This window comes from Myiozetetes cayanensis, unplaced genomic scaffold, assembly GCF_022539395.1.
Source record: "Myiozetetes cayanensis isolate MyiCay16 unplaced genomic scaffold, myiCay2020 scf20-37, whole genome shotgun sequence".
In the NCBI taxonomy this organism is placed as follows: domain Eukaryota; kingdom Metazoa; phylum Chordata; class Aves; order Passeriformes; family Tyrannidae; genus Myiozetetes; species Myiozetetes cayanensis.
The window spans coordinates 11845907-11990085 of NW_026087412.1; positions in this window are offsets into that span (position 1 = coordinate 11845907).

Consider the following 144179-nt stretch of genomic DNA (forward strand, 5'->3'; position numbering starts at 1 on the left):
GTTAAATTACTTTTTGAATAGTAGATGATTTATAGTTGATTAGGTAATTAAATCAAATACAAGTGGCTGAAAGTAAATCTATTTTTATCATCCCTGTAAATTAAAAGTTCCGCATCATAAAAAATCATGACCATCTTGAAAATGACTAGTCAAGTGCTTTTTATAGGCAAGCAGGATTTATTGTCAATTAACGTATTGAACTGGATAGTCAGCATAACCCTGTGCTCAAGACTTTTTAAATTATTGGCTTCCTCTATCAAGCTGCTCCATATCACAGTAATGAAATGTATCCAGCTATTCACATATTGAACAATTCCTTAGGTTGGGTTTATATCTCACTATAACAACATTTCATTTTATTATTATCTCCGATCCCCTGTAATGAATACAAATACATTCCTTTTTTTCCATCATGGGTTTATCAATTTTCATTGATTTGCCTGTAATGAATGCAGACAGGATGTGGAGAGAAAAATTTAAAGAGATCATATCCATTAAAATATCTGTAAATTCAGAAGTTTTCCACTTGCAGTCCCATCAATTAAAAGAAATCATTCGGAATAACAATAAAAAGAAATATTAGTTGAAGTCTTACCATTTAAAAACCTGTAAAAAGGAATTTGGGGGCCTTTATTTTTCACAGAATATTTGGGGTTTCAATTTTCATTCAATAGACTCTAAAGAAAAAAAAAGGATAAATTCTCTTCGTAGCTTTGCTTTTCACATAGATTAATCTTTCATAATGCACCACATTTTTCTTTTTCAATAAAGGTCAATTTGACTAATGAAAATGCAGTTTATGTGTAATGCGTGATTTACTAGACACAAAATATGTTTGAAAGTTACTCATGCCAGCAGCTCCAGCAGCTCCCTTTCCCATTGGGAAGTCCTGGAACCCCAAACCAGTCCTCACTGAGGAAAACTCTCCCACTGCTTGAGTGCTTAACGCAGGGAGGAGACCCCAGCACAACCCCTGGATTTTTGGCAGTTTGGGTACTGATACTCAAAATTATTTTCCTAATTCTGAGACTTAAATAAAACCAACTTGATTGAAGACAAATACAGACATCTTGAAACTCACATTCCAAACTGTGACACAAACTTTCATATTGAGGCACAAACTTTGAAATGAAATTACAAACAGTGTTCTCAGTTGTGACATTTTATTGCACTATAACATTTGCATCTGCTTGTGTTCTGCAATTATATCATTATGTGACAATGTAATTTGATATGAAATGAAGTGATACAATAACATCCTGGCTTTCATTCAGACACTAAAAAAAAAAATTTAAAAAAAAATAAATCTCTGGATTATATAATGTCCAGTCTACCCAGGACAACCATACCAACAGCAGAGTCTGACCTATTGTGTTTATGTTGTGTGGCAGAATAGGACAAGGTTGGCTTCACAAAGGGAAATAATGAACTCTTAGGCAGAAAACAGCTATCCCTACTTTCCACACTAACATTTTATTAGATAGAAGACTTGTTTGAAACAGATGCACAGATAAGTTTGGGTGGGTTTTTTAAACGAGGAAATGCACTTTTAACTGTCTAAAGGAATCCTATAGGTTTTAACGCCTCAGGAGATCGTAACTGAACACTATAATCAGATTTTCAAATGAGATGGATTGTATGACCAAGAGCAAGAGCACACTTTGAGGAAAAAAACCCAACTGCTGGACATCAAGACAGAAGTTACTTATTATTCCATACACTGATTTCTTGTCTGAAGAAGCCAGCAGTGTTCAGTATGCTTTGTGATGGACTCAACCCTTTTTGTGATAGACTCAACCCTTTTCTTTATGGACAAAGTGCATAACTGGTGTTCTGCAGCCCCAAATGAAACCTCAGATAACTTAGTGTTAATGGGAAAAGAGTAGAGGCAGAAAACTACATTTGGAAAAGGAGCCCTAAGAAAAGCAGAGAAGAAAATCTCAGTTCTTTCCAGATGGCTTTTCTCTGTCCCTCATACATCTATCTTGTGCAGAACAAAAATACCCTCCCTACTCCTCCTCAGTTAATCCACCAAGTTCTCTAAAAACACCATGTAACGTCTGCCATAGCTGCAACACTTCAAGCACTCAGTCCAAGGGACACAAAGAGCCAAAGTAATCTGTCTCCTGACTTTTGTTGGGAGTCTCTTCCTCTGGAATAAAACATAGAAAAGATGAAGCAAAACTAAACCAGGAGTTCAGTGTCCTTCTGTCTGTTACCAGAAGAGGTGCATAAACCAGCAGCCAGCACTGTAACAGGAATTTCCAGACTGCAGGTACCCTCGTCCTTCTTCCCTGTTAAAAGGAAGTTCAGACGCTGCCAGAATGATTCCCTCTAGACCCACTGAATCTCTATTTTCCAAGGATATTCTTAAACTCATTTCTCTAGATCACCCCACTGAAATGCAAGCAGAGCCTGGTCTCCAACTTTCCTGTGCTGCTTTGAAAATTCCAGCCTACAGCATTACAAGCCTGCTTTGAATAAGTTACATCAAAGCAAAAATGCCCTTATCTTCTATCATTTTAACAGCTTCAGAAGGCTTTCAGTGCTATTCTTGTCATTAAATAAACTAGATATTAATTTTCTTTTTTTTTTTTTTTTGCTATGTGTAATATCACAAGTCACAAATGTTGCATTTAATACTTTAATAATCAGCATGGCCTAAAGTTTGATAGCATTATACATGAGGCAAATCTGCCTGCTGAACTCAGTGGGGCTATTTGCAAACTGTGCCAGATGGAAGGGACTTTCTTTGCAGTCACAAGTGACAAAACATTTGCAGAACCTTAGAAGACAATACCTATTGCAAAACTCACAGATGACTAATTATGTTCCTTTTAGAAGTTATCAATTCTACTTTGATCCAAAAGATTTCACTGGGAACAGAAGTAAGTAAAATTATTTAAGACTTTAAAGAGACCATAAGCAGGTAAAAAAAAATCAGGAAAAAAAGAGTGCTGTGCTATACATTCATTATTTGTTATGAAACTTTAAAACACATTATTTTGAAGCTGAAACAGGGATTCACCTTTGAAACAAATTCAAAGCAAAAAAATAAAACTTAAGATGTTGTCATCTCCAGGAAGTTTTTTGTATCAGTGATGAAGCAGGATAATTTCCTAATGTGTTTTGTCTCCCCTTCAGAGAATAGTCAGTGCTTTCTAACAAACACCTCCCTAAACTTCCCTTTAAACCTACAGTCTTATTTCTATGCATCACTGATATATTTATCTTAAATAAAAGTAATCCTATACTATAATATTTGCTGCCAAGTCCAAGCTTCTCTAGTAGCCTCAATACTTGGGAGTTTTACTCACATACTCTCATGGAAATCCTTGATTCATCTGTCAGAGCCAATCACTGGTGAGAGATGGGCTTAATATGTTACAAAAACTACTCTCCTGATGAAGAATGTACTTTGCATCTCAGGTTTGGAAATATTAATGATCTTCCTCAGAAAATACAAATGAAGCTGAATACTGCAAAATCCAGCCTAAAAGTTTGCCCATCAGTCAAACTGCAATGTTTTGGGAAAAGTTTCATGCCACTGCAATCCATTTTGTGTCCTTTCACTATGCCCTGGCCTCACCACAGAATATTTCACATCTCTCCCAGCCTCTACCAACACGATTGGAAAATCTATTCATAACAACAGCATACAATCTCCAGTGGGCATTATATCCCTAGGAACATGGCAGAAACGAAGCTGGTCACAGGGATGCAGGGCATTTATGATTTACTGAACTGCCAGACTTGATGGCTTAAGGCCAGAGGCTTTATGGCTTTGTTGGAATAGTGACTTTCCCTTAATAAAAGAAAGATGCAAAACTATGGTAAGAGAGAGGTGAAGTGACTGGTTATTTGTAATCTTGATTCAAAACCAGAGCCCAAGAGAAACAAGGGAGGGAAATATCAGCTTGCTAAATGAATGGACTATGGTTCCAGTAAGACTTTTTTCAACCTGATGAAAGGAGCAATAAAGCTTTATTAGCAAAGCATTTTCCTCTCACTGTACTCCCAGTCTTCCTCCTCCCATTATTTTTTCTGGATAAGTTGAAGGGGTGAGATTCCTGGTTTTTCAGTGCCTCATTAGGGCCCCAGACAGAAGAGGCTGTGCTGAGCCATCCTGAGCAAGCCCCATGCTGACCTCAGTGGCTTTGTGCAGCTCTCCAACAGCCTGGATCATCTGGGGGTTTTGCTGCAGAGGTCATCACTCCTATTACACACTCACAAGCCAGAAAGCCCACTGCTGTCTTGAAACCCTGATGCTAACAGCCTCCTCAAGTGTTACAACACTGTTTGAGACAGACAACCAAACAAAAATATGCCAGAAGGTGCTTAGAGAAGCACATGGATTGAATAAAACCTGTGGCATGACGGGTCAAGTGACCTCACCCTGCAGACACAACATCATCCTCCATGACTGGGGCAGCCTCTCCACCTTCAAACACTTCACAAGACACCTCAGTAAAAGAACGTCTTCAATCTCTTCATTTAAAAATCGATAACCTTCAAGCTTCCACAGCTTCCTTTGAGACCAGGGTAAATAAAATTGAGGGAAGGCTGGAGGGATTTGAAAAGCAGTGGAGTCAATTGAAACTCAAACAACAAAGGGAGGAACTCTGTAATAAAAATCACAAAGGAGAGAAAACTGTGTTTAAGAATTATGGAGCTTCTGAAAAAAGATTAAAGTATTGGGGAAAATCAACAGTGTTGTCATAGTATTTAATTTTGCGAACATCTTCTCTGAAAGATCCAAGATGTCTGGAAATTAGTGGAAAAATCCAAAGCAGACACAATGAAGAAAAAAACAATACCTGGAGTAGCAAAAGTAATACATCTGTATAAACAGTCAGGGCTCAAAGTGCTGCATAGGAAGAACATAATAATCATAGAGGGCATGTGACTGAAGGCAATGTTTGAGCAGTGGCCAAAGAATTAGAACAAAAATCAGCTACCTTACAAACTCCATAAACCCTTGGCAAAGGATAGCAAGGAACTTCATTTGAAGAAAGCAAAATTTTTAGCAAATGACCCTGCATCAATCTTCTATCCTGCCAGATCGTGGTTACTACTCTTGAGAGAAGAAACGTGACACTGCTGGGAAGCAGAAGCAGCACAATGTTTCACATAGAACTGAAAAAATAGAAGCAGGAAAAACTTAGCTAAACCTATCAAAAAATCTCCAGCATATTTGTTTCACTCCTTTACCAAAGAAGATGTATTTCAACAGGATTGTTCTGGAAAAATCTGCTGCCCTCTCAGCCAGTACATGGGGCATTGATGATTTTACTCTCACATGCTGCCAGTAAAAGAATATGTTCAACTAAAATAATGTGTAAAATCTAACTAATAGAAATAATTATAAGGTTGGTGAGTTCTTATTGGTAAATTAATCTGCTTCCTAACCCACACTTTCAGAGTTTTTACATTTCACTTACAGTAGCATCTGAAGATTGCTGCTTGGACCAAGAACTTTTGCTAATACATGTTGCTAATATGGAAGCTAGAACATCAACATTACTGATAACTATAAATCAATATTTATACTATTACAACACAACCAATAAATATATGACAAAGTCGTATGGTTTGCATGGTTGCATTATTTGTACAACCTAAATATAAAATAGAAACAGATGTAAATATTTTGAAGCACAGAAATAAATACAGCCACTTCACATGAAAAATTTCCCTAAGTTTAAAAGAATATTCTTAAATATTTTTACATTGAGACTGCAAGTGTATGGTTCTAATGACATCCTTGGTCCAAAGCACTGGGGTTAAACAGAATGCATCTGGGAATAGAATTCAAGGACTGTTAAAGCATTTACTGTCTAGCACAGACTCATGTTTTTTGAGTTGGCTTGTTTTCTGTTCTTTGACTTATGCATATATGAAGGCTTCTGTGGCTGACTGGTTTGCTTGTGGATCTTTGTTGCAATGTTTTGTTAACCTTCCTTTATGTATTTTTAATGAATACTACAAATAAGAAATGTGTAAACTCATCCTGAGAAGAGGCTATAATGTCTTCCTGTGCTTTTGATTCACTGCCTCATTTGCAAGATTGCTGCTTATTCACAAATTAATTATGCAATGGCATCTTTAGCTAATAAAGTCTAAACAAAAAACATTTAATCCAATTCATAGTTTTCTCTCAATCAAACCAAGTCTGTCAAACATAATTACATTACACATGCAAAGCAGGAATGAGCCAAACATGTGCCACACCTGCTTAGTGCTTCTTCAGGCAGACAATATACAGTAGAAGAACAGTTGGCAGCACAGATGGCACAGCAAAGAAGACTTGTGAAAAATGCAGTTATGGAGTGTGGTTTTGTGCCTTTTATTGATGGGAAGGGTCACACAGTGATCTCAGTTTATGTCAAACACACCTTTCTGGTACCTTTAGCCCTGACAACTCTAATTTTGGAGATACAAAACCCAGTCATCTCATACTTTCTAAATGAAGGGTCCTCTGCAGCTCAGAGGAATCAGCGATGGCTTCCAACCACAGCCATGAGCTCTGGGACACCTGTGTTATCATTTATGATCATGTATTTCAGGGTAACTCAAAACATTACCTTCCCCAAACAGCATCATTGTATATCTATATAACTGTAGAATACCTATATAATTGTATAATCTATATAATGAAACCTATTTGGCATTAATAAGGATAGTGATTGTTCACATTTCAATGAATCCAGTTCCCAAGCTCAGGAAGGAGCTTGTGGTCAATTCACTCATGACCACAAAACCAAAAAGATAACCCAACCAGTTCTGGGTAGCTTTTCAATTTTCAAATTTGTTTAATTGAAAAAACCCAGACATATAATTTAATATCAACCTGCATTTATTGCGATTTCTATTTAAAACTATGTAGCTTTATTGAGAGGTAGAGTTTCTGAAAATTGCTTTAACTAGACTTTTGTGATATCTCCAGATACCACTGACACCATCTCTGCCATGTCATTTACAAAGTTAGCATCTTGCAGGAGGTAAGATACCCACACCCAACCATCACCCCTTATTTCCTAAGGGACCTAATATCTACGCTTTGGCTTCCTGTACACACAGGAAAGGAAAGAAACCTGAAAAACAAAACTCAGAAAGTTCCCATTCAAAACAACTGATGTCTCTTATCTCCATTGCCATTTTCTGCTCCTTCTCATCCCTACAAGCTTGTCCTCTGCAAAAGTCTTTTCATATCTGCTGCACATATTCTCTATTTATATTTCATCCATGTTATAAAAGCTGGGAATGAAACCATCACTGTGACCTCATGCCCTGTCTTTGAGTTCTTCATAACTTTCCTCAGCTTTGCCAGGCTTTAAGGAAACATTATTTCCACCACACAGGAGGAAGGCCTTGGGTTACTTCCACAGAGGATATAATTTCATGATGGAATTATAAGAATGTGAAGGCAAGTGGATTTCATAAACTTTACTAACTTCTAAACGTTTTCTTCCATTTTTTTCATTATAGTGGTTTGTTAAAGATTCTACACAGTGTAAAGTTTACACTAAACTTACACCAACTCACATAAGGCCCAGGATGATGGTGCTCCCTCCCTCTCCCAGTACACAAGAATGTGCCCCTGCAGCCCTGCAGCCCCACAGCCCAGTGGTCTGTGCTGACTGGGGACAAATGGGACAGAGCTTTGAACTTGGCAATACAGAGAGAAACAAGAAGGAACCAAGACCCAGGTGAACCAACTCAACTGGGGGCTCCCCACTTATGTTCAGTATGCATCTGGCTGTGCCCAACTGGCTGCAAGATTTTAGTGACTGTAATAAAATTTATTAGCCAAATTAGCTTATTAAAAACATTTCCTAATAACAGTATTAAGACTCGGTTTTAAGTTCACCGTCGGCATCCCTACACCAAAGCAGACTCCAGCTCATACACATGCATAATTATTCTACAGCAGGAAGAATGGACCTGTCCTGACTGCTGTGTTTCACGTATGTCATACATTAAAGGAGCTCTTTCTCCACTCAACTTTTCCTCCTGCTTTCAAAATTGTTTTATATTTACGTGACCAAAATGACAACAAAGTACTCATACAGTATTTCCCACTGGTGTAGGTGCACTAAATGGAGACTCTGCAGCATCAAGGACAGGGAAAATGGTGTTGAAAACAGAGTATGTTCAAATAACTTCTGCAGGAGTCGTTCCCTAGAATGTTAAATTTTCAAATCTATTAGAGTGCTTCCAAATTCAAAAATATTCCAGTACAGAATATTTTGTCTGTTTTTCTCCAAGGACACTTGACCAGAGGGCTGTTAGCAAGAGCTGGAAAACTGTCAGTGGAACTAAACAGATAGCAGCAAATAAATAAATAAATAAAGCACAAACCGTTTTTCAGGGACTGAGTGCAAAAAATTATTCAGAGGAAAATACACTGGGATTTAACTTAAACAAAGTTTAAAGAAATTCACAAAGTTTAAATTACTGAGTGAACAACAAATGTCCTGGGAGAATCCTTATGACAGCAGAAGTCAGAAATAAATCAGCAGGAAAGAATACGCGTGTTTTTCTGAGAAGAGAAATCTCAGTGCCGTCATAAGTATTAAAAATAAAAATAAAAAAAAATTAACCAGACAGTCTTATTCAGAAAGCATATCTGTTCCAGAGCCTCAGCTCCATTGAAAGACACCAAGATGAACCAGCGAGCAAAGCTATAAAAGCAGAATCCCAAACGAATAAATAAAAAGGCCATCTTCTGTTTCAGAAATCAGCAGTCCCAGAACACATTGCTCTATAAATTTCTTCCCCACAGACTGGAAAGAGAATGTTCTTGACTAACAGATCTTTCTTGCTGAAATATCACCTGGGATGTACAGTACTCACTGGCAGCCTTGCACCATCTGCTTATACTGAGACTCTAGTAAAGGAAGCAGCATAAGAGTTCTGTGTTTGCATAGCACTGATTTAAAAGAAATCGTATCTGTTTTTACTTTGTCACACTGGGACTTTTATAAAAAGCCCAGGTTTGTGCCACGTTATTGTCTCAGCTGTGCACTATTCCAAATTAAGCTCAGTGAATGTTTTCCTAAATCCGAGAAATGCTGGTTTTTCCGGTGTTTATATTTCAGTCTGAACTAGATGAGAGCCAGTGAAGCATCGATCGATAAATTTTAACACTCTTCAGACGTGGCTGTGGATTCATGGATTATACTGACAGCTCTTTGAAGGGTGGCCACAGGGCTGCAATCTGGGCACCAAAAGCTTTTCTTCCTCCTGCCCGCTTTCCAGATACCATAGTCATGAAAGTCTTTGGGTATTTCTACAGGGTACAAGGGAGCACAGCTCAGACAGCACCAAAATAAGACCATTTAGAGCCAGAAGCAGCATGAAAATGGAGCTTTACAGCCTTCCCGAGACAAGAGGATCATCAGCATGGGGTGCAGTGCTGAAATATCCCAGAGAATATCAGCGGGTCTGGCTGCAGCATTAGCACCAACAGCCCTGGGAGCACTACAGGGAACATTGCCTGAGCTGTGTCAGGCAAGTTCAGCCTTCGCAGGCAGCTCTGGAGACAGCAAAAAGTCTGATTAGTTTTTTAAAAATAAACCAAATTCTACATGTCTTCAGCAAGAGCTTTTCATAGGAGTTTATTATGAATCTCATATGCCATTAATACCACCTACAGACAGAAGGGAAGATGTGTTCGAGTTTTAGACCCTCATCTCTCTGCCTGCCTTTGGAATTTACAGAGGATTTGGGGTTCTCCCCCATCAGACATAGACACCATCTACTGTGAAGTGATGGGATGTGATCTTTCGCCTTTTCATTTAAAAATCTGAAGTACTCATGTAATAACCGATTATTAATTCACCTACCTTTAATCCAAAGTTTAAAGAGAAGCGCTTAACACAGAATGAGATGTGCAAGATCCAAATTTGTCATTTCTCATCATTATGGCAACTGTCACCACAGCTGGATTTCACTTGAAATCTAGATCCTGTGTGATTCTCAACTTTCATTAAAAAGTCCTAGTCCTCAGACAATAAGAAAATATACATATATGGTTAAAACACTCAAAAATATACACCAAACAGCGTCTCTCTCTCTCTTTATTTTTCACCAAGCTTTGCCACCTCTGTACTCATCCAACGATTGCTGTTTGGATGTCTGAAATTTGCTAGGAAGTTATCCTTTATTGCACAAATGCATGTTGCAAATATTTATGTATGATTTAATCTAAGTATACAGCCCCAGTGGTGATGTTTACGTGCACAACCATAATCATATGCATAAATATCTGTCAGACAAGTATCTGTTTAATTTCAGAACTGATTTTTAATGACTGATGTTTTTATCTGGGAGAAAGATTATTGGAAAATAACTCCTTAAAAATTGCACTATTTTGTATCCAGGAAAACATTCCAGATTAGAAAAACAAAATTTAAAAAGCTAGACTGAATTGATAAGCTTGCAACAAAGCATGGAGGTGTCTATCCAAAACCCTTTGATTCTCTTGATATTTAACATTATTCCAGTAAAAGGGATTTTTGACAATGTTTCAAGTCAAAATGTAGCCAAAAGCAGCTTCCACCAGAGCAATACAAGGTAACCTAAACGTACAAGAAAGAAAGAAGTGGATTTTCACCTGGCCCTCGAAGGACTAACATCACATCCTCTGCTATGGGTTGAGAAGCTAGAGTATCTTGCTGTCATTTGTGTCCTACTCTTCTTTTACCCTCCCACAGACAAGGCTCTTTTACTCATTACTGAAAACCAGCAAGTTCTGCTGCATAATGAGGCAGCTCTTCAACTATGAAAAGAAAAACTTGCATGTGTCTATGTCCTGCTGATGATCCACTGATGGAAAACATTTAATTGTACAGCTGTGGAATTTTAATAAGTATTGATTTTATTCCTGTCATGAAGAGAGAGGACCATGAATCTTGTCAAACCAGCATGAACACAGGTTAATGCAGGGGTATAAACTGATCCATTTGTCTCTTTGCCAAGACTATTTACTCTTCCACTACCAGAAATGTACCAAATGATGGAAGCATATTCCAAATATTTGTAAAAAATGAAAGCCTAATCTCACTCATTATTTGTTGTGGAAAAAAATTCTAGACACCTATGTGTTGTTCATGTCAGTCTGTGAAAATTTAAACATATGGAGATGCAGACAATGCCAAGGAAAAGGAGAAAAGGATTTTGCCATTCTTAGATCTGTACAAAGTTTTTTATTGTTGTTTTGGTTTGTTTTGGGTGGTTTTTTTTATGGAATAGCTGGGCCAGCTGGGACTCCTGTGATACATTCCTGAAGCACATATGCAGGTCTGCAAACTTACTCAATAGCCTGGTATGCAAAAGGAGCACGGTGGCAGCTGAAAAAGATGTTTGTACTCAGGATTAAGGCCAGTATTTATCTTCTTGGCAAAGGTGTCTACATGAAAAACTAGAGTAATGATACCATACTCTACAGACTACTACAAAAACAAGATCAAGAAGAATTGCATAAATACACCTATATAACATCCATCACGTTAATGAGAATGTAGAGACAAATGCAGCTTAGTGCTAAACTTGGCATCTATTGACTACAGAAGAAACTTAGACACTGCAGAGACAAATATTATCCTAAAGCCATTGGAAGGCCACGGATGTGAAATAATTTGACACACAAAAGTTTATCTGTCTAGCCAAGTGGCATCTTTCAGGTTTTGCAGCCCACTAAAAGCAAACCTGGTCTCCAAAAGACTTTCTTGGGAGGCAGAGCTAGAGGGAAGGATGCTGCAGCATTAGGAAAACCTCCCTTGCCAAAGGTTTAGCTGGACTCTTTGAATACCTGAAACTAGGGAAGAAAACAACAATGGCTGGGTTAAAATGTTGGACTAGTAATCTGAAAACAGGGACATTAGTTTAGCATCAGATGGGGTGGAATTAAAGGTCCTTTTTTTTTTTTTTTTATGACCATTTCACCAAGTCATAGGGATATTTGCTCAGTATTTTGCTCTATGGAATGTAAGGTTTTGCAAAGCTAGTAGGAGGCAGTTAGCATACACTGTGAAATGTAAAAAACTTTGAAAAATAGACAACAAGATCTAAGTTGGGGAAAAAATGTACCCCTGTACTTTTCAGACATATTAATCTGAATTTTTAAAAGTATCAAGTGTTAACTTAATTTCCATTTTCAAGCTTTTGTAGCTTAGTAAATTGCAATGCTTTACTCTTTATTTTCCACTTCCAATTCTAAATTGTTTTCCAAGGAAAGACAAACATAATTATCATGAAAGTAAGGTGGAACTGTGAGATTACAGATTATTTTTTTCTTTATAATTTCATAGTTCTGTTGAGTGATTTTTCACCATAAATCAGATTTGATGATTTTATAGTTACGCATTCAGTTATTACTGTATGGTAATACAGGTAAAAATAAAAATACCCCTTTTATGTAATTGAGCTCAGAGCTAAGAGTAATCACCCATTTTTTTGTTTCTTCTGCAATGGTGGGGCAAAAAAAGCTCTTCAGCCAAGAACTATATACAGAGGATAAGTGGGATTTTTTCTTTCTCCTAAATTTATGAGAGAAAAGATGCAAAAGGTTCAGGTTGCACAAGAAGTCAAAGAAAAGGTTGGCAAGGGTGAGCACAAAGTGCTAAAATGGGGTGTAAAATGCCTGTGTTTTGCTCAGAAAACAAACCAAAGGAAGTGAGGTCCTACAGAGCATGATATCACTGAACTGTGGAGAACAGATGGTTATGGGTGTGCCTTGAGTCCCACAAATGCGAGTCAAAGCAGTGGTTGCACTGCCTGCCTCAAGTCCATACAACAAAGAGATAAAACATCCACAGAGGATGAGGCTGTTAAACCCCCCCTTTTGTAAGGGAACCCATTCAGTGTTTGGCACGAGGCTCTCGGCGCTCCGAGTTTACTGTTCCCGGTGAGTGCCAAAGGCCTCCTGCATCTGTGTCATCTCCCTGTGTCAGCAAACGATCCCTGCGCTGCCTGACAAACATTTGAAAAGGCACAGTGTGAAAATAGATGCATTTCCAATGCCTCCTCCAAGTTTTTATCACAAAACAGCTCCAATGGCACCAGCCAGAGCACAATAAGCGAGCCCAAGTCGGTGCTCTCCCAGACTGGGGTGGGTGGCAGCTCCTCTCCCCAGTCACGGCTCTTTGCAGCTGTTTGTTGTCACGAGTTTGGCACTTCTCCTCCCCCTGCACTCTGGATGGCTGCTCAGCACATCGAGGTAATTGACTCATCTTGGCTCAGTCATAACCTCAATCAGCTGGACCATCTCATTTTCCCCACAGCCAAGAAATCCTGCCGTTCTTAATATTAGGGCAGCAGCCAACCTCTTTTCAGAGGCAAGCTTATTGCAGAATATCCCTCTGTATCCCTGGGAATTAGCTGAAAGCTTAAATGTTTCTTTTGAAAGAAAACACTTTTTTTCCAAGAAGGGAAAGGAAAAAAAAAAAAAGATCACTTTCTACTGTCTTTGTGAAAAATCTCTGAGCAAAAAGCCAAACCCCAAAACAACGCTGGGGAAAAAGTGAAAGGAAGAAAACATTCTGTGTTAAACACAAGCCACACACTTGCTGAATTCACATCAAAATATTTGTTCACTGGATTTGAAACCCACTGCAGCTTACTCCATCTGACTGCAGAGTTGCAAACTGGAAATCTCCATTTTAGACAGTTCCAGGGCTTGAGGTACAGGGATTTGAAGAATCCATGCCCAAAAGAGGTGACAGTCTTTGCCTTGCCTCTCTGGAGAAGTAACACTGTTCCTTCTGTCAACACCACAGCCCCACACCCAAACTTTGGTTCTGAATGCGTGATCCTTACTCAAGCCTTAATAAATATTGAAGTGAGCAAATATTTTTCTAAACTTCACAGTCCCCTCAGTTTTAGCTGTATTTGGGGGTTCTGTGGCACACTACACTATTTTATTCTGGATTTTCATTTCACTCCCTAAACAGAAGTGAAGCTCAACAAAACCAGACAGCCTACTTTTAGGAATTTATATTGATGCCAAATCATAATTTTTACCTCAAAATCAGATTATCACAACCTTAAGGGGCTAACAAATTTGAGGGGCTAACGCTAAGCTGGTCCTTCAGCAAATGTACATTTTCAAGCAATTCCTGCCCTTTCCTTTGCACTTTTTCGATGTGATTTTGACAGCAGTAAAGGTGGGGCAGAGGAGGAGGGAGGTGGGGCCACAGCAAGAGCAGCAGCAATTCTCCGTGAGCCAAAGGCAGGGAAGCAGCAGGAACCAACCAACCAACCATTGTGTGGTTGTTTCAGCTAATTTCTGCCAAAGGCTGATCTTCCAGGAGGAGTGGAAGCTCTTTCCCCCAAGCAGGACAGACGGCTCTGTTCTGTGCTTTTCATTTCTCTGTCAGGACCTGGTCCTCATGACCTTTCCCGAGCAGTTTGGGTACGTGCTTTCCCTTCCCACAGCTCCTTGGCCAAGCCCCTGTTATGCTAAAGCATATCTTAATCTTCAACAACCAACTTATGCACAGAATAAATGCTAAGAGCAGTTGGGTAGCCACATCCAAGCCTCTCTGTGCCTGTGCAGGAGAGTCTCCCAGCCCCACAAAACTGGCCCTAGCCTGGTATGATGGAGCACAGAGCCTGCCAAACTGACATCCTGTCACAGTGCTTAGTGCCAAAACATTTCAGTCAAGCTCTGGTATGTGCTGTAACACTGGCATGTATAATTACAACTTTGAGAAGAAAAACAGCTTTTCAGCTGGTGCATTACAGAAAGGAAAAGAATATTTTCCTCCAGAGTATTTAGCCTGGAGAAGATGATCTGCCCCCTCTGCTGCTGGCTTTTATTTTTTGGGAAAGAAGGAAAAGGAGAAACTCTGGTGATGGCTTTGTAGACCATGGTGTTCCTCACAAGCCATTACCCACACGGGCTCTGGCCTCTCCACAGCTGCTTCCAATGCCCTTCATGTAACCACAGTGTGTTTCCCTATTCCTTCCAGTTTGCCTCTGGGAATTCAGAATAATCTGAATTTGGTTCCTGGATGCAATTGGTGGTGGTGGAACAGTTCCTGCACCTTTTCACCTACCCTTTTCTCCTTTGTTTTCATCTTGCAAAAATCACTACTCCTTATGCTCATCCCTTTGCAAAACTGTTACTTTCTAATTCAAGTCCACCTGCAGTGGGGGCAAAGATACAAATAAATTTAGACTTTTATTCAGGAAATTGTCTTTTTCATTGTGTCTTTTTTCTCTCCCCTATCCCATCTTTTCAATAAATCATTTGCAGCTTTTTTTCCTTCCCGTCTTCCTCACTTATACGGTCTTATAAGATGAAGATAACCCTCATAAGCACACACATCACACGGGTACAGCTTAGTTTCTGAAAATACCTTATGGTGTGCCAAATCTATCATTTGGGCTGGAGGACCTAATTTCTTATTTCTACACATTTTATTTCTTGTTAGTCACCTGTGCAATGTGAGATGCACACACAACTTTATCAGAACAGATTTCTTCGGTTACGGGAGTAAAGTTCTGGAACAGAGGTTGGGAAGTGGCCACTAAGAGATACCGAAATCTTGCAAGAGGATTATCAGCAATACCAAGCAGTATCTTTGTTCTGCAACACACAGAATTTCCCTCTGAGGCATCTCACACTTTATCACAGAGAACGCTCCCTAAATGATGATTACTTTCACTTCAGTTCTGCTACGGAATCTAACGGGGGGCAAAAAAAGGACTGGAAACCTTCCAATGGTTTTTCTGATGGAAAAACACTCCACATGTAAAAATCAAAACATTTGGTGGGAATGTGTTGGTTTCAATGTATTTTTGATGGGTTTCTCCTGTAAATCTGCCCAGTTCCTATCTGATGTACTGCCAGCCGGGCTGTCTGCTGTGCAATCCCAACAGCTGTCTACCTGGTGGCCTTCCAGAGCCGAGGAGCTGGAATGGTGCAATGCTGGTGCTCCTCACCCACAGGGAAACAAAGGGGTTTATGCCACCTTTTAAGCTGTTGGGCACACAACAGGCAGACCTGTCTTGCCCTGTAACTGGGCTGAGAAGTTCACATGTTGCATAGCAAAGGCTGCAGCACAAAGGGACGCTCGTGCTGCAAGAGATGTGATCACTGATTGCCTTTACCAGCAATTACCTGTGCATTACAGCTTGCACATACACATCCTCAAAGCATATGCCAATATGCACACCCCTACACACGTGTGCATATAAGTTTAAAGAACACATTTCATCCTTCCTTGCATAAGAGGAGGTATTTTTGGTGCAGCCTCCTGAAATGGGAGCAAAGAAGCTCCAGAAGTTGGCATTATTTCCACTTAATCAGTATGAAATCATTATAGCTTTGCTATGAAAATGAAACAACCCTAGTCATACAAGATGCATCATGACACAGAAAAATTAGAGAACACTGTAAGCTCTGCACAGCAAGATTTGTAAGCCTGCCAGCAGAATCACAAACTCGCACAGCTCTAATTTGTCTAGGAAAAAGGGGTGTTTAATTGCTGTGCATAATAAACACACAACCGTCAGAGAGCAGCCATGGATAACATGCACGAGTAGATTCCAGCTGTAGTGGTAAGGAAACATAAAAGTGATTTATTTTATATCTTGATCTTAAGTCCAATAAATCACATTAAAATAAAATGACCAAATTTCCCTAAGTGCTGAGCACTCAGCAGCTCTGGCTGGCCTTGCTGTTGAGCTGCTTTGGAAAGGCATTGATTTCATTTTGGTGTCTGCAGGGTCCACTGCCATGCAGCATCACCTGAGCTACTGGGGCCTCCACAAGCAAGAGCTTTTTAGTTTGTTCAATTAGCCCACACAAAGCTGAGTGCTAATGTAGTTCTAGTGCCTGAACAGTTTATTGAGGGGTAACTCTGGCCAATCTTATCTCTGCTCCTTGGGCAAATTCCTTAAGCATCAGCTGATGGCTTGCAAAAGCCTGTGCAGTTTGTGTGACCTAATGAGAGCCTCCAGGGACCAGTCCTTGTGTAAATATCCGGTCAGAAATCCATCTTTGTTCTGCTCCTGACAACAGCCACTACAGAGCACCAGATACCTGATGTGTATATGAATTGCTGCATCATAAAGTTATGCTTCTGTCTCAGATTTTTTTCTTTCCCTGCAGAGACAGAGGGGAGAATGCAAGGGAACTGATCTACTAGAAAGGAGGTTTTTTTGAGGGGCATGGTGAGAGTGACACCCACATGCAACTGGCCTAACAATACCCTTCATACATATTTCTCAATCTTTTACTGGTAGCTGGGGAGGAGAGGACGTGCCAACACAAACCATTCTTGAAGGCAAGTAGTTACCTTTTGCTGGGGAGTGAATCCAAGTCACAGTTTTACCCATTGCAACTGTCTGTCTCAGTGAGTACTTCAGAATACACTGGACTCAAATTTAAATTCTGTTGTACACCATTTGTGTTTAAATTGTTTTTCTGATTGTAATCATTACACCTTACTTTATGGATAATGAAGTTGTCTGAGATTTTATTGAATCTTGAATTCAGAACTTACAAGTCTTTCCAAAGTGCTGATATTTTTTCCTTTAAGAAAACTTTTAATTGAATAATCACTTCCTCATTAATTTTCTTTTTCCAGCCTGAGTGTCTTTAAGGAAAAAACCCAAGAACTATTCCTTTCCATACTGAGATTACAAATCACTATCAATGGCTTGACCACTAGATGACAAACCACTGTTACAGACTTTCCTTCAAGGTTTTAGACACCTTGGGATTTATCACTCTTCACAGAAGTCCTGCTTTGTACATGGCATTCTTACTACCTGCAACTACTCATTCTATACTGCAAAGTATTTCTTACGTTATAGTCAACACAAAAATTCCATCTGCAATTCCCCTAAAAAGTAATGAGGCAATCAATAAAGTTGAATATCTTGTGATTTTTTTTCTTATTTACAGTACAGGATTTATGTGAGAATTAAACTACTGTTTACTTGGTTCAGGAAGAGAACTTCAGAACTTCAGGGTCTCCTGAAAAAAATATTTATAAATTAGCCAACTACTATGTGTTTTACATCAATAGTAGCAGACAACAGAACCTGGCTTGCTTTTGGGGTCAGGTGCACAAGGTCCAGCCTCATCCTCAGTGCCATTTGTCTAAATATGAATAACACATTTAAGATCTTTCAACTCCTTCAGAATTTGCATCAATCTATCCAAAAATAACACCAGAAAATCATGGTAGCTTAATTGCTTTTTCCCTTTTGTATTTGCAGGGTCCACAGTTTGACTAAAAATTGTGCACAACAGTGAGGCCATTTCTCTCTGTGATCACAGTGATGAAAAGAGCTTTACCTGAACATGAAAAAGATATTGCCATCATAAATACACACAATAAATAAATTCGTCCTTTGTTCTAGTGGAAGGTGCACAGTTGGAGAAAAGAGAGGCTTGGGACTCGGTATTATTTAGTGCAAAGGACTGCTGAGCCATCTGTCCATGAACAGATAGCATCCTCTCCCATTTGTGCTGGAATAATCTCCCTGCAACATCTTACTAGATCACGGTTGGTATTGAAAAACTCACTGAAAGAACTGGATAGAAAAGTCATGTTGAAGAAAGTTATTAAGAGAAAATCTTAATAGAGAAGACAGTCACAGGAGAGAATATTACGATGTTCAGAATTTAGAGACAGATACAAATGGTGCCTCTCTGATTTCTTGCATACTCAGAGTGAGAACATATTTATATGAGATAGTACAGCTGGAAGTTTTTCTTTGACTACAGAAAAGCTATTGTATACCATATTGGTTAGCCAATAGGCAAAATATTAAAAAAAAAAAACAAAACAAAACTTAAAATAAAAATATATTAAATATGTTTTAGAATTTGGAAAAGTTATTAAAGTGTAAATAATAAGACCTGGTAAGAAAAGTTGGGTAAAGTATTTGCCAGAATCACTTGTTAAAAAGCCTGTCATTAGCTGTTGCCATATCACAAAGCAGAATAAGAAAAGGCAACAGTTTTGAACTAGCATATTGGGGAAAAAAATGAAACAAAAAACATACCAAAATGTAATTCCATTACTTAAGCAAGAGTTAAGTTGCCACGAGTAAAATATAAAAAATACATATATTTTATGGAACCAGATTTCTTTGAAACCTGGAACTTTCATTTTCTCTGGGAATTGACAAGCAGCTAAAGCATCAGGGTGAGAGGATTCAGGCATTGCAAGTTTGAAGTCTGTGTTTAAGCTTGCAACCTGTGATTTTCAGCCTTCTATCTCCCTGGCACTATTGATATGGCAAATAGATCATTATTATGGGATTTACATAACTGATCTGTGTATAAGCGCCAAGTTAAAATAAAATGTTGCACTTCCTTTGTCAGAAATGGGAAAACACACACTTGCCTTTGCAAATGAGTGGGCAAACAGGAGATTTAAACCCTGCCTCTCAGAGTGCAAATGAATCACAGCAGGTTGTGCGGTCAAACACATAAAGGGCTGGGAGTCTTCTAATGACTTTACAAGTCATCTTAAAGCCATTCAATTTAGATAACCTTTTCAGAATAATGGGTTCTAAAGCTGCAATTCAGCACAAATCTGGCAATTTTACTGTACAGCACATCCACATCTTTGAGAAATGATCAAGGAAAGATTAAACCACTTCACAATGGGATAAACTATTGCTTCAACTTGCAGTTTTAAGTGAAGTACTATCAAGATCATCTTGAAGAACCCCACTTTACTATTTAGATTCTCTAGTACCCAGAATGCTTCTTTAGGTTTATCAGATTTACAATAAGAGGGAGAAGGGAGATTTAGTAAGTCAATAGTGCTTGCTAAACTACATTTCTCAGGCTGAGTTACAAGCACATTATGCTTTATAAATTAAACTGGACTGTCAAGATAAATGCATAGGCAATACGGTGCTATTTGTAAGTAAATGCCTCTTTATGTTTAAACAGGTTCTTATAGACCAAGAGGCTGAATCTCTTTTTCCTAACAACATTATAAATCTAAAAGCCAAAGGAATAAAATGAAAAGGAAGTGGGCCTTAGGTCTTTGTGAAGGATTGATGACTAAGGCAGTACAAAGTCTACCAGAAATGATTCTTTTTCTTGCCTTTAGTTGGCTTTTGTCTAATCATCACAGGGAGCAGTGGGAGGGAAGACAGAGAGAAAGGGAATAAAGAAAAAGCAATTTTAGCTTTTTACTCCTTCTTTTAGGAAAAATTGCCTTACTTACCTGCATATCATGAGATACAGATAGCACTAAGTCAGCAAATTACTTGTTCTGCTGGATATGCTGTACTTACCATGACTCACCCTGCCACTTACAGTGAAATGACACCCTATTGTAGCAGCAGAATGACTACACTTTAGGGTTGCAGAAACATTCAGCAATTATCACTAGCAAGAAGGGTACACCAGTCGGTAAACCACATAATAGCAGTCTCACACCCCAATCCCAAAAGCCTGTCATCCATCTCTGCCTATTAAGTGAAATACTTCTGTATCAGTATGTTGCAGGGAACGAATCAGAACCCATAAACAACCTGCAGGAATGTGGCAGCAGTACAGGGACCTCAAACCCTGCAGCCCCTCGTGCTGCTGGACTGTGGCAGCTCTCTGCAGGCTGCTCTGCCCCCAGATTTTGATGGGAAAATTTTTCAATTTCTTTATTAAGCCACCAAATTAATGCCCAGAACAGTTATTTCTGTCATCTGTCAGAAAGTGCTGCAGCAATTCAAATAGGCAGGCAATAATAAGCAATAAAACACATAAAAGGCACTAAAGCTGCTGTTCAGAGGAAAGAAAAGTCAGAGTCAGACAGACAGACTGGGTTTCAGATTCTCTTTTCAAGGATGGTGGGCTCTGTTGTTAAGGCTAATGACTCATCTGGCATTCCAGAACATACCTAAAGAGCGTATTGACAATCTCCACACAAATCACAAAAAATATATATGGAAGCACACATTAGTCTGGTGCAGCACTTCCCACATCACAAATCATTAACAATGCAAGCTATGGCACCTGTGGAATGAAGGATTACCTGGTGCACAAGCCTGTCTACCCAGCTCTGGAATAAGGTTCTACCACAGACACAAGAGAAAAACCTGCCTAGCTGCAATCACTCAGATGGCAGCTCTTCAGAGATCTTGTGGGGTAAGTTAATTAAGGGAGTTAATCAAAACTGAACGTGGAAGGCCTTGAAGCTGAAAGAAAAGCCTTTGCTTATGACAATGCCCCCTCCCTCCATGGAACAGCTGTGCCCTGTGCAAGCTGTGAACTCCTAATGCCAGAGTGGCCAGAGGAAGGGAAGGTCTGTTAGCCTCCTGTGCATCTGCTGAGGGCAGAGAAGGGATTCATGGGGTTACTGTGGTTTAAAACCCTGTATCCTTCTTTAAATGAATGTTTTACCCCAACATTAGTTGAACTGCAGCCCCCAGAGTGGTGTGTGCAGGTCTGACTGCTCAATTGTCATAGCAAAGGTGTGATGCAAATGTCTGGATTTGTGTTGGAACAGAATAGCCTTATGCAGTAGTTCTGCAATACAGTTTATGCCTGTGAGAAGAAAAAGTTCTCATTTTAAAGATCTCTTTCTTCCTCCATCAGTTAAATATTTGATCCCCAAGGAAGAAAGGAAAGACTAATTCCTTCCTGGAACAAGTGCACAGATCACATAGATGGTTTTCACCATAGATGTTTTTCCACCACCAACTGGAAACATTTTATGCTGTCTACAGTTGATGGTACAATTTGTAAGGATAAAAGGTGAGCTAAGATCACATCGAGATAGCTATGGGCAGCCTGCCTTATACTGCATTGCTTTCAGAAGCATATTAAAAAAATTAAAACCAATAAAAAGAACCTGCTAGCATTTTCTAAAGACACCATATTATCATTTTCTTGTGATCAAGTTCTGCCACAGAAGTCACTGGAAAAATTGCACAATGGACAATACAATAAATAAATACAATACAGAATTAGTGAAGCCATGTGGGTTCAGTCACTGCACAGCAGTGACACCTATTGCTATTGTTCTCCTCCTTGCCCAGGATGGTACCTGCATCTTCTGGGCTGTGTTGGCCTATTTAGATGGTTCTGGTTTTTAACTGAAGATGTAATTTTTTTTGCCGAGAAACTCTTTCCATTTCCAGACACAAAGACAGAAAGATGAGTTTCCTTTCCTCTCTCATCCACAATGATGAAATCTACCTTTCAGCTTTCCTGCCCCAAGTCTCTCATCAGCAATCCTTGCCTGTTTTTGTAACATGATGTACTCCAGTGCAATAGCTCAGGGAAGAGCTGCCAGCTTAGAGGAACCAAACTGCCAGGATCACACTCAGAGAGACCTGCTCCTCTGCAGCCTGTTACAAAGTCCATCCTCAGGAGGACTCCATTTCCTTCAAATTGAGCTCTCCCTCATACCTGAGATGTGGCCTCTTATGGCCTCACAGAAGTAAGTCATGGGCATCAGTTTATCTGGGGTTCTCTGTTTCCTAAAAGTGCACAAGACTGCTCCTCTTTAACACGCTGATAACTTTTACAAAGTTTTGAAGGTGAAAATTAATGATGTTACAGTATTATTATTCGTGCTGTATGCACTGTTTCTAGCAATATGAAAACTGTGATCTTGAACTACAGTCTCTGTAAGACTCCCCGAAATCAAGAGAACAATTGGTCACATTAAGATGTCAGAACAGCTGGAGAGGAAGAAAAGTAGCCTTTTCCCATCCAGTTCAAGTTCTGCCCCTCAATTCTGTAAGTAGAGAGATAGGACTTGACAAAACAAATGTTTTGTAGTCAAAATAAATGTAAGAACATCACAGCTTTCTGTACAGAGCCTGAAATGTTTCTATACTACTCTTGATATTGGAGATATTAACAAAAAGTCTCTCTTTAAAGTCCACAACCAAAAAGTGATGCTCTTCAAGACAACATGACTTCCTTGGACCTAATATTTCACTTCAACCCAGACAATTAAATTCCTGATTGTTACAGCAGAATCATCTAACACTAGTGCTGAGATGGCAGTTTTCCTTTCTGTAGATTATAGCCCATCTCAAAAGAGAAAAAAATAAATCTATGTAATTCCTGATTAAGTTGAAAACGCTAAACAGTTTTTAACTGTCTGGTTAATAGAAGGAGAAACAGAATCTGTAAAGAAATAGTTATAAAACTTCAGTGTGCATCTAATAGGAGACTGATTACATACACTGATCTAAGGCTCTTCAAACACTGGCCTAAGGCATCTTTCCAAGGGGTAGAAGAATGATATTCCAAAACAAAGGGTTGGGATTTTTTTTTCCTTGTATTAGGCTTTTGCTGCCAGAGTGCTCTTTCTTGAGCTGTCTTCTTGCTTAAAAAATAAAATAACAATAGGTTGATGTCTTGAAGCAATATAAATAAATCTATTCATTATCTAGTGACCAGTTTCCAAAACCTCAACTGGTTCACAGCAAGAATGCTGGGATGCACCTGGAAAGGCTTGATCTAAGGCAGATGTGACTGCAGGACCACTGAGATCTCCAGACTGCAGAGGTTCTTTACAAAGCAGGCAGCTAAGCATCCTTTACAGAAGCACTTACAAGCACAGCCTGAACTGTCCTCAGGACAGATCTGAGAAAATGACAGAAAACCATGGGGTTTTCTTCCAGTCCCATGTTTGAATCTTCTTCATTAGACAAGAAACTGCGACCATTTTCTCTCCAAATTTTCTAGAGCAGTTAAAAAAAAAGGTGATTTTTTTTTTTATTCCTTAAATTTTAAGCATCAAATTATAAGTAAAAAATATCTTTTAGTATCTCCTGTTACAATTTGAGATTTGTTCTTCTAGTGCACAGACTTTTTTCCTGGCTGTTCTATTGACAGTTATGTAAATAGTGCAAAAACATATCTAGTTTCAAAGTTATGTTTCTGTAATCAGGTGCAAAAGCCATCCAAGAAGAAACATTTAAATTCTGAGGGTACCAAAGGTGGTTTTTTTATTATTCTACAGAGATTCAAAGGGCACAGTCATCCTTTCACTCTGAACCACTCTGAGCTGCAATGAACCTTTAACTGCTCTTGTGTTCCAAAGAGCCATCCGAGTGTAACATCACTCCATTTGCATGGAAGTGATCCCAAACTTGAAACTATTTTCATGTCATCTGCTTCGTTAAACTGACTCCGATAGGAACTGTTTACAGTTTTAGAACATTTCACAAGTAAAAGCTGGTAAACGAACCATCTCTACCCACTGTGTAAGTGAAAAGATCTCTTTTCAAAGAGAGCAAAGTTCTGAAGAATTAGCTAAATAATTTAATCTCATATAGTTACTGATATTACCCTTTACTAAAATGAATCATTTAGCCTCAAGTAATGCTGATATTGGGGAAATATCATTAACTGAAGAAAAATTACACTCAGTATCTGGACTCCAAACTCTACTGATAAGAGGAAGAAGAAAGCATTCAGACATGGAGTTAGGAGGACAAAATGCTTTAAAATCTGATGGATGCTGCCCTGCAGGCTGTGCCACGTCCCCCTCTACTGACAGTCCCCAGGCAGCAAAAGTAGCTCAGGTCCAAAGTTCTGCTGTCAAACGGGCAGTACTGCCACATTTTGGCTTCTACTACTCCAAACCCCACCCCCAAAGCTGTAGACAAAGAGGTCACCTCAAGCTCCAGGTTTGGAAGTGGGAGGAAATGACACTGCCGTGTTCATCTTGCACAGTATTTTAGCTTTATTTTACTTCATCTGTTTAATCTCCATCTGAATAATAGTTTCACAACTCAGTCACAACCCCAATTAATTTCATTAAAAAGCGAAAGTATCATGTTGTGTATCAATAACACATTGCCACCAAGATACTTATCTTTCAAGTCAACTGTTTAAAACAGACTGTCACACCTGGAAATAAAAATTAAAATTAGAAAAAAAAAATCACTCATTTTCTCAGATACCACATGAACAATGATGTAACGAAATGACCCTGTACTATCTCAACCAAAATACTAAAGGTCTCCTTAAGGCTCTGCTTGGTAAAACTATAAGGATATCACTGATAGAAAAGAAATTTAAAAGGAATTTGTTCAACTGATGTCTCAGGGTTTATTTCTGTTTTCTTATGCACCTCTTGGCAGAAGAGAATCAGCAGGGAACACACATCACCTTAATTAGGTCTGTTCCTAAATCTACAGAGGTGACTGGCATGTTTTTCCAAAGCAGCAGCTTTAAATACATGAAGGTAGTGTACAGCTGAAAAAAAAAAAAAATGAAAGGGAAAAAAAACCCCACCTGTGAGGAATTTTGACAGATGTATCTCAAATAATTATGGAGACTTTAAATGATGGTTTGAACTAGCCTTCACTCAAGCCATTACCTGGCCCACTGCATAGATCTGTTTGACCATATAACTGATCAGAGAACTGGTTCAGAAAACCAAACACAGAAGGAGGTCACAGTATTTATTCTGACTGTTGCACAGGAGAATTTTCATGATGATTTTATGACTTCATTGACAGATCTGTAATTACCTTCCAAAAGATGTCATGAAAGTAATGAATCAAAGGGAACAGACATCATTGAAAGCATCTTCGAAAACACATCTAAGACTTGAGTAACTAGGTCAGACAAGCTAGGTGGGTTGTGCTCTCCATAAACACTTAAGGACTGATATTGCCAAACTTTAGGTGAGGAAATTTCTTCCTAAGCTGATGCAGGATAAGACTTCATTATTAGGGGAAAATAGATCTCTTTTTAAAGTTAAAGACAAATATCTCTACCCAACTCAGTGGCAGCAATTAGAAGTCATTCCTTTGTGAAGTGCCAGTTAACATTCTCTTATATAAGTAATACCTCTCCAAATTAGAAAATAAAGGAGCTACACCCTTTTGCCTCAATATCAGTTCCTACAGGGAACCACAATGTCCATAGAGTTCAAGAAAGATATTTGGACTTAGATTTTAGGTGCTGCAACATTACCCCATTTCCCTTTCCTTTGCCCCCAAATCCTGGTAGAACAAATGACATCAAAAAGCTCCAAGTGTTCTGTAAAACACTTTGGCCACAGGTCCAGCAATTAACAATGGGAAGCAAACACCCCTGCACTTACCTAAAATGAAAATGCTTTATTTGCAGCATTACCAGACAATCATTACATTAAAAGCACTACATTTAAAGCCTTTGTTATATATAGCTCTGTGCTCACAAAAAAGAGGTAAAAAAATAAAGGAAAAAAAAAAAAGTAAAAAAAACCACCCAGTGCTCTACTTCAACACAGAATAAACAAAATTTGCTTTCTATGTGAACTTGTGGAAGTTCTGTGGTTTTTCAGCATCTACTTTTGCTGAATATTTCACTCCAATCCTTCTCCCCGAGATGTTTCCTACTAAGAGGTTCACTGCCACTCACTCTGTATGAAACTGTAAATGCTTTACTAATTGAGACAAACTTTAAAGTGATGGATTACAAATTAATTTACACTTTTCTATGATAATTTTATATTAATTAAATGCATCATATTAATTAAGTGAAAATTAAATTAGCTCTTAGAAGGAAAAGATAAAATTAATTACTTTGTGGTACATTTTATAAAACACATCAAGGAACTCTGGACTGAACTTTACCCATATTACATCCCATTGTACTGTTAGTAAATTGTACTCTTAGTAAAGAGGAAGAAAAATCTGGTAAGAAGTGGAAGGTTTTTATCATAGAAAGCATGAAAGTTCATGTGGCAAAAAGAGTTAGAGCTTAGTTCATGGTTGACACAAACATGTTTATCTGCTTATTGAAATACCAGAAAGAAAGTTCCTAGATTAGGTAGGTTTAGGGTCAGGGATATTAAATCCAAAGCTTCACCACATTTTTACCAGACAATTCACAGACTGTTTTCTGCTTATTAGTACAAAAACCAGAAAATTCCTCAAGTATTTGCACTCCCACAAGACTAAGAAATACCTTTCATGGAAGTGAATACCATAGGAGTATACCATAAAAGTAATCAGGGGGGGAATAAACAATATATGAGGCATGGGAGTACCATATCGAGACAACAGAATAAAAAAAATTAGTAGCACTAACTATTTAAAAGGTGACTCAAACCCACAGGAACTGGAGATTGCTGTTCCCAGGCAGGACTGCACATTACCAACCCTTCTTTTTTTTCTGGGAACAGGGAGTTCCACTGACAGCCACCAGAACATACACTGTGCAGTTTCAGTGTTAATTGTTCAGCACCCACTAACTTTGGTCATTGCTACCTCTTGTTCAATGTGGGTTTCACTACACTTTCAGCTCATTTAGTCTAAATAAATGTTACTCCTCTCAAAATGTCATGAAGCCATTATCTCATTTCAAGTGTGATTGATTCAGAATTTCAGAATTCTTGTTCCTCAAAGTTTCTAAACTTACAAGTTTGAATCTCAAATTTCGAGTTTTACATTGGAGTTGATATCATGACATTCTCCGTGGATACCTTTAAATTTCTTTCAAAAACCAGGAACAAATTCACAGGTCCACTTCTCTCTTTACAGTGGGGTGTATGAGGAACAATTCTGCTCAAGTGAGTGGAGCTGCAGTGGTGAACTTCAAAGGGAAATCAAGGGAGGATGGCAGACAGGATACTGAACTGACTGACTTCACCTTCAGAGCAAACAACATATGCTGCCTGAATAAAGAGCATTTTCTGTTTCAGTGCAAGATTCACCATAAAGTTTAGGACATAAACACTTTGGACAATACTCAGTGTACTTATATGGTCTCATTTTCTGCCTGATCTTTAAATTATTTGAGTTCTACAGATTAGTAAAAAAAAAAAAAATGCAATGAATCCCACAGAACTGAAAAGTTTACTCTTAAGGTGCCCAACTGAGTTCAAAAAGAGCTGAAGTACATTAGGACTTTCCAAAAATCACAATGAATTTTGTGATGGAAAAGGACAGGGCACAGGACCCATCTAGAATCAGACACACTTCATCTATATCTTACCACAATGGTGATGAACAAACAGCATCGTTTTCACATCTTGAGAACTGTTACTAAGCTAAATTAATCAAATGTTAAATCCTGATTTCTCTTTGGCCAATGGCACAGAAAAATTGCTGACCCTCCTGGCACAGTGCACTTAGGGGCAGGTATGAATACAAGAATTATTCATACCCAGTGCTCAGAGGAAGAAAAGGCAAGGCAGGATCCAGCTCCCTGTCACAGCTCAGCCCCCTGCCCAGCTCTGCTGCTACATGGACAGTTTGTTTAAATGTAGATTAGTTATATTACAATTTCTATTCCTCTTCTAGCAAATGCATATGCATTTGCCCTGTGTGACCAGAGGAAGATGAGACTATCCTATTGCAAACTAATCTGGTCCTGCACGCACACTTCTGCAGAGGAAAATAAATCACTGAAGTGTGACTTCTGTGTAATAAAAACGTGTTGTTCCCCTTAAAGAACAGAAGTACAAACACTTCACATTCTGGGTGATCGAATGATACCCTTGAAAAAGAAAACTGTAGCAGAGGATATCCAACATAACTAAGTATACTGAATGTTAAGTGCTGTTCCATCTAAATACAGGTAAAAGAACAGTTGCTTGGCAGCAAAAACTCCAATTTAAAAAGGAAACCGAGATATCTGCCACAATTTTTAACAATATATTCTCTCACCTTTTACGACAAAGGATTTTTCAGAAGCTCAGACATGACTTTCTCTGATATATTTCCTGCCCGTCACAGATACCTTTTCTATTTTGTCAGTGCAAAACACATTACAGATGATGGACCTCTGACATCTATATATCTGTTATAAAGAAAAACAGGCAACCTCTCATAATACATGTATTGCAGATGTTGCCATTATAATTCCTTACACATTAATACAGGCAGGGACACATGTGAAGTTAACAATAAAAAAAGATAGAATCCCTGTGAGTACAGCGAGCACTGCTGACAAATCATATGTTGCTCTGAGAATACCAAAAGGCTCCAAATCAATATTCATAAAAATGCCTCCTTTGCCTCTTTAAAATACACCTTTAAATAATCCAGACACAGAGCCCGTAAATAAATTCAATCTACTACCAGTCATACAAATGGCAAACTTGAATTACTTTGTTCTTCATCTTCCCACGCATCTGCTTAATTTTAGTTTATCTTTGTATCTTACAAAACCCCAACCTATTCCTTCTGAGGTTTCATCCAAACTGGAGTTAAGAACGTTTTTGGTGCCTAACTTGATAATAAACTGAAAAGTGCAACTAGAATGCAATCAGGTCTGGAAATAATGTAAGGTGATCAGAGGATTAAGAAGCTAAACTCTCCCAGCTTATTCAAAGACAGTTAAGGGTTGAGCTGATCACCACTTGCAATTTTCTGTGGAAGACATTTATATTAGCAGCTCTCCCTCTGGCCCAGAGGGGTACATTTCTTGTATTTCCTGCATTGTATTTCCTCCAAGGGTGTGCCTCTTAAACTACATTCAGTGGCTAAAAGGCTGGGGTGCCTAAAATCAGCTGTAAGTGTAGAAAGAGGCAACTTGGAAATTGTCAGCTTGAGGTCAAAGCAGTTTGATTAAGGAGTGCAATTATCATTTCCTCTTATCCTGCAAACAACAGAATTTACCAGAGCACTTTGTCATCAACACATGTAGTACAAACAATAGGAAATGAATCTATCTATCCATCACTGATAAACAGATGTTGTGGAGATATATTTTGTCTTGCTTGTAATTACAATGCTCAGAACATCCTTCCCATTCGCACATGCCATTATTCCATTTGCCTCACTGAAATCTCTGCTTTGCTTGGAAATTAAATCAGGTCTTGAATTTGAAACCAGGACAATATTGAATCCCAAATCTATCAAAAAGTGCTGTCTCCTTAACTGAGCAAAAATTTCCATTTTCCCCTCAAACTATTAATATTAAGATACAATCACAAGAAAGAAAAAAAAAAAAAAAAGCTGAGCTGAGCTTTAGAATATATCTCTTCGCTGAATAAGTGACAAAAAGTTAAAAGCAGTAATTTAGGAAACTTAAATGTGACAGTGTGTGATAGATGTGAGTTGGCAAGGCAAGAAAATGAGAAACATTAAAATCATATATTAGAATAGATCAAGCTCTACATACCAGTTTATGTCAGCAAATTTCTTTTGATATGTCAAGTCCCTATAGGGCTAGGATTCAAGTATACTTTGAAGATGTATTTTAAAAGGAATATGTTTATGTTTAGAAACTTAATAAGGTCATGTGTGTATGGAAACCAAAGAAAAATAAAATTGAACGCAATATTGTTAAGTTCACCGCAAGGTTTCTCACTGTGCAGCATTTCTAATGTTTTTCATGTTCTTCAGAACATTGCAGATTATTTTACTGATATAGTCTTCTGCTTTCCCAGGTACCAGGCATAATGATGTAAAAGGCCATGTGGGATTTTATCCCCAGCCATTGCCTATCAAAAATTATACCAAGTCAGTGAATTGCAGCTTGGTCAAAGGACATCAAGCAAATTGAATTCAGGCGTTCACCATCTCCCCAGGATGCTGTCAAAGGCTTTGTCACTACCAGCAGGGGAACAAAAGCCATGTTCTAGTCAACACTGAGCCAGATATTTGCAGGCAGGCTGAATCCTTCTCCCTAGCTAGAATCCATAATATCACTGAACAGAAGGTCACTCAGTTATAAATAAATAGATTTGTACGTTGAATCCTTGCCACCACTCCATTTTAAATACCACAGTGTGGACTAGCAATTAGATGTAATAGCAATGATTCTGCATCAGAGATGCTCTCATTAAAATCAGAACAAGGACTGTTTGCATATTTTCATACAGCAACATCACTGGGGGGGGGGTGCTTTCTGGGCACCAGTCATGCAGACAGAATGAAAGGAGGGATGTTGCACGAGCAGAAACTTGGTAGTCCCAAGTCTGAAGTAGAAAAGAAGGATAAAGTGCTGGCAGTCACGCCCAGCCCAGTTTCCCCACCAGCACCCGAGCAGAGATACAATCCTGGTGCTCCAGCCAAAAAGCTGCTCCTCTACCAGTGGGGAGAGCCTCCAGAATCTGAGTGTGCCCTGCACAGATACTGTTTACACCACCACAGCTGCCACCACTGCTGTTGTGAAGTGCATCCCAGGTGTGATAAGATGAAGACAAACAGGGAAGTAAAATACAGTGAGGTGAGATGATCCCTCCCCTAACACAGCACAGGGGGTTGGCAGTTGGATCCAGAGAACTGGTGAGCTGCTTGTGTTTTGGATCCTTCTGGAGGGTACTTGGCATCCCAGGGAACTGTAAAACACTGGGCAAAATCCTCATCCAGCCCTAATGTGGTGCCTGTCAGATCCAAGGGGTGCAGGTGCTCCCAAATGGAGCCTCTATTGCCACACAGTGGCACCAGCAGTATTTTTACACAACTCTTCAGTCCTTTGCATCTTTTAGCTGTGAAACACAATCAGGTGTGATTACATGTTTGCATTCACAGAAAGATTATTGGATTACCTCTCTTTCCCTTTAAATGAGCAGCTCAATTCCCCTGTTTGCACTCTGCATCCTGGTGGATAAATAAACCTCCTGCTGGTACACGAGCAGGTTTATAGTTTACATGTACACACAGAAAATCAGTGATGGTGTGAAATGGCTTTCTTCCTCCTCATTGTGAATGGATCTACATAAAGCCATTTAAAAGACTGATGTTTGATAGCAATATAAAACAGCACAAATGCTTAAATGATTCTGAATCAAAGGTGAGCCAAAGGTAAATAGCATCTAGAATGACAGGGTGGACCATATACTCCCTCACCAGCCACCCAGACCCAGCTGCATCTCCAAAACCATCAACACAAGTGCCTGTGGACTCTGCCAGGAAGCCAGATGCCATTTTCTGGAAAACTGTGTTCTATAGCTTGGCATCTGGTAATTGTGATGTCCAGCCAGTAACTGTGAGGGAGGAAAATATATTTTCTTCAGTAAACATTACTTCAGTGAACAACAAGCAAGTGATCACCCCCATTTAAAAATGTCATTCTGAAGAAAGAAACATTAAGGGGCAGGAGGAAAGAAGGAAAAACAAAACACCAACAAACCCACAGAGGCTTTATCAACACACACACACACAAAGAAATATTTGCCTGCACTAAGAATATGATAAACTCAAGCTTTCATTTATGAGCTCTCATAAATGATACATTTTTAGGAAGGTTTTACTCAAGCATCTGTAGAATTTGTTCAGTTCTTTGTTTTCATCCAAATAGTCTACTGGCAATAGGAAGGAAGGTTATGAGACAGTTCTGCTTACCACTTTCATGGACCATCACCTCCCCCTGCCAACCCCTCCTCAGCTTTGATCTAAAAATGTTGCAATCAGCAGACCACTAGGAAGCCTTCCAAACTCCACAGTTGGATAACAACCAACCCTCTCTCATCTGCTGCATGTTGAAATCTCACACAATTCAGGAGACCAGGATTTTTCTGTGATGTGGCTGGAAATCAGACAATTCTCTACAAAATGCAAAAAGGGGGGATTCTCTTCTGCAAGAGTTTCACTGACTGAAAAATCAGCCTGTTTCCAGGTCAGAAAGCAAAGCTACAGTTACTGATAATTCTTTACTGAAAATGAAGTGTCCCTCAGTGTATTCCACCACCACAGTCTCACAACAAGCCTTCATCCATCACAGATAAATGACAGAAATCAGATGATCACAAAATTTTTCTATCAATTCCATCAACTGTGAACTTCAGTTTTTCTAATAACTTTCAACTACAACCATAATATTAACATTTAGGTTAAAAAAATAAATCTTACTCACTCTCTCTGAGAATACCCTCCCTACAAAGCAATAAAAACCTTTAAGAACTATCAGGTATTTTCTCATGGTTAACCAATAATATTTCAGTGAATTTTAAGAGCTAAACTGTAGCTCTGGCATCAGCACTGTGCAACATCAAAACCTGTTTTGTCTCAGGAGCAGACTATCAACTGGACTGTGAATCAGTGCCATAATTTACTTTCCAATGTTGGTCTAGGTAGTAGAAAAGCAACCTAAGCCAGCTCTACTTCTGATGCTTATTGCTCTCAGGTCACCTTCATTTAATAAAGCATCTGCACTGAAGAGGAGCTCAGGGCCAAGGCTCTTCCCAGCTGGGAGGAAGGACACTGGTTTCTGCTCCAGCTCCTAAATCCTCAAAAGCAAATGGGCTGCACTGCCTCTCCTGCCTTCTGGTATCACAAGACTTCTCAATATCAGAATGCAAATCATCTCCCTTTACCATCTTTTCTTTCATACATGACATTTTAAATCTATGTTGAAAGCCTTAGAAAAAGTCTTGTTGATCTTTTCAGGCTTTGAATGAAGCAAGAACATTTCCAATTATAAATATTTCTGTCTAAATCCTTTTAAATAAAAGTGCAGATCAGTAAGACCAACCCTTTATAAATTTATTAGAGTAGAATATGAACCATGTTCTTCTTAATTTGAAAAAATGTGTGCAAATTCTTTTCTGATCTTTCTGCATCTTCTGCATAGATTGCTGCACTTGCATTCAGAAAGAAATTTATGCATCACCACTGTAAAATATAAAATATTTCGAAGACAAAGATATCCTTTAAACTGGGACTGTAGTTAGTGTCATTCCTTATATAGCCAGAGCCAAACTGCACCCTGTTAAACATATTAAAACTTATCAGACTGCAAAACAAGGGTGTTTCTATATCTAAGGTTTCACAAAATTTTCAGAAACTGCTAGCACTGCACTAGAACCTTTTACAGATACACACATACAGAAGCTACAGAACACCAAATGCCACCAAACATTTATACCCTCAGCCACCAGATAGGCACAGGTTCTACAGTGAGAAGTTAACACATGATGCCAAGTTTAATTCAAAGCCCTCTTGTTGCTCAGTTCTTGAGAAATGAAGTTGAATTTAAGCATTCATCTCACTCCAAATGTAAAAGTTCTAGTTCTGTCATTTGTAATGAAGTCGCCTAACAAGGGATAAAAGATTATTGGCAGGAAAAGACAACTGCAGTACATTAAAAGCAGATTAAAGTTGTAAGAAAAAACAGTGGCAGGAAGGATATTCACAGTTAAGGGGAAAAGGCTCCATATGTCTTCTAACACCAAGATACAAGTGGGGGCACCGAGGAAGTCATTAAGGAGATACCCCATTGTGTGTTGAAATTATGAGACATATGGCAAGTTTTCCCTAAACTGTGGATTTTCTTGATTATCTACCATCAGCATACAATTCTAATGTTTTTCAAAAACACTTTTTAAAGAGAGAAAACAATAACTTACAGCTACACTTGAAGTAGTTTGCTTGAGCAAGAAGTATTCTATGGCCTGCCTGTATCCCTCAGACAAACCCATATGGGAACTTGGTAATACCCATGGATCATGTATAGTAGCAAAGTTTAAGCCACACTGCCAAGACATGAAATAGCAGTAACAAATAAATTTTGCTCTATTCCATGAAATTTGGGCATGACTTCCAAGTTTTAAGGAGGCTGTGGAGGTAAAAATCCCCTGAAGGAGAAACAATGATCACCCATCAGGTTTACAGAGTGGTTGGTGATACTTCCTAACTTGAAAGGGAACATTTGTGTTCCCTGGTACCTCTATGGAAAGTTCTGGAGACATACAGTGTCATCATATGTTAATAAAATCACTAAAAAATGCCCTGGAGGGGCACATTTATTAAATAAACATCTAGTCTTTTAGGTTGTTGGAAGGATCTCCCAACTCAAGCCACACCAGCTTATACAAGAAGCTCAATTTTGCACGACAGCACCAAGTGTCTAAGGGGACACCTGTCATGGAGCAAACATGAGAACTGGTAAAACAGATGCTCAGACACAATCCACTGGCACCTCTGGATTCAGTGTTTCATCATGGTGATCCTACAACATATCACAATGAGATTACACTGTGAGGATACTTGGGAAGAGCTCACTCACGTGGACAACCCATGGCCAATGATCTGATTAGCAACAATTAAGAAAATCAGAATTCATAGATGAATTTATGAATGAGTCCAGAACAATTGCCCATAAATACAATACACTTCATATTATTATATCTTTTACAGTATGAATACTTTTTACAGCATTTATTATTTTTACCCATTTTGGCAAAATCTAGTGTTACATATTTCACTAATATTACATTAATAATCTTTTAGCGCCATTTAACTTCTAAGCAAATTAACATAATGAACTACACTTGAAAACTATTCACAATTTCATTAAGATATTTATTTCAATTTGGTGAAATGAATCTATAATGAGTCTACAAAAAAAATCTATTAGCAAAACTGTTGTATTTCCTGGCATGTTTTCATTACTGATAATAATTTGACTGAAGTCAATGGTTCACCCTTAGAAGGACTGTGAGTCACTGTCACTGATCAGGCCTGAGAATGAAAAACAATATTTTAGACTGTAAACCAGGTACAGGATAATCTGTAGCATAGGGGCCTTCAAATATCGGTGAGGCCTCCCACATGGCACGGCAGAGCTCTCTAAGGCAATCACAGCACAAGAATAACTTTTAGGCCCTCAACACAGAGACAGAATTGCTGATTAAACTCTTTTTTTTGCTGTATGACTAATGCCAACTTGGCTCCTAGAGAGGCACTGCTGATACAAGCAGAATTATCCTGTTTTAACTGAATTTGACCTAAACTTCTTCCCTGCCTTTGAAAAACCATCTCTGTGTGCGAGTTTTCTCTCTTTCAGGTGTGTGGGAAGTTGGGGCTCTGTCAGAGTCCAGCACTGCCTGACCAGGCTCTTTTAAGCTATTCCACACATGGAAAGTGTAATGTTTAATAAGAATTGTACTTCATTTGAAGATACTTGATGTTACACAGCACTTGGGTTGAAGCCAGCTCAGAATCCTGCAAAATTCTTGCTCTATGCTGAGGTTTTTACTCTTTGTGGGACTGCACTACTTTATTCACTCTCCCCACACTGGTCTGGCCAGCTCAGGGAGGAACAGTTCCACCCCCTGCTCCCACTCAGCTGTTTATCTAAAAGAAAAGCCACATTTTGGTATCTTCTGTGCAAGAGCTGTGGTCAGTCACACCCTGTATTGCTCTCTGAGCAACATGGGCACATCACCCCCTCCCAGCCCACTGAGCCTCCTTCCCTTGGAGGGTTTATTCAGCGAGTCACATTCAACCCCTAAGGGCTGAGTCAGTCACAGGCACTAAATACACATTACTTCTAAGGTCTTATTCAAATTTACCAAATGTTAATATTATTGAAAAATATCTGCCTCTCTAATAGAATCACAAGATTCAGTTTTCAGCTACTGATATCACACCTGTTCTTGAAAATGTAACTATTTTCAAGGATAAATACAATGAGACATCATAATTCATAAACAAAACAGAATTAAAAAACTTTGCAAATAGATTTTGGATCTTCAATATTGTGAGGAACAAACGAAATCCACACCTTCCCTTCTCTCCCCTTGGGAACACACATCTCTGTTCCTGAGATAAGCCTGAATAAGAATTACTGTTCTGAAACCTCCTGTAAGTTTGTGGCAGTTTTGACTTGGATTCACACATTTGTGAAGTCATCAGACTCTTGGAAACACTGCATATAATTAACTGGATTGGAAGCAGCTTAAACTCCACACCCACAGAATCTTTCTGAGCCTTCACAAGTATAGAACAATACAGGTACCAAGTCACAGGAGAGCACAAATCCTTTGGAGGTGGCCACAGTGCATTATAAAAGGAAATCTTACGGGAATGTAAGACTAAAAGAAAGTTTTTGTTTGTTCTCCAAAGCATTATGGATAAAACTAACTTTTCAAGTAAGGACAAGATTGATGATGATTACCCAGAAGAAGATATCTGTAAACAACACTGACCAACAGGGGAAATTATGAACAATCCCATAAGCCCATGTTTATGGTAATTTCTTCTCTAAGTGTAATGTCCCAATAAAACATTAATTTGTCCTGTAAATGAATTCTCATGATGACCTTTCACTGAGAACTTGAACTCTAACCAAAATGTGTGGTCACATTCTATTGTTTCTTTCTTTATCTTATTTGAAGATTTGCTTTCTCCACCCAGCAGTAAGAATCCCAAAGATTTGTTCTCCTTCTTTTAGTTTCAGCTAAGCTGGTATAAAACCAATATTTTAAATTCTTAATGAATCTTGAAGAACATAGCTTAGGTAATACGATAATAACGATGACAATATTGTCAGAGTAACATGGGAATATAAAAAACCAACTTCTATAAACTACTGTTTACTCTGTTTCTTTAAGTACCTGATAATAGAAAGCTTGGTTTGGAGGTTTTTTAAATATGGAAAGCACTGAAGTGCTCAAAAAACTGTGGAACAGAGTGAAATAATTTGATATTCATCTTGCTGCTTTCAGTACCAGTCTCACAAGGTCATGATATAAACCAGCAACTCCAATCCAATGAGATACAGAAACTTGTCTCCTGAGCCCAATCAAGGATCTGAAAAGCAACTTCAAAGCTATTCTTGAGCTGAAGATCCTCACTTACTTATTTTCAGATTTATTAAGAAGAAGAGGAAAAAAAATTTCAAACTTTTCAGTTTGAATTGGTAATTGGGGAAAAAAGGCAGAGGTCAAATGAACTCCTGCAGTACTCTTTTTCTATGACAAGTTTCAGTCTGGTCATAACAGTTTAAACAAAGCTAAATCAAAACAACAACAACAACCCAAACCAAACCAAAAAAAGGAAGTCTTTTTGCTGCTTGTAAGTGCTAAGTTAATAACTGAACTTGTAAGGATGTATCTGGTGAAACAAAACAGCCTTAAAAAGCGTGGTACCATTTCAACAACAACAACAGGTGAAAAGAGGTATAGTAATGTTTTATCTATCGATGACACAAAGAGTCTTAGATATCTTTTTTCTACCCCTCTTTTAAGTACTAAAAGAACAACAGTGAAACTGCTGAGTAACACAATTGAAGACACAGACCTACAGAACTGAGTTCAACTCAACGACTAAAGCTGTTTCTAAGGTGAAGCTACTGAAGAATAAGAAGCCCAAAAATAGGTTGGAAACTACAGGTAGATCTGCCACAAAATTTCCTGTAAGGTTTGTCTCTAACACCACATCTACTATTTTCAGTTTTCTTTACATGGGTAACATACATTTAAGAAAATAAAAATAAAGTTTGTTCTTTAAACAAAACTTACCAGTTTTAGGCCATGAAATGTCTGGACTACAGGAGATGATTCCAGCTATTTATACTTCTGTTAAACTCAATAAATCAGAAGAGAAGATCTCATCTGAATTTCCCGAAGTCTTCAGCGCTCTGAATATCCCCTGGCTTTTTCTTAAGCTCACCTAATTTGTGTTAAAACTCATATCTAGTAACAAATCTCTAAAAATCTAAAAGCAACCATTTCTCTGAAAAGCTGTGGCAACAGTTCAGAGACAGCAAGAGAGAAATGAGCTCCTGACCAGAGCAGGTGCTCCTGATTATCATCAGACAATGGCAGCGGCCTCCTTTGATAAGCCACACCTGAACTCAGGCTGATCTGTTTGCAGGTAGAATCTCTTAAAAAACTTTTTCCTCACTGATAGAAAACTGGCTATGTGTCTGTCATTCTTGACTATGAGGAATAACAGGTGCCCACACACTGTAAGATCGATAAAGTTGATGCTATATTTTGATCCTTAGGTATCTTTTCCACCAGGAGCTTCCCAAAGCACAGCAAAATGACATCATTTTGTTCTCGAATAAATATGGTAGGACAGAATTGGATGGTAAACTCAAGAGAGAAAGGGAGAGAGAGAGAGCTGGGCTTGCCAAATTTTTTTCGCCAATAATGTTTTGTGGAGAGAAGTATCCACTTCCATGGTCACATCCCACAACTTCATACAGCAATGAAACATTCATCTGTTAAAATCTCTTAAAATCTGAATCAAATTGCTCCAATTGAAAACTACAAACCCCCCTTTTTACCCAACATTCAATCACTACAGGCAAATTGATGTAGAAATGTCATGTTCCCTGGAAATAAACACATTATAACTTTAGCGAACAGAAATTTCAATATTGAAAAAGAGTTTGCTCATTCAGAATCATAGAATTAGAATTACTTATCTTTCTATTAATCTTTTCACTTGTCTAATTAAATTATTAAAATATATTAAAAATTCACCTAGAGTTTTGGAACTACCTGTGCTTTCATCCCTCATTTCCTCTCCCAGTCTCCTGCCCTTCCCTGACAGATATTGCCATTTCTGAGAGGAGAGGTGTCTGCAGTGCTCATAAACCAGCTCTGTGACTTCAGTCTGGTGCAGCAAAGGCAAACTAAATCTGTGACAGACAAGGTGAGAGCAGGAACCATTTCACACACCAGCTTCACTCTGCTGCCAAGTGTCTGTCAGAGCCCAAAGGCACGTTAGCTCTGAGACACCACTACTGTTTCTTAGCAAAAGCATCTGTCTCGGCTAAGACACCTTTCCAGAGGGATGGCAAAATAGATCTCGACATTTATAAACCAAGCATATGTATTAATACCCAAAGTTCAAGAGAAACAAGCCACCAAGGTGGCCACATTGGTAACACAACGTAGAGAAGCACTTTTTCTAACAGGGGAAAAAAAAAAAGTAGTGTATCACAAGTAGCTTCTGTGTGTGGCTATTGACTAGTTGACAAAACAGGCTAAAAATCAATAGCATTTTCTATGGGAAGTTAGATAACTTCCCAATAATATAAAAGAAGGGTCTGCTGAGGAATAGATGTCATCTCTGCTGATGGCTTAACTACAAATATTTCATTTATTTATTTCTGCTTCTTGAAGAGCTCGCTAAGTTCAGTCCTGGTACCAGCACTCCAGAGAATAAAAGAAAATAGTGTTCCTGTATAAAAGGAAATGGGAAGTTTGAAGCCATGGGCAATGCTGAACACTTAGCACTTTGCTTGCTGTAAATACCAGAAAAATTACCTAAACCCCTTGAGAAACACTTACTGGTGCAAAATTGATCTGATAACATAAAGAGAACAGGCTCCCAGAGTGAAACCTTAGCACATCCTCTTTCCCTTAGGATTGAAATCCTGTTATGCTTCGTCTCTTGTTATGGGCAAAATGGAAAGCACCTTATAAGCTACTAACAAAATAGTAGTTGTTATCTGGTTTTGGTATATAGTCAGTTCGACAATGACAAATTTCAACAAATAGCTAAGAAGAAAAACAAACAAACAAAAAACCAAACAAAACAAAACCCAAAACCAAACAAACAAAAACCCCACACAAATAAAAAGACGTTTGGCCAGCAAGATTCAAAATGTTGAAACCAAGATTCAGAAAAGGTAGGTACAGCCTAAAAAACAGCCCCTACTGTAAGGGAGGGTTGGGTGGTCTTTCTGCTGCAAATGGAGCACAGACATTAGTCAGGTGCATTTTTACTTTCCAAATGACCAACTGGAAAATTGCAGTGTGCATCACAAGTCACATACAGCTCCTTTTGCTAAAAATAGATTACAGATTTCCTTCCAATGTGAAATGGGCATTTGGAGGAGGGGGGTAGTTTAAAAGTGACAGTAAACACACAGCATTTCTAGTTGTTATCCTAGTTGTTATCTTAGTTTTGCTATCTAACAAATAATTAGTTAAAATATCCTAATTTTTAGGACAGAAGTGGATCATTTTCCTTTCTTATTAGCATATGCTTTACTTTTTGTCATGGTTTAATTTGAATACAAGTGAAATTTAAAAGTATTTTATTTTTACTGCAGGAAAAGTAATTAAATCAATGTCGTATTTGTGGAGCTGCTTTAAAGTATTAAAGTAACTTGATCCCAAATGAACTTAAATTTTTAATTCATTTTACCTTATGCTGGCTGTGGAAGAAGTCAAATTTTTAAATGCAATATGACATATGGCTGTTCATTATTTATACATTCTGTAGCAGACTATAAATTTTACTTTGGACATATATCGAAGCACTGAAACCATTTCAGTTGCAAACACATAAATCATAGTTACAGTTATTAGTCTAAATGTAATGCCACCCAGGTTCTAGATCAAAACCTTTAAAATCCATTATAATTGATGTCTGCTGCATAACTTATGTCTGATTTTATTAAAGGAGATCATTATTATTTATATCTTTGAAACATTATATTTCTAGCTGTGTAACCAGTTAAATGTGAAAGATTTGAGGAACGGAGGGAAAGAGGAGGGAACAATAATCTGCAAACCAGAAGGAATGAGGCTGTAATAGAGGGCAAAATGTGCTGAAATGAAATCACCTAATCCAAGCTATGGATTAGGCAGCCTGCACTGGTGACTGCTGTTCATTTGGGACAAATGAAGCGGGAATTCTGTGTCAGTCAACTTACACATCAGTGAAAAGGCTGCAAACCAAACATATTCCCCGTTCTACACGTTGCTTTAGGGGGGAGGGGGAAAGGTTTCAGCCAGTTCCCGGAGCTTGAAAAATCACTGAAACAAAACAGAAAGGGCTGAGAGGGCCTTATAGATTTATTAGGAGGCTTTTTGCTGATGAGCTGTTTCCTTTGTGTGGTTGGGATGAGAAGTGCACTCTGGGACACAAATCCTGTAAACATGAGCGAGTCCTTTGCTTTTATTCCTTCGCCAAAGTGGTTGAGCCTCAAAGCCAGGAGCCTGCCCTTTCTGGACCACGGAGACTTTACCATTCCATTCTTGATATTCCTTTTGTGTCCAAGATTGGCTTTTCCTTAGCTCTAAAATGTAGCCAGAAGTAATAAATAAGAGAGCAGCTATGTCAGTGAGATGTCTACTGAGGACTTTACACTGCATTCTCTAAAATCAATGGCAAGACTTCAAAAGACAAAGGATCAGACTTTCAGATGGTTTGAAGTTTTCAGTGAAGGAAACGAATTTCTGAGACACTGTAAATTAGGTACATGTGAGCTACTGACACTTCCCCTGTCAGGGACAGGGAAAGGCTGGCAAAGGAATCCAGGCCCAGCCTGGATGGGCACCAAAACACTTATTGACTGATTTGCCTGGAACAACAAAGGCCTTTATTGCCTAGTCCACCACAGCCTTGTCTGCTTTTAAACTATATTTAGCATAATATATTCCTATGCCATGCTTAAGTTTGCATTATGCTTATATTATTTATAAACTATATATTTAACTACGTTTCAACTTCACTTAACCTTCTTCACAGTAGACGAAGAGAAAAATAATCAAGAAAATTAATATCACTCTCCATATCCAGCTTTAGTTTAGCAACAATGTGCAAGAGAAGGTGATGATAAAAGGAAAGGCTGCATTTGGAGTACAGCAGAGCTGGTGATATGACTGCACATTTCCATATCTTCCTGGAGTTTGTTGTACTTGGCCTTCATACCATAAAACATAATTTCTGAACAGAATTTGCATATTTCAGTAACAGTTGAACTTAACCATCACTTAATTTTTTAATTTATCCTTTAATAATTAATATTTTACTTAAAATTTCATAAGGTGAGCCAGAGAGAGATCTGGACTTATGAGGAGGATGCCCAGTTGGTACAGAGTAGTACCAGTAGCTGTAACAGTCTATGAAACATGTGTTTTCTATTAGAAATAGAAGGAGTGCGGACTTTGCTTGTGGTAGGCCTAGGCAACTTGTGTTTCTTGAAATCAAGAAAAACTTCAGCAGCAGGAGAAAGGGAACAGAAATTACCCTGACTTGCTTAAAAAATGCAAGCAAATATTATATCTTAAATTTGTATTTCAAATGTAAAGTGAAAGAGAAAGATGTTTTTCATACAGATGTAGTGATTACGAAATGCCAAAAAAAATCTGAAAATCCAACACCAGTTCGATAGTAAGAATTTTCACTTTAAAATAAATGTAGTAAATATTGAGAGTTGTTTCCTCATGATTAATCCCATCATACAGAACTGTTTAATGAAAATCACACCTTTCCTCACAATTAAAAGGCTGCACTTCTTGTAGAACCCTTTTCCATGAAACATTTTGTCCATTCCCAAGTTTTACACCAAGCTCTTTGATATTTTCCCTCGTCCCTAAATGCTAAAGTTGGTTTCTATTCAAATAAACTTCACATTTCACAGATAAAAGGAAAGTTCAAGCGTTGACATAAAGCACGGGAAGAACTGGCCACCTAGGCCTCGAATATGGATAATTTATAAATCTGCTTGTGTAGGCTGGCAGTAATAATAAAAACTCATTAATCATGTAAGGCTGTGGTGCATGCTGCCCTACAATAGCCCTGCAGCATTTCTTTGCTGTGGGGACAATATGCTTCATAAACTCAAATTAGTGTGCTGCAAAAGCTAATTGAATGCACGTGTGATACTTTGCCTGGGGATAACATACACCCAAAAGTCAAATGGTCTTACAGCTTTTATTGCTTGGTTAAGAATAGCTGATGGGCTCCTGTACAGCCCAGTAAGTCAGTCTATAAATTATCTGATTTTTTGTTTCTTTTCTACAAGTAACCTAATTTTTTATTTGAATGTGCAAATTGTCAACCAAAGGAAAAAAAAGAATAATCCATTGGTTATTGGCCAAATTTGAGACCAATGTGAATTTGTGAATTGCAGGTACAGGTATTGCCCAATTCTCTTGATTTCCCAAGGCTTCTGTTAGTTATAAAAGACCTAAAGACCAAATGACAAAGTGACTGATTTAGGTTCTTCCTTTCAGATATGCAGGTTTTTAGGTAACACCCTCCCACAGGTATCTTCTGGGCCACACCTCTGTAAGTCCTAAAAGACCCATTTACATCCTTCTGTTGCTTGGTGTGAGAAACCTGATAAGAGATTTAAGGTCCCAAATGAAAACAGATCCTTTTACTTAATGAATATCAAGAAGCTAATCATCTGTATCTTACTGCCCATGAAAATGATCTTGTTGCTGGATGAGTAGTTCACTGAGCTTTAGTTTTGATTTTATATTAATTAAGTTCATTATAAGACTATGAACCTGTGCAATGCTTTATGATTTTTATATTTACTGCAGTATTTACTGTTGTAAGTCAAAACACATGCAATGCAACAAAACATTGAAGTGGCATAATAATATTCTATTTGTGTCCTACCACGATCAAGTAAATGGACTGAATGCCTACTACATTAAAGATTAAAACTCTTTTCCCCCAAAGAATTAGCCAAATCAGGCTGGCAGAATTTCAATTTGGGGAAAAAAAAAATCTGATTTTACTCCACTTATCCTTACTGTGCATGACTGCTGATGATATAACCTAGAATGCTCTACAGAAAAAGAGGCTGTATTTCACATTTTGATAATTTGTCCAGATTACATCCATTCATTGGGGTAGAGGTTTGCTTTTAATCTTGTTCAAAAAGAGTTTCTTGCCCAGGATATGGTTCCCACTGACTCCATAGCTTATTGGAAATTTAGAGTAGAAGACTATCTAGTGCTTTATACTATATTTTAAATATCAGGAAACTTCAGGAAATCACAGAAAGTATTGTTTAGAACTTTACCAATGTCTCAGACCCACACAGTCACCTCTTTAACTTGGCAATTGCATTTGAGTCTTGACAAATTTTCTGACTCTAAAAAAAACAGGACAATTTTGCTTTCTTTGTAGAAATTGCATCAAATGCAGCTGTTCCATTTTCAGAGGTTTTACAGAGTACGTGGGGAAAAAAACCCTGTAACCTACAGCTACAAATATTGAAGAAGACGGTTAATAAGGGTGTGAATCTCAAAGTGGCCAGAACTAAGCTATTATTTTACAAAGCTCCTCTAGCAGAAAAAGGATGCTGCCAAACCAGAGTGCAGCCTTTTCCCTCTACCTTCCTTATTTCACTTGGTTAAATCCAATTGCAGCCCTCCAGGTACAGCACAGCCTATCATAGTCAAGTGGACTCCTTTCTGCATAATCAAAAATAAAACTAATTCCACAGTGCTCCTTATAGCTGGTCATTAGGGGGATATCTGAAGCAGGCAAAAGAAGATGCAATGTGACTTCAAAACTGCCTTGATCCAGTAACTTCAGCAGCAAATTGCTTTTGACCACACATACACACAGGTACTCCTAAGCCCTGAAATCCAAGAACATTTTGCTGCCTAATATGAATAAATTGGTATGTATTTCAAATTAGCTCCTTCAGTTTTGATACCTGCTACTAAATCAGATATTGGTGGGAGACATTTTCTCCGAAGGGTGTTTTTGCACACTATTTTTTCATGCTCCTTAGGTTAGACAGCTCTTTAGTCATTTAGCTTGTCTTCAGCTACCAAACACAAGTGTAGGAAATTGCATTAATTTGGCAGTTATTAGATTTGTTTAATGCTTTTTCATCTATTACTATTAAATAATTGGATCCGAGAGTTATTTTAAAAGGCAAATGTCTTGCTGTTCCTTGGAAGGGTATTAAAAAGAAGAAATGGCTAAGATTTGATTTCATGAAGGCTGAACTTCAGCTTTCTACAGCTGGAATCATCCCTCAGTCATCCTAACAGCTGCTAGCTGTGGGCAAATATGAACAGGAAGCTTGCAGGATATCTGAATTAGAATTTTTGTCATTTTAATTTATCTGGTAAAAGCAGACTTAGTTTGGTTCCCCCCCCCGCCATCGTCCAGTTTGTTAATTTGTTTTAAAACTCTATTAAATCTATTGAAATACAATGTTGTTTTTTGTAACACTGAAACACCTTCCATCTTTTATTTTTTTTCTAGAATGAGTAATAAATGGTAATCTGTATTATCAAAATTACTGTTAAAGGAATTTCGACTTTTTCTAACATTCCATTTAAAATGTTGCCAAATTCCCTCAAGAGTTACCATCATAAAATGATCTCCTTATTAAGGTGAATTTTGCATTTTCACTCATATATCTCGCCTTAAGAAAGTAGCAGTTTTTCCATCCAAGAATTTAAATAGAGAGCATTGTAACAGGTTTACATAATGCAAATATAACAGGTTTATATACTTTAGACAGAGTACTGTAAGAGATGTTCTGTTAACAATGAATAATTCTATAAAACACTTTCAGTTCCACACAAAATCAATTTTCTTAAATAAGTGAGAAAGAACAAAATTTATCACTGCCCTTATCTATGTATAACACGAAATGCAATAGTGAATGTAGGAATATTTTCCCTCTGAAACGGATTTACATCGGATCATTGGTGTATTGTGGAGGTCAGGCAACCTTCCAAGCAAAGCCTCCACAAAGTGATGTTCACTGCAAAGGCTCATTATCCAAATCCTGTGCCCCCTTTCAGTAAGTGGGACTGTCAATTTGTACCAGTCAGTTGAAAGGGGACACCATTGTTACTTTTTCCTGAAATATGGTACTTCACTGTGACTGCAGTGGTTCCCACAGACACACAGCTTTTAGTTTTGTCATAAGAAAGGGTAGGGACAAGAAAGAGCACTCAAATTCCCTTTGCCTCGAGGCCATGGTGCTCCTGAGCTCAGGATAAGTGACACTGACAGCTGTGCCTGGACTTTTCCTGCTTGATTCAGACTCATTTGGGATGAAGGGTCTTCAAGCAGCAAAGGGAGCTCTGGTGCATCACATCCTGTCAGGGTCCCTACCCAGGACTCCCTGATCCATTTGTTTAGCACATGAGTGGAAAGTACCTTTTCTTCATTTCAGTTCATTGGAACACTAATATAAATAATAACTGACTAAAGGACTGCAGCCCAATACTTTCAGAATTTGTCTTGATGTTAGATTATAATTGTCAGGAGGCCTGAACAGCAGCAGAGGAGCAGAGCAAGGTAAGGGTAGAATACAAATAGGCCCATACACACCAGGGCAGCAGGGATGAACTGAGCAGCCTGATTTTCCTGTGAGCAGTGCAAATCTTTCTTCAGTCTTTATCTCCCTTTAATTCTTACATTGCAAAAAACTTTTCCTTTCTAGCATCAAAACAGCTCATGGCAGGACCTGTCCTCTCCTGTCTTTAAATTCTCTGTCCCTGGAGCCACAGTTTTTCTCAAACTGTGCCCTCTACACCTCACAAAGGTCAGAGGATCCGAACAACTTTTCAACTCAAACAGTTTATTTGGAGTATCTGACTCAGATTGCCAGGCCTGAGATATCAAATAATCCTTATGAGTCCCTTCCAACTTGAGACACTCCTTAATTCTATGAAATCAATATACACTAGCACAGACTCATCTGTCCACATAATTTAATTGCAAAGAATGTAACAAAGACAACTGGAAGATAAAGCATTGGTGTTGGTCAAATGTTTAAAGCAAGCTAATGACATTACTTGAGCACAGGAAAGTCCTATGGCAGAAGTGCATATGTATTAATGCAAACATAACTGTTTCCACAGGCTCCAAAATTTTTTATATTAACTTTTTTTTTTTTTTTTAACCGCAGCAAAACAAAGAATATTCCTTTCTCAGTGATGACAGAGCACTAAAATTCTTTAATGTGTCATTTATCTCTAGTATCACTAAATCCCTTCAGTAGATTAGGGGTTAGTGCATGAAATGACCGTGGGAAATCCCACAACACAAATTTCGGAAAATACAACCACATCCCAAAATGAGCCAAATGGAAACCAAAAGCTTTTTATCCTGCAACACTGAAACTGGGATGGCAAAGAAGACAACAGCTACAGCTATTGACACACCATTCCCCCTGTCCTAACTCAGGGGAATGGACTTTGTGGCCTCCTGAGCCCTATTTTCTGTGATCACAGACCGTGTCAGAGCCTGCTCACTCCTGGAATGAGTGCATGGAGGGTGACAGCAACCTCCTGCCTTTTGCTGGCTTTTTCCTACCCCCAGCAGTCAGAGGTCTGCTGGTGACCCAAATTAAACTTCTGACAGCTGAAGGCATTTAAACCTGCAGCTCAAATTGATAAAGGAATGTGGACTGCCTTCCAGAATTAAAGCTTAATACACCATATAGAAAGGTAGTGCGCATTTCACATCCCATTTGATAAACTGCAAACAAACTTGGCACAAAAAGTTTTTAATCAGTGGAGCTTGCTGCAGTGTATTCATTACTGTTACAAAATGGGATTACAGTTATTTGTGATGGAGTTGTATGCTTCATATATTTTTATTGTTATTTATTTTAAAGAATATTTTTACACTGAGGCATAAAAGATTATATGCTATTACTTGTTTAACAGTTAAATATGACACTGGCAATATTCATCAACATTTTCCAACTATCACTCCTAAAATTAGTTTTCTAACAGACATTTCGGTAGCTGGACCAATTTTCAGAAATGATGAACATCTCCAGTTTCCACTGGCAACTCATTCTATTTACTGTATCGTGTTTACTTCTAAGCACAAATTTCGGAAATTACTTTTAGCTATCTGTGTTCAGAAAACTTGGAATATGATGATGCTCAGTATTTAGATTTTGGTTTTATGGGGTTTTTTTCCCCCTCACACTTTTTGTCTGTTAACTCACTGCTGGTGAGTAGATAATGATGATTTCTATTCAAAACACACCTCTTATTTCTTCATCTGTAATGAAAATGCACTCAGATTACAAGGACAAACTGGGAGCAGTTTTTCAGCTGTGATTCCTACATTTTCCGCATTTTTTCTAGGTCTGACAAAGGAGAAGGGCAGTTGGGAAATTTGAATTTTATTTTCTGCACACACCTAATTTTTACATCTGTAAAATCAGAGTGAATCTTCCTCTGCCCTCTGTGTAGGTCAAGAAACTGTGTAAACGTGACACCTTTTCAAATAATGCCATAAAATCCTCCATGGGAGAAATATCTCTGCCTTTCCAGCTGCATCTCCTGCTTTCTCCAAAATTCATAAAACCTGAAATACTGAGAAGTTTTGTAAGGGTTTTTACCAAGAATAATTCTTTTATACATCACAGAAATCCTAAATAAAATTTAAAGATTTAGTTCCATTCTATCTCCTACCCATTTTTCACTAGGAATAAATTTTGAAGGAAGGTACGTGTGACCTGTGTTAATCTGTGTAACCCTTCTCTCCCCTGGTCACAGCAAAGACAGGTGAACCACACAAGTTATCTTTTTAATAAGTCTTTCTTAATACAAGCACCGTCAGACAACAAAGCCTTCGTTACAGAGAGATCTTTCAAAATGCTCTGACAGAGAGAGAGGTTTATGAGTTCCTTTGCTAAGCAAGGAAGATGCAGTAATTGAAAGTGCCCATGGGCTTGGAGATTTATTGTTAAGGGAAGTGTGCTGTAAACAAGAGTAACATTAAGGATTTGACTGTAATAATTCAATCTATCTTAGTTTACAAAACAACATCTAAGTTTGCAAGTGGTAAGGTCTTGTTTACAAATAATTTGCAGCCTTCGTGATGTAGGCAGCTTTCGAAACCTCCCAGATGAAAGAAATTTTATAAAAATGTGAGATATTACTACTGGAGCACTGGTCACAAGAGTGTAGTTTAAACCAAGTGCGTTTTTCATCAGAATGGGTTCAACCTCTCTGTGTTTCAGCGTGTGGGAATGAGAGTGAAACAGCGAAGCAATCTTCCTTTGTGGCTGGACAAACAGATCCAAGTGGCGTTACTGGATTAGGAGCTGGGAAGTGGCAGGATCAGATGAACCTCAAGATTTAGATTTGGTGATAGCAGTCACATAATCCTGCATTAAATCCTCCAGCACACCTGGGCACTTCCAGGCTTTCTAAATTTGTTCCTTTCCTTTCTGTAAATTAAGCACGGAATGGTGCTGCCCACAGCCACCCAGCTGAGCAGGCCACACAGCTCACACAACTAAGCAAGTCTCACCTCTCAGTGTGTGATCATCATTTGGATAAAACAACAGTAGAAATTATACAAACCACTAAAATACACTAAAGGAATTTGGCTAGAAAGGGGAAATATACAGTTATGGAAGAATGGGATAACAGAAGTGTGTGTTTTAAAGACTTTGATTTTCTTTCCCTGGGAATCTTATTATACCCCAGTGGTGAAAAAGAGCATTAGCTTTGCAAAATGAAGAACACATATTACTGTAAGGCTGAACTTCTCTTCTCAGGAACTAAAGGTGCTTCCTTCCAGTCACAGCATTCATCTTAAATTGATCCTAAGGGGAGAAGAAGGTGGAAGAGCTGACTTAGCAAAATGCTAAATATTTAGCACGTCCTAACTCTCCAGATCCTGCATCCTGCCCAGTGTGATGGAAGGGCTATTTGTGCCCCTCCTGCTGTGGGAATTGCACTGGAGAGCAGAGCTGGATCCTGCACAGACACACCTGTGCCAGGAGCCAGCACAACCCTGGCAGTGCAAGCACTTCTGAGAGAGGGACAGACCTTACTTCCATCCCAGAGCACAAGATTAACATCTTCACCAGAGACACTGGATTTCACAGGCTCTAATTTTTAAAGAAAGATCACAGATCTGTCATTTGCACACACACAGCACTCCATGAAAACATCCAGACATGCTGCAAAATTGGTCTTGGATCAGACAAGGAAAGGAAAAGATTAGATAACACACTTGATCTTACAGAGAAGCATATGCTGCTCCAGAGGAATTATTAGAAACTATCTGGACCTTAAGGACAAAATTGTTAAGCCAGTACTTAACTGACAGAGTTATTTTGCTATTAACTTTTAAGATAGTAGGAATTACATTGCTACTATCTTTACAATCTGCTGTTCAACAGAGCATTTGGTACAAAGACAAGTAAAGCATGTGATTTTGGGGATGTATAAAACATGAAAGCAGGTATTTAAAAATATCTTGAATATTTAGAGTCATCAGAATATATACTTTAATTAAAGAAATATAAAAGGAGTACTAAAAGAATTATTTTCAAGGTTCTCATAATATCACTATCTTATCTGGGTCTCTTGTTGTACTTGCTTACAGAACTCATTTATTCATCTACTTAGAGAATTCCAGTTCAAGGAATAAAACTCTCAATTCTGGTGCTGCCATTATGCAGAGGCAGTTAATAAGATGTACTAAATAGCCTTTTACACCTCAAAAGCACATTACAATGGTGATAGATGGATGTGCATGCCAGTGTGATGAGTGGAAAAAAAAAGGAAGTGAACTAAGGACCATTCCATTTTCACGGCAATTCCTTTCTTAAGTGCCAAGAAAGAAGAAAAAAAAAAAAGATTCAATCTACATAGTGGAGATGGTGACAATTAAAAGAAAAGGCTACACCAATCATCTATTGATTCACTGCTACACAACAGGCCTTATCAGTAACCAAAAGCATTGAAAAATGTGGTTGCCTAACAAGAAGGTACAATCACTAGAAACAGTTTAATTTCCTCCTTTGTGAATAATAATGTCAAAGATCTTAAATACTTCTTTGATGGAGAACAAGATAGGCAGATACGGAGCAGGTCTTTTAATGCAAAGACACAAATATATTTTGTGCTTATTAATTAATTCAATTCACATAGTCCCTGTGAAATATTAGAGCAAATCTAACAAAGAACAAGTTAGGACGTAATGAAATGTAGGTTCTTCAGCCTTTGAAGTTGAATGGTAAATTTTCTACTGTGCTGTTACAGAATTGGGCAGTAGATTGGTTTTTAGATCCCACAGTGAGGAACTGTCTGAGCTCCAAGTGGAAAGGTAACAAAGAGGAACCCTTTCAGCAGTTTGTATTTATTAAGTGAATGCATCACTGCAGAAACAGATACAACTAGTCACCAAAACGTTGGCCAAAACTTGGCAGATTATCTTCATGGAACTTATTCTATTCCTCTCATTTTATCACAAGATCTTATATAATTAAAATAACATGACTTTGTGCTTCTAGTTCTCCCAAATCAAGCATTATTACTATATAATTATTAATATTCAAGAACAGCCATAAAATCCTTTTCATCATATTTCTGATTTCCTTTATCTGTCACTCACTAGCTTTTACTTTTTTGGTGGTAATGGAGCAAAACTAAACAAGTTTTGACTTTCAAACCTTCATCTACACAGTAGTTCTTAGAGTAGTTACTTAAGAAGAGCATATAGGGGCCCTCAGGGCAAATCAAAGCATGAGGAAACAAAGTTGGGAGGTGAAAGAGCTTTACTGGGAAGCAGATGCTTCTTTGTGATCTAAACCTTGGACATGGAACAGTTTATAACATGGAAGAGTTGACACCAGTGTGTTTGCAAATCAGTTCTCCTCCCATTCCTACCCCCCTTGTTACCTGCTTTAACAAATGCAAAATTCAGTGGACACCTGCACTTTCCCAGTGAAACAAAAATGCCACTGTGAATGCACATTTAGACAGAAATTGCCAGGCTGTCTGAGCAGTTTCATGTGCTCACTGAAGACAGACTGCAACAGCCAAAACTTTGTTTTCACCACTTAGAATGTGAAATGTGCAAGCCTGAAGTAATCAGAAGAGAGGAGGATCCCCAATTCAAGTGGAAGGAAAGCCAGCTTGAAGAAGGCAGTCGTTGCTGGCTGTAGTATTTGGTGAACGTATGAACTGTGCTCCCCATCTTTCTCCAGCGGATAAACATGTATTTTAATGCAATTTGCAATGGGGTTTGGGACTTATTACCAGCTGTCAAGAGATCAGTTATTGAGGGCTTAATTGACAGTGGATAATTAGCTTCTCTATGAACGGTGATTGTGTTTCACTCTGAAGATAGTGTAGTAAGAAAATGAAGCATATGGCAAAGTCAATTATGATTTTTTCTCAAAACTGTTTTTAATGGTATTTAAGTATTGATCTGTTGGGTTCCAGTTTGCTTTGATGGGTGTGCAATATCCTAAGAAGCTATTGGATTTAGGCTGTTTTCCATTTTAACTACTTGTACCCTATGTAAACATAGAGAAATTAGTATATTGTTATTCCAAAAAAGGCTATTCTTCAGCACAATTTATGGAGCAAATGAGAACGCTTCACAAGGCTGCAGAATTATCAACAGACAGATTATAGTTCTGTCATGGCCTTAAGGCAGGCTGAGTGATCCCTATTACTTTCACTGTTCAGTGGAGTTAATGCTGTCTTGGAACTAAACATATTGAAAAAGGTCTTCTAAAGTGTTTTCTGAAAGTATTCTTTCTGCCTTTGTCAAGCCACACAATGAGAAATTATCACAGCTTTTTAGACAGTAAGTCCCAGTTGAGGAGCACCGGGTTATCCCAGGAGGCAGAGGAACACACAGCCTGCTACTTCTGCTTGCAGACTCACATTTGCATAAAACATTAATTGTTTGCAGACATGTAGTACAGTAGGATGCCTGTTGGATTAATAATCTTAATGTAGCTGTGTCACTCTCACGCAGATACAGCTGAACTCAACAGTAATACCAAATGACATATTTTAACAAAAAAATAGCCTGTGTCCCTGTCTGTGCTTGAAAGTATTAAGATAATGTCTGGTTTTCTCATTTTTCCTGTATTAGAAATATGACATAATATTTTTGAAACAGTAACTGCTTTCTAACGGTGCTGAAGTAGTTTGAAGACAAGTGAGATTATAATTTCTCTTCTCAGTCTGGTGCTCAGCTTTCACTGCAATATTGGCTAAACCAACGCTTTAATGTCTAATTTCAGACCATTATAAAAGTTTGGACTTACACAAGGAAGGAGAACAGAGTCATCAAAAGTTAAGAATCTAAAGTTCCTAAACTAAGGAGTTTAAAATTAGTCTTAAGTCTTAGTGTTCTGGTTTCTCTGATAATAGTAGACAAGTAATGTGATTTACAAAACACAAAGGCCTCTGAAATAAAGGCCATAAAAATGCTGAAATTGTGTGTTTGTTAATATAAGAAATTAATTCCAAAAAGTTACAGTTTTAAAGCAAAAAAGGAATATAATTGGATGGATAAAAAAAAGTCTGATCTCTTATCATAGCTGCCTGCTGGGGTGAATCCACAACACACCATTTCCAGTGGGTCAGAGCAGAAGACTGTCTGCACTCCCACCCTGTCTGTTGACGTAGCCACTGAAGATCCCTCTTTTGGGAAACTATCTGAAATCTCAAAAGAAACTATACAAAGACTTAGGCTTCTTGAACTGATAGATTTATGAGCCAATAAATCACTTTAGGTTTTTAATAAAAAATTGTAAAGTTCAGAGGCTACTGATACAGCATCTTTGTAACAGCTGCTTTCCATGACTGACAATTCAGCCTGGATTTAATTCAGAGATCTGAGAAGTCAGAAATGGGCAGATATACTACCAAAAGATTATTTCACTGTGCAATGAAAGGAAAGCCAAAATATCCAATTCCACTCTAATGGCTTTTATCTGTAGATCTCAAGATGCTCCTGATATTCCACCAGCTGAGTGCTCTATATTCAGCTCAGGAGGAGGTCAAGGGCAGAACACCCCTGGACTTTGAAAGTTTGCTGGGCTGAGGCAGATGTACCAAAACATATTACTGCAGTTTCTGTCTTACATAATAAATCGTGGGCCAAAGGAGCAGTAAACCATCAACCACCAGCCTGATAATTGCCTTTCTAATGAAAATGTGTGCCCCTTTTGTGTCATTTCTACTCTAAAACAGCATGCTAGTACCCACTAGTGAACAGTGCACTCAGCAGAAGCATAACTAATAGGAGAAATAAAAATTACGTCCCTGATGGTGTATTTTTAAATGTATTAAATAATGATTAGGGCCAAAGGGCAAATATTCAGCAATCAGCAAGCAACCAACAGGGAAAAAAAGATAGTGATTCAGTAACTAAAGACCATTAAAAAAAATATTTAGTGTAACCATTCTCTGAAATCTCCCACTTGTCAGAAAAGTACTGAAACAGGTCGTCTTTTGTTTCGACTGAAGGTAGTCTCTTCTCCAGATGTTAAGGCTTTCTGTTATCCATTACTATATAATATATACATTGCTGAAAATATACTGTCAAAAAGACATGGTTGACAGCTAAGATATTAAAAGGCAATTCCAGTTACAGCTGGCCACATTTTTGATTAGCTCTTCAATAAACAGAGGGCGTTATTACTGACAGAAGGTGATTTCAGACAAGGTAGGTGAATGTCACGGCGTGACTTGCAAGCCTCTGTTGTGTGTTATGGTATGTTAAGAAACAGCAAAATCATCTCCAAGAGCATTGTTGCCAGACTTAAAGAGAGACAAGGGTAATAATCCAATCTGCTCAACAGAATTTCTCAATTGCACTCCTCTTTCATATTGAACATATTGAAATACTTGTATATACAACCACAAATTGTAGTTGGGTAAACCTAGATGGAATAGGATGTCATCTGGGGGCTTTATAATATTTCTGATCCTTTACAAAGGTTGGCTGGGGAAAAAAACTGTACACAGAAAAAAATGACAATTATTTCTTCTATAAAAAGAACAGCATAATACAGACAAATGGACGTGGCAGGAGAATTGCCAATTATACTTGGCCTGGTTCAAAAGGTTAATAACAAAATATATCTCTGGCTTATATTTCAAGAAGAAAACTAGCAGCAAAGCAAAATTATTCATTGTGAATCAAGTAAAAATGTTTTCTTTGGCTTTTCTCTGGCTATTGCTAACAATTCACTTCTACAAAATGCTTTCTGCTGTTGAAACAGGTATGCTTAATCTTCTAAATTAAATTTAAATACTTGCCGATAGAATGAACTCGGGTTTTTTTCTTTATCTGCTACTTATATACTTTTAATGATGTAAACAGAACTGAAGGACATGGGAATGATCCTCATTAATCCAATAATACTTTGTGGTTAGACCAGGTCATGGGAATATTTACAATAAAAAAAAACTTCATTTGCTCTATGGTTTGGGAAAAGGCAGTAAAAGAGAACAATTCAGATGAATCTAGACTAAAAAAATCTCCTGGTAAACAAGCTGTTAAAACCAATAATTATTTACTCCATTAGCTGTGGTAAAGTTAAAGTAGTTACCTTAACTGGTAGACAGGATACTGTGAGGCCAGGCACAAAAAAAACCCAAAAACAAACCCTATTGTCAGCTCTCTTGAAAGGATTTGATTTGCTGAAAATGGAAATAAAGCACATTTAAGATACTTCAAGTTAGATAATTAAAAATTTGTAGGTATTTTCAAAGGCCCTGGTTTTTGGTAGGTATTCATACCAGCCTACTAATTTCACATTTAAACTGAGACTTCATAAGCAAAGCAACACAGTTATGCAGTGCCATTTTCTCCTCTCCCCCCATTAGATTTCTCTTGAGGTTTGATACATCTTGATACTTCAATTGCTTTTAAAAGTATATATTCAGGGTCAGACTGCTGCAGCAACATGTACCTTTGTCAGGCATCATGCCCTGGACAAAATCCTCAACTTAAAAAAAACCCTCACCAAATAACAACATAAAACCCAGCCCTTGACCACGTTCAGAAACTTGTCAGGACTCAGGTACTGACCCTAAGCAGAGAGCAAACTTCAAAAGGGAATCTGACACAAAATGTTCCAAAAACGACACTCCATAGCTAACACTAAAAATAAAGCAAATAAAATCATTGAAGTCAAATACTGGAAACCAACTTCTGAATAATACAGATTTCCAGACAAACTTTTTGATCAGTTTTAACACAGTTCCAAAGATCTGCATTTGGGAGTGAACTGAGACGTGCTCCAGGTCACACCACCATCTAAAAGTACTACAGAGGTGACAGCATCATCTGAAGGCAAGGAGAGGCAATTGCTGACTTTGACCTGTCAGCCCAGGTGACATCAAAACTATCAAGAGAAACAGAACAGAGTGAACAGGAAAGCAAAGAAAAAGTATGAAGTAACAAGAAGGAAAACCTGGGAAAAAATTGTCTTGCCATAGAGGGTCTTTTCACTCAGGTCATGAACTCATGTCACATCCTCAATACAGGCGGCAATAAATATCTGTTAACCTCATCCAGAAATGAAGCGTAGTCAGGACAGTCAATATTAACTGCTCAAATAAAACACACCAATGCAAATCCAAAGGCTGTATAATGATTAAAAGATATCACTGATGATAAACTGAATATAGATGTGGGGAGCCATGAGCTCCTGAATTTTAATGTCAGCTGTGAGAGTTCATCGGGTGACCTTGGCAAGTCACTTTCCCTCATTGTTCCACAGATCCACATGGAAATTTGGAGAACCATTTACAGGTTTGGATACACAGCAATGTGCTTACAGGTACTCGAAATCTACCTTTTAATGGACATGATTTTTGCATGTGCTTAATGTGTTTTTCAGATGTAATTTTGGTAAATGTGTCCTGGTACTTCACGTTTGAGATGTTTCCTGTGACCACCCACATATGGGGAGCCATGTGACAGGGTGAGGTTGGCAGGCAGAGGAGGCCAGTGAGAGATTTCAACTTATTTTTTCCATCAGAAATACAAACAGCCTGTGAATGCCTGTTTATTTACACTGATTAATTCAGATTAGATTCATGGAGAACTCAAGAATATGTTGCACGTGCCAAAGGAAGAAAAGAATATCTGGAAAAGATGTTGCTTAGGTTTTGCTGCTAATAAACCCTTGCAAAGGTATTGGATAACAACCAAGTAAGAATTCATATATATCATTTAGAGATTTTCTGCATGCATGCTAGGGGAAGCAAAAAAGGAGGAGAAGATCTGTAAATACTACATAATTATAATATCAAATCATAAAAGCTCAGGATTCAGAAACCTACTGTGAGTTTCTATTTAGAGAACTTAAAGCTGAGAATTAAGATTTAGTCCACAACATCTATTTGGCTCAAAAATTATGCTCAAAATAACTGATAAATGTATTTAGCTGGAGTAGTCACTAAATTAAATTTCTCATTTTGTCATCTAGTTTTACTGAAAATAAACCCAGACATACTAAAACTGCTTCAATAGAGTATGGTAATTAAAATATTTTAGGAACAAGTTTCACTTGTGTCAGTAAGGCATCTTGAAGCGCATTACAGTAGGATTTAGAAAACTTTTGTTTTCTAAATTGGCTGAATGGTTTTATTGTCACATTATCTCAACTTTTTGTGTTTAATATTAGTTGCTGATGAAAGCAGAACATTGGCAAATGCATCCTTCTTCCCCCATACTAACACAGTCCAGACTGATAACTAAATATTGTATTCAAGAACCAAGTCAAACAGTGATTTAGAACACAAAAATATGAAAGATCAGAACATTATTTTTTTAGTGTTTCAGAGATCAGTGATGCTAAAAAAGCACAACAAATTAATTATTCCTGTTATCTTGTTTGATTTCCCAAGAAAAAATAAAGGAATCCTTACTGAAGGATTATCATTGTGATAGTCAACCCCAAAATCAAAAGCACTGATGCATCACCAGTTTCAGCCCCCATGTTTGGGAGCTCTGAATGCAAAATGTTACTATTTCCTCTAGGTGTTTCCCACATTGAATAACCCATATCAGATACAACAAATCTTTAAATTGTTAAAATACCTTTGGTGATTAGTGCACAGCAATAGATATAAATAAGCTACCACAGTTTCAATATTCACTTTTATCTTTCACAGAGCCAGAGTTATTATACAAATATATGATCACACAATGAATCTTACACTTTTTAGCTGCACACTATATTCTGATAATAGTTATTTACATAATTATTCTTTCTGCAGGGGAAGTATGGCACACTATGAAAAACACTCAGGAAAAAATCATTAGACAATTAGTCATACAATACTCTGGAGCTAAATCCACAAAACTGTACAAATAAGTAACTTCCTCCACGTACTTCTGTGAAGGAAGGTTAGCCTAAGTGAGTTATCAATTTCAAACTCAGGTGTGCAGAGACAATGAATTTCATAGGACTTATACGCACTAACCAAGTAAACAGATCCATTTTGCATTGCCTTTAGAAATACGATTACTCCTTTCTTAGGATTTTTTTTTTGCCTCTTTCTACTGTTTTTCCTGCTAAAATGCTTTGCAAGAAGTAGAAAAGAGTCCAAGTCCATTTCCCAAACCTCAACCTTGGAGTACTCTGGCCTTCAGACAGGTAAATATTATACTAATAACATAAAAAACTTCTGGGTTTCTTTTTTTGTTCTCTTGATCCTAAACAGCTTCAATTTTTGAAAGGTTGAAACAATTTACACACATAAAAGAAGGACACATGGGTGGCTCTCACATTTTGTGAAGATGATCAAGTAATAAATCCACATTGTATTAACTATTCACAAGTCTTAAGACAGACCAAAGCGAGTTTACTTGTATAAGAACAATTTGTAGGGCATACACAAAAAGCTGAAACTGTTTGCTGCAAGGTAGTGATGAGGATGATTTTTTTTCCCAACTGCATAAGATTTATTTTTAAAAGGCAATTCAGGGCAGGTGAAAGATGTGCAACTTTTTAGGTACTGTGCAATAACTCCTTTTCTGAGCTCTCCTCCTCCCCAATAACAGTATGTGCATGGGGCCTGTCTTATTTATAGGCTCATCATTATTTCTTACAAAGAAGGATGAGTAGAAACTCATCAAGAAACTCATATTCCCACAATCATCAGAGGGTTTCCCCAGAGAATTCCAGTGAGCTAAACTCGATTGCTCAGCTGCAAAGAAACCACTTACACAATCCAGGACCTGGGGAGTGTTCACTGGTAAATAAACCCCACGGACCTGCACTAAATCTGCTGCATACAAATATCCTGGGGTCTTGGGCTGGGACTTCATCAGACCTGGTGGTGCTGTGCAGCCCTGGTGACCTCTCTTACTCTCTCATAATGGCCTGTCCTCCTTGACCAATTTAAGTCACTCTTCTGGGAAAAGCTGTCTCTCATTTTCCTCATCTCCACCTGGGGCCCCCGCCTTTGCTGTGGTTTCTAGAGGGCAGTAAAATAGAGATCAAAATAATGAGGGGACAGGACACGTGTCTTAATTTGAAGAACAGTCCTGTGGTGACAAACACTAGCTCTTCCTCAGGATTTTAACAAACAGGTGGAAAATACACCACTGAATGGTGTGTGAACATAGTGCTTAGCTTTAAATAAACGTTGATGCTGCTAATAACTAAATATCATTGCCCTAAGCCAGCAGGTTTGGATACAGTTCTGTATATTCCTTACAGTTATTTGCCCCCTAGTCGTGCTTGTTTTCTTTTGAAGAATAATTAAGATTTAATGGCATATTTTCACAGGTTTTTTCTGCTTGCTTTCTTGCTGCCTACTGTGCTGATTGCTTGTGTCTGATCCTGGTCATTATAAGAACTGTACAGTAATTGCCTATCTGGTGACTCGTTAATGAAGGTCCCCAGAGAGATGAGAAGCTGTTCTTTTGAAGTTCATCATGTTTGCTGTTGGCCTTCTAGTTTAATCTATACATTCACAACACCTTATTCAATTATTGGAAACTCCTTTTTTTCTAAGGATATAGACACCTTGTAAACAAGGTCCTTTATCTCTGCTAACAGCAGGGCTTACCTCTGATAAATCAAAGCATTTTACACACCAGACACATTCTTTTCATCTTGGAAAAGCCAGGATTGTTCAAAAAAAAAAAAAAAAAAAAAAAAAAAAACACAAAACAACACCAAAACATTCTGGTACAAACAGGTGTTCTGAATCAGGGAATTACCTCCAAAATGTATCATTTCAAACATCTGAAATTCAGCAACATATTGTAACAAAAAGCTCTGCTCATCAACACACATTTTCCGATTCTCAGGAGCTGTACTTTCTCTTTTAAACTGAGTTTTATAAGAGAGTTACATTTTAGAATTTTCTGTGAAGGAAAAGTTTGAAATTGCTTAAGGAATAATCTTAATATTTGGCAGCAAGCCAAACACAAAGCTTCCAGCTATTTATTATCAAGCACCTAACCTGCTCCTGGAGACAGACAGGGAGACAATACATAACTTATGCTTTACCCCTCTGGTAGCCCATTGCTACCTAGGAAGTGCTGCCTCCTCCCAGATCCTTATCTTTGACTCCCTGTGCTTCCATGCCGCACTAACAGTAACCTAAAATGTCTGCAGAGCATCTCACCAGTTACCTGATGAATGGATTTTTGAGAAACCTATCCTCATTTCACCAGAAACTTAGCAAAATGTTTTACAACACATTCTGGTTTTGACAAATGAACCTGCCAGGGAAAAGACTGTTTCAACTGAACATTTCTGCGACTGTAGCACTGGAAATACTCAGCATCAGTTCAGATAATTAGATTTTTGCAGTGTTTGTTTGTATGGTGGATGGCAGTACACAGAGGTGGAAGGGAGCGTTTTGCCTTCGGTGAAGGGCACACTGAAGGTGATTAACTGCTTCCCTTTTATTATCTGTGTCATTTACTCGATTGTTTTTGCTGCAGTTGTGCTCTCCTTACAAGAGAGCTATCAGCCTGCACGGGGGGTCCACTGTTTGTATTCTCAGGGCTGCTTCATCTTCTCAGTTTGTTTGCACAGAATTTAACAGGAAAAAGAACTAGCTGTGAGCAGAAGGAAGTCTCCAGAATGAGGGTTCAAAGCAAGGAGCTCTTACCTCCAACAAATGCGAACACACGCTCTAGTAGGCTCCAGGAGTCCCAACCGTACATCAGGACTTGAAAGATCCATGCAGAAAGTTTCTCTGGGTATTCTCGAAGGAGAACATCAGAAAAGACAGATCCTTTATCTTTTCAGGTTTGATGGCAGTGGTAAACAAGCAGGAGAGGACTGATGTCAAGTTAAGCCACCAGGTGTTGCACATAAGCAATTATAAGCAGATATATACGGGAGAACTTAACAGCTGCACAACAAATCTCACTTAACCCAAAACGCCTGATGACAACTGCAGCCCCCTTGGCACCTGAGGGAACTGGGGTTGTTTAGTCTGGAGAAGAGGAGGCTGGGGAGACCTTATGGTTCTCTGCAGCTGCCTGAAACGAGGTTGTAGCCAGGTGTGGCTTGGTCTCTTCTCCCAGGCAACCAACAGGACAGGAGGACACAGCCTCAAGCTGTGCCAAGTGAGGTTCAGGCTGGGCATCAGGAAGAATTCTTTCACTGAAAGGCTTGTCAGGCTTTGGAAGGGGCTGCCCAGGGAGGTGGTGGAGTCACCACCCCTGAAGGTGTTCAAGAAATGTCTGGACATGGCATTCAGTGCTATGGTTTAGCTGACAAGGTGGTGATTGGCCACAGACTGGACTCGATCTCGGAGGTAATTTCCAACCTTAATGATTCTATCTTCATACAGCCTGCCATTCTTCAGAACCAGCCTAACAGTTCTCAGCATAAGAAATCTCATTTTAAGATTCAGGCAACAACCACTTTAACTTACTTTAGAATCTTGATTTTCCTTCCAGTCATCAAATAGAAGGTGTACAAAGCCATTTACCTATCTTTTGTGGGTTGAGAGGACCAAACAGAAATGGGATATCCTCTGTAATTCCAAATCCTTCTCTTCAGGACTCCTTCTTGCTTATACAAACCAGGTGTGAAAAAGCAAGACATGCCTCCCACCCCCTCACCCCACAGAAAAACCTCTTGAGTTCTCTGTTCCTCCATGCTCTTGCAGATTACACACAGGACTGAACAGCATTAAATAAAGATAAGCTTTAGCACTTTTTCTAGGATGATGCACAAAGTGAGGAAGACAGTGGGGGTGCCTATAAATTCTGCAGTTTTAACATCTCACAAGTATCATTGGTTGTTCCAGCCACAGCTCCTCCTTTGTGGCCCTGTGTTCCACAAAAGCAAGTTGGCAGTAAAACAGAATTGTTCACATAAAATGTAGGCTTCTGCTGCTAATTCTTTGCATTTATTGCATTGAAGAGGAACTTTTGCTTGAATATTTGAAATCCATACAGTTCAATAAAAAATGTCCACTGCCAATTTTGATCCGACCATGTCTTGAATATTTTACAATGCTGAACAAGCTTCAGCATTACCCATACTTGCTCTATTCACATATTAAATTTTTTTCAGGGTAAAATTAACATCATGTTAGCAGGAGATCAAATTCAGAGAGTCTTGTGTGGAGAGATCTACCAGCCAGCATGGAAAAGCTGAGGGGTTTGTAACTTGGATTTGCAGTCACACGGTGTCAGTCGTTCCTTCATCCTTCCTTCCCTGTTCTGCCTGGAGCGTGACACGTGCAAACCACAGCTCTCCCAAATTAAAGGATGAAATCCATCCCCTCACAGACCTCCTGGCACTCTTGGCCTCTGTTAGTGCTTTTAACAGCCATTTTGCCCCAGCTGAACTTCACCTGCACAGAAAGGATTCCACACCAGATGCAGCCCAGGACAGGTCACCTTTTATCACCTTCTTCACCCAGTGCCGGCCTCCTTATCCAGAACGGATGTGTCAGGCATGAGAAATCAAACACAAACTTGGCAGGGAGTTTTCTCCAGTAAACAGAACATGAACTGCCAAAGGGACTTAGAACTAAGTTCACCTTTTTAGTAGTGAATCACAGAATGATGAGGAAATGTAAAAGCAGCCTTAATTGAGACATTTGTTCACAGCAAATTAACGATTCCACTGAGATTGCTTTAGAGATATTTTAGTTTGCCATGAATGAAAATATCTTTACCTCATTCATCCTTACAGTATTCTACACGTAGCAAAACTGATTCTTAAGTAGATATAAAATAAAACCAAAACAAACAAACAAAACTCAAACACACGGAATTTTTTACAGCTAATGAACAATAGCTACTTATTGACTCTCACATCATGAAAGTACTAACACAATATAAATTAATAGATATTACAATTAAGATTAAGTAATGAGAAAGCTAAAAAACTGTTCCTGGTTGCCTGTCATTTAAATGGGGAATGAAAAAAACAACAGCAAATCATATTCATGACAGTTACAGTACACGATTTTGGAGATCTGAAAGTTTTATTTGCTGAGACTGCAGACTAGGCTATGAAAACATTAAGAATCAAATATTTGTGCAAACATAAAATTGATGATTTGTTGTAGTAAACAGTGTATAGCCTTGCAACAGAAGTTAAACTTGGGTTAAAATAAGATGGGACTGAAATACAGTGAGATTTCAGGATAAACAGAATTACTGTAGCCATTACCAAGCACGTTTTGAACACAGGGCAAATAAAAGGTCATATAAGCACCAGGAAGAGGGAATTAAATTCAGTGATAGCATGGTAGAGCTTCCACTGTGGCATCAGACACAGTCATAGCACAATGCAGGAAAACTGTTATTTGTAAAGAAATCTGAAGCCATATAAAGAGTGTGGTAAAGAGCTACATCAAAGTATTTAGCCTGATCCACAGCTGCCATTTCTAAAATGGGTTTGAAGAAGACAAAAACCTATTCCTAATCACGGCCCTTATATCAATTTCTTATTCAAAATACAGCTTTCCTGCCATGAAATCGATTTTGCAGGAGAAAGCTGAAAATTGAAATAAAGGGTGTCTTAAAAAAAGGCTGCCTGGTGTCTTTGGCTTCATGGTGTGCCCCAATGCCCTTCTGCATCTTGATGTGAGGGGATGCTCTTTTGATATCTAAGCCAAAAGATAACTTGTCCAAAGAGGGTGGAATGTGACATAGCCCTTTCCATGCCTTACTACAAGGCCTTCTAAGAATTATGAGTGCTCTCATGTTAATGTTATTATAACATCAAAAGGCAAGTGGTTCTCAGGTTAGAATTGAATGGAAGTGAAACTACAGCTGATGGTTTGGTCAAGTTTGCCATTTTCACATTCCAATATAAAATTATTTTTTTTTCCAGATCCTGAGGGTAACATCAAGAGGAAGATTTGTTATCTCTTCCTAGAGTAGATAGATGTTTAATGAGCACTTGATGATTCATCTAGAGTATAACATTTCAGCTGAGAGCCTGGTGTTATTATTCAAGCCCATTTCACAGTCAGACAGCTCCCACTCTTCTATAAAGTATTTTTTTACTCTGTGAAAAACAAGGCCTTGGAGGCAAGTCTGGGGATACACAACGACATATTGAATTTACTGGCTTTGTCTGGAACAATATGGCAGAAATATTTCAGTGATGCAAGACTGTATCTATAAATAACTTGAAAATGTGGTGAAAGACTGTGCCAACAGATTGTTGAAATCCCCAGTGGTTTGAATCGGAGTTTACTAGAGAGAATTCCTAAAGGACTACAGTTTCAAGCAGAATGGAGCCAAATAAAAATAAAACCAGGGAATCTCAAATGTCACTGCACGAAGGGATCATCTAATATTACAAGGGAGCAACACTCACTCTCTGTTTGTCATTTTACACTTTCAGATGCTTAAATTTCTTTCAACTGATTCATTTTCTCCTCCTTTCTTTCTCCTGCCTCCCTTTTTAGGTGGTTAAATATATTCTTCAGGCCAGGAGTGGGGAAATACAGACATGGTTCTGAAGAGTAGCCCAAAATGCAGATGGCCAAATAAGCCATTAGAGCATGAAATTCCCCATTCTCCCTCCCCATCTGTCTGCTGCTCTGGATTCCCTGACTTCTCTTCTTGCTCCCATTTGCTTGGCAGCTGCTGCAAAAATCTTCACCCCAGCCAGCAGTGGAAGCTCAGGGGTTGTTTCCAGAGCTGCTGCTGGTGTGGCTCTGGGAGCCCTGCATGGGGAGGACACGAGCTGCACCTCAGCCTTGGCACTGCAACCCTTCTCCTAAACCTGGAGCTGTCCTGGAGAGCCCAACACATCAGAGCCTTCAGCAGCAGCCTGCTCAAACTCCCCTGAATGCAGCTCACTGCTGAGAGAAGCTTGAGGAGAAATAAATTTGCCCCAAATTAACCCTTCCTTGGCATCAAGAGCAGCTGAATTGAGAGCTGCAACTAGCCAGGAGCCAGGCAGGATGTCTTTAGAGTCATATAGGAGTGAATCACATCTTGCCTATTTCTGTATTTGTCAAAATACAAAAGTCTTTAAGCAGCTGCTATTGCATAAAAAATTAAACTTGTCACCTTTCCTCATTTCTGTGACACTGCAGTGACATCAGCAGAAAGAGAAACTGCCCTGACTCAGGCCCAACACTCCATCCAATTTAAACCACACAAAATTTAAACATGAGTCAAAATTCTGATGCAAAGCATGTTCCTGTAATGGGAACAGGTGAGGTCCAACAGCAGATTAGATGGAAAAAAATAAAGTTTAAAAGAAATTCAAGGCGACAAAGATACTTTTTAGCTGCCTGGTATCAATTCCTACCCCAAGATCCAGCTCTGTCCTGGTTCAGGTGCCATTAGATGCAGTGATTTTCAGTTGTACTTGGCTTCCTCCTTCCCTCTTCCACACACGCTCTTCCTGCTGGTCTTTGAAGAAGTCTCAGTTCAGGTAGGGAAATCCTGCCCTCTTAAGATGTACTCAGACTTTCACATCAATTAAACTAATTGGCAGCAAACACAACACGTACCTTAATCACAACTGTAACACCCTGTGATTACAACAAATCCTTTCTGAAAAGGAGAGTGTTATTTTTACAGGGCTCTGAAATAAATATTTAAAAAGAAATATAGGAGTCTCTGTTAGAATATTTCACTGTATTACTTTCAAAGGTCAAAGAATCCAAATAAATAACTTTACTCCAATAAGATTATCTGTTTTAAAAATATAAATTAATATTTTTAGTTTGTAGTCATGATGTGTTCTTTTTCACTAATCTGCACATTTAATAAGGTCTACTTTCAATCAGCCCTTATCCTCACATATTTTCTCATGGTAAATATTAGGGTTTTAACATGCACAAGGAAAGCCAGAATTATTTAATGATCTTCTTTTTCGTATTTTAATTAAAAGACTGACAGCTAAAGTGAGCTGACGAATGTCACCCAAACACAAGCCTATTGTGAAGTGCTGTTTTAAATGTGAGAGCCAGGTAATGCTGCATCAGAAACCCAAATTTGAGGGGCACAAGGGACCTAATGGTCTATCCCTGAAAGTGGCTTAAATCAGTCCCCACATGCAGCACCTGCCAAAGGCCTGGCTGAGAGTCTTCCAGCCATCACTAACCATCCCCAGGGATGCTGGATGCAGGAGAGGAGCTTTCCGTGCAGCAGCTGCTCTGCCTGGGGCAACAGATATCCCCAGAGTCCCTGGTCACTAGGGGACCTTCTTCATCATCTTGCCACCACTGCTAATACTGATTCAGCTTCACGTGGGCTCTCACTAGCAATTCAAACACCACTTTGATTTAGATCCATTTTGAGTCATATGGAACGAAGCTGGTGCCTTGTCTAGGTGAGGATTCCCAGTGTGACTGGTATTAGAAATGCTGCACATCGTTTATAGGGCAGACAGGTGAGGCTCCTTCAGGAGACAATGAGTGGAAGAATCAGATAACCAAAGGCAGTGTTGACAGCACATTGCTCCCCACAAGTAACAAAGCTGGATCAAGACTCTTGTGGCAACAGACAGACCAGAGGGACAGCACTCATGGTGTGCTTATTCCAAAGCACAGCCTCCAAGAAAGGAGGCTGTTAACTGAGTGACTGGTTTATGGTGAAGCATCTCTCCCTCCTTTTATATATAACTGGACTCCTTCATATGCCTGGAACAGTCAGAGTGTTGTTTGCTGAGCACCTTTGAAAAGAGGAAGGAGTTATTTCCAGAGAGAGATCACTGCACCCCAGCACAAACAGCACTGCTGTGCAGAACTTGAATGGAAGCAGAGAGTGGGACTAGTCAGTCTTCAACTACCAAGCTGGCAGGTCACACTAAATCACACTGCCCTGGCCCCAGATATCCCTCCTGAGCCTTCAAAGTTCTACCACAGATCGAAGCATGTGGGAAAAGCGGTCAAGTGATTCTGTTTGTTTGCTTGTTTTCATCTCTCTTGACCTAAATGTTTTCTCAGGAAGAGCAGTTTGGTATCAGACACATCTCAGTCCTTTTCATCCCTCTGCACTTCCAGAAGCCAGGAAGGTTTGACAAAGTAAGCTGTGCTTGCTCTAATTTTGCTGGACAGTGCCATTCCCTTGATAAGGACATGACAAACTTTGATTCTCAATGTGCAGTGCCATGGCTTTGGGCAAGAAGACTATGCTTATTATAAAAGCCTGAGTGTTTTCATAAATGCAAATTTTCTGACATCCTCCACTTAGCGTAAATTTATTCTAATGCTGCAACATAAAAAGAGGAGCAACTGAAGACATTCCCTATCAGCTTTATAAAGAAAATAGCAACCATTTTTATTTGGCTTTAAGTAGTAAGTGATAAGGAGAGTAGACACGTACACTGAGGATACCACCCAGGAAGAGTCTTTTGGGAGGCTCAGCTGGAGAAACGTCTGCTCCATTCAGATCTCGCTGCCTCAGCCTCCAAAACACTCAGCCCTGTGAAGGCATTTTGTGTGTACAAAAGCAAAACATTCAGAATGACAGCAGTCAATGGAAAATGTCAGGATTTCCACTTTGACGCACTTGAGTCCACAACACTCCCTCTTACACCTTTCTTTTTGATGTTTTTAGCTGAGCAGCACTGAGAGAAACAGGCAGTGCAGGAGAACACAAAGTTTCACTATATCTGAGGGGTTCACTGATGATTCCCTCTCAATTAATATGATATTCTATGTTAGATGGAAACTCAGAAGGATTGCTAGTTGAAAGAATATCATGCACAGCATGAGCAGCTATTGCCACTTCTGAGCTCCAGCTTCCTCAGAACATTTTTTTTTACTGTGCCATTTGAAAAGAGTTCCTCCAAGGTAATGAAGATTAAATGAAAATGCATTTTAAATAACCTATGGTATTGCAATCTCTTCAGTTATTCCTTAATTTGGGAAGTAGCAATGCAAAATTAAACAAAATTCTTATCGCTAGTTTACAATTATTTGATGAAGAAAAGCAGTCAGAGCTCTGAACTTTCAAGAGTTTAAAAAAGAAAAGTAAAAAGGAAAATTCTGATGGTTTTTACTAAAGTAGCAACAGTTTGCTTCAATCTAAATAACTCAGAAAGAGAACGCTCTGAGATACTGTGTGGAAGATCCAAGCATAAAAATGAGGAAACTTGATTATTTTACTTCCTCTCATGCAAAAGTAATCTCTGCTGGGCAGAGCAGCAAATACCCACTTTCTGTCCCCAGTAGCCAGGATAAAGGATACAGCCATGGGAAAGCAAACACAGCTTCAATACCCCTGACAACCATAGGGGATAGATAATAGAGTAACTGCAACTTAGAGGAAATTAGAATCAATGAGGAAAGGTTAGAGGGCAGTGTGAAATCACACTGATATCCAGCCTAACTCTACTTTTCCATAAATGCAATTGGAAGGATTTTTGATGGAGTTGTTTACTGGCCTTGGGGTGGGGATTTTTTTGTGGGGCAACTCTGCATGATAATTAAGCAAATTCTCATTCAAGTGGAAGTAAAAAAAAAAGGTAAATTACAACTTACAGCTTGCAGCTCACAGGGTTTTTAAATATTAATAACATGCACATATATATAAATAACAATTTTAATGATGAGAGTATTGTAAGCAACAATGAATGAGATCCGATTAAAAGTGATGTCAGGTATTCAAGGGACGTTTTCACTGTAATTAAGAGATGATGGTGGAAGAAAAGCAGGCTTCAGAAATTGAGACCTTTCACACAGTGAAGTTCAAGCAATTTAGATTTGTTCTTGGTAAAGGATTCTCTTCTTCCATTGTTTGCCATTTTGAATTTAATCTTTTTTTTTCCTGTCTTTGGAGTTTTGCCATTCCTTTTTCTTGAGGGATCTTTATAGGCTCAGCTTCTGCAGTGGCAGTATTTCATTAGAATTTCTCCACAGAGAAACTTTTTTTTTTTTCTTTTATAGAATATGAGAAAAGACAACCTACCAGTGAAATATACTGACTCTAGTACAATCTCACAAGGAAAGTATCAAATGCCCTATCACCAAATATATTTAAAACTCAACTGTAGAAAACCTAAGGGAATTTTCCATAGGAAAATGAACCTGCATCAGTGAGGGATTATGAGACCAAAAACCTAACAGTCCAACTTGTTTCTCTGATTTCTGTATCCCCAGTTGTCTGAAAATGTGTAGCATATGTCAGTAACTTATGTTCCTCTCCAATCATCTTCTGTGAACAAGAATAATTCCTTCTCCCTATTTCATATGCAGCCCCTTCCTGGTATCCAAGTCTGAAAATAGAGTTTGTATATCCTTCAGGGAAGGTTTATTGCAGTGAGGCAGCCACAATGAGCAGAAATGTCAAGTCTTAATGACAAGAAAGCAGTTTACACCAAAGATACTGATCTTTGTATATAGTAGTGTATGCACAGTTTAGATTATAGGAATTCAAGTGTGAAGCAGAGAGTTTCTTAAAGACCCCAAAACTGTGATTGCATGAAAAGGCCATTCTATTGAGTATACACTTCTCGTTTCTTTCAGCTTTTCAGGCTTGTATTTTCTGGGCTTTTTAATTAAAAGATAATACCAAAAGATCTTTGGGTTTTAAATTAAATTCTCATATTTGCCTGCTTCCTCCAGCATCAAATATCCCACAACTGTCAGTGGAAGAGACCAACGTACTCAACGTGAAGAGTGAAATGCCCTCCCTCTCTTTCTTTCACCAGCATACCAGGATGTCAGATCTGAAGAGAAATGTATGTATTTCCATTGTGGAGGGGATGAGGACCTGTTGTGCCATGGAATGATCACCACAATAAACAGAGGCTGAAGGCTCTCTGGGGCATTTTCTCACAATACACACAGTTTTTCAATATTTGCAGGAAAATGAAGCGATAATAACAGAATAAACAAATCCAAACCCACAAAAACAAATATACCAGCAAAAAAATACCCTTCACATCCCTAAACCTGAGTTTTTCATCCAGAACTTGTCTTGTAACTGAAATTGGTTTTGCACTGGGTATCTGGTTTGCTTAAAGCCTTTAAAATATCTTACTCATCTCTATACTTCCTATGAGGTAATAGAAAAACTCAGGTAGGCAAATATTAATTTCTGTGGTATTCCCTTAAGTGTTAATATTTTAGCTTGCATTTTAAAGAGAATCAAAACACCATTTAGTAAAGATGAAGGCATGAAACTTTAAATAATAATAATAAAAAAAAAGATTAGTCAGTGAAGATTAAAATTGCTTCACTCCAATATTGTAATTTAAGGCAGATCATGGTGCAGACAAAATCCTTCTCTATGAGTTTATTTCCTCTGTCTCTGCCCATCTTCCCCTCGTAAGTTGCTACTTCATTTCATCGAGAAGGCTGAAATCAATATAATGAGTAGAAAAGCACCCAAATTAGAGAAGTGTGTGTCAAGTGGCAGCACAAAAAGAGCAAGTGAGAATTCTCTTCCAGCATAAAATCTCCAAAAAAAAATCTCACACGCCATCAACGTGGATTCATTTCCATAAGAAACAAATTGGTAGTTGATGCTGATGAAGGCTGCCGTGCACTTTACTGCTAATAAGTGACACCAGGGGCCTTGTTACAAAGTATTTCTAAACATAAGAAATTCTGTAATGGGGCCCCCAAGGGCCACGTCCACAAACTGCGGCCCCTCTCCGTGCTCTGTGTGCACAGTCACTTGTTTCCAAGGCAACTAAACCCGAGCACAGAAGCGGTGTGAGACTCTTGGTGAAGGGAAGTTTAAGCAAAGCCTTCCAAGTATTTTCATTTTGTGGTAGGACCAGAGAATCAAGAAGTGTTGCTTTTCCTTGGTTTTGCACTACAGAATCATCCTGGGTTTAGATATCACCTATTACCATCATCTGAAGACACAATACATCCAAACACAATGCAGTGTGTCACAACTGAGATTACTAAGGGCATGTTCCTCACTTCTTTTTTTTTAACAGCTAAAGAAGAAGATAGGATATCAATGAGCACCCCAAGTAGCTGTGTTCCATTCCAGGACATTCAGGTAGCAGAAAAGTATCAAGAACAATTAGTTTGTTCACTCTCCCCTTTGATTCTGGTCACACTGATGAGGATAATTAACACTGGAGGCATTCTCTCAAGTATGGTGCCAGCTCTGTCCTCTCATCAGCAACAACCTGTCTATCAGCTGTGTGATAGCAACTTTTCCATCACAACAAACATATCAAAAGTAGGGGGATGGAAAATAACTACAGACCCCCTAAAACATACCCAAACAATTATTCATTTCCATATCAGTTGAAGAATCCCTTAATTCACTTGGAAATTTTCAGGTTTCTTGTAAAGCTGAGGTTATTTTCAACACTAACCTCAGAAGGCAAGGAAAGTTTAGAACACCAGGATTCCATAAAAATTACAGCAATGAAAGCTAAAAATAAACAAATCCTACATTACACTCCTTGAGCATTCATGCTGTAACAGGAACACTTTAAGAATAACTTTCTTAGGTAGTGCCAGGTGATGATCCTTGTGGGTCCTTTCCAATTCAGCATGTTCTGTGATTCTGTGTAAAATGTGTACAAACATCTCCTTCATCACGTCTTTGCTTAGCACTACTGGCAATTTAAACACTAAGCTCTGAAGGACATAAATAAAGATGCAGATAATTTTCAAGCTTTCTGCTAAGGCTACATTTAGTTAATTAGAAAAGCAGTGACTTATCCCAGAGGAAGGAGGAGAAACAACGTTTTCCTAGCTCCTGGTTAGCAGTTTTTGAGGTAACATGCACTCTGCCACACCAAGAGCTTCTCTGCCCTGCCCAGGAGCAGAGCAGAGCCTGCCAGCAGCACTGACCCACACAGGGACACCTGCTCATAGGGTGATTCCTCAGGGCCAGTGTCTTTGAAGGACAGATGGGAAAGGACTCCCTGCACTCCCTCCCAGAGCAGCCTCACGGCATCACCCTCGTAAGCTCAGAAAACATATTACCTACATTTCATTAAAAACAAATCCTAGGAGAAGTTATTTTCCTTTCAAGAAACCAAGCAAGAAATAAGGTTATAGGTACTAAAACACCTACAGTGTATATTAAATTCGCTGAAGTTTTGATTAAACATCAGCTCTGCTTCATAGCAGGAGAAAAAAACTCACTCATGTAAAATGAGCCCCCCCTTTTGTCTTTTCCTCACTTCAAAATTTGATTTTTTTTTTTTTGTTTCAGAATAGCATTTCTGATCTCTTTCAAAACCTATGCTTCATGTAGTATGTTTATAGCCATAAACCTGCCATTCAGTGGAACACTTCTAGCTAGGCATCTCATTTTTTCTAGTCTCCTGGGAAGCAGCTGCCTTCTCCATGGGTCAACATCATGGAAACCATACAAAACTGTACAGGAGGACACCCCACCTGTACAGCAGAACGATCAGTCTCATCACCCACCTCTGGAATACACTTGCAATGCCACTGCCTTTCCACTTAGACTGCAGATGCACCAAAGTCCTCAAACTGGTTGGGAAGTTCTACGACTGAAGTGCAATTACTGAATACTGAAGTTTTATTGCTGAAGTGCAGCACTTTGTGTAAGTGATGTCTCAGCCTGCTGATAGCTGTCCAAAGCCACAGAGAAGATGAGTCTTCCTCTCATAAAGCACATCTCCAAGTCAGACTCTGAACAATAAAAGATAAAAACAAGCTAAGCCCTCCAAGAGCTCTCAGAACAGGGGAGAAGCAGAGGCACAACTGAAATCTGGAAGTAACTCAGTAAACCCAGCCTGAGGACCCACGTGCTCTCATCACCACCATCCCAGAGAGCAGCAGCACCGGTGCTGAGCACATCAGTGACACAGCGCGTTGGTTGCCGCTACAAAAGCACCTGTTCCAGCACGGCAGCACATTTAGAGGCTTTGTGTTTCCAAGTTTCCCAAAGCCCACAGGGCTGCCAATGAACCATCACAGCTCCAGAAACAAATCAATGCTTGGCTCCCCTCCCAAAGACGATTCCTCGCTGCATTATCATTGACAAGGTAACCGATGCTGTCAGAGCCTGTCAGATGGCAAATTCACACAGGGCTTTTGCCACCGAGCTGCCAGTGGGGGATTCTCTCTCTAACAAGGAGAGCAGAGAAACTTCAGAATAAGCAGTTTCTTGTTCTCTGGAAACTTCTTATTCCAGAGTTTCTTACAGCCCTCCATCTTCCCAGCTTTTAAATGAAGGTCCGTGAATCCTCTGGCACTGAAATAGGGGTATAAAACCTCAAATTTCTTTGTGGGAATTGCCAGCTAAATGGGAGCTGTCTCCTCTTATCTATAGTATGAAAGAAATCTTAGCCTTTTTTTTTTTTTTCCTGAATAGAAATATAAAATAGCATCATGTAGCCTTATAGTTGTGAGGAAACTGAACTTTAATGGCTTCAGCACTTGACATTATTCATAGTTAGAAAGGTCAATTTTTATCCATCACCTCAGGAAGATTTCTCTGCTTCCAGCCAGTGATATTGTTGAGAATTTGCTACCTTTAAAACAAAGTTTCCTTCAAAGTCAAGTGTGTTTGCTCCTAAAGTACTATGTAAAACTCCAATCTCTTGCATATGCTGACAATACCAGCTGCAAAGGTCTTCGAAAACACTGTTCACACAGCATGGAAATTCTGCACAAATGGAAACTTTACAGCAATACAATCCACATAACGGTTGCTTTCACAATTCCAGTTGACACTTAAATATTTAAAAACAACAAGGGACATATGGGTTATTTATTTTCTTTTTTATTTTAATTCTAGTTCTGAAAATAGTTTCTAACTTAGTTATTTTAAAACAGAAACGGCACCATTTTAGCACTGAACTTGTGGGCAATTCATCAGGTTGTGAATTCTAACCTGACACTTACAATACACCAAATGCTTTTTCAATGCTGCTGTTGCACCATCTGCTTTGATATTGCTTCAAAATTATACTTAAAAATATGTAGCTAGAAGCAAAACGAGGTTTATAGAATTTGACTACAATCTATATCTTTCTGGGAGGGAGGATTAATCTTCAGTGCTTGAAAGCTTTTATGCTTTATAATTTTTGACAACATTTGAAAAACAGAACACAACTGGCACTGCCACAAGGATGTAAAAGTTTGCTCTTCTTAGGTCCTTAAATAGTTGTGTTCTTGCTAAGCTCTAAAGAATATTTTGTGTGGTGTCACTTTTCTCTTCAAAATGTAACCCACAGATATTGCTGGAGTTTAATGATTCTTTCACGTGGGTATGACAAAAAATATTATGTAACTTTAAAATAACATGGTACTGTAAAACAGATCTGTAAAGGATAAAGTCTGTGTTATTTGCTTACAGACTGTAAAGAGCAAAATCTACTCAAAATCTCAATTCTTTTGTGGTCAGACACAGCATAAGGGAATGGAGAGGTTTCACATCATTGCAGCTTCATATGATAGTATAAATATTGTAGATTTTACAGTTTCAGTTGAAAATTTATACAGAATAATCAAGTTGCAGAGTAGGGAGGCAGACAGTTTTATGAGACGTACTGTAATTGTTCTGACCTACTCCTGCTACTGGTGAAATAGGGGCAATAAAGTGAAAATCTGAGTGTTTCTTTGTCCTTGGTCTAAGTATGACCTAAATGTTGCAGATCTTATGACAAAAAAATGAAGCTATTTCTGCATGTTAGTTGGCTCTATTGTTGAAAGTATTTATTTGGAAAACAGATTTTACTAGAACTGTTGAGTGGGAGGCTCTCCAGCTCTCTCCAGGCACCAAGTGCTGGCCTGTCAGAAAAAGCATCCAAGACTAGGTGGATCAGGGTTTTAAACAGTATCATAAATCTCATTCTAATTTGTCATTATTGCAAGCAAAAGAAAAAAAAAACAAACAAACCAACCAAAACACTCTCAATTTTATCTTTCTGAACTTTTCTTACCTACTGGAACAAAAAGTGGAGGTGAAGTAGGTAAGGTGTATTCTTTATATTAATGCCTTTAAAAAACCTCTAAAAAAAAAAAACCAACCACAAAAAAAACTATGGAGATACCACCTAACACACTGCTATCCTTCACTGTGTGTTTCTTGTGCTTTTTTTCTGGTAAATTTTAAATGTTCAAGATGAAGAATTGTATCACTTCTCAAGAGAATTTATTCCTTGGACCTGATCTGGAAATTCTTTGATAGACCAAAGGCAGAACTGTGACTTGAAGCGTTTCAACATTTCTACAGAGGGTGCTGCACTGCTTTGAGTTTTCAAGAGAGCAGGTCACAGTTTTCAGAAGTCACAAGCACTTCTTCCAGTGTGAACCTACTGGGATTTTGGTACAAGTGCAGTGAAATCACTTGAAGTTGTTAAGAGGAGCATGAAGCCCAATGGAGCACCAGATCCCACTCCATAGGTGGATGTACCTTTGATGGTTCACAGTGATTGCCTGCATGGATCATTGTTTTTCATGCTGCCCTTCATTCATTCATTCAAATATTTTTTCCTATATAGTTTCATACTTCAGAATTTTTTTCCCAGGTGTTAAGAGAGGTGTAATAAGGAAAATTAATCCCTGTATTTCATTTAGAAAGTTCAGGACATCATCTGTTCCCTCAGGGCTCACAAAGGACAATGTATATTCCCCCTCTCACCCATAGGCTGATGTGACATAAAATCTAGTCTATATTTTTCTATATTTATAGGCTGGTAACCCCATCAGAGACAAGTTGCTTTGCACTTCTGCTCTAACTTTGCCACTTGTTCCCATGATCCCAGCCTCTCTTCCTTTCCCATCCATTCCACTTTGCCTCCAGTCCTCTTTTAACCCACCTGACTAACATTTTTAAACAAGCACCTTTGAACACTTAGCACTTTGTACTTCTCACTTAGGGGTGGCTACCACTGACAAGGCTCATTTTTTGTTCCATAATTATCTCCTGAAACTTCCCATTTGCTGAGGAAGAAAGAAGAGCAAGACATAATAAGATTGCTGACACGTTAAGGCTTCTGCCTATCATGCACTTGCACTTCCTTGCTTTCCTACTTATCTTTTTTCTTTTTTAGAGCCTTTTGCAAGAAGTATTTTCCTATGGGCCATAACCAGGGCTCTCTGATAAGGATAGCAATAGTGATAACACTGCTTCCAAAGCAGGGGGTGGCTTATGCTCAACACACATTAGAAACCAAATTTCACATCCATTGAAATGTGTGATGCTAATTCAACTGGAAGCAGTCAAATCATCTTTCAGAAACTAACACTGCAGTGACTGAGGGTTGCTGAGCTTGATGGATTAAAAATGTTATATAAACTTCACACTGTCCCAGCTGTGGTTGTAAGAGTTATTCTCCTTTTATGAATAGCAAACTGGCGTGCAAAAAGATGATGTGGATCCCACACTAACCCAGTCTCAAAGTGCATCTAGGCCTGGAAATCATTTCCCTCCCAGGTCACTAAACAGCACAGCATGATCTCCCAGAAACCTGTACACAGCAAAGGCACTGTTCTTCTGAGCCTTCCCTTTCTAAATGATGAATATTTCCAGAGAACTAATAGTCTCTTAATTAATAGTTACACAGGATTACTCTGAGAGCTCCAGAATGACCCCTGAGTATCCCCAAATTTCAGCTTTGTTTGTTTGTTTGTTTTTAAAACTTAAGGACTTTTCTGTTAATACTGCAACATTCATGCTGCTCTCTGGCATATTGTGTCTTCTCCTTTGAGAAGGTCCAGAGTAGCATATTTACACTTTCTGCAACACATGTGACTCTGTGCTAATTATTGCATCGACAAAAAAATTATCTGAATTGTCAGTGGCAAAGTAGAAGTAAATTGTATAACATCCACTGCATATATAAACACAAAAAGACTAATCCAAAACATTCTACGATTAACTGAGGCTCTTGAGTATATATGAGAGGTTAAAAATAAAAACACCCCACCACTTTGTTCCTCCAGTACAGAGTAAATAAATGGCAGCCAATTCACTTCAAACAACGTTCCTGCACACAAACTTGGTGGCATAATTAAGAAATGTATTCAAGCTATTACTAATTTAACATAGCTCATCAATACTTCCATCAGAAAGCTGTTTATGGCCAACAGTGTCACAACTGAATTTATGCATTGTAAATACAAATATATTTTATTCATAGAAAATTCTTGTGACTTCAATTATGCAATAAGTATTTATTTGGAATTCATTATTTTTTGTTTGATAACCATCATTAATTCATGTCCAACTGATTAAGCCTGCTGTAAAGCTTTAGTGAACATTATACAAGATAAAATATAGATTTGTAGAGCTCTGAATTTTCCCTACATCTAGTGGAATCTCTGGACAATGACATTATACTGTTTCAGAGGACCACTGAATTTGATATTATAATAGCACCTCTAATCACAGAAATATATTTCAAGTCTTTCTGTTAAAAACAATGTAAATCTCTAGAGAGAAATTATTGATTTAGCAGAGCTTTAGCTACTTGTTCCTTTTAAACTGCATGAAGTTATCGCTCTTCTCACTCCCCTTTTTCATTTCTCAGATGGGATTCACATGGAGGGTGTTTCCTCTCCACCACCCCTCACTTTGCAGGCCTGCAAATGCTTGCTTACCAAACAACCAAGCTCTCAGCACAACTGCTTCAGTTGAAAGGGTGGGATGCTTAAGAATACATAGTAAATTTAGTCTTCCTCCACATTTTTTCTTAAGCAGAGTGCTAAAATTTGTGTTGGAATATAAAGTAAGTAAGGTTGATATATTCCTGAACTGACTTTTCTTTTTATATTGTTTTTGCTCCAGTTTCCTCAAATTCACTAAGAAAAAAAAAGCAAAAAACCACAAATGAAAACGAGCGTGTGACAGAGACATAAAGGCCACACTACTACACACTACTACTATTTTCTGTCACTCCTGTTCCAAAGACAAACCTACTTTAGTTATCCAAGGAAACAAGAATTCAAGCTGATGTATAAAACCATTTTACCAAAGTTTAAAGCTGAAAGCAGAAAGATTTAAGTAGTCCAAACCAAAAAATGCCTACTCATAAAACCAAACAGCTGTGTTGAGATAATTTCTGGTAAACGAGGGGAGCATGAAGTCAGAAATTAATGGACCGAAATAGCTATGCTGGAAATTAAGCCCAATTAGTGAATAAAATAATGAAAGGAGTTGCTCTTTTCCTCTCACTTTCTTCTTTCAGTGTGCTGGTTTTGAGATACTGATTTCACATTGACTCCAATGGAAGGCATGGACCAAAAGGAGCCAGTGCACCATTCCAGGACCTGCAAATTCACCTTTATTTCTTATGGCCAAGGTTACAAAAAGACAAAGACCAGGGACTCACATGCTCTAGTCTGTACTTGCTGCAGTGCATGAACTAAACAGAACCCTTTGGGACCTTTCTGGGGTTTGTCACTCATCTGAATTAAAAGCCTAACTTTGCTGGCCAGCACTAAATCCTCTGTTTTGTGAGCCCTTCATCAACAAAGGCAGCTACAAATGACATCTTAACCCAACACTACCCACTTTTGCCAACTCTAAACATGGCTGGATTGTAAGAAAATACTACAATCAATCAGAGCCCCTTTCCTTGCTATTAATATGGGAATATCTTGAGAGCCCTCATCAAATGACTATAACTTTGCTGTAAGGTATTTTGTACAATTTTACAATTTATTTCACTTACTGCAGCCTTTCTACGAGCCTTCTCAAAGGCTCAGGTGCAAAACCATGTGCTTTTCCTACACTTCCTTTTCTAAAAGTTCACTTTCTAAAAGTACCACAAAATGATTTTATTTCCTCACGTTCCAAAGCTCAATATTAACTCACCCAGAATGCATTGTTAAATTATTTCTTTCCATAAAAACAAGAACTAACCCCTGACTTCTGAGTTCACACCACTGTTGCCAGACTCATCTGTGAAGCTGGCTGTGGAAATTTCTAGCATCACTGACAGCTGCATCACAGACTGACTCTAAGAATTTAACTTAAATTTGTCAAAATCAGAACATGGTCACTTTACAATAAGCTGTGAAATTATATGGAGGACAAAAGACAAAGTGAAATATTTAGTATCATAATTTATGCATTAATATTTTTAAACCAATAATGTAACCTCACATGCTCAGAGAAGGCTTTTATACGGTAAAGGAAATCAGAACATCAAATTCTAGCTTTGATGTTAAAATATATTATTCATAATAATTCATAATAATTCATACTAAATTTAATCCAAATATTTGTATTAAAAGACATTATTTATTTTAAAAAAGGAAAGACTGATTATCAGTCAGCACTACCAAAAATCAAGATCAGAAATTTTAAGACTGCCTCATAAAGAAATCCTTTATGAAAGAAAAGATATTTCTGGTCTCAATGAAAATCAACACAGTGGAATATTAAAGTCAGAAAAGACAGATTTAGAGATGGCACTGGATTTTAAAGTGAAATCTAGGAGATAGGAGGATCCCAAGTGGATTTAAAGAGCTCTCCTGTTATCATGTAGTGCTTGAATGGCAAATGACAGGTTTTTAAAATGCATTACAGGTCTCTCTCATTAGCTTTGGTTCTTGATGGGTTGTGGTTTTGAGGGGTTGTTTATTTGTTTTTAAGAAATTCAACTAGAAACGCACTGTGATATATCTCTCTGAAGCAAGCACTTCTTTTTAATAACTCATCGTTGCTCACCAGTAATAATTCATTTTTCTCGTCCTGTCAGACACCCATGCAGGCACTCACACACATTCCCTATTCTAAAACTCCAGCAAAGAGAGCATCCACACTTTTTGCTCTAAGATTTTATCTGAAGAGCATCATTGCTTAGAAAACTGGTAAAAGTATCAGATTCTCTTCTAGAGGCTTAAATCAGGTGTGTAACAAAAAGGACTGCTGTCATTTCCATTAATCTAAACCAGTTTACTCGCTACTTTCTTTTTAGTTAAGGAAAGAATTTCTTTCTGTTGAGAACTGAAGTGAGCAGATGGACATCATGTTCAACTACAATAACACTGCTTTACATCTCTTTGATGATATAACAGCACTGGATATTAGTGTAATTTACTCCCACTTTAAGTCTCCTTTTCACTGAAAGAACAGCATGAAGAGATCTTCATGTAAGTGAAAATAAGTCCCCTGTGAATTCCGGGACAAAATTATGACGTAGTGAATTCAAAACAACAAACCTTGGATGGCGGATGGAAACCATACAATTAAAATATCATTCTGACTTAAGTGCTTTCCAAGTATTGAAAAGTAAATAGGGATTATCTATTTAGTTCACACTTACACAACAAATGGTAATTTCTCTGATCTCTGGAGATAATAGCAGTGAGGCACATGATTAATACATTATGGTATATTAATCACAAATTATGGTGTGCCTGTATTCTGTTGCCTGCATTGCACATGAACTGCCTGGGAGGATTTCAGTCTCTTGCAGCAGCTACCTAACACCTCCCTGGCAGTACTGGCTTCCATGGGGACCATTCTTAGAACAACAACAAATTAAATCCTGCATCTTGAGAGGTGACACCAAATAGCATTATTAGATGTTGAACACCTTCACCATTCAAAAGGTCCCAGGCCATCAGAGACCCCACTATGTTCACACAATGTAGAGTTACACAGATTTAGAGCCACTGCTGCTCTTTGTGTTGCTTCCAGATTTAAATAAGCCCCAAAACTGCTCAAATTTAGCAGACATTTTTATAAAGGCAGACAAATGTCCTGAAAGTTGTTGCCTTTACACCCTCCAGTTCTCACTCAGGGAGCAGGGAGGAGGGGGGGGTGCAAAGGAAGCCTCTCCCCTGCCCTGCAGAGCCTGTGCTGGAGGATGCAGTGTGCTCTGCAAATGATGCAGCTTGGGATGCAAACTCACCTGGGGCAGCCTGGAGACGTGGGATTTCTTAAATTCTATTGCTAACGAGACTGTGTGGAGCATACACACTCATGGGATATGATGTTGCCATCCTCACCTCACAGGCATACCAGGATATGTTTTACTAACCACTCCAAGGAGTAACTTTATACACAAATGAAGTGAGTTACTCAAACACAACACCTAACACTTTTCCCACACAGAGTTTACTAAGCAGATGGAAGTAACTTGAGGTTTAAGAGGCTGCAAGACTCCCAGAGACACCCATCTTATCCTCTAGAGCCTTTCATTCTACTATTCCTTAAAATTACAAGAAAGAATCCTCCTCTATGATGTGACATCTAGTCTACTTCTTTGGGCATGCCTTGCCTATTTACTGAAAACACCTGGCTAAGCCACAGTTCACCTGTGTTACCCTCTCTGTCTCGGGCCAATCTTACTTCAAAAGTGAGGGCAAAAAGAAGGTAAACTAGTATTGCCACCATGATGAAAGCTTTAAGCTGATGAAAAGATATCCTGGGCATTCCTAACCAGGTTTCACCAGCAGACAGAATACATGAACGTTTTCCACTGTGTTCACCAACTGGTAATGCCAGTTTATTGGTGTGAGATCTAGCAAACGGTGTAAAAGCATCATAAGAAGACCTAAATGATAGATGGCAGAAAGGGCAATGTATGGGAGGCTAAATCAAAAACAAACTATAGAACAAAAGATAACAAGCAAATTCAGTTTTAAATGGCTTAATTTTGTTTCATGTCCTACAATTTTCTCTTATTTTTAAAAATTCCTCACCTGTCCCCTCCACCTGCTGAAAAAGATGGTCATAGAAATATATAGTTATTCCCACTCATAAACACCTTTTGCATCTATAAAATGGTCAACTAAAGACCTTTAATTTGTCTATTTACCATCTATTTTATGCAGTATTTCTACCTCAGTCTGTACTTTACAGGACTGTAATGTTAATGTAGCAGAATTTCAAGCCAAACTTAACAATTTCAAATGATGTTTTTTCAGTTTTAGGCATTTGCATTAAGTCAGCAAAAAAAAATTCTTCACTTTGCATTTCTAGCAGGACACTCAAACTATTCACAGTGAAACTTTCTTAATTATGAGAATCAATCCTTGCTGTCACCACTGCACTTTACAAATGTGACATCTAATTTTATTTCTTTCCCATATTCTGCAGCAAAAATGTTGCAGAATGTGAGCAATTAGGGCTAAGAAGGGGTGGTAAGGCAGGGGTAGTATAATGGATAATCAAAGAAACCTTTTAAATTGCAGGGAACCAAGTGTCTCAGTGCCTAAGATAAATATTCCACCATTCAAACCATCAGAATTTATTGCAGGATTTATCTCAACCTCTTTCTTGACACTTTTCCCCACAATTGGAAGGCCACCTACTTTGAGTTCCTCATGGCTGATTTCTTTCTCCGCTAATGTTCAGTAGCTATTGTTTTATTGCAATGTATTTATGAGAAACAGGCAATTTTTTTTAAGGTGCCAAGAGCTTCAAGCTTTGTTTGTTTATAGCTCCTCTGTGCACCACTACATTTTTTCTTGGATTCAACTGCCAATGTAAGGGATTAAGGGGCTAAGCGAGTTTGACTGGTGCAGGAATCTTTCAAATATGTTCCTCCAGCTCAACTCTTTCACTGGCAGTTTTTACTTAACGATAACTGCCAAAATAAAAATCCCTTGGTGCAGCAGGAGTGACAAAACAATCACACTTTTCAGGCACAATTCGATATCTATTCACACCTCTGAAAAAAATGAAATAAAATAAAAGTTGACAAAATTATAGAGCTCTGGCCTGTTGGCTTGCTTTTACTGGGGTTTTTGTTCGGGTTTTTTAAATGCCCCAACTGATCTTCAGATTGTTAGAGAGGGCTGAAGTAAGTGTTTGCTTGACCCAGAGGGCAATAATTATTCAATTAAGCTTCTGTAAGTGAAAATAATTTTTTTAAGGCTATCCTACAGAAATGTTGCAGGAACACTCTGCAGTTACTGTCTTATTAGTTCAGACTACCTTCTGAAACCTTTCTTTGGCTCCTGATCCTTGCAGATCAGGGATGCTTCTGGTGCTTCATCAGTAGAAATGGAAATTATTCTTTGCATGAATTACATTTGTATTTTTAGGAAGGCTGAACTGTTCACTGTTGGTGAAAAGAGTTATTTAGTAACACCAGCTAACTAAATTAAGGCCTAGCCCCAAAGCTCACTCTGCTCACTGCAGCTCACTCCTGACCAGTCATGTTGTTTTGCCCCTTGTTTCCTGGCCACTGAGATGAAAGTTGCAATAAAAACTGTAAGTGCTCTTCTTTAGCAAGAATGCTGAAGTCCATCTTGCTCTCACAAGCTTCTAAACCCCTAGTCCTCAAAGCCAAGTACAATTGTGTTCATTTAAATTTATGCAGTTATGCTTGTTAAACAATTAAAAAGATACTGCCCACACGTCATTTTTCAATAGCAAGATGAAGATAACACTATTGATAGTCGTTCTACTTTTGTTCATTAGATTTAACCATTTCAATTGCAAACTGTTTGGTGGGTTTTTTTTGGTTATGAAGAGATTTTTTTTAAAAAAAAAACATAAAACCATACAACTTGTTATTTGGTAAAAGATGCTGGTAGATCGTAGTGTAATTGTGAAAGAGCAAGAAGAAAAAATCACCAAAATGAGAATAACTTTCAACATACAGTTGAATGCCAATACAAATACTCCCAGTGAAATCTTTGGACGGTGCAGTGACAAAAAACATGTGGAAAGACTTTAACTCTTGACAAAGTTGCATTGAAACAAATATTGAGCAGAATTATAGACCAGAGAGTGTGGAATACAGGCCCTACCAAGGGGATGAGAGCTTGAAGCTGAAAAAGCTGCCATTCTGACAAGGAAGTAGAGAATGAGTGGAAAGATAATTCAGTCACTCTGTCGTAATTCTGGGTACAAACAAAAAATAAACCCTAATTCAGTATCTGGCAAAGACCAAGCAAAGTGCAAGAGCAAGACAGTGTTACAGCCCATGTGGCAATAGAGCATCTGGTAGTCAGTTTTAAAGAGAGCTGAGAAATCAGAGGGGAAGTGTAAATATATGGTAAGTATGATCTCCAGGATAGATAGATTTGTCTTATTATTGGTAGAAAGACTCTTTCGCCTGTCTAAATGGAGGCTCCAGTGTTGTGTGATTCTACCACCTAAACATCTTCATGGAGAGAAAAAAAAGAACTACATGAGCTAGACAGAGACACTCAGCTGTGAGCCAAACATTCCTCACAGTGAGGGTAAGTGGCCACTGGAAAAACCTACAAAGGCACATCACAGGTTTCCTATCTCTTGACATTTCAGGCCTTTCTGAAATATACATTTCTTGAACAGTGATCTCCCTGCAGTTACACTTGAGTGACATTTTTGACATGACATGATAGCCATGACCTGTGTCTTACCAATCTGAGCGATACAATGATTCTTTGTGTATTTAAAACCTGTCAGAGAAAACATCCTGTACGTTTTACCTCTGTAACATGTGAAAATAACCATATCTCAGTAAATTGTGGATCTACATCTCTTCCTTACTTTAGTCTGTGTATATATATATATATATTCCTTACTCAGAACTGTTCCCTCTTGGCATGAGGGAAGCTTGATAGCTCTTGGCATGAAAGAACATGTGATTAGCACGTGTGGGCTCAGCGTTCCTCATTTGAGAATACTGCCTTCATTTGTATGGAATACAAATATGTCACATTTCCTCAATATCTGAAACAGAACATTTATATTTATGAGGATATAAACTCATTTTCTCAAGTCTCTGATATTTGTTGAAAATTAATCATCCCCTTGTGAAACACATTCACTAGAATATTCATAGGAAGCAAACATAATGAATAATCATATTCAACTTTCATAATCAAAAGTTCCCAAAGCAATTTATAGGAGATAAGTATCATTATCCCCATTTATGGACAGGGAAACTGAGGTATAACATTAACTTGCTTGACATCAAGTAGCAGATATGTGTTAGATTTCAGATTTTGGCAAAACCCTGGAATTCCTGTTCCTCCAATGCATAGATAGTCAAAGAAAAAAAAAGTTTTAATTTTAATGAATATTAATATTTTTCTGTGATCTTCAGTAAGATTTCCCTCAAGCCATTGATATTTCTCCACAGTGTTCAGAATGTCTGTGTTGTTCAAGGCCTACCCATTTCCACTTGAGGCTCCTGAACTAGTATACTAAAAATCTGTGAAAACCTAAAACAGGTTTCTGGATTTTATTTGTAGCAATGCTGAGACATCAGAAATATTATGTGGAACCTCTCTTCAACAGTTTTTACCTTCACTTTGGTCTAAAGCTTTTCTTGTTTACACAGTAAGATTTAATAAAGACAAAAGACCACTGTAACCAAGGTAAGGTTTTCTTAATCTCTAAGTTGTCACTTTAAAAAATTAAGGAAAAAAACCCTCAGTTTAAATTTTTAACTTTTCAAATCATAATATACCCTTCTTCTCTTGCCATTATCATTTTAATTAAGGCTCAAGGATCTAATCAACATGGAAAAGAGATTTTATCCTCATTTTGACTGGGAGGTAAAATCAGATTTGCTCCTCTAAGAGAAATGAGACCACTGAAATTGTAAAACATTTCACTGGCATATCCTCTCCATTTATGTACCTCTAGTTTGATGATGAAGTCAGTTCACAGCCCTACTTAACGAGCAGAACTGTATATATACATATTCTCACTTCCTACTGCTGAGTTTAATAGTTCCTTTTAAAATGATATATGCCAATGTAAATATAGTTAACATAAAATAATTATATTCACAAAATATTTATTAAATTTACTTCTCCACATAAAAGAGTGAAAAATAAAATCTCCACGCTTTGCTCAGTGATTTTAATGTGAAACTGCCGGTGAAGTCGTCAACATATTCTCAGTGTAATACATTAAGCCAGCATGTGTGGGTGTCACATAATTGTAGACAATTTAGTGACTGAATTCCTTTAGGGTTTTAAAGTCCTACTATGTTTTTGCTTGGATACCTCCTTTCTGGGTCATTAAGACACGGTTGTCAAAAGAATGGATGAAACAAGTTTTTAATGTTTTATTGCTGAATAAGAGTTTGAAGGAGTTGCTCTGTCTGGGTGCCCGGGGTTTGCAGCTGCAAAGCTGTATTTTATCTCTCACACACCCCCTCTGAAGCTGCGTGGTGAGGGTGAAACTCATTTCAGAGAGAACAATGCGGAGTTTTCTGGATTTTGATCACAGGTCTTACTTTACTGTATTATCTGATCCCCCTCATTAATGCACACACCAGTTCCTCTGCACCAGTCAGCAGGAGCTGCTCCCTGCCTGGGCTGACCTGCAATCCTTGGGAAACTACTCCAGCTACACAACAGAACAAATCACATTGTGTCATTGCTCCCTGCTCTGAGGGCAGAGACACTTCCCATGCACAAAGCCTGGAGAAACATCATTGGCAAGGGATGTGATGGGGATAAAGAGGAGCTTCTGTAGGTGCAGCAGCAGCAAAAGGAACACTTAGGGAAATAGGGGCCCACTGCCCAGTAGGGTGGAGGATGCAGAGCTAAGGGACACAGAAAGGATGCAATGCCTCCATCTTACACTACATGGGCTGCTCACAGACCTGCTGGGACAGAGGGAAAGTGCAGCACCACCCCTAAGAGAGGATGACTGAGCAAGCTGGACACACCCACCAGCCCAAACAATGAGACAGGACACATCTGAGACCTTGGGTACACGAAGGACACTGTCAAATCACAATAAGCCCAGTGGAGAGCGATCAACAGAGACAGTGACTACTGAACATACAAGGAGGGGCTGAAAGAAGACAGACAAGGCTCAGGGGGAAGGGGGAGAAAGGGATCTACTGCTTTGTACGGCTGCCTGCTAGGAGGTGTAGAGATGACAGAGCCGGGATAAAATGAATGGAAAAAGAGAATCCCTACCCTTGGAGATACTCCAAACCCATCTAAAGGCCATGAAAACCTGGTCCAACTTTCAAACAACATAATTGCAACCTGTTGACTTTAATCATCAACACGATTATAGTTTCAACATCAACATATAACATCACATAACATCAACAAAATTATAACCCATTGAATGTAATCATCAACGTGATTATGATTTCAAAATGAACATACAGCATAGCATATAACATCAACAATTATAATTGTTTGACTGCTGTCAACTTTTTTCTCCATATGATTATTGCTATTAATATTTTGAAAGAAAGAATCTTTAGTACTTTTTTTTCAGTACTTTTCTACTTCACATAAAATTTAAAAGCTGGAGGATTCTAATTCTCTTGTTCTCTTAAGCTTATTCCCTGAATTCCCTACCTTTAAGGACATATACCCATGTTCAAGATGTGTTTGGTTGAGTAAAAACAAGCGGAAGATTGGGAAGGTACAGAAGATGTCAGTGAAAGAGTTTCAGAAAAATCAAATAATGGAAACTAATACTGTTTTAAACCCCTTCATACTAACCCAACTGCCAAAAAACCTTCAAAATCTATAACTTACTGCACATTAGAGTAAGTATCCACAAATCTGAGGGAAAATCCCATGGGATTAAGGCAGTGCAGATGAAGTGGAAAAATAGAAACCCCTCAATGGAGGAAACAGTCTGGAAGGCTGAGTGAGAAGTCAGTCTACTGCAAATTTACTGATTGTGAGGCAAATAGAAGGTTAGGAGAATCTTGGGTGATTTCAAAATGAAAAGTAAGTCAAGGTGCTGAGAACAACTTCTCTATACTTCTGGGAGTTATGCATCAATTTTTGACAGTTCAGTACAGAGAGACAGGTGCATTTGACAGATGTACTTTTTCTGCAAGACTGAATGAAGAAAGTTCCAGACGATTGCAATAAAACACTTATTTCATCCTACAGAAATGAACAGAGGAGTTTGCTGAAACCCTGGCAACACAGAGAGCTGAGAGATAGCACTAAAACATGCAAACAGCTGAAAGGGGGGAAAAGGAGGGAATGTTATTCCTGCTTTCATCTGATCTTGCACAGAAACAAAATGTGATCATTTTATATAAACCCCTCCGTGACTGTTACATCACTGACTGCACAGGGGTTGTTACAACATGGCTACTACCACACACTGCAGTGAGGGTGCAGGTTTACAGGACAGGACATGGGCATCACCTCATTCAGTCATGGAGTCATGTTTGCCTTTGGGTTTTTTCCCCAAATTACATGGAAGTAGCTTCCTGCAAATATCAATGAAGAGTGAGTAGCAACAGGATATAGAAGAAAGGAGTCTATCAGTCACACCTGACATCGTTTGAGGAGGTACCTGCTGCAGTACACAACAAGCAGCAATAATGCCCACAGACCATCCATTCTAAGGGGCTCTGCTGAGCATGCAAAGCAAGAAGGGCTGGGGGGTTAATTAAGAATATATGTTTTAATTAATATGAAGAACAAGCTGACTGTGGGATTAATTAGACTACAGAACAATTTCTCTCCCAAAGGAAGGACTGGAATTTCCATCATTTGAAACATTATGAAAAGACTTGATGAAACTAAGGAGAATCCAGAGTAATAATCATCTCATGACTTGGTAAAATACTATAGTAGACATTTAGTAGGTATATTCCAACTTTAAATTGTCAAAAATTCAACTCTGCATATTGGGAGGACTGGCTGGTCCTATAGCCAGAGGTTGGGCAAGGGAATGCACAATTTCTGTAACACAGAAAGGAACAGCAACAAGTGTAACAATGTACTGGAGCTGAAGATGCATCCCTGGACAAGAACAGGATATCTTGCTAAGTCTCTAAAGCATTGGAGAGGCTCACAAAGGCAGCATCTAACACCTTCTAACTTGTTGTCAAAAGAGTTGGGAATCTTCATCCACTTTTCACCAGAAAAAAGCTTAATTAGCTGATACTTTTTTAATCAGGTATATAAAAACACATTCTCTCCCTTAGGAATGGTGGCAAAAGGTCCCTACTTCTGTCTAGAGTGCTGATCAGGTGACACTGAGCCTGGACTCCCTCTGTGAATTCCTGAATTAAAAAACAAACAGAAATAAGCAGTACTGATTTCTTTTGCTATTCTTCCCAAGCATCAGCCTGCTGGGTTTTCTGTCTAAATAAAACCCACTCTTGTTCAACCTTCAGCCTATTTCCTTGCAGCTTTTTATTACCTGTCAGTTCCTTGCTCCTTGCCATTTTAAGCCTTCTTTACTCAACACAACGATCATAGTCCTTTGTAGCTGAATTACCACCACCTAAGCAAGTAAACCCCAAACTTTTTATCTTGTTTGCCACGACAAAACTTTCTTCTACATTTTCAAATATTTTATGTTCAGTGCAGCCCAGCAGTTTCAAGACACCTCTAAACTAAGTAGTTTAGAGATGATGAGCAATTTTGAAAATGCACACCCTACTCAAAGAAACCCCTGCAAACCTTATCATTGCTTACCACTTCTATTACAGTCGTGCTTTAAGATTTGAAGCAAGTCAGATCATACTGAAAACATAACAGAGGTGACAAGAATGTTTTTATTCTCGCCATTTTTCTTGAACAGATCTTAGTGCAAATCTCCTGCTCTTAGTCAAACCTCAATTATGACTCAAGCTTCTTTCAAGCTTCCAATTATTTAGCCATTTATGTCCCACAAATTCAAAAAGACATCTGCTGCCCCTTCTATCAAAGAAAAGGGCCGTCAAATTTTCTGCAGAGAGGGGGAAAGGAGGTAAGTACTTGGAACAGCTGCCTATAATCTTATTTTTGCTACCAGAGAAATTTATTTTTACTGGATAAAAATTTCAGTTACTAACCCACAAAATATGTGCTTTACAAACCATGACTTATATTAGAAGGATTTGTGAAAAACAGCAGACTTGTCACACTGATGCACTGATGCCTCCTATATATGTGTACAGTATTGTGGAAGAAAGGAATTGCTAAACAAATTACTGCATTTCACTACCCAGCAGGGTAATAACCATAGCAACATCTCCTAGAAGAGGAGGAAGGTTGAGAAATTGTAGCTCTGGGATTAGATATTTGTAGGCTCCATTTTGAAGAGAAAATCTTTGTTTAATTAAAAGTTTATTTAATTTTGAAGGAAAAACCCAGCTCTTGCATGTCTACAATAGATTAGAAAATTTATATAGAAAGGTATATAACCTTGCAGAAATTACACAATGCTATTTCCATATTTTACAGCATTTTACTAAAAAATAATAACATTTAGGTACATCTATATGAGTAGCTGTGCAGATATTAAGCATATAAAGGGATGAAGTGAATATACAGAGGTTAGAAAAACCAGTTTTCAGGATGCAGCTCCTTTTGGGACTCATCATCATGTAACATATGCATCTACTAACACGGTTATGAGCACAGTCTAGATCATTTTGTATTCTTAGAAGTCATGTTAACCATCTAAAATTCATCTGACAAGCTGGAGGGCCATCTAAAAGGTGAATTCAGGATCACATGGACAGACTGCAGAAGTCTGGGAGTTGAAGCTTGTTTGGGTTTCAGAAACACTTAGAAGTCTGCCTATCTGAAACTCTTCAGGTTCTGAGTGAGAAACCTTCTGAATATTTTTATTCCAAAGGTCTTTTGAGATGTGCTGGTCTTTCCAATGCCAGTTTAACTTAAAAAGGCACAGATGTGACAAAGCTGAATGAATTATGTTTGGACTGTGACGCCCAGAACCACAGAAAGTAGAAGGGACCTCCAGAGGTCTTTAGTCCAAATCCTCGTGCAAAGCAAGTGAAGATAAAAAAGGTTGCCAAGAGCTGCACCCAGGGAAGTCTTGAATACCTCCAGGAATGGAAGTCATTCTTCTCTGAGGCTCATTCCAATAATTTACCACTCCTACACTGAATTCTTTTCCTTACATCAAGCTGGAATTTCCCATATTCCAACCTGTTGCTGTATATGCAGTCAAACCTCACCAGGGCTGTGCATCCCTCGTTAGTCAGCTGTCAACTCCAGTAACATCTTCCTTCTCTTCCCCAGGTTGAACAAATCCATCTCTAGTGAACATACACACTAAATCTTGAGGGTTTTTTCAGTACATAAAGGAAGGGTTTGTTCAGGGTACATTCTGGGGATGTGCAATTTAGCTTCCTTTTGTGTTTTTTTTGTTTGTTTGTTTCAGAGAGAATTTTTTTCCGTTCTATTCTCGATTGCTGTCCCTCCAGTTCTGTAAGTATATCAAGTGAATTTTCTGAGAGCAACATGATCCTTATAGAGAACAGACAGTTTAGAGAGCTTTTTCAAAAAAGCAGAGACACCTAGCAAAGGCTTGTTCCACCAGAATATTATAACTAACTCAACTAATTTTCAAATATGGGATAATGAGATTCCAGCAAAATAACACTCCTTCAGAATCCTCACAACATCCATCAGCATTTCAGTTTGCATCAGGATTTCACTCTCTAAGCAAGTCTCTCAGTTGCATCCTCTGCTCACACAAAAGAGCTGTTTTGGACTTTGAGGACTTTATTCAGGTGAAATTCCAGTAAAACACATGTGACAGGACTCCAGGTAGTTCACTCCCTCACCATAGTTCCAGATGAACACCAGCCTGAAGTAAAACCCCAGAAAGAACTACTGCATGGATTTCAGGCCCTCAACACCACCTGCTTTTCCCTGGAACTTTGCTCTTCTTGATCCTTCCCTCTCTCCTCTGTGTGGCTTCACTAGAAAAATGTGTCAGAGCTATCACAGTGGCGGCAATTTGTGAAATTTTGGGGGCTGTAGTTTATGTTGCCACTTAAGAACAATTAATATGCACCATTTAAGTGTCTTAAAACATTGCAAGTTACTTTCTATTCACTTTTGAGAATTCATTTTTTAACATAGTTTCTTTTGGTTTGGTTTTCCCTTAAAATGGGGAGTTGGGGTTAAATTTCATCACATTATTAAGGGTATCTAAGCTAAAGAAGATGGCAGTACAAAGGACTTTATTTCACATTTTTATTGTGTTATTATGTGAAAAGTTGCTTATTCTTTGAAAGTAGAATTACTGTCACTAAAGGGATCCAGTGCAGTGTGCTGAGTACTCTGCAAGTTTATCTTAACGCATCTTGCTGAGCCTGCCCTTGCCACAAACAAGAAATAAAGTTCTTATTGTGGATGCTCTACGTATTTTTCAAAGGATGAAAATCCATACTCAAACTATGTTACATAAAGCACCAACTGATGTGGCGGCAGCAGACAAAAGTATTAAAGCATTTGCCAAAAGGTATTATTAACTTATTATTTGACACAGATGCTTTGTTAATATTTTATGCTTCTCATACTACTTGAGATGGTGCATTTCCATTACAGCTGATCTTCCCAGTTATGGTCAGTGATTATTTTCAGATGCTTATAACCTTGTTCACTATGAAAGGTACAGTAGGGACCTAAAATATGCATAAAACCCATTATTGCCACTTTTTTGATGCACATAGTGCTTTAGAACAAAACAGAAAATTCATTGATCTTAAGATTATGCAGTATGTTGCGTGCAGAAAAACATTACAAGCTGTGAAAATTGTGAAATTAAAATAGGAGATGTCTCCCCTTCCTTAGTGCAGTTAAGTTAAGGGGGAAAAATTACATGTCACTCCCCCTTCTCCCTATGTGAAGTAATAAAATCTACAAAGTACCTGCAATATCCAGTAAACTCTCTGAGTTTGCTAATTGCATTTACTATATGCAGAGGATTCAGAAAAGAATGTTTGACTTAGTCCTTTCTGGAATTCTCCATCACTGAAATAACGAAATAATCTTTTACAGATATAGGGAGGAAATAAAAGAGTGAAGAACAAATAGACAATCTCCAACAGAGACCTTTTTGAATTATATTTCATGCAACAAATATGTTTAATTTGTAGTTCACATAAAGCATTTTAAAAAAACTATTCTCCTGTGACATAGATCTTCAGCTATTATGCACATCTACTGTGTTCTCCTAAAACTAAAATACTAAAAGTAAATGGTCAAAATTGGTGTGTTCTCAGCAGCCTTTCTGTAGTAATTTTGCCAACTCATTTACCCATCTAATTTAACATTTTCTTACAGAAACTCCAATGGGAAAGGGAACTGAATTGTTCTGAGGCAAAAAAAAAATTAAATTATGCACTTATAAATGGAAAAGCAGTGTGTGTATAGCCTTCTCTTAGCAAGATCCTGAAATGAAAGGCTTTATAAAGGGAAAATATCAGTCCTGCTTTTTGCATGTAGACTTTGCATAAACAGTTCCTCTGTAAGGTGGCATATTAGTTCTATTAGCTAATATGATGTTGGGTCATAGGTAGTAGTAATCAACACAAGAATACCTTAAAAAACCACAACACCTTAAAACTTGTAGATGAGTCATATTCACAACTTACTCATTTTTCTCATAGAAGTGGATATGACTTTATTATTTTCCCTTCATCCTTCTTTTGCAGTTTTCTCTATGATATAAAGCCAGCCCAGCAGTGTCTACAGAAAACTCATGTTCAGCAACCAAAGAGGGAAAACACACACAAACAAAACATTAAAAGACACTGAGAAGGAAAAGAAAAAGAAAGCATTCCCTAAGAGAAACATAATATAGAACTTACATATATTTTTAATTTGATGATGCAAACAGATCACAGTATTTCAGCCCTGTCACATCCTGTGCATTCCCTAAGTTTGTCTGTAGGATTGTTCTCTCCCAAACTCTTTTCCATTTCTACAGAAATCACTCAGCTCACAAATTTCCCTGAAGCCCACACAGGTTGCTGGTGATAGAGAAAATTATTGCCTCAGTATCATCACACTGTAGGGGTAGTAACCTTTCTGCTATTTACCCATAAGAGTCACCACAAGATTATAGTTGACAATCACGTTGAAACAAATGTGAGAATATTACTAAGTGAAACCAAAGACTTCATGAAAGCAGAATTCAATATGCTTTGAATAAGTTTAAAAAAAAAAAAAAAGAGAAAAAATATAAAGGAGGACCAGAAGTTTCTTTACTAAAAAAGACAGTTAGAGACAGATTATCTGAGTGTAAAGATGAAACAGATGATCATCAAGATGTCACTTCACTAAAGCACATATTTATTTATTAAATTCAAAGGCCAGAAATGAGAAAATGTTTTTAATTAACAAGGACAAGTAGAAAAGAATAACACAAGTGCATATACAAAGTGTAAAACCCGAGAGAACACAGACACAACTACCAACCAGTTAGCTGAAGTAATTCTGAAGGTTTGTTAGTAATATGAGAAGGACCCATGCACACAGAGAGGGGAAAAATATTAAAAACAACTGATCTGCTACTGCATGGAGAAGAAAATCTAGAAAGGGTAAAATGGGTAAGGCCCAAAACTTTAAAATCTCTTTTTCTTCAGTCTGCACTAGTGACATAATTGCAAGTAGGCTGCCAGTACAGTTAATACCAGTGACTCAGGGCAAAATAGGGACTCTCAAAAACAGAGAAAAAATAATCCAGCACAATTTAGATAAGTTAAATTTATTTTCAAAACAGCTAGGGTGGATTTAGCTCATTACAGGTCTGACTGAGGTGGTGTCAAAATTAATTACCATTTATAACTCATGACAATGGGGAAGTATTGGACAGGTAGAAAAGGGAAATAAGTTGTGCCTGCCTGCATTTGAAAAGCAGGAGGCAAGAATAATGGTCAGACAGTTACAGATAAGCTTGATTACTTTCCTGGAAAAATACTGGGATAAATAATCAAACTAGTTGTAAACTTCTAGATGAGACCCAGTCAGCACAGATTTGCAAGAAGTCACAGAAATGCTTTTAATTTCTCTCTATAGCAAGGTAAAAGAATGACATGAAAAACAGAAGGGGAAAAACTAGAAAGACAGATGTTAAACATCCTGATACTTACAGGTTTGTTGACATTCTTATGGACAAGCCTGGGGAAAAAAAAAAAAAAAGAAAAATAAAAACAAAGCAACAAGCAACAGTCACCAAACTTAAACCCCTGTGAACTAGATTAATCTACTACTGATGCAATACTGAGACAGGATGGAAAACAATTTTCTACACTTATTAGGTGCCCATCATTAGAGAGGGAGCAACAAATCAGGTTCCTTCAGCGACTGCCCTGATTCTCCTACTGTTTGATGGTTTCAGTAAGGGGATTACACAGAGTACACTTTTTTTTTTTTTTTGTTGGTGAAGAAGATACAGGAGTGCAGGAAGCTCCACAAAGACACAAAAGCAGCCTGAACAAAACAACGCCCCCCCCTCCCGCAAAACACTGACTAATTGGAGAAGTAAACTAGAAAAGTGAAGGGAATTCAAAAGGAACAAATAAATTCAGAGGCACAAATAAAATATAGTGACTAGTCATCTAACTAGGAACCCTGAAGTCTTGATCAGAATGTTATAGCAGATCATAAGTTGTTTGTGACTCAGTAAATGCCATGGCCTTATAAGAGTGGGAACAATTTCCTCAGAGGCATAAAACTATTCTGTGTTCCAGAAATAGGAGTTCATCTAGATACCATCTGAAATATCTGAAATATCTCAGTGATGTTCAGGAAAAAGCTAAAGAATTTGTAAAAGTAATCCATAAAGTTAAAGACCAAAAAAAAAGGAAAAATAAAAGAGGTAAAGATATGAAATTTATCCTATAAGAAGAGCTTAAATAAACTGTTGATGCTTAGCCTACAGAAAAGCAGAGACAGAGGAGAGTTGATAATAGTCTTAATGTACTAAAAGGAAGGAAAGAATCCATTCACCATTTTTACTTGGGATAGCACAGGAATTAATGAGCTTAGCTTACAGCTAAGGAGATTTAGGTTAGATATTAGGCAAATCTTTCTAATTGTAAGAACACTTAAGCTCAGGATAGATTTCCCTAAGGATGCTGCAAAGACTTCATAACTGGAGATCTTTAGGAGCAGTTATGTGCTCCTCTGCCAGGGATGAAAAAAGTACAGTTGATCCTGCTTTGAAGCAGGATGACAGACCAGATGACTGAGATCTTTACCTGCTCTCCTTCCTCTGAAACAGAAAATTAATTTCCTAGAGTAGGATCTCAAATGTACGGACTCCCAATGTGGGAGGTGATTTTAATTTGATGCATAAATTTCAGCTACCTACAGTGAAGGGAATAAGAAATACTAACACTCAATTTTTGCTGTGGGAAAGATAAGACGTCCAGAAAATTTAAAACAAATGGAGCAATTTCCTAGATTTGCCTAAATAAAGGCCTTAAGAAAGAGGTCTTCCTATTTTGCCTAAATCATTTTCACACTTGTAGCTGTTTAATGTCTGGTACACTCCCTGTTCCTCACATTTTACAAGCCCATTATTGTCAAAAATTTGAATTTCAGAGAGAGGGTATTTTTTTGTTTCTTATAATACTTTGATATGATCTCTCCTCTCAATGCCATCAATCTGCCTACCAAACACATTATACATATAGCACAGTCCCAAATGGGAATTTACAAAGCTGCTGCTTTTTCTTTTCATGGGATAAAATTTGTGCTCAGAGTAAAGTGGCTTGCATCATTTTAGCAGAGCTGATTTAATTTTTTGTTAAATAAACTTTGTGTGTATTTCTGAGCTGTATCCTGTTAATGAGATGGAAATAGTGAAGATTAAAAAAAAAAAAAGGTAAAGTTTCTGCCATATAAAGTCACTGGACCAACTCTAGAAATTTCTCCAGGCTGAGCAGTAGATCCTGTTATAAGTTATAAAAATCTTCATTCTGATCTACATTAGCCCATAAGTTTTCAACTGTCATGGTGGTCCTTAGGTTAAAATCTGGTAAGAAGATACATAGAGTACCAGCCATTGATTGACAACAACTGTATTATAGCTGGGGAAGTGAACAGGCATAACCTCCAATGGCCTACTTCATCCAAAATATCTGTTTTTAAACTCCCTTCCCTTTAGGAGAAATTGGGGGCATATAAAGCTGCACCCAGTCTTGTAACTAGACAAGAGATCAGAGTACAGAAAAACCTAAGTCTTCATAAGACAGGGATGAAACTTAAACTGAATATTCTTTTGATGCTAGAAAAAGCTCTGAAACCACAGAAAATCTATTTTGACAACTGTAGGAGTCAAATTCTAATTTCAGATGCGTGGTTGTCAAAGGAAAAAAAAAACCCACCCTGTTTCTATGCCTACAGAGATTAGAATCTGGGAGATGATCTAAAAACCCAGCTAAATATTCTTTTTATAGAGTCACCTCCTAGTCCCCTTATTCACATAAGGAGTCTTGCAGCATTCAAGAACAATGAGGGAGGTTTGGCTCATCTTGCTTTTCTGTTCAATAACATGCTGTAAGATAAAATCAATACAGACAACTGCATATTAAACTGAAGGTCACTCATATGGCAGGTAACTACTTACTCTACAGCATCTCCTGTTTATAGGCCTCTCTGCTGCTAACAACAACTGTTTCTGCAGCTACTGGCAATTTTTGGAGTTCATTTTCCATGTCTGTCTTGAGGAACTCAATGAGAAGCAGAGCAGCCCAGTCTGACAGAACTTGCCCCTTGCAGAGAAGAATTTTGCATCTTCAAATACCAATGTGGGCGTTTTCTTGTGCCCTGTGTTGTTACAGTGCTTTGGTGATCAGGTTTTCCACCACTACATTCTTCCTACAGGTCAAGAACTCCTTTCCCTAATACACTGATAGATGAGACCTCCCTCTTTTAATGGAGAAAGGAGTATTTCTCATGCCTACATAGGCTGTGGCTACACAAAACTGTTGGCCTAAAAATATATTTATTTCCAAACATATTAGACACCTAAGTTAATACTCCAGAAAACTTTAGCCTGAAGTCTGGAAGCCTCAGAAAGATTAATTCCTTTCCAGAAGCACTGGGCGTTTCCAGGCTTAACTGAAGCTCAGTTAATTATTCTGGTAAAGGACTGTAAGTTAATGAACCCAATAATGAAGATCCTTCATTATGACTAACCCAATTTTTAAAGAAATTTTATGGCATTTCTTACTGAGTATCCAAAGAATGAGGCACAAAATTTCTCAAAATTTTGGCTTAAGAATCATCTGAAATCTGATGAACACTGATGAACACAAGCCTTTCAGTCTACTTAGAGCTGAGAGAATTCAACAAGAAATTTCAAATAGGAATAAATAAATATGATTATGAATGCTAATAGTGAAGAAAAAGGTTTCTCCTATGTGCAACATAAGTTGAGTGAAATGTGTGTCAGATATCTACAATATGACTTATAATGCACACAGGGGATTTTAAAAAGTGAATTATCCTATAGAAGGTGTCATCCTCCACTGTCAGCATTCAAATATGAATTTGACTTAATCCAAGTATTATTTAATCCTACTATCTGCTCAAAGACACTGTGATAGTCTATTGCTGTTCTACATTTTCAGGTAGAAATTCCTTGGGCCACTTTTGAAGCAACTTTATTCTATAATCCCTTTGCCCATATTCTTTATATGAAAAGACAAGAATAATAATAATAAAAAAAGATATCATTGGATACACATTTCAAAATACAGTGTGAGTTATGAAACTTTCCACTTCTAGAATGCAAAAAAGTCTGACCTAAAATGTTCCTACTCTTTCCAAATAAAATCAACCATTTGTGGAAGCTGAAAGTGGCAAGCTGTACTACACAAACGTTTTTAGCTATTTTGCATTTTGTTTTCTCAGGTACTTGCTGATGTTGGCTCTTTTTTGGAACTGACACTATAGAAATAACTGAGTTTAAACTCTCATTTTAGATACAGAATTCAAACATCTCATTGCTTCTGACACTACATGGCACTCTTCATAAAAATAATTAAGTTGGCCGAGGAACTAAGTCAGCCAAGACTTTGACATAATGAAGTTACATGAAACTATTCTTCATACTAGAGCCTACCCCTAACAGCATCCCACTGTAGGAGGACATCACACGTTAGTTTTTAAAAAATCAGGGGTATTTTAAGTGTGTTGGTGTTTACATGCTGATCTAAACACTGGAGAATCAGCTTTACTTGCATCTTAGCATTGTGTGGTACACACGCACCACCCTCACCAAAATAACACATCCAGGATGGGAATAGATGGGACTTATTTGGGGACACAAGTGACACTACTGAAAGCAAATGTTTACTCTGCCAAGTATTCCAGAATCCATTTGGAATTCACTTCAGTTAGCTCAAAAATTACACTCATCCTGATCCTTACGCTGTTTTTTCCTCAATTTTTTCACTTCAGGAGTTTTCTCATTAATTACTCTGTAAAAATTCTGGAAAGTTCATCAGAAATCTTTTTTTTTTTTTTTTTAAAGGAGCCTGTTTATCCCATGCATATTTCGACTTTGGCTGCTGCTTTTCCCAGAAACACCCCCATCCCTCCAGAACAACATGCCTTCAGGTGCAGCTAGTGGATTCCACCCACATGGACTTTTCCAGTGATGCAACAAAGTCACCGAATCAAAGTTTCACATACACAAAGTCCCCAAAGCATTACCAGCCAGAACAAACCCATACTGTCCTCTCTCTTCCTTTTCTCATCCCTAGCTGTTGATTCAACACTCGCTCAGCAATCACTGGTTTTATTCTATCACGTGTCAACAACTCTCTAGACCTGCAACACCTCTGGGGAAGGCACCAGGAGCAAGGGCAAGCCCTGCAAGCTCCATCCCTCCTCCCACTCCTGCTGCTTTCTTGCCTCATCTCAGGTTTGTACAAAATATTGCCTCCAGCTTCCGTGCAGCACAGAGCCAGCATCTGCACATTTCAGACTCTTTTTATTTTTACTTTTTTTCCTCCCTTTCTCTGCTTTTAAGCAGCTGTGTTTCTGGAGTTTCCCCCAGGGAAAATCTTAAACTTGAAAGGGCTTCTTAATAACCTTGCTCAGCCCTGCACACAGGAAATTAAGCCATTCTGCACATTCAGCATTTACCACTCTGTTCTGCAGTCCAAAGTTCTCATACATACATACAGTTTGCAGCCATTTGGGGATTGACTCCATCACCTTAGAGAAGTGCAGGTGAATTTTCATTTCTGTGTGTGAACTCTTTGCCTAAAGATGTGGGTAATAGTTCAGATATTGAATACAAACAGCTCTAAATATATCAGAGCACGGTTGCCAAACAGATCCGTCAGACAAACAAAACTCATACCAAATGAAAACATAATTAAGGGCCTTTGACTCTCAGATTATTCTCCACTTGATTAAGTGCAATGAGTGCCTGCTCCCCTTAAAAACATAAAAAAGGCAACTTCTTCCCCCCAACCTCCTCTCCTACTGCACTGTGGTTTAGGGAATTCATTCATTAACCCCTCTTAGTTGTTTTCCCTCTAGTCTAAGGGGCTGATACTTAGGGACACGACCCTCCTTTATTTACATACCAAGGCTGAGAAACTGGCTGTCTAATTTGGCTCCATCCCAGGCAGCCGGTCTGTGAAAAGCACAGTCAAATTGCTCAGCTGCTCTGCGAGTTTAGGAAGCTTTGGTGCCTGGCACTCAGCACGGTGCTCACAGGAATTCCCAGCCAGGCTGTCCAGAGCTCTTGTGGAAGGTCTGGACCAAATATATTTCTTCTTCTGTAGTGAGAAAAATCAAAGACTAATGCTGATGTGTTTGCTGTCCCATTTAAGTCCATGTTTCCTTGCATGAGCACAGTAACCAATAAAGAACTGTGCTTCTTTCCTGACAGTTAATATACAGCAAAAACCTACAAATGCTGACATACCCACATGAAAAACCTCCTTTTTTTTTTTTTTTTGCCTTCAGAAAGAGACACACCAGGTGTATAAAGCCTTTGCTTCCCCAGACTGCACACTTAAAAACTCATGCAACACTTTGCTTCTCTCTCTGCACTTGTTGCCACAGAGCCATCTTTCCCAGCTCCCAAAATGCCTGCACTGAAATAACATCTCTGCCTTGACATTTATAAGTGCAGCAAGCTGTGCCCCTCTGAAGTCACCCATCCTTCCACTTCTCTCCTCTGAATGACTGAGTGACCCCTGTAAAACATGAGCCCAGAGAGATGGAGTGCTGTGCACCCCGGCTGCTTCTTCATCACGCTGTACACAACACACAAAATGCCAAAGGCTGCCTTCGCTCCACACGTGTTTCACTGAGGTTTCTATTAGTTGCAGCAGGCCACTGACAACCCCTGACTAAATTATTACCCAATGACAACATCTCCTGAACAGAAACCATACAACTCATTTAACCCTCTGCATACCTCTTGCTCGCCCTTCAGAGCCACAGCAGAAAGCTCTGGGTAAGAAAACTGAACCACCACATTAGAGGCTCTCTTATTGCAGAGATGGATTCACTCCAAATGTTTTTCTTCCTTAAGCAGTTACTCCAGAGGCAGAGAAGGTTGGTAAGACCCAGGAAGGGGAACTGGAAATTCTTTCCTCTACTTGTAGCAGAGATAGAGCAAGCACATGGCTCAAAGATGGGTTAAGCACCAGTGTGCCACAAAAATACTTGTCAGCTGGTCTATATATAGTAAGCTGCCTCCATATGGTTAGCAATGACTTTTTGTAGTTAATTGATGTGAATCAGGTTCTTAAAAAAAATAAAAAATTAGGCTGTCAACTCTTAATAATTACTGTGACTGGTTTTTACAACTGTTTCACAAATATACTTAAAAGCCTACCATGCTAATTTATTTTAGCAGCTCCTATGGAATCCAAAAGAACCAGGCTGAAGAATTCCTGAGCAAGAACTTATCCCAATGTTTTCCAAAGAGATTTATTACAAGATGCTTATATACTCAATCTGACACAAAGAAACATCATTGTTCTCTTTTGTTGAGCAACCAGTTGAGCACATGCCAACTTCAGCATCCACAAGATGAACAGAACTCAGAATCCTTATCCAGCCGTTGATCCCACCAGCTCTTGGCTTCTGATTTAAGACATTAAAAAAAAAAAAAAATTAGCCAAATTAAAATTTTACCCTAAAGAAAAAATAATCCCATTCTTTATTAGGGAAGCGATCCTGCTGGTGCACTGCAGTTACGGAATGTGAAGCATTTGGGCCATACCTTTGAGCAAAGAGTTTGCTGAAAGGATTGCTTAAATTATTAGAGGACCACAGATTGTGTTCAATATTCACAGTAGTGAGTTTCAATCATAGTATCTAAATGCACAGCTAAATAAGTTATCACCTGGCAAGTAGCACAGACAGAAAGTACAAGCCCAAAGTACCACTTAATGACAAAGCCCATTACCAAACCCCTTTGGCCTCTATAACGATTTGGAGCACTCACAAATCCAAAATCCAAAGGAGAAATGTTCATTTTCTAAATAATTGACAAGCTTCCCCTACCACACAACTACCAACACCGTTACTACAAACAGATGCCTCTTTCCCACATAAACACAGCAATGAAAAATTGTTTATGGATTAGGGAAAGAGTTCAACATTTGTTTTCATTGAGTGCTAACAAATATGTGAGAGCACTGACAAAAGCCTGCCATACCTTGTGCAGAGCCAGAAACATACAACTTAAGTGTTCTTTTAACACTCTCTGAGACACTGCAGGTGCTGAAAGGCCAGTGCCTGCAGAACTGCTGCTGATGTATAATTAAATGAAATATGAGCACTTCCTGGGAGTCATGGGATTTCCCATGTTCTCCAGGAAAGGTGAGGATATGCTTCAGTCAGGTGGTTCCAGCAACAAAATTTCAAATTTTTTGTCTCCCTCACAATTTGGCATTTTTGCTTCATTTATTTATTTTTAAACAGGAACTGTTATCTTGAAATATTATCTAAAAGAAAGCTGAATTAATTAGTTCAGATATCAAGTGCAGGTTCTACATACTCTTTACTTAAGAAATGCACTGCAAAGGAGTGATTAAAATGTTAAGTTGCCATGGCTACCTTTATATCACAAGGCAAGGAAAACTTGCACTCAGGATAAAGAAAGAAACAAGCCACTATTAATGTAATTTTTTCCAGTATTTTCAGAAGGAAAGTCTGCTTAAGAAGCAGCATTATACAATTTGCTTTCTTTTGTTTGTAGGTAAAGTGATGAGTATCTGCTGCTTGCATTAGTAGTTAATGATTTTCACGAAGCAGTGAATTCTTCACATTTGTTCAGATGTTCAAGACTAAGAAAAATATGATGGAAGGGACTTCTTTAGCACTGCTCTAATTGCAGCTTTGTAGCTTTAGAAAACGACTTAAAAGAAAAAAGTGGGGTTTTTTTCAAAACAGGACTTAGTGTGGATGTTTCCTAAACAAGAAACAAATGCAAACCTGTAGAAGCACTTTTCAAAGAACCTGAAGTAAAGCTAGAGGAAAATGGTGATTTGTTGACTGTCCCATAAGGTGCAGTTATTATGAAACACCGTGCCCTAATTTTTCATTAAAGTTTTTTGAATACTGTGAAGTTCTACCACCAATGAAACAAACCTGTTTCAACAAGTGAAAACTGTGTAAACATTTATTGGACGTTACCATTTAAAATCATGAAAGCCACACACTTGATACAAATGTGCTTATGAAGGTGGGGATTTTTATGTCTTAAATTAATTTTTCCTACTACGTATAAATCTGGAAACAGACCATAATATCCAGGAAGTTCCTGCAGACTGAGTTGTTTGTCTCATAGTATGCCAATTTGATTACCTTATCAGAATATTGACTACAGTACATTGAAGTGTCCTAAAAATTTTTTACAAGATGATTTTAAATGGTTACACTGCAATAGCACATAACCATAAAGACTTGTGCATTCATCCTGGTGAGGGAGGAAAAGGGACATCAAAAGCAAATAACTTTCCTGCTCTGCATCAAGGTCTATGTCCAGGTGCTCTGTGGCAGTACAAAAACCTAAGCTGGTGGGTTAAGCAGCAGCAAAGAGGATAAAGCAAGAAAACAAGAGCTGGAGAGAAGCAGGAAGCAAGGCTGACTCGGTGGGGATGGTACAGAACTGCTTCCTCATCAGCAAGCAAGCTCTGCAATGTCTGTGATCTGTGAAACGCAGCATGTGAACCAGCACTGATGAGATCTGCCAGGGCAATTACACCAGGAAGAAAGTTTGGGCTTCTCAAAGTACAAAATAGGGAAAGCATGTATGTCAGTTCTTTACTGTGTTTGAAAACTGGGATCAGAGCAGATGCTCATATTCTGGTTGTACTGCTTTTGATTACGTGAACCAACTAAAAACCTATTTGCTAAGGAACTACATGCTTTAAATCTCACATGAAACAATATATTGTTATTAAAAAACAGAGTGCACAAAGCCTCATTAAAAGGGCTTCTTCCCCTTTCCCTTGTGCTTTTAAATGACAGCATAATAGCTTCCAAATAAATGAAGAAAACACACTTACTGGGAGCTACAATTGAAAAGACTACACGTTGTGATTGATGGCCAGTCCCTTCCAGAGCTTCAGCAGAGGGTTGTGACATCCATTATTGCAAATCCCATACACCACCGATGCAGAAACACAGAAACACTCACTGGACGCTGTACAAGAACAGTGCAGCCAACAGAACTTTAATCACAATAAAGTATGGAAATATACTGTCATATTAATAAATACATTAAGTAGATGAGAATTTCTCAAACACCAGAAGTGTTTTAGTGGTCAGAGTCCAGCTAAAAACCACATGTAAAGACTCCTTTTTTTTTTTCTGAGGTATTAAATTATTAGAACTGAAAGGATTTGAGAGAACAACTGATCTTTCACCTTTGCATTTTTCCATTTATTTCATGTGTTATATTTTATGCATGAAAACTTTTTTTCCCCTCTTACCATCTTCTTTTATAGTTGAGATTGCAAGCCAAATGTTGTTAGGTGATTAACATATTTAATAAAAACTTTCTCTCTCTAAACTGTCACCAGTTACATATGCAAACTGCACAAAGTGTAATGAAGATCTCACACAGAAATTAAGCCAATGTTGAGAGTTGTGCAGGACTGGAAAAGCAAATTCTACAGTTCATGTTCTCTCTGATGCCTCACAAAGGAACCATCTCCTCCAGCTTCTGGAGAACTGCTCAAAGTACAACCCCTGTGAGACTTTCCACAGGTAGCACTGTCCATTGTACACAATATTGCAAAGATAGGGTGGGTAATTGAGGTATTTAAAAAAAAAAAAAAAGAAAGTCTTCCTCCAACAACATCTGATAAATCTGCTGAGCTTTCAAAAGGGGAGATTTTTCCAGACTGGTTGTTTTGGTTTTTATTCTACTGTGAAAATGATACTTCTCTACTTTCTCTACAAATTACATAAACACAAGTGTGCTTGTACACACTCTGTAGGTTACTGGAAGCCATGGAAAAACTTACAGGTGAATTAATTTATGGCAAACTACATATGTAAAATATCAGATACAGAGCTGGTCAACTTCTGTAGCGGTTCCAACTCCCGGAATTTAACACTCAAGTTTCTGAAAATAAAAGAAACAAACCCACTCTTCTATGTGTGTGTGTGTGTATATATATATATATATACAAAGGCATAAACATATTTGTTTATGATGACATAAACATAGTTGAACTTTTGTGGCAAACTCTGAGCTTTCCAGGACATTGAGAAATCCAAACTGGAAAGCATGATACAGAGAAAACCAAGAATATTTGTACACTAGCACCTGGTTTCAGCAAAAGGGATACAGTGCTTCAGAAAAGTTTGGGTAATCTTGTGAAGATGTGCAGTTAAGAATTTATGACACCTCTAGTCAAACTTTGTAAGTCTTGGACACGAGCCCTCAAAACTCTTGGCTGTTCCATTGAAGTGCTGCTCATGGAGAACCAAGACCTCCTGAAGTAGAAATGCTAAGTGATGGGAGTCCAGCTCCCTGAAGAATTCAGCAGCAAAATATGAAAAGTTTTTCTGAATTTCAGTCCATTTGAACACTTCATATTTATACAAATCCCACTTAAGGTCAAGATAATCGTATTAAAGCTTCTGTGAATACAGCTAATAGTGATCAGAGCAAGTCTGAGCTACCATCAGAGAATTCTTTCAACAGGAAACATATAAAAATAAATACTAAGTTTTCAGATGAGATGCTTTCAAGAAATCAAGATACCATGAGAGATGAACAGAAGGGCCTTAGTAACATTTAGCAAAACGTGTAAAAATCCATGTACTCTCAGGGACTCGGGGTGGGGTTATGTTTGTGTTTTTCTGGACAGAGGTGGGTCAGAGGGAGCTGCTGGCCCTCAATTTAACTCCCTTAAAGGGAACCATTTGCAAATTGTTCTCATGGTATTAACTACTCTACTTATACAACCATCTCACATGCAGCCTTAAAAATAAAAACAGTTAGCCACAAGTGTCCTCATACCAGAATACTGACCCCAGAAGAAAAGAATGCAGATGTCATAATTTCACTTTGAACTGAGATTTGAAGTTCTCAGGTTGCTCTCAACCTAAACTATATCTCTAGAAACTTCTCCTTTATAGATGTATTGACAAGGTGAGGGGGAAAGACACATGTATCTTCTCATAAAGCTCTTTACTCCTCTCTGAAATTCAATTAAAAAAAAAAAAAAAAAGGAAAAAGAAAAAGACATCCCTGGCTCCAAATCCTCCCACTGCAAACCACGAAAACTGTGTTTATCTTCTTCCTGAGTCTGTGTTCACTCCAGCACATGGCATTGCCTCAGTTTGGTTTTGGTGGTAGAGAACGATAAGCACAAATCTTACAGCAACTGGCACAGAACTAGATCCTTTCCCCCTCTTCTCGTGTCTGCTGCTTCAGCAATTTGCTCCAGAAAAGCAATATATTTAACCATAGACTGGTACCAACTCCTTTCAGAGAAGAAATGGCACAAAACAGACTCCATCAGGCATGAAGTTTTCCCTCCTCTTCCAGAAGAAATTGCCTCTGGGAATAGTCTCTCACTTCCTTTCTCACTCAGTTTGCTGGAAGCTGGACAGCCGTGGCTTTGCATAGTTTTAGTGGATTACTCATCTAACTCAACCCATTCAGAAATATTTCTAATTAGTCCCAACAGAGGTTTCTCATCTAATTCTCCCCTCTTTTAATTAAATTTCTTTGCTGGAAAACAGGACTACAGGACTCAGAATTATTGTAACATAGTTCGTCCTGAAATCTTCCTGGAACTGGAACTCCAGGAACCAGGATGTTTATGGGATTTAAAATTTATGAAGTTTGGGCCTTTAAAGGGGTTTTTGCTTCTGATTATATCATGAAGGCTGCAGCAGCCATGACTCAGACAAAGGGTATAAACCTTTCAACTTTAAGATGGAGCCTTGGATAGAGGAGCCTCAAGGGCCTCAGTAGCAACTTGGATGTATTTAGAGATCATGACCACACTAGAGAAGAGCAAAGTGCAATCAATATACTTGGCTGAGTGACACGGGATCACATTTACCACTCAGGTCTGTCTTTATCTAAGCCAGGAGTCAGGAGGATCCCTCGGATCAAGGACTGGCCCAACCCTTCTGTTTCAGGTTGTCTCACCTTGCACCTGTGGGATGACCTGTGGCTCCCTGCAAGCTAAATTAAAGACCATTTCCTCCCATGCACTTTCTCTGTCCCTTCTGACATCATTAAAAACAAACATTCAATAATAGAGACCTCTATTCCCTTTACCAAGATAACCTCTCTGAAGTGGTTACCCTCTTCAGATCTTGATTTGCTCTTCCCTTTAAAGTCAAATGCTCTTCTGCTGGTTTTCCTACGCTTCCTTCCTGCAGCCCAGAGCAACTGCAGATCACTCCAGAGGAAAACAGCATGCAGGAAAATGAAGAAACTGAGGATTGTGATATTGTCGGTAATGACATTACAGAGCTTCTCGTATTCTCCACATGGAAAGTCGGTTCTTATGCATTAAGTTTTTACTTTAAAAAAAAATCACAATCTGATTTCCCACCTCCTAATCAGATGATCACCTGTCAGTTCAGGAGCTCAGCTGGAATTGCCTGTGTTTGCAATTCCTACAGTTCACAGGCCCTGTGTCCAGAAAGTCCATTAGCAATCTAAGGGACTAAAAAAAGCATAATCTGCTTCAGGGAGTGCCAACAAAACCCTTTTGAAAAAGAGAAAAATATTTATTTTTACCTTTAAAAAAATAAAAAGTAAACAAACAAATGAACAAAAACACCCACCAAAAAAAACCAACCAAAAAACAAACAAAAAAACCACCACGCACAAAAAACTCAACAAAGAGAAGGAGCTCCTGCAGCATTCTGACCACGAGAGGATAAATCAGTTTTCAGCAGCCCTGGACAGGTAATGAGGACCTGCTATTGACGCAGTTGTGGGTGGAAGATTCACCAGCCAGTTTTTATTCCTCCTGCAAAGGCAGAAAACTGGGTGCTGTTTATTATTATTTGTGACAGTATTTCATGCAGAACAGCAGGGTCTCATTAAGAAAGTCACATTTACCACAAACATTCACCTCTCATGCAGAGATCAAGTTACAGTTTGAGCTCACAGCACACAAAAACCTACTTTCTGTTTTTCAGGAGGCAGAAGACAATCAGAAGGAATTTAAATACACATGCTACCACAGGCAAATTTTCTTCTTTTAAAATGACAGGTTTTTAGTTTCAGTAACTCAGAAGATCCCCATGAAGATAGGAAAGTCTGCCTACCTAGTTTTCATAGATGTATTAAATTTAGCGGGAGGGGGTTCAGTAAAAGAGTTGGTATCTTAAAAATCTGAGTTCTCTCAAAAGCACAAATATATGAGTGCCTCTTCAGCCATTTATTCAAAATCACATCATAAAGTTAATTCTGTAAATAAATACAGAACAAAATTCAGGGCTCTTTATAAACTGCAGATTCCAGTCCCTAAATCAGAGCATATGGGGTAACCTCTATGTGATAAAAGTGAAACAGAAAGATCCACTAACAAAATTTTTGTAGAATTTTAATACTTAATGGTTAAAAATTTCATACATCAGAAGGCAGGGTGCAATGGAGTAGCAGACAGAAGGGATTTGAATTTCTCCTCTTTCCAAGAATGAGCGTAAAGGTTTTCAGGAGAAAAGTAATTAACTCAAAACCCTTGCATAAAAAAACCTTGGTCATAAACTTATTTCACAAAACCACTGCAACTCCATCAAACTGTAATTGAACAGTTAACACTACCACAGTTACCCAGTTTAAATGAAAAACAAAGAGCAGAATAGGTTAATGGGCATGTTTTGCTTCCAGGAAAAAACAACCAAACAAAAAACTCCAACTAACCAAACAAAACATCACAAAACCAAACCAATCCAACACCATATTAACAAGGGACCATTGTTCTCTGCAATTTAGTAGATAAATAGCAGCTTTATCAAATAAAATCACATCTAGAGGAAGCCATTGTAGGAAATCATAAAGGCATGTTAAATTTGACAGAATGGGGTATAAGGGTTGGTGGTCACAGGTTCCCAAAATGCTGCTGTTGAAACCCTGATAAGCTCTCAATAATCTAAGATGGAAAGTTAAAGGGAAAATTGCTTTAGAGAAGTCTGAAGGAGGACTTCACAAACTGGATTAGTCAGAAAAAAAAAAAATAGCCAGTTATAAGAAATATTATTGCAAGAGCAAACAAAACAAAAAGAAATAAATATTTCTTTTTAGGAGTCATAGTTTTTTAACAAAAATTTTGGAGTGATCACATCAAGTTTAATTTCTTATTTTCAGTGTCTAGAGACATGGATCATCTGTGCAAACAGTTTAAATCTTTTTCCATCAAAAATTACCCCCATAACACAAGAATTGAAAGTACTAACCAAATAGTCACTGTGTACTTAGGGATGGAATAACTTTCAGTTACAAACTGTATTCCAGAAAGATGTCTCTATTTTTAGTAATTGTTTTTTGTGATCCCAAATTTTGCAAGAATCACACCATCAAAGAGGTGTCCTATAAAAGCTAAAGTAAAACATAATTCTGTTCAACTTTGCTCCATATGCTGGGTGGTCTGTCTCAATTTTATTTTTCTCAAATGTTGGGCAATTTTACCAATTTTTACAATTTTCACTTAGTCACAGTGAAAAGTATTCTGCTGGGTGAACACACAAGAAAAAAAGAAAAAAACCCACATTACACTTCTCCCAAATTTGCATACCTATAATAAAGTTTCTAGAAACATTTTCTTGGACATGAAAGAAAGCTTTTTGCACTGCTGGAGAGAGCAGCAGAGTGGAAAAGTAATCTATATTCCAGAATTGTGCTTTCAAATAAACAAAAGAACAACATAAGCAAACGGCCACCTCTACCAGTGCCAAACAGTTTGAACAGGGCATATATCTGTACTTGTGGAAAGTTATTTCCTCATAAAGACAGTGTAATTTAACATGTAGCTCAGTAAATAATGAAGAAAATCAAATCTGTTAAATAGTAATTAACTTGCAATTAACTCAAATTAGTCAAGAGTCATGTACACAATGGGTGAGGGAGTCCATAGTGTATCAGAGTGAGAGTAATTGCCATATAAAGCTGAAATTGAGAAGAAGTTCAGAAAGAGGAAGTATAAGTTGGGAAGACTTTTTCTGAGTTGGACACAAGGATTGAAAGCAAAGAGTGAACTCCTGGTAGGTTTGAGAAAAGGACTCAACAGATTTGGGTGAGAAAACAAACAACTGCTGGGAAAATACAAGATAGTTAAAGTAGCCCTGGAAGTAATCTGGGCCAGGAAGGAATTTCACCACAGATCACCACAGGTTACAAGAGCTTTGCATGGACAAACCCATATGAGAGTCTGACTGATTAAGAGTGATCACTGGAAACACCTAAAATGAAGAATTACTCTCATTCATTCAAAGAAACTCATGAAGACTTGTGTGGTCCTCCAGCTGGAGAAAGTCCTGACAATCACCACTGACTTGGTGTCCAGGAAAAGAACAGAGTAATTGCTTTACAGGTGGTTTATTCCAGAAGATCTAAAAGGTGGCACCAGTAGGATAAATCAAGCAGCAATATCACTGGTATAACATGAGATGAAAAGATAATGATATAACAAACCAGCTGCAAATCATCAGAATTACTCAAGAGATACTGCAATTCAGAGTTGCAGGGGAAGGAAAGACGTGTCCCTGGAATGAGTTACCTCGTGTGAACCTGCCCTGTAAGGTTCAGAAAGAACGACTAAGGCTTAATATCTGATTATTTAGGTAAGTATTAGGAAAATGCCTTCTATTTCTCTACAAAGCTTTGGAGACCTGAGCAGGATAGACATATTTAATATTTCTAGTTTTGTGTAAATATACTAGGATGACAATTTCAAGGGAGAGTGAAGAGCTGTGAAGATCTAAAGCACAGTAACAGTGACAGATTTTATTTAGCCCCCATAGAGCAGACTATGGCAACACAACATGTTTGCTGGACATACTAAACCACAAAGAACCGCTTTTTTGGAGCAGCTCATGAAAAAACTTACAAGATGAAAAGCAGTTCTTGAACCAGCTCAAGATTTAAGATGAAGCCATCGAAGAAAAAGTCCAGAATAGGCACCACTCCACACTCAGATACAAAACTGCTTGTATGAGAGGGGAAAAAAGCCAAAAAGAAACCCAGAAGGAAACCCACAAGAGGTTTAACTTGAAAGGTTATCTTGCTTAACTTGAAAAAGAAGAATGATACGAAAATGAAGAAGCTAGTTAAAAATAAATTAAAAAGAATCAGCTAAAATTTTAAAATATTCACATAAATATTTTACAGCTTTCTTTTTATATAAACTGGTATAGAGAGTCTTTAAAGGCACCACTGTAAAAGCTCTCAGAGTACGTGTATATTACCTATCAAAAATAATTTTATATGGGTCTCCAAAAAAGTCAGTGTACTCAAATAGCAGAGTAAAAGAGGCTATTAGACATGAAAAGATATCCTTCAAAAAGCAGAAGTTGCATACACCTGAGAAAATTGAAAATAAACTCTGACAAGATTAACAGAAAATCAGAATTGGGGCGAATAAAAAAATTAAATAAAACCACTAGAAGAGTTCATGGACTAACTGGCTAAAGATTAAAAATACTGATTTTTCAAATATCCACAAGAAGCAGGAAGCCTTTTGAGCACATGGAGCTGATGATGTGTATGAAGAACTTACAAGGAAGGTACACCATGAATCCTATGCATCCATATTTCCCATAGGGAATCTTATGAAGAGGTTCTCCGTATAGGATGAGGACAAAATAGTTCCTCAAACTGACCTCTTATTAGAAAGCTTTTAGAATTAATTGATAAAATGAACCGAAACACATAATATACACCGAGTGGTTCCAAAGCACCTCAGATATAAAATCTGTGATTATCTGATTGGGGTTTGCAACCTTCAATTAGTGTTAACACGATTAGAACAAAAGATAATAAGCAGAGTATCAAGAGCTCAGGGAATCTGACTTCTGGAAGGAGAATACTGGTGGAAAGTTTAATGAAAGACTAGAATGTTTACCTCATTGATTGAAGAAGTTTGGAAGTCAACATCCTGGAGGGCAGCTGAGGGCAATGATAAAAACAGTGGTCCAACACAAGCACTGCTCTTCTGTTCCTCCACCCCAAAGTTGGGACAAAAATCCTTCACTGAAGACTGGAACGCAACAGGAAGAAAGGTTCTCTTGTACATTAATAACTGGTAAAAAGACAGGAAACAAAGGCTAGGAAACACCCTTCTATGTATGCTGTTATCTGCAAAGATTTTCAGGTAGGCTTTATAAAAGCAAACCCTACAGGAAAATGTTCCTTATTATAAATTTCACTCTGACACTGGTATTTGAAAGCATTCCTTACAGAAGAAACGTACATGCTGACACAAGGCTCCAAGAAAGCAGCTGTTTACCTCCTAATCTATGATTAGTTCTCTTCCACAAGACAATAAAAAGCCAGCCCAAAAGAATAACAAAGTAAAAGCAGCATAAACAATTTCCACCTGCACTTCTGCTGAATGGAGGAGTCGGATCTGTTTGTTTTTTAAGAAAAAATTATGCTAATTTAAACAAGAAAGCTACAGTGAGAAATAAATTGTTGCACATCTTACTCAGAAACATCACATAACAAGGTCATTGTGGCTGAGGCAATTATTTTGGCAAATTGTTGTGGAGGGATAAGAGCTAATAACACAAGTTACAACCAGTGAATTGCACATGTGTGTCTCAACGCTCAATGGATAAAGAAATTTATTTCTGTAAATTAGCAATAGGATAAACAAGGCTGTGCTCTATATAGACATCTCTGTGCAGGAACCAGCATTGCCAGACGATGACACATTGTTATTTGAGGAACAGGTTTTTCTTTGTCTTGTTATGTGAATTAAACTCAGTATCAACAGCTACATCAGAGCAGCACCTGCAATTCCTCAGAGGATGGGACTCAGATTATTCCCCCTTTTAGGGCACCACATAGAGAGGACATAAATCCACTAAGAAAAAAAAACTACGATCATGCTATTCACAAATAAATGTATCAGCATTTGCAAAGAACAATATTTCATTTCCAAGAGCAAATGCAGCACTCGTCTGTGGCACTTTGGGCATAAATGCAGAAAGGTGGAGCTCTGCACACAAGCAGTGCTGCCACCCTGGAGGTGACCCAGCCCTGGGAGCCCAAGGTGCACTGCAGGTCCCCTAAGGACTAAATGATCCCCAGTGTTGTGATTGCTCCTTAGGTTTCATTTGGGGAAAAGAATAAAATAAACAAACAGTCCTAGGAGTTAGGTTGGTTTTCGCTGTCGGTTTGTTGGAGTTTTTGGGGGGCAACCTGAGGATTTTTCAAGCATTATCAGCAGGAGGACTGGAGAATGAGCAGGTAAATACAGCTTTTCTCCCAGGAGGGAGCTAGGCAGTGGTCAGCTCAGTTCTCCAAGCCTTCTGTACACAAACCTGCTGATGCACAGCCTGGGAACACAATTCTGGCTAATAGACCAAACAGTCCCATTACATAAGGCTAAGCTATAATAAAAGAAGTTTGAAGCAGTGATTGCACCGTAGCACTCTCCTACAGGTACCACAAAGCAGAGACAGCACATCGGCCTGGTCCCAGGAGGGCTATTTTGGAGAGAAAGAAATGCAGGATGCTACCCTTGATCAACTGTGAAACACGGCCAGGAAAAAGAAAAGGCAGCTGAAAGTGCCTCAGCCACTACAAATGACAAAAATCTCATCTGTCTAAAGACTCTGGGCAAGGAATATAAAGTTTTAAAGCAGAAAAGAGTAAGAAGAAGTAAAATGCTTGATCCACAGCTCAAGGGCACACTGGAAACAGTTCTTCTACCTCATGCAGACATAAAATTGCTGGAAGGATGTTCTCATAAACAAAGTGCTGGAGGCCATGCCATCGTCCACCTCCTCCTGTTTCTCTCTACATCTAAGGAAGGCAAGTACATCTCATAAAACAGAAGATGCACACGTTTCAGGAATATCCCAGAGGCAAAAAGAAAGAATAGTGAAACAGTAACAGCTTTCAGAGCTGGTGATACAGCCTCTTCTATTTAGGTTAAAAATCCTCTAGGGCCTGTTCCTACTTCTGATTTCCAGATACTTGCTGGATTTTCCACAGCTTCATTATTCAAAGAAAATAGCTGGATTTTACTAAGGTTGGCCATTGGGGGCAAAATTCAGCAGCAACAGAAAGTCAGATGAAGGTATTTGCACCTTCTAAGTCTCAGTCTCACTCTCTGGGGCACCACTTAGGTACCCATTAAACCCTCTGGGCTTGAACAGGATTTAAGTGAGGGAACAGAGACCTAATCTTTTTTCCTCATACTCTCTTATGCCCTGTAAAATGTTTTACCTTAAGATTTACTCATTGTTAACGTTTGTCTAGCTAATAATTGCAAATACTTTCATGCTTTGTTCTGAAAAGGTCTAAATGCAGCTCGCTAATGTTTTAAACAGACCTTGATGCTTCCACTGCCATAGATCAGCGAAACAAAGGGAACAAAAGGGAAGGTGGAAAAATAACAGGACAAACCTCAGAATAGAGCTAACTCAGGACTTATAAGCAGAGTGGAAAACTGATAGAAAGGCTAAAGATCTCTTCACAAAACAACTGCCCTTCTTGCCACTGGTATGATTATGCAACTTAATAGAAGTGTCTGTGAATAGCTCCTCTGCACTGAAACAAATCCTGAGGTGTGCTCCTTTTCAGGCCAATGCAGAAGTTGTAAAATAATAAAAAGATGGTCAGTTCCATCCATTAATTTATTCACACAGTTGCCCAAGATTTAGCTGACAAAAGGAGCCAAGTAGACCCTGATGCTTTTTTAATATCCATATGAAATGGCACTCAGACAGATTTAGTGCTTGATTTAAAGCAAACTGATGGCTAAGTTATACATTTAGATAGGGATGCTGGGGTAAGGTCAAACCACTATCATTAACATCCCAAGGAGGAAGGCTGATAATTACTAATGCTTAAAAGCACCAGCAGTCTACTGATTGCATGGATTTTCTCAGACTTTTGTTCAGCCAGTTTCTCAAGTAAAAAATAGCATTCAAAGACTTTTAGCTCATACAATGTAAGCCTCACTCATTAGTAATCCTTGGAGCTTGACTTCATTTGAGCCCGTTCTGGGTCTGGATAGCAATTAGTATTGCCCTCCAGGTAAGGGAGTGTAGATTTATTCCCCAGAGGTGGTTTAACTTCCTCAACCTACTTTAAAATTAGATTTACTCTGTTACAAATCGTAAGTGTTAAATGACTAAAACTATTAAACAAGGAATACTGCTGGGCTAAAGCATTTAATGGTTTACCACAGTATTACCATTTTTATGGTCTATTAAAACAATTGGAAGAATATCAGCAGTATGAAGAATCAAGTCATTTATGTACAAGTTTGATAAAGTACCGTATGTTTGAGCAAAAAGTGAGCTCATTTTCTTACACTTAAGAAAATTAGAGGAAAGGATCTTTTAAAAGAAGAGGTTCCTTTAGAGCTGAAGTACATTTATTTTAAACTGAATTTCTAAGAGGATGTACACCATACATCTTATTGCCAAGATTTTTTTTGCTTTACACAGTTTGTTACAACTCAAATGCAGATGGTCTAAACCAAGACCACAAAACTAACCAGTGCAAATAAGATATTAAAAACACGTCTCAAAACTAATTCATTTCTGTTCTACAGGGCCATCTCTCTTCTTTTTCTCCCCTACTAAATGTTGGCACCAAAGTCATCAATATATCAAATTACCCCACAGCATTTTCAGTCTGTGCATGGCTGAAACCTGAAAATACCAAAATCCTTGCTGCAATGGCTTCCAAGAAATTTAGAGTTCAGGAAGCCATACAGCAAGCTACTACCAGAACTTCTTTTCAAATGTGAACTCAAGATATGTTTTATTTAGTCAGTTTATCACTTGCCCTTGACTAAACATTCAAGTAAACCACTGCTTTGTCCATTTACTTGAAAATATCCCCAAGAAACAAACAAACAAAAAACTTTTAAACAAGCAACTGTCGAACAAATTCCTTCCTTACTGGCCTTGCAACAGAGTTTTGCCACTCAAAAGATAAATGCTTGATTTGCTAAAGAAGTTTGAGAAACTGTTCAAAAGAAGTTTTATTTTTTGATTAACTTATCACAACAAAATCACAGCAAAAGCCAAGTGCACCACAGCTCTCTGAAAACTGAGAGCTCATACAGCTGCTTCAGGGAACCCCAAGATGAGGTTAATAGGAACAGTAGCACCAATGCCTAAAGCAAATGAAACAACTGCATATGAAACCACATCTTCGAAGGAAACTTGGTAGTGTTCTTAATGATCTTCCTCTCAAACAAATCTGGAAGTCTTTGCTTAGGCAGACAGAAACACTAACTGGAAAAATCTGATTTCTACAAAATCAGAGCAAAAGTAGCAAAAGAGCTCTGGAAGGTCACAGTCTGCTCAAAATGCAGGCAGGTAAACATGGAAATACTGGGGCACAAACTGCCACTAGACACTATTTATTTTTTTTTTGAAACAAAGAGCATAGGGGTGAAGATATCCATGACAAGAAAGAACTTCCTAATAGAGATCATCAACTACCTGGGTCACTGCTGACAGTAAAATTACTAGGAGCTAAACAGATGTACTGGCCTGTAGTCAGGCATTATCTCTTTTATAGTAAAAAAACCATAATTACAAAATTTAAGGTAATTCTATAGCTCTCAAAAATAGTTTCTATTTTCCTATTCTTAATAGAGTGCATTAAACATCTTGATAACACTACCTTAAACACCAATTATATTGCACACAGAATTCATCTTTGAACTGGTTGCTCTATGCAATGCTAATCCATGAAGTGTGATGAGCCTTCATGCACTAATTAAACAGCTCGAGACCAATCCATCTCTTGGATCCTCTTGGAGCACACAGTGCAAAATTTCACACAATATCTGAGTAGTACCTGAGCAACAATCAACTCAGCACAGAGAAATAACGAGCCCCAACAGGGACAAAGGGATACAGGACTAATACTATATAAAGTGCTCTCACAGGACTGGATTGTAGGAACCAGTAGGCTGGTAGAAATATTCAGTTCAGCTGCTTCCCAAATGTCACTGTAAATTTAAGAAGCCATCTCACTATGAGAAATTTGGAATCCTTACCTGCAAGATTTTCACTGTTTTTTGCAAAGTGAGAGCAACGACACAGAATGTTTTTTGTAGATTAAAAAAAGTATTTGCAGAGATACCAGAGCTCTCAAAGACTTTCTGCCTTACTTTTTCAATGAAGTTTTTTAGTATCATTTATTATCATAATCTAACACAACTAAATCTTATCAATTGCAGCTTTACCATTGCTGCAGTTAAAAAATAAAAAAATACAAGGTGTCTTAAAGTAAGTTATTCACTTTTCAGACTGCAAGACCTTTGAGGGTAGAACTCTTTTTACTGCAGTCTTAGTAAGCAAAACCAGATTAGCCCTAATTCTTGCCACGTTCTCAAAAAATAATCATTAGTCAGTATCTGAAAATGATGACAACTTTTGCCAGCATCCCTGATTAACACTTTGTGTATCCACCTGCCTTTTTGCACTGACTTTTCATCCCTGTAGTTCTGCCAAGCATCAACACTCCAGTCATCTAGAGGGACTTCTCCTTTACCTGTCTCTGAAAGTACATAGAGCCCAGTACATAAATTTGATTGATGACTACAAGAAAAACTGTTAGTACTTATACACTGTGTAAAAAATGTGTGGATTTTCAGACCTCTTGCTTTAGACAGAGCTGGTCAATAATGGAAACAGACCTTGAGCACTGGAAAACAAACACCAGCTTAGATTTGCTTTTGGCAAATCTAATCACCACTGGTTTTTAAGGCACACTCTTAACTGTGCTGTCTGGTTTCTTCCAATATCACCTGGGGGATTTTAATTTTTCCTTTCTCTCCCATAGGCACGACAAGCATTTATCACAGTGATGTATTTCTGTGAAAGTTCTTCGCTGCTCATTTTTAAATTTCTTAGAGGATTTATTGGCATCGTATTTTCTATTTCATTTGTAGCAGGAAGACAAAACAAACAAACAAACCAAGAAAAATAAACCTTGCACTGCAAAAGCAAAAAGTGGCAAGGCCTGGATGTCCTTAGTGTCTCTCAGACTGCTGCACCTCAAAGAGACATTGCAAAACTTCCAGATACATAAAATAGAGACCCTGATATGTCTCATTAATGTTTGTATATGGGAGTAGCTGACACCTAGAAACCTGAAACATGGCAAGGCCACAGCCTGTGGATGGGAACTACTCATGTCTTCACACATCAATTGACCTTCACAGATCCCATGGATGATGTACTTCAGTGCAATCAGTAAGATGAGTTTTCAGACTCTGCTTTATACTTCTTTGCTTTGTGGTTTTAAGACAAGTGTTTGATGTCATTTGAAGATAGATTTTTGTGGTGTGTTACAGATCAGGGTTAGGCTGAGCTTCTGTTCTTTCTCACAAAGGAAATCCTTCAGACACATCCATAAAACAGCAGGAAGGACACCTACTGTCCTTATATATTCATATCATAATGTCTTTGCTTCTTTCTCGAGGATTTTTTCCTAGCAAGGCATATCAGATAAGATCAGTATCATCATCAATACCATCACGGGGAAGCTGCTGGCAGCATCCCAACTGTTAATTAACCCCAGCTCTGTCATACCTGATTACTTTGAAAAGTACTTTAGAAGAGCTGAATTAAAATAAGATAAATAGGGATAAAACATTTAACTAATATTGAAAAGACTACTATCTCCACCGTAGGCACGAATGGCACTCTTTCTACCAGGGAAGAGGGAATTGATTTAGAGGCAGCTCAGAATTTAGACCTCCACTTCACACCAAGCTTAAGATAAACCTCCTCTTGAGAGCCTGATAAAACCACAGGTATGTGTGGAGGGGATAAAAGTGTAGAACAGTAAGGCCTAAATACATGGGAGGCTGCACATGACTAAAAAGATTTGTGTTGCTCCTGTAGCAGCACCTACATTGTGCACAGCAGATAAAAAGAAAGGACAGAGCAAACACACACCCTGCCCAGGTGAATGGGTAGAAGCAGAATCAGATGGATGCAAAATGATGGCCTTGGCTTCACCTCAACCTAATTGCATCTTGTCAGCATATGGAAGAACATATGCAGAACTGAGTAATAACTCATCTTTCTCCTTATCATTTTTAGGATGGTATTTCCCACTTAAATCACTGGAGCAGAATCACACAGAGCAGTGTTTTTACTATGCACAGTGTCTTCATGTTTCACTCCATTATTACATATCATCAGATTCAGATCTTTGCAAGCAAATAAACTTTCCTGACCTACTGCAAAAAAAAACAAAAACACACAACAGGATTATGAAATACAAATCTCCCCTTCAGGATTTTACTAATAAGCAAATAAATTAGGCAGTCAAAGATCAGTATGCAGGCCTAAAAGAATAACATTAAAAGATTTTCACTTTACTTACCATAGAAAAACAGGATTTTAAAGTACTTTTTCCCCCAATAGTGGGGAGAAAAAAAAGAGTAAAAATATATTTGTAAAAGAGAAAAAAAATATTTGTTCAGTTTCTTGGTGGGAAAGAAAAAATAGAAGTTTCAATGTCTCAGGATTGTGAGCAGGACAAAAGTATAAGCACAGTCCAAGCAGGGGTACAGATCCTTAGCTAAGATAATGAAAATCTTAAGATTCTTTCTCGAAGGTGGGACTCATGTAAGATGGTCCATACTGTGCTGAAGTCTGGGCAGGAAAATCCATGAAGGGAACTGACAGGAATAAAGGAAAATTCCCCCCAGCTCCCCAGACACTCACATAGTGACAGAGAGTATTTTCTAATTAGGCAATATTAACCAAAAATCCTAGCAATAGCTCTGCTATCTGCACTCTTTATTTCAGTCACAGATGTATTTTAATTTTAATCAGAATACCCTGAATAAAGAATAAGCCATATAAAACATCAATAACTCTTGAATTTCTTTTCATTGCAAGATTTCTCGCCCTTGAACTTCTTTGCCTGGCCCACTGTTCTTCAATTATGGACTGGGTAAATATCACTGGGTGAACTGCTTCCATTTTTTTCACATATTAAAAACGTAATAGTCTTGTTATATGGCAGTCAAGATTTCCTATATATGTTTGATTTTTCTCATGAACTTTTGTATACTAGGTTTTCTTTAGTTATTTTTGTTCCTCTGAGCCTATGAGGTGCAGCATGAAACAGCAGCCAGATCTAACAGCAGATCATCACTGTAAAATACCTTTTGCAAGACTTCAGATTTTGCTATCTCCCTATTTTATTGCCTAAATAACATCTCTCAGCAGACTGTTTCAGATTATCATTCTTCTTTGGCATTAAAACTTTCTTGTGGTTAAAAAAAGTACAAAGGAAAGAGAGTTGTCTAGAGCATTCCCTAATCACAGAATCACCTCTGAATTCAAGGAGAGAATTTGCTTATATAAGAATTGATCAAATATCCCCGGGATCATTAGATTCATTCTAGACAAGTCCAAACTGACTGTGAGAGCAAAGCAGCACCTCCCACACTTACATTCTTTGCCTCTCCATCTCTTTCTTGCCTGTAATGTCAGTCTTGTGAGTAGCAAGATCATTGCCTTTATTTTCATCCTGTTTTTTGCTTAGAAGCATGAGATGCAGAAAAGAATTATCTCAGAAAAAAACAAGTACAGGTTTTTGAGAACTTCTGACAGCAACCTCCACTACTACCACAATACTGTGTGTCAAAAAGTATGCCCCTAATCTTGTCAAAACAGACAGCCACACAAAGCAGCATAATGAGGTTTTCCAAGTGGAAGAGAGTTGGTGAGGAGGGGGTTAAACCCAGGAGTGGGAAACAGATGCAGAGGAGAAGAGTGGGAAGGTTGAACACTGAGAAATCACTTTGGAGACAGTAACTAACCCGACTACATGAACTATATTTCTCATACCTCTGAGGGCTAATGGGAAAACCAGCTTTGAACAGCTTGCACACTGGGAATAAGAGCACCCTGACAAAAGGGAAAGGAAGCCAAATTAGATGGTTTCCCAAATAAAGCTTGACAAGGAACCTTTAACAAGCTGGAGAACCTAAGGACCACAAACTTCACAGCAATATTACGAGGTGAATTAGGCTGGTGCACAGCTGAGCATGGAATAACTCCACAAAAACCCTTCACAGGATATAGTTAGGTAACAATGTCTTAAAGTAAAAGGAATAAAGGAGTGGTCGGGTTACTACTTAATTTATGGTTACTGTTAATATCATCAGTTATGGTATTAACAGAGCTCTTTTAACTATGATAGCCTGCCCAAATATAATGCAGAGCTTGTGCAAATAAAAGCTTCTAAAGAGCTTTAAGTAGAGCAGGAAATATTTACAAAGATTTACAGTAGATGCACATATAAAAGAGTAGGGCAATAGTTCCTAAACCCCTCGAATCTAAAAAAAGAGTCAAGTTGAAAAGATTATGTTCACCTGACAGGTTACCTCTCATTTCTTCAAAGTTGTCTCTGTGAAGACATCATCTCTCTAAAGATACATTCCAATATCCCAGACTCTGGTTAATGCCCAAAAAAGAAACTGAATGGGAGAAAGCCAAATATTTTGCAAAAAAACTCCAGGAGTTAGACAAAACACTAATGACTTTACTTCACAAAGGGCAAGGAGCCTATGCCTTCCGTTTTCACTGGAATATCCCAAGTTTACAATGATGTTTTCCTGTCCTGAACTTGCTTTCTCAACAGCAGCATATGCAGTAAAGCTTAAGGTTTCCATTTTATCAATAGAAGTATTTTATTTTGGAGCAATTACCAACTGTTCATAATCCCTGTAGGCTCTAGCAAATCTTTGGATCTTACAAGACAGAGACTGACTTACTTAAGATCTAAAAACTCATATTGAGACAGTGAATATTACTACCTGAAGCTCATGCCTTTCTCAAAAAAAAAAAAAAAAAAGAAATGCTAAACATGTGGTGCCTGGTAAGGGAGTTTAAGACATTTGTTTACTGTAAAAAAAATTCTTAGTAACCTCCTGCTTTAAGGTTTGGCAGCAGTGACAGACAAGGGCACATTATTCTTAAAATTTACTTTTAAAGCATTACCAGACTTTAATACAAACCAAAATTTTGGCACAGGCATGCATGTCTCGTTCATATTGCCATCCTGGTCACCTTCAGTTTGGGCTCCTTTCACTGAACAGCCTACTTTGAAAGCCAATTAAATTACTTTCAATTCAGCTGAGAAAAAGAAAGTGGTAGTTCTTTCAAATGGCCTATTTGGAGAAACTTGAGGATTGATCCTTTCTTCCATTGTACCAGCTTTCCATCAATGCAACTCTGATAGTGTCAGTGTAGCTACACTGGCAAAACACTGCTTTAACTGAGGAGAGAATCAAACCCTTTACTTGTAACAATTTCTGTCAAGAGACCAGACTAAGTCACTTTAATTGAGTTCCTCTCGCTTTCATTGTGCAGAAACAAAGGAGGAATAAAAAGAGATCAAAGAGCCCTTATTTGGAACTAACATAATTGTGTCCCTTGGAGAGCACAGCGAGCCTGAGATTACTGAAAGGAGATAGACTCTGAATATAGAAACTTGACAACAATGACATTACAACGTTTTAAGGGGAATGAAAGGCAGATACAGGGAGATTTATTGTAACTTTTCATCATTTTGCCATCGAAGGAGTGTGTATTCCAGTGTCTCTTCCTCTATTATATATATCACTTAAATTTCTTTTACATTTCAGCTTGTGGGAATAGGTTTCATCTATATATTACTTTAAACGACACACCTAACAGACTGCAGCAGGCTGGAAAATTTTAATTTCCTAATGATTTTTTAAGAACTGTTTTCTAGGCTTGTAAATTCTGTCTTAAATGGGTGAGTATCACTTTCCAGATCTGAAGAGATGGTGTGCAAGGGTAAACTGCCACGAAGTGTCAGTGGAGAAAAAACAAACAAATAAAATAAAACAAAAACAACAACAAACAACAAAAAGACCTCTCAAGAATCAGTCAGCATATGCCCTTGCCTATAACTTCAGCACTTCACCATGGAAAGGTGAACAAGAGTCACAATATAACAGAATACATGCACAATAATGAGTCCTGTGAGCAAATAGAAGTAGTTATGGATACAAATTATAAACAAACTTCAGGTTTAGGACTCAAAAAATAAAACTGTGCTTTCTGAAGGCAACTTAGGAAGTTAAATGCTGTTTCGGAGATCCAGGAGTGAAGCACCATTAAATAATCAGCCTGCAAAGACCTGGCATTTAAAACATCTTTCATAAGACATTGGGAGGATTCAGAGAAAAAACTGGCTATTTGAAAGCTTAGCAAATGCCCAAGGAATTCAAATGTATAAAACCCACGAAGCAGTACAGGCAATTTACACAGATACCTACAGTTCTAGCTAAAAACATGCTCAAATTAGTTGTGTAGGCACATCTAACGTTGCCATTTAAAAATTTAATGTGTTTGCTAGATGCTTCTGTACCAGGAATACAGGAAAGCAAAATTTAACCATTACTGAGGACTTCATTACTGATCAAAAACAGTGAAAGGAAACTCTGAAGGAAGGAGTGCTTCTTAACCAAGTAGTCTGATCCGAATTTCCAGGCAGGCTGTGCATCCCCCCTGGAGTCCAGCAGCCATCATTAGACTCCTGCTCTGCTCAGAAATAGCTGACGGCTGTCTCTCCTTCCTCCCCTGTTTCCAGAGGCAGCCCAACAACACCTTATGAATGAGAATCTAAACTCGTTTCTGCAAAGCTCCTCTCACTGTGGAGAAATCGAACCAGAGAAACACAAACAAAAAGCTCAAGTGACACAGTGAACAACAGAAACAAAATAGAGTCCGTGAGTCATTTATGGGTACAATCAATTACAAACATAGCACAAGCTTTTTCATCAGGTCAGAACTGTCAAAACACACTGAATCTGCCAGTGTAGGCTAAGTGGAGCTACAGAGGCATGATAAAGGATTATCTGGTAGAAGAAAAGACTTTTTAATGTTTTGAAGACTGATAAGGAAACCATTGCTTGGAGCTATAGTAAAACTATTGCTTGCTTGACACCCCTTCCAATTGTGAAGCCAGACTGCCTGGTACCATTCCTTTAAAGATGTGGTTATCACAAATTCGAGCTCTTCTCCGGGGTTAAATCTCTAAACAACATCAGGGAAAAAAAAAATCAGCTATGTGAGAGATGTAGCTGGGCTGAAGTACAAAGTGTGGCTCACAAAATAGGGAAAAAACAAACAATAAAACCCCACAGAATAATGGGAATAAGGCTTCCCAGCAAAGACAGTTAAAGGCACTTCACCTCTGCAGGAAAAGAACAAGGTGGGGATTTGCTGGCCCCAAGTTCTATCAGACAGTTTATGTCTTTACTGGAACAACTCACCCAGGATTACTTTTAGCCAAGTCCTCTAGAGGCTGAGGATGCTTCCAACCTGAAGTAAATACCTCGTTTGCACAGAGGTTAAAAGGTTTAGCTTAAATTTTGACTAGAATCTGTCTCTCTTGCAGCAAAGCTGAAGGCAAAAATCATTGACAATAGCCTTCCCCTGGTTATACAAAGTGCAACAAGCAGGAGGAAAGAGCATCCCAGAGCACAGCAGCTTTAGGATATGCTTTCAGGAGCACATATGCTGGTAGAGACAGAGCTACTGTAAGAGAAATTAGGCTTAATTGCAGGAATTCTTGCACATGGGCAAGGCTGGTTAGATCTGACATGTTAATCTCGGAATAAGACCTACCCAGAAATATTCATGGTTGTCAAATCCTCACTGAGGACAACAAGAGAGTCAAAGTCAGCACCCTGAATTACCTTTTCTCACAAGGAAAAAAAAATAAATCAGTGCTGACTCAATAATCTGACCTTTTGGAGAATAAAAATGCAAAAAAAAACCAACCCCAATTTTTCTGTTTGCCTTTCTAGTCACAATGGTAAAGATAATTGAATCTGATGCAGATCCCTTCCCAAAATTAAGAGTTAACTCTTGTATCATGTTGCCAGAGGCTGTTCAACATACACTTGCCATTCCAAAGTGGAATACTGCAATACCTGTCCACACAAAGGCAATGCCAAGGCAAGGTGCTCAGCAAATATGGAAGGGAGAAATGAGAAATTTCTTCAACAGAGACCTGTTTGAGAGGAGGAGAAACAGCTCTAAGACTTATTTTCTCAGAGAAGACAAACCCACTTAATCAGGATTGCTGTTGTACCTGAAGAGGTATAACGATAGGAAAGGATCTTTCAGAGACAATCCTGACAAGACAAGATCCTGTGTTTTCTCTCAGAGGCAAGAACAGTTCCTCTCATTATTTTAATATAGTCAATTGTATAAAGGTTTTCCTTCAGACTACTCAGTGAGAGACTTGTCATAAATTCACAGGGCCAGAAGAAAATATCACAGTACATTTTATACACTTGCAAATGAGGAGACAGACCAAGGAGGGAGGTTTAAGACTGGAATTCGTTAAGGAGGACGGGTTACTAATACTGGCATGTGATCACTCACCAATATTTAAGAATACTGGCTTTATTTTGGATTATATATAAGGACAAACAATTGTGAATTAAAAGCTTTCCAAATACATTTTTCTATGCACATATATCCTTCACAGATCCAGTGGATTTATATTAAGATGTTTGAAAAATAATAGTTAAAAAAATAAAAACTACAAAAGGACAAATTGTCTACCAGATTTCCCTCCTCACCCCTCTCCCAAAGTTACAGAATTGCTTTGCAGTAGCTTTACTGCATTGAATTACCCAATTATCTTCTAAATTATAAAAGGCAAATCTTCACCACCAACTGTTCCTAGGACTGCCAGGATGTGCAGTGTTGCAAAACTGTAGCAAAAAATGTAAACAAAAGAGCCCTACTGAACAGGGAGGCTGGATGGCCACATATGCCAATCCCAGCGGCTTCAATCAAAGGAGAGATTGTTTCACAAATAAACTAAGCCAGTGCAACTAATAAACTCCTGCTCTAATTACTGGCTGCAGATGTATCAACTGAAGCAAATGAGACGCAGGCAGCCATTAATTATCTAATGAGGCCAGCAGTGTTTCTGATGAGGTGGGGCTGATTAAATATTAAACAGTAGCATATGGTGAGTGCCAAGAACAAAAGATTTGAGTCTGACTCTCTCTAGATGTAGAGATATATATATATAAAATACAATATTGCATTAAAAAATCCCCCTCTGCTAAGACAGAAGAGCAATCTCACTCTGAGAAAGGTAATTAGGACAGAAATGGAAGCACAAAACTCAAAGGGAGCCTAGTGAGATCTGACTTCTGAAGGTGTAACACAGATGAAAAGGTTTCACATTAAAGGGATGCCAAAAACATTTAGGCATTGCAGCAGTCATCTCTTTGTTTAACCCTTCTTAGTTAATAAGGCCTGCAATTGTTTCCTCCCCCCCCTTTTATTTCTTCCCTTATCCTTTACTGGAGAAGTCTCAGAGCTCACTCAAACAGCACGAGCAGTACCTAACAAATCCATCCTTATAACACAGCTCACAATATCCAACCAAGAAATGGGAAGGGGAATGCAATCATTGAAATGTTATTAGGGTCAGCAAGGTAAGACAGACTCTAAACTGCAGGCAAAGCCTAACCTTCCTCACACAGATGTCAAGCCCACTGAAGCCAGCTAATCCCATCAGACTTAAGTGGGCCACCTCCAGCCAGCACACCACAACACAGAGCTTGAGATGAGCCACACAGGAATTTTTTTTCCCCTCCTGTCATTCCTCTACCTTTCATCACAGACATCCAGTGATGCAGCAACTCCAAGAATCACCCCTTTCCAAAGGGCAGAGGATGCAGGACACAGCATGATGAGCTACTGAACCCTGCTTTACCGCTCAGTGGATGCTGGGTGGTTTGGCTGCAGCCTTGCCCCTGTGCACCATCACGTTTCAATCTAAGAATTCTGAGAACAAACAGAGATTGTTGTGTTGTGGGTTTGCTTCCCCCATACACAAGTGCCATGTCAGCCTGTTTTGCCTCAAATTTAACATGCAGCTGTTGAATAGCTGCTCAGTGCAAGTGATCTGTGCACCCACTGGAGGTAAAGACTCATTTCTGTGTTTGAAGCAAACTCTGATTTGGCTGCTGGAAAGCTCTGTCTGGACTCCAAGAGAAACAGAAATTTTCAGGAAACTTGAGAAATCCCCCTTAAATCTGCCAAGAGGAATTTGCAAAGGTAAGGAAAAAAGTTCAGATATAAATTAGACTTGTAGGAAGGGTAACTGGGTCTGGAAATGGCAATGGCTGCACATTCCCAGAAATTTCTGAAGGCTGCTTTTTTAAACTCTTAATAAGCCAAAGAGCATTTGTTGTTTATTTCAAAATATGCTCAGATGGCAGTCACTCAACACATTTTACATTGTTACAGTGACAGTGCAAGTGTCCTAAATCGCTCAGATTTTTTAGCTGCCATTTGTATCAGGTTATTATGGAGAGAGCCCATTTTTATTTCAGGCCTTCATGTAGAAACACAGAGAATCAACAAGTCACTATTGATTACCTAGGAAGAGACCACGTTTTTGGAATACCTTGCCTATTACAAATGGTTTCCCTAAATATGAAAGAATGGTTCTCCCCCATCTGCCTTTTTTTTTCCTTTTTTTTTTTTTTATAATACCCTTCTTTATTATAATCTCCTTAATATCCATCTGCTACCCTTTAGGCTAAAGCTTCTTAAATTCAAATATAGGGCTATTTTTATCACAGAAGAATATGTAAAGCAATAGAAACATTTTAATGGATTTTTGTGCCTGTGGCCCTTTTTAGCTGAATTTCCATAATGAAATCCAGTTACAGACATTGGTGCTGCTACAGTTGGCTGTTCACACAAATAAAGAATGAACATTTTTGTCTTGTAAGCCAACCCAGTAAAATAGAGAGTGCAATAGCTACCTACAGAAATCACAGGGGTTTTTTTTCCTCTCTTGGTGCTTTAATATAACTGTATTTTTACTCCAATAGGGCATAACAAACAAGATAAAGTCACAACTTTACATTTAGGTTATAAATAAGTTGTATAAAGTCATTTTCATAAGTAGTAACTAACAAAATGAGAATATTTTGTTTTGTGCAGGAGCATTGAGGAACATCAAAATAGCTTCATAAAAACAGCTACATGCAAAAACATTCCCAATAAACATCCACATACGCTGACTCTTTGTATTAAAGATCTAGGAAAATATTTTCCTAATAATATTTTAAGGATACCAACTCTTCTCCACCAACGTTTTTTATTATTTTCCTGTAGCTGTAAACAAAACTGAGCAGAAAAGAGTTTCCTGTACCATAAACAATGCTAAAATTCAAAACGTTTTGCCATGTCTCATCAGGGAGAAAACAAGAGTTTTAAAGAAAGGAAACTAAACATCACATTCATATCCCTTAGAGAACAGCAAGAAGTCCTCATACAGGAATTCAAGCCAGCCCAAATCCAGAGGTCAGGATGCATTGGGATGGCCCATTTCTAATGATACAAGACAACCAGCACTTAGACAGAAAAGCCCCAGTAGCCACAAAAATATTTTTTAATTATTATTTATACATTAAAGTACCAGTTGGCAAAGTGATCAGTGACAATCCTGACTCTGATCATAACACAACTCAGCCTTGTGTCAGTTTGACTGAATTACATTGGTATCCCAACTGCTCAGCCATTATTAATATTTTTTTAATCAGGTCCAAAGTACCTTAAAATGGGCACTTAGACACTGAAACGCCGCAGAGATATAACAAATAGCGACATTCACAGGAGACATTTAGAGCCTTTCTCACTTCTAAAACCAGGACCTCAGCATTTCTGTAATGTTTATCTAGCAATTACTTATCAAATCTCATTTCTGTTTCTAGAAGCCTTCACCATTAATTGCCTCAGAGTCTATACAAGGTGTGATGAGCCTCTGCATTTTTATAAATGCCCTTCTGCAGAGAGAGTTTTGAATAGTTTGTAATTGTTCTGTGTGGGGGTGCTCAGCACTTAATACCTATAATACAATACTTCTCCAATTTCAACAGTAATATTGTCTGAGATGCTAAATCCAGGAAAGTCTTTTGATTCTGATTTGTATATCTTTAATTCTAATGATTCAATTATTCTAAGCCCAGTGTGTACTTTATGGTGACTGTTGAGAAGTACATCACTCTCCTTTCCCTGTGGAAATTCAGCACTGCAACATGTTCCTTGGACTTACTGTTCAAAGTATTTCTCCCCAGGTTTTACTTGGGGAGTGTCCTCATTTATACAGGAGATGGCTTTTTAGCACAGCAGGCTATTTTGCTGTTACAGTGAACATTCAGCCACGTAAAGATAAGCACATATGAGAAAATAAGTGTGAACTTTCACTGCTGTTAAACACTGACAAGCATCTGACACTGTCTGCAGGTAACATGGGCCCAGAGGCAGCAGGAGCTGCTGGGAAGGTGGGTGGCAAAGCCAAACCATCAATCCAGGTAAAGGTGGTGAAGGAAAATGCTCATGGAGGGAATGCAGTGGGTGGGCAGACAGGAACCCAAGGAGTTGTTGTCTGCCCAGCCAAGGTGTTCAGAGTGTAACAGTCTGAGCTATCTAAACTCACATTAGATGTTTATGAGGTCAGGGAGAAGCCATCAGCTACGTGCCAGGTGCCCTCCAAAGCCACTCTGTCATTCCCTTCCTCAGCTGGACAGGGGAGAGAAAATATAATGAAAGGTTCAGGGGTTAAAACAAGGTCAGGGAGATATCACTCCTCACACTCTTATCCTGCTCCAGCATGGGGCACAGTCCCTCAGGAACAAACTGCTCCAGCATGGGTGCCCCAGGAGGCCACAAGTCCTGGCAGGAGCCTGCTCTGTCACAGGTTTTCCATGGGGTCACAGCCTCCATCAGGTATCCACCTGCTCCAGCATGGGGTCCTCCAGGGGCTGTAGAGGATCTCTGCTCCCCCATGGACCTCCCTGGACTGCAGAGGCACAGCCACCCCCCCATGGGCTGCACAGGAACCTCTGCACCTCCTGCCCCCACTCCTGCCCTGACCCGGGGTCTGCAGGGCTGTTCCTCTCACACATTCCCACTCCTCCCTCTGGCTGCAATTTGTTCTTTTTCCCCTTCTCAGATCTGTTGTCCCAGAGGTTCTGCCACTGCTGGGCTCAGCCGTGGCCATCCTGGAGCCGATGGCATTGGCTCTGTTGGACATAGGAGAAGCTTCTGGCAGCTTCTCACAGAAACCACCCCGGCAGCCCCCCCACTACCAAAATCTCACCACACAAACCCAATGTAGCCTTCTAAGTGTTTTCTGTATTCCTTTGTGGAAAAAGAGATGTAATGTATTTTCAGAGGGACTCAGCTCCTGCAGGATCCTAAATTGGCTCATTTAATCTACATGGGTACTTGAATCCTCACTTAAGACATTAGTTAATTAAGCCACATTAAACCACACAGGCAAAAAGGAGGCTATGTTCAGACAAATTTAAGGGTCTGATTTTCTGATTTAAAACCACAAAGCAAAGTCTTGCAGAGAGCCCAGCCTGGTGCTCCCTCATTAACTCAGCATATTGTGACATTTATAGATCTCGCTCAGGACTTGGAAACCAAGGAAAATAAGGGTTTGCAGCAGTGAAACAAAACTGTAATTCTGCAGAAAAATAAGTCCATACCATGAACTAACACAAGAAAGTTTTGCCTTGTGGGCATTCAGAAATCTCTCCTATGTCCATGTGAATGTTTTCATGTCATTCAAGGAGAACTTTTGTGCTGCCATTTGAAGATCTCTTTGCTATAGACATGTCAGTAATTCTGTCTGTAAGCAGAACGCATCACTGAGTGAGCTAAATAACCACATCCAAAGAGAAGGTAAGCAAGGAAAATGAGTTTTCATGAAAAAATCATAAACTGGAACAAGATGATTTAAAATGTTCAAGTAAGTTCAACTAAATAAACCAATACTAGCTAAGAAAGAAAGTCTATACACAAACAAGCAATAAAACAGTAAGAAGAGCAAAACCAAAAAAATAATTACTTGGCTAGGGTCCACCTGTAAGTCAACACAGTGCTAGATGTCAGAGGGCCTCTCCTCCTCTCCTAGAAGTTTATCATGGTTTCAGGCATCCTTCTGTGAGTCAAGTGCATCCTTACTGCTACATAAGCACTTCAGGTTTTAAGGAGTAGAAAGGGGCTAAGGCTGAGGTTTCTGAATTTTGGAGTTTTTCTGTTCCTGGCTTTATTTTGTTTGTTGCTCTTAAGCAAAACAACTTAAAAATTATTTCACAAGATGAAAACTGCAGTGCTGTGTAGGCTTTGCTTTCTCTCCCACATCTTTGTTTCTGAGACCTTTAGGAATTTTATGCTATCAGTGTTTGGCAGAAATATGCCAACATAGAAACAACAGGTATCCAACTCAGAAACAAACATCTCAGGCAGGCAAAGATGTAAACTCCTTCTATCTTCCAGACTGAGAGTTTAAATACAAACCCTCCCCTCTCCTTACCTGCAGACTACTTGAATAAAGCTGCAGGAAACAAAATCAACCACAAAAGAAGAAAAAAAAAAAACACAAAAGAAAAAAAAAGACCCTCAAGTAAAATTCTATCTATTTACAGATTCATTATATCTCTTTCTTTTGCCATGCCTGTCGTTTAGAATTAATCAAACAATTTTTGTTAAGCATATAAAGACAGGACACACGCCTTTTGTTATCTCTATAAAGAATTAGGGCGATAACAGATTTAGTAAGAGAGATTTTTCAAAGGAATTTAGGAGTACAGTTTCCTCTGAAAACAAATCACATGCTTTCCTAAGTGTAGCAGATAATGCTCCAGCCCAGCATAAAGAAATACAATAACATAAAGAAAGACAATAATCCAAGTATATATTGTACCTTTCCTATGGGTACAGGTAACACTTTGAAAACCTTAAGCCCATGCTTTCTGTTACATCAGAAGAAGAAATTGTGAGAGTTTTAGCGATGCCTACAAGACTACACAAGTGCAGATGCAAAAGAAATCACTTTCAAACTGATTTCTGATCTTTAGAAATGTATTTGTTCTAAAGGCACTTCAGCTCAGCATTCCCATCCTTATTTTCAATGAATAGAAGTATTATCACTGTTACTTTAATTTAGGATTTTGTTCAGCAGCTTTAGAAGAACCTCCCTGAGATTTGGCAGGAATCTTTCTTTAACCAACAGTGCTGAAGAAAAGCAATCTCAGGATTAACTTGACACAAAATCATGTAAATATTGTTTCAAGTAATGATCAGCTATCTACATTTGAAACCAAATTTAACAGTCTCTTTTTTGTCCATTAACAAAGTAACCAAGTTTTGTATGCAAAAATAAAGATAGTAAAATGTTGATCAGTGTTCTGTCTTCAAATCCCCTGACTAGCAGCTTGATTGGTTCTGAGCAAGTAATTAGAAGGAAATTAAAACAGATTTCTGGTTCTGCTTATTTTTGTTTAACATTAAATTCCATAACATTTGGAAAACTGCTTTAGTGCATTGCGCTAGGCAAGATAATAGAAAAGGAAAATTATTTTCCATCTATCTTTGAAGATGTATTTTTATTTTTTTTTAAGTCTTGCTTCCCCCCCCTACATTTCTATAAAAGAAAAGAAAGGAAGCCTTCTGGGGACTTACCCATTCCCTTTATGGTTTAGTAGCTAGGTTTCCTAGGCAGCTTTTGAAAAAGTATTAAAATAGTCTATTACCAACTTCTGCTCATGAAGAAGTAAATGGAATAAAGACATGCATCTTTTTGATACCTACTACAAGCTGCTATACACTACTTTTCTGCTAACCTTTTTCCTTGTTGTGACCCTTCTACTTTGACTTTTCTGAACCATGGACTTTCCAATTTTATATATTATAAATGTACACAGACTTGTACATAGTCTTATGCTATTAATTTGTTGCCAAGGTTTCATTTTCAGGAATATATAGCATTGTATTAAACAATCATTTAATAACTAAATTAATGTATAAAAGCTCATGGTTGAGGCACAAATCCAACCCAGGATCTCTGACACTTAATCTAATGCCCTATTCATCAGAGCTGCTCAAAAAGTACATCAAGTTCAAAGGCAGAGCTCACTGAGAGGCAATAGAAGCTACACTGTTGAATTTTATGCACACTACTGGTGGCTTAAATTTTACAGAAAGAAGGAAAGAAACAGTGGGTTGAACATGTATTTTGACACACTTAGAAGAATAGTAATTCCTCACCTGGATTGCATTGATGTATCCACCTAAAGGATAATAATTAACTTGCCAACTGTGGCAAGTTAATGCCCTCTCTAAATTTTAAATAAATTATATTATTTAAAATAATATATTTGTTTTTCATTTCTATCCCAGTTTGACATGAACATTAAGGTAACTACTTACAAGGTAAGCTATTGCTCTTATTTTGCACCTTTTCAGCCCACTGGTCTAAGACAGAAGTCTAGAAACTTCTGAATCTATTTAATTCATCCACCTACAGCATCGACTCATTTAGCAAGAAGGTTGAAAAGTCAAGTATTGAATTTACAGAACAAGGTCAGTGTAAATCTAGAGCAAGCGTCTCAGTTTCCCCCCATTTGTCACCTCAGCCTGTGTTCTCCCTCCTCGCCCTCACTCTTTGTTTGAGGCTTTTGTGAACACCACAATGTATCTCACAGTAGTAAACACGTGTAAGAAATACAGACGTTTCTGTTATCATCTCTTCTAAGTGAGATTAAAATTTAATTTAAAAGGAGCGACTTTCAGAGGCAATGAAGTCCTCAGTTACCCCTGCTGTTCAGCAGAGTTGGATCCTTACTCCCCAAAGCAATTTGAAAAATCCTAGGACTTTTCCCTTTTCCCCTTCCTGAAAAACTGCTACAAGGAAAGGTAAACAAGTTAAATGGAGACTACAGATTGGATTATGTTTCTCAGGAATGGAGGGGCCCGAAGTGGCTCAGAGAACTAATCTGTTTGTGTAAGTGATATATGATTAGATGTTTGCACAGTTCTGGTAGATGCTCGCACTGTTTACAAATGCTAAGTATCCTTGTATGGAAATCAGCTGCCTCTGCAGAATTTTTTTCTGGTGAGTCAGCAGCTACTCATTGCTTAAATGATGCTCTTGTTCTCAAAGTACTCCTTGATGACTCCCCAACATTTTTTTCCCAATGGGAGATAATGCCTTTTGCAAAGCAAGATCCAATTCGTCTGACAGTCATGGATGGGATGCATTGCTGAGGGGAGATAATGAGAACTGTGGAGCTGCAGAATGCATTGGCCTCTAAAGCACTTCTTGCATCTATTTAATGGCTTCCCATATCTTTGGTATCAAATTAAAGTCTTAAAACACACAGATTTCCAAGAAGCTCTTTGGCAAAATGGTTTTAATGATATTGAACATTCTGGGGTTTTATTAAGATTTCATAGTAATGAAAAAATTAAATTTGTTTTGCTTCAGGCCAAGAGTAAAACACCTTTTAGTGATAGAAATCTGGGGGGAAAACGCAGAAAAAGCCTTCTGAGAAAGGCAAAAGATAATTACTCTTTTCCCCTTTGACTCAGCACCCTTCCTGAAAAGCTGGAAACTCAAGTTCACCCAGGATGAGAGGCTGGACTTCCCAAAATAATTCATACTTTGAGCTTGTGCAGGATAATTCATATTCAGTTAGGGAAGACATGGTCAAGTATAAGATGCAGCAATATCCATTTTCCAGCACTCTTTTCCCTTGCTCCCCAATCTTCTTAAAAAAACCAACCAAACAAATCAAAAATCAAAAAAACCACAACCCCACCTAAAACAGGAGAGCTAAAATAAAATGAGGTTTTTGTGATTTATGGACTGGACTACAGCACCCATTTCAGTTAACATCACATCAACGTCACATTGCCCAGATCCTCAACTATTTCAACCTTCAGCATCTCTGTCTAAACTGAAATTTGACAAACCAGCCATAGCTTTTCCTCTGTAAGTACTGCAAGTAAATGTAGGAAAGGAATTATCCAGTTCTCTTTTGGAATTTAGTAGTTGTTAAACAAACTGTGGGCAATCTGTAATTTGAGCAGAAGTTGATCTGTAACCGTTCAGGATAGTTTTGTTTCAGCATCTCTTAATTAGAAATATGATTTTTTTTTTTACAATAATTGTTTACCTCCTACCAAATTCCTCCAAAATAACTCATAACTATTGATTTCTAACATTTCAGTCATGTAAATCATGTCACCTATTTTAGCAGCAGACTTTAGGCCTCTATGAACCAGGCTTCTAAAAACGTGATATAAGTTAAGTAATAATTTCATTTCTGTAAGTCCTGTCTTTTTTTTTTTCCTTCCCAGTACTTTTATTCAAAATAAGACTTAATTTATTGTCACTTTTTTTCACTTTTGTTGCTAGTTTTCACTACTCTTCTTTATTGATGTGTAGGCCACCCACACCACACCTTTTTTTTTCCCCAGGAGACCAACACCAACTCTCAAAACCTGCAGCCTGCGCTGGCACAGCCAGTATTTTACATTCAAAACTTGTCACACTTCAACTTGGTTACCTTCAAGAAAAGATACTTAAAAACTTGGAGTCCTTGAATTTCTCCTTTTTTCCCAACACTTACATTTGTACCTCTAAGTTATCCCGTGGTGCAGAACAGTGCTAACTAAGCACATTCCTTACCCTCTTTTTTAGGCTGAGAGCAGCTTCCAACCTTGGCTTTAAGGCAGTGGGATGGGCTGTGGGTTAAGGACAGTTACAGGAGGTTCTTCCCATCCTCAGAAGCACAATATTTCAGTGAGGACATCCCTTACAGAGATCAACACATCCATGTGCGATACTTCCTTGTGGACCTGAACAGCTACACACTCGTGTCCCGTGTCACCTCCGTGCCCGGGCACCGATATCAGTGCAAGCTTCAAACGCCGGGAATTCAAACTCCCGCTTTAGAAATCACTCCAAAACACTCCGGTTCAGGAGTTCACTGAGTGACTGTGATTGTAAAGCTCCAGTGCTCGTCTCCTCCCCCTCGCTAACAGGGAGCTATCAGCCACTCGGAGATTTCAAACAGCCAGGCTGATCAAAGGCCCGACGGTCACAGCCACATAAACCGACTGGGACTTAAAAAGAATGAAAAATGTGTGCTCAGTGGTATTGTAAAATATGCACATACGTGTTCCTCTGCCTTACAGGGAGTTGCACAGCTGAATATGGGAAATATTTCCTATTCATATGGAAGCTTTGGTTTAACCTCTGGGTAACTTGGGCAACAAAAATTATGCAGACATGCCGTGTAGTAAATGATTGCAAAATAGATAATTAGCTAAACTTGTTTACTTATTGTGGAGAAAGTTCCCTCTTTATTTTACCTTACCTATACCAAGTTCTGTATTCATATAGGCTTGAAAGTATAGCACAACACAGTAAAATAAAATCATATAATCATTTTCTTATGCTGCAGGAAGAGGCAGAAAGAGAGTGATTGTTGGAAAGTAACCAAACAACACAAAGCTTACCACATGCAAGTGGTGAGACTGACTGAATAATCCCAAAGTGCTGCAAAAGCTACAAAAAATAAAGGATCAAATCCACAAGGAGCAAGCTTTAGGGCTGGATTTCTAAATTGTGCACCGTGGTACTGAAGATACTGAGACAGAAAAACTACGTGAGTAATGAAGCCTGATTTACATGTGTTGGAAGGTCATTGTGACTTCTGATGGAACTCCATCCTGCTACTTTAGCCATTTCCAGCAATTCTGTCACATGTGGTTTCGCTGGTCCCAGCCAGCAACCAGCTTGGAGTGTCTCTCCCTGGGTTCCCTCTACTAAAGGCTCACCCCAAATCACAGCATTTCATTTGTCTTGGCAATTTTTTTTTTCCTAGAGTTGTTTCACATGGTTAGAAGACTAAGTCTGAGAGACAAACAGGCAGATAAATGGCAAAGGAATTGTACAAGCCTCACCAGGGGATCCTTGTTCTTGCCTTCCTCCCTGTGTGCTTTCCTCCAGCTCTGGGACAGCCAGCAGCCCATGGAGCAGCACACAGACATCTGCACTGCTTCCACCCTCACTTGAGGGGCAAATGGGATCCTGGTCTCTGTGTTTCTCACTCTTGTTCAGCTGCCTCTTGCTTCACAGGCCTGAGGATGCATCCATCAATGTTTAAGGTGTTCAGGTATTAGCTGGAGAGGAGCTTGGGTCACACTTCCTCTACTAATGAGGAAAATACAGACAAGATCAAAATCTGCTTTCTGCCTCAGGCAGCAGGTTAGCAGAGGTGAAGAGGAGCATTTCTAAGTAAAAATCCAAAAAACATGAAGACTGTAGGATTTCTTACTCAGGGTTGCATAAGATGCAAATGCAGACATTTTAAGTAAACACTGTGTGCTTCTGGTATGCCAGTTGAAAGCTTCAGCACATTCACTAAATTTTTTTCTTAAACAAGCTGTGATGTCTCAGTTATGATAATGCCAGCAATGTACACATCTGTAATCTCATGCTCTCAGCTACTTCTTACCACACTAGAAACATAATTGTAGGTCAAATAACAACTGGAGCTCAAAGCATCACTCCAACAGCATGACCATCACAGATCTGTGCTACAAACATTCAACAGTCTTGATTGTTTAAAAAAATAACTCGTGAACCTAAAGAATGTGTCACAAAACCGAGATGGCAAATCATCAGCATGAGATATATAATGCAGAACTATATAGAATCAGCAGCCTGATTCAGTGAGCTGACCCGAGGTCCAGAGGCCACCCAAACGTGGGGCTGGGTGAACTCTCCTACTCTGAGCTAGTGCACAACTTCACACTGTGCTGCCATTCCTTCCTAAGGGTTGGGCTGGATCTCTTCAATATCACAGCACACAGTCAAAGTTCAGAAGCCACCTATAACTGCACTCATAACCATCGTTATCCATACTATGAGCAACCATGATTCATTTAGATGAATCGTTTCTACACAGACTCTGAGCAAGGACTATGAGTTGACAAACCTGGTGGAAAGTTTCTTCCATACAAAGAAATACTTCTAGGTTCTGAAAAACCAAGTGTCCTTCCATTTTGGAACCAACTCATTTCGTTATTTCACGGGTTTAGAAGCTCAGGAAGGAAGGAGAGGCACTGTAGACAATAAAGGAGGGGGAGAAAAAAATAAAAAGAAATAAAATAAAAAGAAGAAGCATTCAAAGAAATGTGTTGAAATCAATGTTGGATGCTTACTACGATCAGGAATCCTGCAATCCCTAAGTTCTGTGTGATGGGCTTGCCACAGTGCTCTTGCAGTGATCCAAACCAGTTCACTGCTCAGGCTTTTCCCCTTTGGCAGTGGTTGGGCTGCTCTCACTGTATTACTCCTGTACTGGTGTGAAATTACCTCCAAGTCAGGAGGCTCACTTGAGCTGTTAATGGAAACCCTAAGCTGTATCTAGGACCTCCCACAACCAGAACTGACTTCTGCCTATAAGCATGATTTGGTTTTCCAAATACCACACTTAGAAGATGTTGTTGCAACATTAAGTTTGAGCTACGTAAACCACAATCACTACTAGAAGACTTTAGAGGCACTGTATGCATTTAAGGTATAGCATGCACATATCTTTAGCAAATATTTACTCAAGTTTTAAAATGTAAGCTAAAATCATGCCTTTTCAGTGCTATGTTCTGCTTATACTCTACAAAGTGCATATGTGTCTAGACTTGAACCAAAAAATATGATATTTTGTAAATAAAATATAAACAGCTCAGATACGGACCACAATCCTTATTTCTTTTTGACAGCGTAACTGCATAGTTAAAAATCCCAGCTCAAGCATCGTGTCAAGACAGCTCTTGGAAAGTGAGGGATGAGAAGTGGGAGAATATCTCTAAGTGCCCTTCCTGCAGCTGCAAAGGCTCATCCTTCTTGCTGCACAGAGCTGAAAGGTGTCACAGCAACATGTTTTGGGATGATGCACTCCAGAGCAACAAAGTCTTGTGTGGGCTCAAGCCTTGCAAAAACAGACCATCAGAGAGACCATATTGAAGGCAAGCTTCACATGAGAGTACCAAACATCTCTTCACCTCACTTGAAGATTTAATACAGACTTCCATTTTGGCGCTCCCCAAAAGAAACTAATTCAGCTGAACTCTGCTCTGTTTTTTAGGAAAAATATTCATGACTAGGCACCAGCTAGCTTTGAATAGCCTAGACACAGAGGTAACTTTAGTTATCTAGAAAATATAAGTGTATTTGTTTGAGCAAACTACTAGATACCAAAGCGTTGTACAGAGCTAAAAGTATCTGTATTAAAGCTGGCATTTCAGCAAGCATACGCTGGGAAGATGCCAAAGACTTGGGTTATCTCAGTTTGCATAATAAGCAGTTTCCTTCTATAGTGGAAATATCCATATCCTTCAAGATATTTAGGCAGCGTGCCTGGCTGGAATGACAGCTCACTCTGCACGGGCATCCAGAAATATCTCACCTCCCTATGGGAGCTCTACCTGGACAGCAGAAAGAAGGTCGAGGTTACATCAGAGACACAAGTTGGGAACCCTTTTTTAAGGACTTGTAATGACATTGTTCTTGGCACCAACTGAAAGGAGCTTCTTCCACCAGCAAGGGAGAAGCTGGGCCCAGAGAATTCAAATCAAAATTTCACAGCTCAGATTCACCAACAACTACGAGTTAGTGCCTATCACAGCAACTGAAAACTTAAATTTATTTTTAATTATTTACTGTAGATAGAGATTGAAACAAGTATTGTGCTTACAAGAGTATACTCTGCTCAGGAAATTTAAAAGGAACAATTACCACCCAAAAAGTTGTTTCATATTTAAGTGGTTATATATAATATTTGTGATTGAATGAATCATGAACAGCTCATAAATCCTGGAAAATATACATGGTCCAATGAGTATTTACTATAGATTTTAGAAGTCAGTAACAACATTAAAGAATTTCATAGAAATCAATGATGACCTCGCATAGGAACACAACAGTAATTTAACAGTTCACTCACTTTACCTGCCAGGCACAAACAAGAGCCACTGGAACATAAACATGTCCCTGCCTCCCCCAACTCCCCTCCCTTAGTTTTTATTTATTTTGGTAAACTGAAAATGTCATTATTTGTGCTGTAAAAAGAGACAAGTTTTAAGCTGCAGATAAATTATGCAACTTCTTAGACAAAGCAGGCAGAAACTTCAGTAGAAGAAGAACGAAAATTGACTATTCTACAAAGATACCTGAAACCTGCATTACTGCTCATCACAGAGAACAGGGGAGAAGGCAAACCTGGGAAGCTACGCAAGACCTTTATAATTCTTGTGAAGCTTAAATCCAGCTCCGCTGGGAATGCCCACTGCAATGTTAGCAGGAGTGGGACTGCTCCCAAAGGCCACCCCACACCTCCAGTACAATCCAGTGATACCTGAGCAAGGGGATGTGGCAGGGCCAGGTAACAGGCCAGCACTCAGCAGAGGCCAGGAGAGAACAAACTGTGTCCCTGTCCAGCTGAGCTTAAATAGGATTCCTGGTCCCTGAGATGAGGGCAGGTGAGGCTGCTCGGAGCAGTTCAGGCTCATTGGAGATCTCTGGGTCTTGAGGAAATTCAGGGACAAAGTTTGAACTGGACCACAGAAAGTCTGTGATGTCTCAGCACTTTTGTGCCCATCCAGGGGAAGAGCAGATCCATGCAGAGCTGTTCTCCCATCAACAACCCCACCACACAAAGCTGCCTACAATTCACCACAAGTACTCTGGCTACAGGCTGAATTTGTCTCCCTGTGAATATTCAGTGCTGATTTGCAGTGGCAACAACAAAGACCAAAATACACGCCCATCTTGAAAGAACCTATCTTGTAGGCACTAATGTCAACTTTATTAGGGTTTATGGGGTGGAACAGTGGCCAAAGCACTCATAAAGCTCTGTTATTTGAAATTGCTGTGGAACTATTTCATATTCAGTGACAGAGACGATGCTGATGTCAAAAATCAGACAGAGTCTTAGGATATGTGCTTGTTTACACCATTGCAAATGGGAAAATGCTACCCAATCCCAATTTTTCAATCTTTTTGGCAGGGTGTCAAAGATCAGAGAAGACTGAAAACAAGCAGAGAGAGTCTAACCCCAAAATGGTTTGCTGGTTTATTTTTTTTTCTTAATTTCCTCAAAGAATTCCTCGGGCATAACTAAAATAAACAAGACCACTTGACTGCTACATGGTACAATTGAAAACTGTTATGTTGCATGAAAAACAACTCAAGAAATCGCTTGGGGAGATACATCTTTTCATCCTTAGCATTGTACTTTTAACAACATACACAGTGCAAGACTTGTACTTCAAGGGAAAACAGCAGTTACTTTTTTTCCCCCAGAAACAAAAATATTTCTTTAGAAAAAAAAAAACTATTAAACAAATAAACCTTCCCTCCAAAAAATCCCCTCCAAAACAAACCGACAAATAAACAACCCCCCCACCTCCTCATTTCCCCTTCATGAATATTCATTATCTAGTCAAACTGGAACAGAGTTTGGAAGCAAGCCATGCATATGCTCAGACATTACCTGGGCCCCTGGCAATAGGGAGAGACTGAAATATTGCTCATATTTTACTCCCTGAACATAATTTCTCACGCTATTCTGCTGACTGTTGAAGAGGTCTTAAAGCCTCTCTCCCTTCATAACACATATACCCTCATCTCTGAAGGATATGAGAGCCACAAAGAGGAATGGGGAAGCTCAGAAGAAATCCAAAGCAGGGGAATAAAAAAGGACTTGCTCCTTTGTAGGAACTGAGAGACAGCAATGGAAACTTTGATAAAATTTGGAGTCGCCACTCACTGTCCCTGACCCTACTGAGCTCAACTCAGCGCTGGGTGACATTTAAAACAATCCGAGAGGGGCTGTGCCAGCCCAGGGGCTCATTTACAGGAAAAGCTGTTTTCCTCCATTTTTGTGTCTGATCTTAAGCCTCTCAAAGTCCTGGCTGTACCTGAGTGTTGAGCATATTACAAATTAAGACAGCAGAATGCTTTTCAAGGTTTGACAATTCCTATGGTACACTTTACAGTTCAAGTCAGTTCTAAAACCTTTAAAATAATTAGTTTTACCCGCAAATTGTTAGTTAAGCTTGTAATGTCATTCCATCTGTAATGTATTTTATATACCAAAAATGCTTTGAAGGGAGAAAAGAACCGTGAGAAATTATGAATTTAAATAAATGGTAATAATTTAATACATAGTAATTCCCAGCAATGGGAAAAATTACAATGAGATTTTTTAAATTAAAGTGTTGTAAGTAAACACTAAGAATATTTTGGTTCTTGTTTACAGAAATGTTAGCTAAAGGAAGGAATGTAACTCACAAAAGAAGGGAATTAACATTTGTTGACATTTTCCTGCTTTTAGTTTTTATGTAAACTCAAAGCAATTAAATTATGCTTAAGACATTTTTGCTGTAAGTAGCTTCCATTTACATTCCTGGAAATAGTAATCCAACTATTTTATTGCATTGTTGGGAGCCCTGTAGCAACAGACCAAATATTTAGCAACAGGTCTGTTTGCCATCTCTAGAGCTGGAAACCAAAGACTTGAATCAATTTAATTGCATCAGTGTTTCTCAGCTACCGCGCCAGAATGTGTTGTTCTCCAGTTTAAAGGGTCTATTCCTGCCTCCCCCCACAGCAGTCTCTAAATAAACCTATAAATCCTTGTTCTGTAGCACATGAATTATCAGTAACTTCAAAATAAATGAAGACAAAAATGGTTGAATATTTAAACGTGTAGCAACTCCATCCCATGATAGATCATTTCAAACCAAAATTCATTTTTTTCTTTGATATCTACTACTGCTATAAACTTCCAGTTTATCATATAACATTACAATTTATGGTATAACCAGCTTGTGTACTGACTATAAACCCTTTGTCAATGCCACTGTAAAGACTTTATAGTCCATAAATAATAGAAGAGCGATACTATCTATCCTTCTTATTTTGCCCAGCACATCCAGAATATAGGGCTCTAAACATGTCAGGGGATTTGCTTGTTTTACATACAATATAGGTTATGTAAAAAAATAAAAAAGGTACATTTCTCTCAGTATTTGGCTTACACTAAGCCCATTCATATAAATAGAAGTCACAGGTGCACATTATAATTCTGGAACAAAAGATATACACAAGCAAAAATCAGTCTCAAATTAGTGCAGCATTCAGTTATGGCCAGGGAATACAAAAAAAATAATTTCCTGTCTCCTAACACTTACTAAAGAGAAGGTAGCACCTCATGTGCAGTCACTGAGGAAGGAATTTGCTTAGAACTCTGCACGCAGTGTATCCCCTTTACCTGATTCTCCAGGATGCACCCATCTGGTCAAGACATACCTTTGTCCCCCAGTGTAGCAATTCCAGACTCAAACCTGTCACGGATTTACAGCCCAGGCAAGTTGATGTTATTTGGGGTGGTTTCCCCTGATGTTGAAGCACAATGAGGACCAAGACCACGCCTCATGCTGCATCCC